At 45.4% G+C, this 144,179-nt stretch overlaps 3 protein-coding genes and 1 long non-coding RNA gene across 4 annotated transcripts in view; all 4 read right to left on the bottom strand.

Annotated features, from left to right (window-relative positions):
* LOC137306297 (uncharacterized) overlaps positions 1–8,462 on the bottom strand; it is a 16,928-nt gene extending 8,466 nt beyond the window's left edge. The window contains exon 1 of the long non-coding RNA XR_010958857.1: positions 8,366–8,462. This is a non-coding gene — a long non-coding RNA (uncharacterized lncRNA). The remainder of the gene's footprint in view (positions 1–8,365) is intronic.
* A 31,391-nt stretch (positions 8,463–39,853) lies between these two features.
* si:ch211-79k12.1 (uncharacterized protein LOC568891 homolog) lies at positions 39,854–61,821 on the bottom strand. Its single transcript, XM_067975306.1, has 8 exons — positions 61,524–61,821; positions 53,672–53,793; positions 51,777–51,975; positions 49,634–49,785; positions 46,632–46,776; positions 45,926–46,070; positions 44,156–44,258; positions 39,854–42,129 (listed from the first exon to the last, which is right to left on the bottom strand). The coding sequence occupies exons 1-7, from the start codon at positions 61,582–61,584 to the stop codon at positions 44,168–44,170; spliced, it is 915 nt and encodes a 304-aa protein (XP_067831407.1). The 5' UTR covers positions 61,585–61,821; the 3' UTR covers positions 39,854–42,129; positions 44,156–44,167.
* Positions 61,822–63,318: 1,497 nt separating this feature from the next.
* On the bottom strand, positions 63,319–140,779 carry LOC137306208 (zinc finger protein 850-like). Its single transcript, XM_067975305.1, has 4 exons — positions 140,764–140,779; positions 136,384–137,185; positions 97,445–98,680; positions 63,319–64,343 (listed from the first exon to the last, which is right to left on the bottom strand). The coding sequence occupies exons 1-4, from the start codon at positions 140,777–140,779 to the stop codon at positions 63,329–63,331; spliced, it is 3,069 nt and encodes a 1,022-aa protein (XP_067831406.1). The 3' UTR covers positions 63,319–63,328.
* prdm9 (PR domain containing 9) lies at positions 98,727–129,691 on the bottom strand. The gene is made up of 11 exons (XM_067975164.1): positions 129,620–129,691; positions 126,404–126,527; positions 125,379–125,501; positions 122,127–122,197; positions 120,327–120,504; positions 119,978–120,115; positions 112,266–112,537; positions 106,122–106,189; positions 102,754–102,944; positions 98,843–98,924; positions 98,727–98,742 (listed from the first exon to the last, which is right to left on the bottom strand). The coding sequence occupies exons 1-11, from the start codon at positions 129,689–129,691 to the stop codon at positions 98,727–98,729; spliced, it is 1,335 nt and encodes a 444-aa protein (XP_067831265.1).
* Positions 140,780–144,179: the final 3,400 nt, after the last annotated feature.

Genomic DNA, 144,179 nt, shown 5'->3' with positions numbered 1-144,179 from the left:
ATAAAATGTGACATCAGGACATGCTGGAATGTACCTATTATGTAAACACTAACAGATTGTGTTGTTCATGGATGGTCAGATAATTTGCTATGCAGTGGGAATCGTCTTCCTCTGGTAAAGTGCCTTTGCGTCCCTTTAAACTCACAAATTCCAGTTGTTTAAGTCAGAGTTTGATTATTGTTTGCCCCAGACCTTGCAGAGTGTGATGTGTCGTGTGGTTACATTGTGAGGAGGCGAGATTGCAGGTTACCACGAAAGAAGGTGGAACAAATTATCTAAGATTTCTGCACAGACATGTCAAGACAAATGGAAAATAATGAATATTTCCTTCATCCACTGATGCTGAAACTTGGTAAACCTTCATGTAAAAATTATGCTTTTAATTTTCTCAGTATCAACAAAAAGAAACTCCTTGTGCTGTAATTGTTGGCTTTGCTTCTCTCTGTGCGAAGATTTATGAAGAAAAGATAATTTGGAAAAAGAACTCAGAAATCATTTGCTTTTTTTTTCAACTCAGAAATCTTGCTGCACGAATTTGTAATCTAAAATATAAGGACAGGTGTTGATCCTCTCTCTCTCGAGGGGAGGAAGGAGGGAGAGTAAAAAGGGGGGAGGAGAAGGGAGAGAAAAAAGGGGGGAGGGAGAAGGGGGAGAAAAAAGGGGGAGAGAAAAGGGGGAGGAGAGAGAGAAAAAATGGGGGAGGAGAGAGAGAAAAAATGGGGGAGGAGGGAGAGAAAAAATGGGGAGGAGGGAGAGAAAAAAGGGGGAGGAGAGAGAGAAAAAATGGGGGAGGAGAGAGAGAAAAAATGGGGGAGGAGGGAGAGAAAAAAGGGGGGAGGAGGGAGAGAAAAAGGGGGGGAGGAGGGAGAGAAAAAGGGGGGAGGGAGAGAAAAAGAGGGGAGGAGGGAGAGAAAAAAGGGGGGAGGGAGAAGGGGGAGAAAAAAGGGGGAGAAAAAAGGGGGAGGAGAGAGAGAAAAAATGGCGGAGGAGGGAGAGAAAAAAGGGGGGAGGAGGGAGAGAAAAAAGGGGGGAGGAGGGAGAGAAAAAGGGGGGAGGAGGGAGAGAAAAAGGGGGGAGGAGGGAGAGAAAAAGGGGGGAGGGAGAGAAAAAGAGGGGAGGAGGGAGAGAAAAAGAGGGGAGAAATGAGGGAGAGAAAAAAGGAGGGAGGAGGGAGAGAAAAAGGGGGGAGGAGGGAGAGAAAAAGGGGGGAGGGAGAGAAAAAGAGGGGAGGAGGGAGAGAAAAAAGGGGGGGAGGAGGGAGAGAAAAAAGGGGGGAGGAGGGAGAGAAAAAGAGGGGAGAAATGAGGGAGAGAAAAAAGGAGGGAAGAGGGAGAGAAAAAGGGGGGAGGAGGGAGAGAAAAAGGGGGGGAGGAGGGAGAGAAAAAGGGGGGGAGGAGGGAGAGAAAAAAGGGGGGATGAGGGAGAGAAAAAGGGGGGGAGGAGGGAGAGAAAAAAGGGGGGATGAGGGAGAGAAAAAAGGGGGGATGAGCGAGAGAAAAAGAGGGGAGGAGGGAGAGAAAAAAGGGGGGATGAGGGAGAGAAAAAAGGGGGGATGAGCGAGAGAAAAAGAGGGGAGGAGGGAGAGAAAAAAGGGGGGAGGAGGGAGAGGAAAAGGGGGGGAGGAGGAAGAGGAAAAGGGGGGGAGGAGGAAGAGGAAAAGGGGGGGAGGAGGGAGAGAAAAAAGGAGGGAGGAGGGAGAGAAAAAGGGGGAGGAGGGAGAGGAAAAAATGGGGGAGGAGGGAGAGAAAAAGGGGGGGAGGAGGGAGAGAAAAAGGGGGGAGGAGGGAGAGAAAAGGGGGGAGGAGGGAGAGAAAAAAGGGGGGAAGGAGGGAGAGAAAAAGGGGGGGAGGAGGGAGAGGAAAAGGGGGGAGGAGGGAGAGAAAAAAGGGGGGAAGGAGGGAGAGAAAAAAGGGGGGAGGGAGAGAAAAAAGGGGGGAGGAGGGAGAGAAAAAAGGGGGGAAGGAGGGAGAGAAAAAAGGGGGGAGGGAGAGAAAAAAGGGGGGAGAGAGAAGGTAGAGAAAAAAGGGGGGAGGGAGAGAAAAAAGGGGGGAGAGAGAAGGTAGAGAAAAAAGGGGGGAGGGAGAAGGGAGAGAAAAAAGGGGGAGGGAGAGAAAAAAGGGGGGAGGGAGAAGGGAGAGAAAAAAGGGGGGAGGGAGAGAAAAAAGGGGGGAGGGAGAAGGGAGAGAAAAAAGGGGGGAGGGAGAGAAAAAAGGGGGGGAGGAGAAGGGAGAGAAAAAAGGGGGAGGGAGAAGGGAGAGAAAAAAGGGGGGAGGAGAGAGAGAAACAAGGGGGGAGGAGGAAGAGAAAAAAGGGGGGAGGAGGGAGAGAAAAAATGGGGGAGGGAGAAGGGAGAGAAAAAGGGGGAGGAGAGAGAGAAAAAAGGGGGGAGGAGAGAAAGAAAAAAGGGGGGAGGAGGGAGAGAAAAAATGGGGGAGGGAGAAGGGAGAGAAAAAGGGGGAGGAGAGAGAGAAAAAAGGGGGGAGGAGAGAAAGAAAAAAGGGGGGAGGAGGGAGAGAAAAAAGGGGGGAGGAGGGAGAGAAAAAAGGGGGGATGAGGGAGAGAAAAAGGGGGGATGTGGGAGAGAAAAGGGGGGAGGGAGAGAAAAAGAGGGGAGAGAAAAAGGGGGGAGAAATGAGGGAGAGAAAAAAGGAGGGAGGAGGGAGAGAAAAAGGGGGGAGGAGGGAGAGAAAAAGAGGGGAGAAATGAGGGAGAGAAAAAAGGAGGGAGGAGGGAGAGAAAAAGGGGGGAGGAGGGAGAGGAAAAGGGGGGAGGAGGGAGAGAAAAAAGGGGGGGAGGAGGGAGAGGAAAAGGGGGGGAGGAGGGAGAGGAAAAAGGGGGAGGGAGAGAAAAAAGGGGGGAAGGAGGGAGAGAAAAAGGGAGGGAGGAGGGAGAGAAAAAGGGGGGAGGAGGGAGAGAAAAAAGGGGGGGAGAGAAAAAGGGGGGAGGGAGAGAAAAAGGGGGGAGGAAGGAGAGAAAAAAGGGGGAGGAGGGAGAGAAAAAGGGGGGAGGAGGGAGAGAAAAGGGGGAGGAGGGAGAGGAAAAAGGGGGAGGGAGAGAAAAAAGGGGGGAAGGAGGGAGAGAAAAAGGGAGGGAGGAGGGAGAGAAAAAGGGGGGAGGAGGGAGAGAAAAAAGGGGGGGGAGAGAAAAAGGGGGAGGGAGAGAAAAAGGGGGGAGGAAGGAGAGAAAAAAAGGGGGGAGGAGGGAGAGAAAAAGGGGGGAGGAGGGAGAGAAAAAGGGGGGAGGAGGGAGAGAAAAAAGGGAGAGAAAAAAGGGAGAGAAAAAAGGGAGAGAAAAAAGGGAGAGAAAGAAAGTGGGGAGGAGGGAGAGAAAAAGGGGGGAGGAGGGAGAGAAAAAGGGGGGAGGAGGGAGAGAAAAAAGGGGGGAGGAGGGAGAGAAAAAAGGGAGAGAAAAAAGGGAGTGAAAAAGGGAGAGAAAAAAGGGAGAGAAAAAGGGAGAGAAAAAAGGGAGAGAAAAAAGTGGGGAGGAGGGAGAGAATAGGGGGGGAAGGAGGGAGAGAAAAAAGGGGGTGGAGGGAGAGAAAAAGGGGGGGTGGAGGGGGAGAAAAAGGGGGGGTGGAGGGAGAGAAAAAAGGGGGGTGTAGGGAGAGAAAAAGGGGGGAGGAGGGAGAGAAAAAAGGGGGGGAGGAGGGAGAGAAAAAAGGAGAGGAAAAAAGGGAGAGGAAAAAAGGGGGGGCCGAGCGAGAGGAAAAAAGGGGGGGCCGAGGGAGAGGAAAAAAGGGGGGAGCAGGTAGAGAAAAAAGGGGGGAGGAGGGAGAGAAAAAAGGGGGGAGGAGGAGGAGGAGAGGAAAACAGAGATAATTACCCTGTTATACAATTATTTGTTTAAAAAAATTCCCTGTTTATCTGATCAAATGGTTACTTAAAAAAATTATCCCACATATCTGATAATATTGCAACTTTAAAATTGACCTTGTATATTTATGATAACAGATATTTTTAAATCTTGCCATATTTCTCTATGGTCATAGAATCACAGAATGGTCGCAGTACAGAAGGAGGCCATTCAGCCCATCGTGCCTGTGCCGGCTCTTTGAAAGAGCGATCCAATTAGTCCCACTCCCCCCTACTCTTTCCCCGTAGCCCTGCAAATTTTTTTCCTTCAAGTATTTATCCAATTCCTTTTTGAAAGTTATTATTGAATCTGCTTCCACCGCCCTTTCAGGCAGCGCATTCCAGATCAGAACAACTCGCTGCGTAAAAAAGTTTTTCCTCATGTCGCCTTTGGTTCTTTTGCCAATCACCTTAAATCTGTGTCCACTGGTTCTCGACCCTTCCGCCAATGGGAACAGTTTCTCTCTATCTGCTCTGTCTAGACCCTTCATGATTTTGAACGCCTCGATCAAATCTCCTCTCAACCTTCTCTGCTCTAAGGAGAACAATCCCAGCTTCTCCAGTCTCTCCTCATAACTGAAGTCCCTCATCCCTGGGACCATTCTGGTAAATCTTTTCTGCACCCTCTCCAAGGCCTTCACATCCTTCCAAGTTTTGTGGCATCTGCAAATTTTGAAATTCTGCCCTGTGCACCCAAGTCATTAATATGTATTAAAAAAATGTCCCAGTATTGACCTCTGGAGAACACCACTGTACACCTCTGTCCAGTCCGAAAAACAACCGCTCACTCTCTGTTTCCTGTAACTTAGCCAATTTCGTATCCATGCGGCCACTGACTCTTTTATTCCATGGGCTTCAGCGTTGCTGACAAGCCTATTATGTGGCACTTTATCAAACGCCTTTTGAAAGTCCATATACAGATCATGTGGTTACTTTAAAAGAACATTATCCCGTATATTTGTGCTCAAATCAAAAACAACATAATGAGGATTTTTCAGACGTAATGTTTGGTCGAGTCAATGCTTTTTGTGTTTCTGTAGCGATGATGATTCACAGCCTTTACTGAGGTACTTTAGTTTTACGGCTTTTTAACCACTAGAGGTTAAAACGCGTGGGAAACGAGAGCAAGTGAACAAACCCAGATTAAAAAATCAAAATGGATGTCATAGTCAGCACAGAAATGGGCTCGGCAGAGCCCAAGGAAATTAAATTAAACACACTATCTTTAACTATAAATAAAGTTAAATAAATGAATATTCAGAATAATTAATTACTAATTAATTTAAAATCAAGCTAAAATCCATCTACTAAATATAAGCCAAACCTTATTAGTCTAGAATTAAATACTTACAAATAAATAGAAAAATATAAAGAATACTGCATGACAAATCTTTGTATAAAATAAAACTAAAGTGACAATGAAAGGTTAGATATTGTTTAATTATACTGTATTGTAACTATATTACAAATATATATAATTCTCTTGTAAAAATATATTTGTACTGCATTAAAATATATATTCATACTGCATTAAGTGAAAACTATGCTGGATAAATTGTTAGTTAAACTTTATTACAACTATGTAAAAGTTGCATTATAACTATATAATTCTAGGTAATATGTATTTTTGAAATATAAAACGAATTATGTTGTACAATACAATATAGTAATTATATTGTACGCCCCAAAACAATTCCTACATGTTGGTTATTAATTGTTTAAAGATGCATTTTTTCTGCAGTTGTTTTATGGGAAGTGAACGGAGATAGGAGATTATGAGACCCGAAAAAAAGTAAGAGAGAGGGGGAGGATGGAAAGAGGTAAGAGTAACAAGGACTGCAGTGAATGTGCGTTGAAATACACCAACAAGCAAACAGCATTTTAAAAAGTTCACTCGATTTCAACCTGACAGTGAGCAAGGAAGGGCAAAAGGGTAACTAGGGAGAGAGTAGGGCCTCTTAAGGATCAACAAGGTCATCTATGTGCGGAACCACAAGAGATGGGTGAGATCCTGAATGACTATTTCACATCGGTATTTACGGTTGAGAAAGGCATGGATGTTAGGGAACTTGGGGAAATAAATAGTGATGTCTTGAGGAGTGTACATATTACAGAGAGGGAGGTGCTGGAAGTCTTAACGCGCATCAAGGTAGATAAATCTCCGGGACCTGATGAAATGTATCCCAGGACGTTATGGGAGGTTAGGGAGGAAATTGCGGGTCCCCTAGCAGAGATATTTGAATCATCCACCGCTACAGGTGAGGTGCCTGAAGATTGGAGGGTAGCAAATGTTGTGCCTTTGTTTAAGAAGGGCGGCAGGGAAAAGCCTGGGAACTACAGACCAGTGAGCCTGACATCTGTAGTGGGTAAGTTGTTAGAGGGTATTCTGAGGGACAGAATCTACAGGCATTTGGAGAGGCAGGGACTAATTAGGAACAGTCAGCATGGTTTTGTGAGAGGAAAATCATGTCTCACGAATTTGATTGAGTTTTTTGAAGGGGTAACCAAGAAGATAGATGAGGGCTGTGCAGTAGACGTGGTCTACATGGACTTCAGCAAAGCATTTGACAAGGTACCGCATGGTAGGTTGTTACATAAGGTTAAATCTCATGGGATCCAAGGTGAGGTAGCCAATTGGATACAAAATTGGCTTGACGACAGAAGACAGAGGGTGGTTGTCGAGGGTTGTTTTTCAAACTGGATGCCTGTGTCCAGCGGTGTGCCTCAGGGATCGGTGCTGGGTCCGCTGTTATTTGTTATTTATATTAATGATTTGGATGAGAATTTAGGAGGCATGGTTAGTAAGTTTGCAGATGACACCAAGATTGGTGGCATTGTGGACAGTGAAGAAGGTTATCTAGGATTGCAACGGGATCTTGATAAATTGGGCCAGTGGGCCGATGAATGGCAGATGGAGTTTAATTTAGATAAATGTGAGGTGATGCATTTTGGTAGATCGAATCGGGCCAGGACCTACTCCGTTAATGGTAGGGCGTTGGGGAGAGTTATAGAACAAAGAGATCTAGGAGTACAGATTCATAGCTCCTTGAAAGTGGAGTCACAGGTGGATAGGGTGGTGAAGAAGGCATTCAGCATGCTTGGTTTCATTGGTCAGAACATTGAATGCAGGAGTTGGGATGTCTTGTTGAAGTTGTACAGGGCATTGGTGAGGCCACACTTGGAATACTGTGTACAGTTCTGGTCACCCTATTATAGAAAGGATATTATTAAACTAGAAAGAGTGCAGAAAAGATTTACTAGGATGCTACCGGGACTTGATGGTTTGACTTACAGGGAGAGGTTAGACAGACTGGGACTTTATTCCCTGGAGAGTAGGAGGTTAAGGGGTGATCTTATAGAAGTCTATAAAATAATGAGGGGCATAGATAAGGTCGATAGTCAAAATCTTTTCCCAAAGGTAGGGGAGTCTATAACAAGGGGGCACAGATTTAAGGTGAGAGGGGAGAGATACAAAAGGATCCAGAGGGGCAATTTTTTCACTCAAAGGGTGGTGAGTGTCTGGAACGAGCTGCCAGAGGCAGTAGTAGAGGCGGGTACAATTTTGTCTTTTAAAAAGCATTTGGACAGTTACATGGGGAAGATGGGTATCGAGGGATATGGGCCAAGTGCAGGCAATTGGGACTAGCTTCGTGGTATAAACTGGGCGACATGGACATGTTGGGCCGAAGGGCCTGTTTCCATGTTGTAACTTCTATGATTCTATGAATTCTATTGAAATACACAGTCAGTCACACCCTATAATTGTGGCATTATGGATACAACTCTGCCCCACTGACCCAATACCCGAGTGGAGACAGTAGGTTTTTAAAATGAACATAAAAATACTCTAAACGAAATGTACCTAAAAGCACACATCCAGTCTGTCAGTGGATTCTGCGGGACTCCCCTTTGAATTCAGACAATTTAAATCGTTAAAAGAAAAATCGGTGTCTCTTTCTCTCACTCGTCCTCTCTGCATTTTATTGTTCTCCAGACCAGTGTCTGTACACGAAATGTGATGTTTTAAAGCTGATTTGATCAGTGTCACACTACCTAAACTCTGGCTGAGGACTGGGGAACAATACTGAGGACAGAAATCGGGTGTGGTTTGAGGAAGCTGCCAGTTACTATCCTGTAGAACACTTTACAGATAGAGTGTGAAATCTCTCAGATAATTACAGGATTTAGGGGAGTGAGACATGTTTTAAATGGGACAGATCTGGGGGGGGGAGATGTACTCCAAAACTTCAAAAAAAACTTTTCAAACTTAATAAAACAGTTGCAGAAAAAAAAAGTGAGTCCGAAGGCATCTTTAAACAGTTAATAATCAACATTTAGGAATCGTGAACTATCAGACTGCATCACTATCTCTCGCTCCTTCTCTCTCCCCAGCCCGTTTTTTTAAAATATTATTTAGGGAGCTGCAAACTTGAGGGTTTGGTTTCTCCCCCCTCGCTTAAGAATCATTCTTTTTGTTTAAATTTGCACATGATAAAATAAAAGTTCAATGTTACCTTGACTAGCAGAGCAATGTCCCTGGACCGCTTTCCGTTTCCCTCCCAAGACTGAATATTTCAATTCACTGCTAACCAGCACATGGCAATCTTCAGTACGTCAAAGTCTGCGGCCAGATCACCACACGTTCGCAGTTCCTGTTAAACAGAATCAGCGCCTGATAAACAGCTTTGTAAACAAAATTTAAAAAGTCAGTTTTGGGTTGGCAGGCTGTCAGTCACCACTGCCCTCAACAACTTCTCTTTCACATCCTTCCAGGGTGCCACCTGGGACATCGCTCACCTCTCTCGGTTTTCTGCACAAAAAGAGCCCTGCAAATACACCTACACTCACTCTGCAGTGGCATCAGTTGTGGGTCTTCATAGTGATCCTCAGGAAAAGGGCATTATTGTACAAACCAGACAAGATTTGCAAAGGTGTGGCAGTAGTGGTGACGATATAATATGTAATGTGAGTTGATCAGAAATTAAATATAAGTAGAAACCATGACAAACCCTCAAACCCCCTTGTGCATCCCCTTCATGCTCACGACACGTTTGCCTTACGCTGCCTACTGCACATATGTGATGCATGCCCTGTGGCTGCAGCACAGGTAGTGGCAGGTTGGGTGAGGCTGGCCGTGAGGGAGATGCATCAGAGGGTGAGTATGAGATAGAGCCATGAGATTGTATGAGGATTGGGTTGAGTGGTAGTGGTGGGATGAGTACTGGCGAGCTGAGTAAGTGCAGGTAAGATGAGGATGAGGTTTGAGTGGGTGTGGGGAGTGATGTGACAGAGTAGTGTTGGCAGTGCAGAAGGAGATGTGGGGTGGGGGCGGTGATGTGGCAGATGGAGCGTAGGGGAATGAGTAAGTGTACTTACTTCGGCTGATCTACTTAGGTCATTGGAGCGCCTCCTGCACTGTATGCAGGTGCGCGATATGTTGGTGGTGCAGGTGACCTCCTCTACCACCTCGAGCCAGGCCTTCTTGGTGGCAGAGGCAGGCCACTTCCTCCCATCCACCAGGGAGATCTCTGTCCTCCTCCTCCTCCTCCTCCTCCTCACCCCATCCAGTAGGACCTGGAGTGAGGCATCATTAAACCTGGGAGCAACCTTCCCCCTGGGCTGCTCCATGCTATAATTTTGGCTCCTTTCTGCAGCATCAGTCAGTGGAGGACTGCCCCTTTAAATAGGGCTCCTCCAGCTGACAGTCTATGATGCGGGTGCGCAGTCCGTCCGCTGCGCAGCTGTCCAGCACCCAGTCGACCCCCCTGCTGCAACCCGCCTCCCTCCTAAAATTGAGCCCAAAGAATCTGCAAAGGGACTTATACAGATCACGTGAGTGGGCAAGAAGGTGGCAGATGGAGTGTAATGTGGGGAAATGTGAAATTATCCACTAGGAAGAATAGAAAAACAGATTTTTTTTTAAAAGGTGAGAGACTAAGAAAGACTAAGAGATTAAGGGACCAATGTCCTCGCGGGGGTGTTTGCTCGTGCTGTTGGGGAAGGTTTAAACTAGAGTGGCAGGGGGATGGGAACCTGAGCGGGGAGTCAGAAGGAAGTAAAGTTGAGAGCAGCCAAAGAGGGGAAGACCCAGGGGAAATTTACAATACAAATAGTACAAACAGTTCATAGAATCATAGAAGTTGTTCAAGAACAAGTGAAAGGGAAAAGCGTAGGAGCAGTGGAAAGAAAGTGTACTTTAGACACTACAGAGAAAGTGAAAATTAGAAGGCATAAGGCGATTAACCCAGCATCAAAGCTAAAGGTCAGGCTAGGGTTTGTGGTCCAACTAAGAGTTCTATATACAAATGCACGGAGTATAAGAAAGAAATTAAATGAACTACAGGTTCAAATTCAAATTGGAGGGTATGACATGATAGCTATTACTGAGACATGGCTGCAGGATGGTCAGGATTGGGAACTAAATATACCAGGTTATAAGGTCTACAGGAGAGATAGGGAAAATGGAAAAGGGGGAGGAGTAGCCTTAATGATTAGAGATGAAATCACTTCAATGATAAAGGGGGATATAACGAGAGGTAAGCAGCCAACAGAGACCTTATGGGTTGAATTGAGAAATAGGAAAGGATCTAAGACTATAGTGGGAGTTGTGTATAGGAGCCCTGGCAGCAACTCTGAAGTGCTAGATTGTATAAATGCAGAGATTAGACAAGCGTGTAAGAAAGGCATAGTGGTCTTAATGGGGGACTTTAACCTTCACATAGATTGGGAAAGCAGACTAGCAACTGTCAGAAAGGTAGTGAATTTCTTGAGTGTGTCCGCCATACTAGATTTAGTAATGAGTAATGAACCAGATTTAGTTAACAGCTTAACTGTGCGTGAACATCTATCCAATAGTGATCATAACATGATCGAGTTCAATGTAGTGTTTGAAAGGGAAAAAAGTGAATCAGCTGCTAAGATTCTAGACTTGGGCAAGGCCGACTTCAATGGGATGAGACAGAGACTGTCCACAGTAAACTGGGCAAATCTGTTAATGGGTAAAACGACTGATGATCAGTGGGAAATGTTTAAAGAAACATTTAACGTGATACAGAATCGGTTTATACCCCTGAGGGGCAAGAACTCTACTTGCCAAAAAAAACAGCCATGGACAACTGAAGAGGTAAGGGACAGTATAAGACATAAGGAAAGGGCATACAAAAAGGCAAAAAATGGCACAGATCCTGGCGAATGGGAAAGATACAAAGATCAACAAAGGGTCACAAAACAGATAGTAAGAGCTACAAAAAGAGAGTATGAAAAGAAACTCGCAAGGGATATCAAAACCAATACGAAGAACTTTTATAGTTATATTAGGAAAAAGAGGGTGGTCAGGAGCAATGTTGGCCCCTTAAAAACTGAAAGTGGGGATATTGTCATTGACAATGGGGAAATGGCGGACATGTTGAACGATTACTTTGCGTCAGTATTTATAGTAGAAAAAGAGGATAGTATGCCGGAAATCCCAAGAAAACTAATATTGAATCGGGGACAGGGACTTGATAAAATTCATACAAGTAAAGCAACAGTAATGAAGAAAATAATAGCATTAAAGAGTGACAAATCCCCAGGACCAGATGGTTTCCATCCCAGGGTTTTAAAGGAAGTAGGTGAGCACATTGCAGATGCCCTAACTATAATCTTTCAAAGTTCTCTAGATTCTCTAGATGTCCCTCTAGATTGGAAAATTGCACATGTCACTCCGCTTTTTAAGAAAGGATAGAGAGGAAAACCGAGGAATTATAGACTAGTTAGCCTAACATCTGTTGTGGGGAAAATGCTGGAGTCTATAATTAAGGATAGGGTGACTGAACACCTCGAGAATTTTCAGTTAATCAGAGAGCCAGCATGGATTTGTGAAAGGTAGGTCGTGCCTGACAAACCTGATTGAATTTTTTGAAGAGGTGACTAAAGTAGTGGACAGGGGAACGTCAATGGATGTTATTTATATGGACTTCCAGAAGGCATTTGATAAGGTCCACATAAGAGACTGTTAGCTATGATAGAAGCCCATGGAATTGAGGGAAAAGTATGGACTTGGTTAGGAAGTTGGCTGAGCGAAAGGCGACAGAGAGTAGGGATAATGGGTAGGTACTCACATTGGCAGGATGTGACCAATGGAGTCCCGCAGGGATCTGTCTTGGGGTCTCAATTATTCACAATATTTATTAACGACTTAGATGAAGGCATAGAAAGTCTCATATCTAAGTTTGCTGATGACACAAAGATTGATGGCATTGTAAGCAGTGTAGATGAAAACATAAAATTATAAAGGGATATTGATAGATTAGGTGAATGGGCAAAACTGTGGCAAATGGAATTCAATGTAGACAAATGTGAGGTCATCCACTTTGGATCAAAAAAGGATAGAACAGGGTACTTTCTAAATGGTAAAAAGTTAAAAACAGTGGATGTCCAAAGGGACTTACGGGTTCAGGTACATAGATCATTGAAGTGTCATGAACAGGTGCAGAAAATAATCAATAAGGCTAATGGAATGCTGGCCTTTATATCTAGAGGACTAGAGTACAAGGGGGCAGAAGTTATGCTGCAGCAATACAAAACCCTGGTTAGACCGCACCTGGAGTACTGTGAGCAGTTCTGGGCACCGCACCTTCGGAAGGACATATTGGCCTTGGAGGGAGTGCAGCGTAGGTTTACTAGAATGATACCCGGACTTCAAGGGTTAAGTTACGAGGAGAGATTACACAAATTGGGGTTGTATTCTCTGGAGTTTCGAAGGTTAAGGGGTGATCTGATCGAAGTTTATAAGATATTAAGGGGAACAGATAGGGTGGATAGAGAGAAACTATTTCCACTGGTTGGGGATTCTAGGAGTAGGGGGCACAGTCTAAAAATTAGAGCCAGATAGAGATCTTTAAGATTATGAAGGGGTTCGATAGGGTAGATATAGAGAAGATGCTTGCACGTGAGGGGGAGGCCAGAACTAGGGGTCATAAATATAAGATAGTCACTAATAAATCCAATAGGGAATTCAGGAGAAACTTCTTTACCCAGAGAGTGGTGAGAATGTGGAACTCGCTCCCACAAGGAGTGGTTGAGGTGAATAGTGTAGATGGATTTAAGGGGAAGCTGGATAAACACATGAGGGAGAAAGGAATAGAAGGATATGCTGATAGGGTGAGATGAAGTAGGGAGGGAGGAGGCTCGTGTGGAGCATAAACACCGGGATAGACCAGTTGGGCCGAATGGCCTGCTTCTGTGCTGTAAATTCTATGTAATTCTAAGTACTGGGTCTCTCTCATCCAACATAGAATCATACAGCACAGGAGGAGGCCATTCGGCCCATCATTCCAGCTCTTTGAAAGAGCTATCCAATTAGTCCCACTCCCCCCTGCTCTTTCCCCGTAGCCCTGCAAATTTTTCCTTTACAAATATTTATCCAATTCCCTTTTGAAAGTTATTATTGAATCTGCTTCCACCGCCCTTTCAGGCAGCGCATTCCAGATCAGAACAACTCACTGCATAAAAATGTGTTTCCTCAAGTCGCCTCTGGTTCTTTTGCCAATTATTTTAAATCTGTGTCCTCTGGTTACCGACCCTCCTGCCACTGGAAACAGTTTCTCCTTATTTACTCTATCAAAACCCTTCATGGTTTTGAACACCTCTGTTAAATCTCCTCTTAACCTTCTCGGCTCTAAGGAGAACAATCCCAGCTTCTCCAGTCTCTCCACATAACTGAAGTCCCTCATCTCTGGGACCATTCTGGTAAATCTCCTCTGCACCCTCTCCAAGGCCTTGACATCCTTCCTAAAGTGCGGTGCCCAGAATTGGACACAATTCTCCACCTGGGACCAAATCAGTGTTTTATAAAGGTTTAGTATAACTTCCTTGCTTTTGTACTCATTGCCTCTATTTTTAAAGCCCAGGATCCCATATGCCTTTTAAACAGACTTCTCAACTTGTCCTGCCACCTTCAAAGATTTGTGTATGTACAGCACAGGTCTCTTTTCCTGCCTCCCCTTTAAAATTGGACCATTTAGTTTAAATTGCCTCTCCTCGTTCTTCCTACCAAAATGTATCACTTCACACTTCTCTGCATTAAATTTCATCTGCCATGTGGCTGCCCATTTCACCAGTCTGTCTATATCCTCATAGAATCATAGAAAGTTACGGCACAGAAGGAGGCCATTCGGCCCACCGTGGCTGTGCCGGCCGGAGAAGAGCTATCCAGCTTAATGCCAGCACTTGGTCCGTAGCCCTGTAGGTTACGACACTTCAAGTGCACATCCAGGTACTTTTTAAAATGAGTTGAGGGTTTCTGCCTCTCCCACCCTCTCAAGCAGTGAGTTCCAGACCCCCACCACCCTCTGGGTGAAAACATTTCTCCTCAGCTCCCCTCTAATCCTTCTACCAATCACTTTAAATCTATGCCCCCTGGTTATTGACCTCTCTGCTAAGGGAAATAGGTCCTTCCTATCCACTCTATCGAGGCCCCTCATAGTTTTATACACCTCAATTAAATCACCCCTCAGCCTCCTCTGTCCAATAAAAACAACCCCAGCCTATCCAATCTTTCCTCATAGCTAAAATTCTCCAGTCCTGGCAACATCCTCGTAAATCTCCTCTGCACCCTCTCTAGTGCAATCACATCTTTCCTGTAATGTGGTGACCAAAATTGTATGCAATACTCAGGCTGTGACCTAACTAGTGTTTTATACAGTTCTAGCATAACCTCCCTGCTCTTATAGTCTATGCCTCGGCTAATAAAGGAAAGTATCCCATGTGCCTTTTTAACCACCTTATCTACCTGTCCTGCTACCTTCAGGGATCTGTGGACATGCACTCCAAGGTCCCTCTGTTCCTCTACACCTCTCAGTATCCTCCCATTTATCCTACTGAGGTCTTTTACTATCCTCCGCATTGTTTACTACATTTCCAAGTTTCGTGTCATCTGCAAACTTTGAAATTATTCCCTCTATACCCAAATCCAGATCGTTAATATATATCAAAAAGAGCAGTGGTCCGAATACCGACCCCTGGGCAACACCACTGTATACTTCCCTCTAGTCTAAAAAAAATGGTTAACCACTACTCTCTGCTTTCTGTCCCTTACCCAATTTTGTATCCACACAACGACTGTCCTATTAATCCCATGGGCTTCAATTTTGCTAACAAGTTTATCATGTGGTACTTTTTCAAATGTCTTTTGAAACTCCATAAATAACACATTCTTGTGATTATAATTTGTAGCTATGTAACAAGTTCGAGGAGGGTTGATATGTCAGCTGCAGGCTGATAGCAGATTAAGGGTAAAGCCCTTTAAGAAACCTCGCCTTTAAGAGGAAGGGTATGGCCCCTTTAAGAACCTTGCCTTTAAAGAGGTAATTGGTAGATTTGTTTTAGGTGCTGGGGACAGTCTCTGGGATGGAGCCCCAATCCTGTCCTTTAGCCCGGTGCCCAGACGCCGTGCCTGCACTGGGACCGCGACTTAGAGAGGCGAGGTGTGAATCAGTAAAAGGTGGAATTAATGGAGCAACTTAAAGTGAGAGTGAATCTGTAACAGATGCAATAGAGAGAGGACGGGAACAGAATTAATAAGCCCCACAGAATTCCCATCCAGTTAGAAATACAAATTACTGAGTATAATGTGATATAAATATACATCTAACACCTACACTGCACTAATATACAGGATAGATACACCGTATTAATGTAGTATAATGATAATTAATTATACCACATAATATTATTCTGGATTATAATTGTAGTTTCTATTTTAATGTACAATTATAAATTATTAATACTGTATTATATAACTGTAGGTCACTAATTATGCAGGAATTTATATACGCATAATACACTAGTTATATCATTTTAATGGAATAAAATCAGAACATAATTAATTGCACCACATAAATATACTGCATTATAAGTATCATTCCAGTCTATTTTAATTTACAAGGATAATACTCAATATACTGTATCCTAATTATACATTATTGACACCATATTGTATAAAGTGACATTACTCCCTATACCATATTCTAACTATACATTAAGATGTTTGTGGGTCTTTTCTAAACCTTTTATCCTAAATTATTCCAGCTCTCATGGGGGGAGAAAGAGAAAGATTGATAGATTTTTGGGAGGAGAAGGAATAGACAGCCTGTTACAAGAGAGAGAAACTAAGGGTCTGGGGAAAAATTGAATTTGTAATTTTCCTGTACTGTTACAGAAAAAAATCTGTAGTTTAGGATAAGATCATTTGTGTAAAATTCACACGGATAGAAAAATATAAAGAAAACTACACAGCAAATCCATCTATAAAACAAAACTAATGGGGGTAACAGTGAAAAGTTAGAGATTTGTTTATTATACTGTATTGTAACTAATATAAATTCTCTTATAATTATATATTTATAATTTTTACAAGAGAATTATATATTTATAATTTAAAACTATTATAAATATATATAGTATATTATAAATATATAATTCTCTTGTAAAAATTATAAATATATAATTATATTAAATATATAATTTTATTTTAAAACTATTATAAATATATACAGTATAATAGTTTTACATTATAAATATATAATTCTCTTATAAAACTATTGTAAATATATATAGTATATTATTATATTATAAATATATAATTCTCTTGTAAAACTATTATAAATAATTATATTATAAATATATAATTCTCTTGTAAAACTATTATAAATAATTATATTATAAATATATAATTCTCTTGTAAAACTATTACAAATATATATAGTATATAATTATTATTATTATAAATATATAATTCTCTTGTAAAACTATTATAAATATATATAGTATATAATTATTATATTATAAATATATAATTCTCTTGTAAAACTATTATAAATATATATAGTATATAATTATTATATTATAAATATATAATTCTCTTGTAAAACTATTATAAATATATATAGTATATAATTATTATATTATAAATATATAATTCTCTTGTAAAACTATTATAAATATATATAGTATATAATTATTATATTATAAATATATAATTCTCTTGTAAAACTATTATAAATATATATAGTATATAATTATTATATTATAAATATATAATTCTCTTGTAAAACTATTATAAATATATATAGTATATAATTATTATATTATAAATATATAATTCTCTTGTAAAACTATTATAAATATATATAGTATATAATTATTATATTATAAATATATAATTCTCTTGTAAAACTATTATAAATATAATTATATTATAAATATATAATTCTCTTGTAAAATATATATTGGTACTATGTTGGTTAAATTGTAACATGAATTTATTGCAACTATGTAAATGCTGCATCATATAATATATAATTCTAGGTAATATGTATTTGAAATAGATAACGAATGTTGTACAATATAATTACTTATTGTGTTATTAAGTCGATTCCCCAAAACTGTCTTAAATGGGAAATGAGTGTTAGATGGGAGATTATGGAGAAGCAATGCTGACAATGTCAACAGGACAAGGGGCCTGATTTTAGCAGGCCTGCGGGTTTCCGGCGAGTTGGGTTTCGGGTGCGTGGCCTCCGCGCGCGGTGAAATTAGTGGGTTGCCCGCGCGATCGTAGCAGGCAATCCACTAATTGGAATCACTTACCTGCTCCTCCGGGGTCCGCGCTGCTGGTCTGCGCGTTGGGCGGGCTGCGCATGCGCAGTACGATCTGTCAGCTGGAGGCTCTCTAGTTAAAGGGGCAGTCCTCCATTGACAGATGCTGCAACCAATGGAACAAATTACAGCATGGAGCAGCCCAGGGGGAAGGCTGCTCCCAGTTTAATGATGCCTCACCCCAGGTATCATCAGATGGGGTGAGGAGGAGGGGGAGGACAGAGATCTTCCACCCGGCGGGCGGGAGGAAGCGGCCTGCCTCTGCCACCAAGAAGGCCTGGCTCGAGGTGGCAGAGGGGGTCACCTGCGCCACCAACATATCGCCCACCTGCATACAGTGCAGGAGGCGCTCCAATGACCGCAGTAGGTCAGCCACAGTGAGAACACGTAGTCTTTCCCCTACACTCCGTCTGCCACAACACTGCCCCCACCCCACATCTCCTTCGGCACCGCCAACACTACTCTGTCACATCACCCCTCATACCCACTCAAACCCCATCCTCATCTTACCTGCACCTACTCACCTCGCCAGTACTCACCCCGCCACTAACACGCAACCCAATCCTCATACAATCTCATGGCTCTATCCCATACTCACCCTCTCGTGCATCTCCCTCACGGCCAGCCTCACTCAACCTGCCACCACCTGTGCTGCAGCCACAGGGCATGCATCGCATATGTGCAGTAGGCAGCGTAAGGCAAACGTGTCGTCAGCATGAAGGGGATGCACAAGGGTGTCTGAGGGTTTGCCATGGGTGTTACCTATATTGAATTTCAGAGCAACAAACATCACACATTATATTGGCACCACCACTGCCATGTCTCCGCGAATCCTGTCTGTTGTGTCCAATAATGCCCGCTCCTGGGTATCACTATGAGGACCCACCACTGATGCCACCCATTGTGTCACTGCAGAGTAGGTGCAGGTGTATTTGCAGGGCTCTTCCGCGCAGACGACTGAGAGACATCGGCGGTGTACCCGGCTGCACCCTGGAAGGATGCGGAGGAGAAGGTGTGGAGGACAGTGGTGATTTTGGCAGCGACAGGTAAGCAGATGGTGCTCGGGCCAGCCGGGAGCAGCTCGGCATGAAAGAGCCTGCAGATCTCCACGACTACATGTCGAGTGAATCTGCGCCTCCATGTGCACTGCTGCTCGGAGAGGTCCGGGGAGCTGCGCCTCGGTCTGTGGACCCTGTGGCGAGGGTAGTGCCCTCTGCGACGCGTCTCTCTCTGCGGTTGCCCTCCCTCCTGCTGTACAGGTGGATGTGTCACAGCACTGTGTTGTGGAGCTCCACGTGTCAGAGGTGGACGGCGTGGATGGCGAGGCTGGTGATGCTGTTCGCCCTCCAAGGGGGTCATGACTGCAGCTACGGCGGCCCCCATCCGCAATATGTACATCTGAGGGGGTCCGCAAGGCAGGCACATGCCTCCGGACCCCGGGGTAAGTGTGCAGGTTGGTGACTTTGACCGTCAGGAGGGGGGTGGTGGAGGCCACACTTTGTCCCAAGTGACAGAGCGGCCTCCTGCAATGGCTGAGGGTCTCCCCCACCCCCCCCCCCCCCCGCCTGTCAAATGGACCTTTGCAGCTGCCACAGGCTGACGGCTGCAACACGTCCAGTTCAACTGGGACTGTTTCCCCCAGTGTGTGAAACAGTCCCATGTTTCTCCAAAATCACACACAGTCCCTTAATCAGGTCAGTTAATGATCTGAACAAGCAAAGTAAATAACCTCAAGTGGCATCCCGCTGGCTTTAATTGCCTGGGGGATTCCCACCAGCGGGGGCCACGCACGCACCCCTGCACATCATTGGGTAACCCGGAGGTGGACGGGATCGTGGCTCGATCACTTCACCTCACTGGATATCGGGGACCCCCTCCCTGGAAACCAGACGGTAAAATCGAGCCCAAGGGGTTTAAAAAACAGTTAAAACAAAACCAAAAAGCGCCAGGAGGAGGAGGAGGAGGGTGGAGAGAGGCTGAGAAACGAGAGGCTGCACTGAGCATGCAAATTAAACACAACTTCGATCAAAGAGCAAACAGCATTTTTAAAAAGTTCGTTCGATTTCAACTTGCCAGTGAGGAAGGAATGAATTTAATAATAAAAAAGTAAAGTATAGTCCATCACACCCTATAATCAGGACAGATCTGGGCGTAGCCCCGGGGGTTGGAGATGTACCCCCAAAACTTCGAAGTTTTTAAACTTAAGAAAAGTTGGAGTGAAATGCCCACCGGGAGATGGAAAGAACCGACCGGCATCTTTAAACAGTTAATAACCATCGTGATACGACCCATCTCACACCCAGTCCTGACACGAACCTGCCCAGGGTTCGTTAAAATTGGGTTCAGGTTGCTTTAAAGTTTGGGGTTTTAATCTCTCGCTGTCCGACAGCTCTGGAATCATCCCTTTTGCAAATTTGAAAATGATTTTCACCAATCAGAAATTTAAAACACAAAAAATAAATCAAATGTTACCTTAAGGAGCAGATGTGTCTTTCAGGCAGTGAATTCCAGAATGTGTAACAAAAGTAAACTCTACAGTCACTTTTAGAAAGCCCCATTGGAGTCATTTGGCCCTTCCTTTGAATGGTTTGCTCAGTCCTTCCGCCTATAGACAAACGCACTCTAATCTTTCATTCTGGTTATTAACACTTTGTGGGATTAGCAGCATTGCCAGCCTGAGCCATTCGAGGAGGGTTTTCAAATTAACTTGGCGCAAAGGCTACGAAAGGCATGATTTAAACATTAAAAAAATATTTAATTTACTAAGAAACTTACTAATATCCACCAATGAAAGTAGTATAGGGTTTTAAAGTCATTTTCAATTATTTAGAATCAAATTACTCACAGGTGGGGGACTGGGCACCTTTTACTAAAATGCTTTTTGTTTGTAATAAACCCATTTTCAGATGTATTAATAAATCTGCACCAGTCTTCATTATATCAATGAATATTTTTTATTGCAAAAACCAATAAACAATTATGCTCTGATTCATGGCAGGTTTTATATTTGTGATTATGTTAATGCGTTTTAGCAGAAACTCAGCACAGCTTTCGGGTGTAATCTACACCCAGAGCAGAAACTGTAGGCAGTGGTATCTGTGTGTGTTTATTGGGAGAGAGAGAAAGGAAGGAAGAAAGAGAGAGGGAGAGAGAGAAAGGGAGAGAGAGGAAGAAAGAGAGAGAGAGCAAGGAAGAGAGAGAGAAAGGAAGAAAGAGAGAAAGGAAGGGAGAGAGAGAAAGGAAGGGAGAGAGGAAGAAAGAGAGAAAGAGAGCAAGAAAAAAGTGAAAGACAAAGGAAGAGAGAGAGAGAACAAAGGAAGAGAGAGAGAGAGAGGGACAGAAAGGAGAGAGAGGGAGAGAGAGAGAGAGAGAGAAAGGAAGAGAGAGAGAGAGAAAGGAAAAGAGAGAGAGAGAGAGAGAGACAGGGACAGAAAGGAGGAGAGAGAGGGAGAGAGAGAACAAAGGAAGAGAGAGAGAGAAAGGAAAAGAGCGAGAGAAAGGGACAGAAAGGAGAGAGAGAGAAAGGAAGAGAGAGAGAGAGAGAGAGGTTGCATTATCTCAAGGGGCTGCTTAAGTTCTGACTGCATTCCAGACCCACGTTTCTGATCTTTGGCCGCCCGGTGAGGTTGAGCGTAGGCGTGTGGAACAATCTCCTCGTGGCTCCGACCAAGACGGCCATTCACAGGTCCAGGCCAGAGGTGGCCCCATGGCGCTGGGTGGGGGTGGGTGGGTCGCTGTCTTCCGATGGAGAGGGAGCACACGGTGTCTGCCGGTAGGCTTGAGGCTTTCCGCGACCGGTGGGCACCGCAGGGGCTGGACTGCCGATTCGATGAGGACAATGGGATTTTGGTTTAAATTGGTCATGAGCCTATGAGGAGAGATAGTTTACCATCATCACAGTCACTTAGAATCTCATTTGTGACTTTGACAAGGGCCGTTTCTGCACCATGGCAGGGACGGAGACCCGATTTGAGGGATTCAAACATGGAGCTGCGGGAAAGATGGGCACAGGATATTTGGGAAAGTTCTAGATTTCTTGGTCCTTCTCTATAAACAAACTCGCTCATTTGATATTCAGGATAAAGAGGGCATCAAAAGCTTTTGAAATAAAAGATTATTTTTCCTCCAAAAGGTTATATCTGAAACCTCTGACCATGAAGAAAATGGAAAAAATCATGGCCAAGTAACTGTTGGTTAAAACTGACATCCGTGATGTGAGCCTCATACTCCCAGGTCGATGTGAGTATCTGGGACCTACACTTTACTGAGAGTGAAATCTGCTGCTGTGCGAAAAATACATGGGCGACTGAACAGAATGGGAAAGCATCTTCGGATTCAGTGCCCAGCAAAATAGTTGTTCCAGCTAATTGTACAAATCTTATGTCAGCTCACACTTCCTGTCTGTGCCACTTGGCTTCCTGTTGTCACATTTTTTGTCCTGTTTTTTGTCACACATTTTGTCACAATTTTTCTCACATTATTCATCACATTTTTGTCACGATTTTTGTCACATTTTTATCATGTTTTTGTCATGCTTTTTGTCACATTTTTGTCATGCTTTTTGTCACTTTTGTCACCTTTTTGCCACCTTTTTGTCACCTTTTTGTCACTTTTGTGTCACGCATTTTGTCACGCTTTTTGTCACTTTTTTTGTCACGCTTTTTGTCACGTTTTTGTCACACATTTTGTCATGTTTTTTATCATCTTTTTGTCACTTTTTTGTCATGCTTTTTGTCATCTTTTTGTCATGCTTTTCGTCACATTTTTTGTCATATTTTTGTCATGCTTTTTTCACTTTTTTGTCGTGCTTTTTGTCATGTTTATGTCATGATTTTTGTCACATTTTTGTCACGCATTTTGTCATGCTTTTGTCATGCTTTTTGTCATGCTTTTTGTCACTTTTTTGTCACTTTTTTGTCATGTTTTTGTCACACATTTTGTCACGCTTTTTGTCACATTTTTGTCATGTTTTTTGTCACACATTTTGTCACGATTTTTGTCATGTTTTTTGTCACGCATTTTGTCACGCTTTTTGTCACTTTTTTCACTTTTTTGTCATGCTTTTGTCATGCTTTAGTCACGCTTTTTGTCACTTTTTTTGTCACGCTTTTTGTCACGTTTTTGTCACACATTTTGTCATGTTTTTTGTCATCTTTTTGTCACTTTTTTGTCATGCTTTTTGTCATGTTTTTGTCATGCTTTTTGTCACTTTTTGTCACGTTTTTTGTCATGCTTTTTGTCACTTTTTGTCACGTTTTTTGTCATGTTTTTGTCACGTTTTTTGTCGCGCTTTTTGTCACTTTTTGTCACGTTTTTTGTCACGCATTTTGTCATGCATTTTGTCACGCATTTTGTCACGTTTTTTGTCATGTTTTTGTCATGCTTTTTGTCACATTTTTGTCATGTTTTTGTCGTGCTTTTTGTCACTTTTTGTCACGTTTTTCATCACGCATTTTGTCATGCTTTTTGTCACTTTTTGTTACTTTTTTTGTCATGTTTTTGTCATGCTTTTTGTTACTTTTTTGTCATGTTTTTGTCACGCTTTTTGTCACATTTCTGTCATGTTTTCTGTCATGTTTTTGTCACGCTTTTTGTCACACATTTTGTCATGCTTTTTGTCACTTTTTGTCACTTTTTGTCACATTTTTGTCACGCTTTTTGTCACTTTTTTGTCATTTTTTTTGTCCTGCATTTTCTGCCAACTTTTTCTCCCATTATAAATCCCTGCGTCAACATTTATAATGGGATTTGCCCATTGTAAACCCATTGCCCAATCTGGCGACTGGGTTCTTTCAAAATGCAAGGGGCTCCAATTAGGTGGGCTGCTTTGTCCTGGACAGTGTCGAAGTTGGGTTGTGATTGTGTGTGTCAATAAATAAATAAATAAAAATTCTTGGTAGCATTTTAGTACTATTTTGGATTCCTTGACACTGGAGAAACCAGGTGCCTTTTTTCAAGGGGTTTGATCAAAGATTCGGACAGTTCAAGTAAGAACTCTACAGGGAGTGGGGGAAGTGGACCTGGATAGGGAGAAGATAAAAAATACCATCAACGTCAGGAATGTACAAGATAACCACCATCAACAGAAAGAGGAAGAAGTGGAAGTTTGTTGAATTGCTTTACTGCTGGGGACTGCTGCCAAAGCGAGGCCCAGAAATAGGTTGAAGTAACTTAGTGAGAGGAAGGAAGGACAAGAAAGATAAAGGATGGTGTACTTTAACATACTGTAAAATTACCCCCCATTGCCCTGGCCCAGGGGCTGCCTGGCTGAAGTTTCTGAGGAGGTCTGAACCCAAGCAGTTTTATCTGTCATGGGGAAGACATCCCCTCCCTCTATCAGGAAAACCAACATAACTAGGAACCATCTTAAAGATGCACCCCCTCCTCACCTCCTTCTGCAGCCTCCCTCCTTCCCTCCTTTACCTCCCTTCTCTCTCTCTCCCTTCTTTAGAGGCAGAGGCCCTGATATTACCAGGGAGGCAGGATGGCAGGACGGTAACCCGCCCAGTAAAATCCATCCATTCCCTAAGCGATCGCGGGTAAATTGGAGCCATTTAAAGTGGCTTCCGGGTGTTTCCCGTCGTAAACCCGCGCAGCGGGCGGACTGCGCACCCGCATCACAGGCTGTCAGCTGGAGGAGCCCTATTTAAAGGGGCAGTCCTCCAATGGTTGCTCTTGGAGCAAACACCCAAAATTACACAATGGAGCAGCCCAGGGGAAAGGCTGCTCCCAGATTTAGCGATGCCTCACTCCAGGTGCTACTGGACGGGGTGAGGAGGAGGAGGGAGATATTCTACCCGGAGGACGGGAGGAAGTGGCCTGCTTCTGCCACCAAGAAGGCCTGGCTCGAGGTGGGAGAGGAGGTCAGCAGCAGCAGCAACGTCTCCCACACATGGATCCAGTGCAGGAGGTGCTTCAATGACCTAACTGGGTCAGTCAAAGTGAGCACACTTACTCATTCTCCTACACTCCGTCTTCCACATCACCGCCCCCACCCCCCAACTCATTCTGCACTGCCAACACTACTCTATCACATCACTCCTCACACCCACTCAAACCTCCTCCTCATCTTACCTGCACTTACTCACCTCCCCAATACTCATCCCACCACTACCACTCAAACCAAACCTCATACAATCTCATGGCTCTGTCTCATACTCACCCTCTGATGCATCTTTCACGGTCAGTCTCACCCAACCCAATGCATTCAGTGGTTGGCCAGGTCACCATCCCTCACTCACGCCTCTCTACTTTCTCCCCTTATAGAAGAGAGCCCAGAATGCACGGGAGAGGGTGAAGACCGGAGGGGGGCCACAACATCAGGTCGTCCTCACGGATGTGGAGCAGGAGACTCTTGAAGTGAGCCGTACCCTCGAGTGCCTGTCCGTCGGGGACGCCGAGACTGCCACCCGACAAACGGCCGGTGACAGAACTTTAACATTCAGCACTCACAATAGCAAACGATGTTAACATGCCTCGCCATCTTCAGCACCTCAACATCTGTCATCATCCTTAATATTGCCTTCTGTTCTCTTACAGGGCCTTCAGCAACCGCCATGATGGCGGAGGGCGATTCCTCAGAGGACCTGCAGGCTTCTGAGGGGGCACCGTCACATCTGAGCGAGCCATCCACCAGCGCAGATACACACACCTCAGTGGGTCCCCGTCCTGACTTAGTTGGGGTCGCACAAGGTGAGTCACCACACACATGTGAGCTCGAGCAGCCACTGGTGGCAGGGGCAGCTGTGGAGAGTCCGTGTCAGTGGGAGCACTCTCTTCTCCAGGCTCTGCTCAGCTGGACACAGATGCTGAACCCTGGGGGCCATCCATGAAAAGGAGAATGATCGAGGGGCAGCAGCACATTTGCGAGGTGCTGGAACAGGTGCCACGCGCACTCTGCACAATCGCGCAGAGGATGGAGGAGTCCAACTCCTGCATGAGTGGAATGGTGGCACAGGTACAGGAGGGAATCTCTGAGATACTGTCACAGGGACGTGAGGGCATCTCTGAGATAGTGTCGTGGGTAAGTGCGGGAATGTCTGCGATGGAGAGAAGGCTGGCCTCCATCGAGCTTCAAGCACGGCTCACCAATGAGTCCACTGAGGCCCTGACAACGGCCCTTCACACTCAGGGTGAGCAACTTTCTGCTGCCTTAAACAGGCAGACAGATACACTAGCACTGGCCTTACAAGGCTTCACACATGTCCTCCAAACTGTCGTCCAGCAGGGTGGTAGGAGTGATGTGCGCCTGGCCCAGGGGAGGGATGATGGTGAAAGGGGACATGGAAGTCAGGACGCCACTCAAAGGGCTCCCACGTCTCACCCATTGCCCCCCTCTCATCCAGTACCCGCAGTGCTGCCTCCTCTCCAGGTGGCCGAGTCTGCCCCTGCGCAGGTGCAGGTGGAGCAGTCTTTGGAGGGGCCCTCACGGGCACCGAAACCCAGAGGGCATTGGCCCAAAGCATCTAATCGGTCAGGGCATGAACGAGAGCAACCTGCCACTACCTCTGCTGCAGCCACAGGGGATGCACCACGTGGGAGTAGTCGGAAGCGAAAGGCAAAGGTTTTGTGAGCACAAAGGGGATGCACAAAGGTGTTTGAGGGTTTGTCATGTTTTTTATTTATATTTGATTTTTGTCAATGGCACATTAAATATTGTTATTGTCACCACTACTGCCACGTCTTGGCCATTCTTGACTGGCTTGTGCAATAAGTCCCTTTCATGAGGTTCTCCATGAACACCCACCCTTGATGCCACCCATTGGGTCACCCTACAGTGGGTGTGTGTTTAGTTGCACGACTACTTTGTGCAGGTGCCTGTGGTGCAGCACTGTGTTGTGGAGCTCCAGGTGGCGGAGGTGGACGGCGTGCCTGGCGAGGCTGGTGATGTTGCCCGTCCTCGGATGAGGTGATGAATGCAGCCATGGCGCCCCCCCCATCCTGACGGTGTGAGTTTGAGGGGGTCCGCAAAGTAATTAAATGTGTTTGCGCAGCAGAGTTTAGGGTATAAATTAATAATTTTGAGTGGAAAGACAAAGGTGTTGCAGCCAAAACTTTGTCTGAAGTGACAGAGTGTCCCTGCTGCAATAAATGAGGTTTTCCCCCCAACTGTTAAATAATCCTTTGCATCTCCCACTGGCTGAAACACGTCTGCTCCAACAGGGAGCGTTTCCCACAGCACGGGAAACACGCCGAGGATCCTTCAAAATTGCACCCCTGCCAAAATCTCCACTCAATGAGGTCTCTCAAGTACCTCAACTAGTTAAATAACCATCTGAATTATCATCCCGCCGGCTTTAATTGCCGGTGGGAGTCCCGCATGCGGGAGCTGCGCGCGTCATCGGGGAACCCGGGAGTGGGCGGGTTGGAGCCGGGCTCCGAACCCACTCCGGGATTCCACCATTTTCGGAGACCCCCCCCCCCGGCCCCCAAGGCACCCGCTCGGCCATCCGAAAATCGACCCCAGAGCTTCTGTTGGTCAATTAAAGAGGTGAGGATGCCCCCTTTCATGTTAATGTTCTACAACTCGGGAAGGGCTGTCGCGTTGAGGCCACGAGTACCGTCAGGCCTGAGACTCGGGGTGAGTGTGGCCCCCAATAAATATCGACCCCCCGCCCCCCCGCCCACCATTACCGGTGCAGAGACCAAGCAAGACGTAGGCGGGCGGGACCTCCGCGGCTGCCCCAGCACCCTTACTGGTTCATTTCTGAGGAGCACAGAGCAAAGACCCACGCTCACCCCAACATGACCATCGACGAGGGTTGCGTTAAGCCGTGGCCGAGATTGTAGGCCCCTCGGCCATTCTTGCAGCCTCGGGGTGGGGGGGCCTACACGAAGGCCGTGTTCTTCCTGGGGTCGGAGCTGGCGGTGTCCCTGGCCCTCAATAAGGGGCTCACAGTCGGGGGGGACCTTCCTGCTGGTGGGCCCCGAGTTATTTGAAGCCTCTTTATAGAAGTGCCCACTTACCTCAATATATCAATAATGTATAATTAGGATACAGTATATTGAGTATTGTCTAGGTAGATAATAAATTATTGTAAATTAAAATAAACTTGAATTGTAGTTATAATGCAGTGTGGTTTATGTGGTGAAATTAATTATATTATGATATTATTCGATTAAAACAATATCTGCCTATTTCTGTGGAACCTTATCTTTTATGCTGACCACTCCAGTAGCAATTACCTCTTAAAGGCAAGGTTCTTAAAGGGGCCATATCCTTCCTCTTAAAGGCGAGGTTTCTTAAAGGACAGTACCATTAATCTGGTATCAGGGCCCACATTAGCCTATGGCTGACACACCAGCCATCAATCACCTTGTTACATCAGTTATAAATTCTAGCTATAAATCATAATCACAAAAATGTTGTCTATATAATCTTTCAAAAAGCATTTGATAAAGTATTTGTTAGCAAAATTGAAGATTAAAGGGGCAGTGAAAGTGTGGATATAAAATTGGCTAAGGAACAGAAAGCAGAGAGTAGTGGTGAACGGTTATTTTTCAGACTGGAGGGAAGTATACAGTGGTGTTCCCCAGGGGTCAGTATTAGGACCACTGCTCTTTTTGATATATATTAATGACTTGGACTTGGGTATAGAGGGTATAATTTCAAAGTTTGCAGATGACACAAAACTCAGAAATGTAGTAAACAATGAGGATAATAACAGACTTCGGGAGGACAGAGACAGACTGGTGAAATGGGCGGACACATGGCAGATGGAATTTAACGCAGAGAAGTGTGAAATGATACATTTTGGTAGGAAGAATGAGGAGAGGCAATATAAACTAAATGGGACAATTTTAAATGGATGCAGGAACAGAGAGACCTGGGGGTAAACAATCGCAAATCTTTGAAGGTGGCAGGACAGGTTGAGAAGGCTGTTAAAAAAGCATATGGGATCCTGGGCTTTATAAATAGAGGCATAGAGTACAAAAGCAAGGAAGTTATGCTAAACCTTTATAAATCACTGGTTAGGCCTAAGCTGGAGTATTGTGTCCAATTCTGGGCACCGCACTTTAGGAAGGATGTCAAGGCCTTGGAGAGGGTGCGGAGGAGATTTACCAGAATGGTCCCAGGGATGAGGGACTTCAGTTACGTGGAGAGACTGGAGAAGCTGGGATTGTTCTCCTTAGAGCAAAGAAGGTTAAGGGGAGATTTAATTGAGGTGTTCAAAATCATGAAGGGTTTTGATAGAGTAAATAAGGAGAAACTGTTTCCAGTGGCAGGAGGGTCAGTAACCAGAGGACACAGATTTAAGATAATCGGCAAAAGAGCCAAAGGGGAGATGAGGAAATGTTTTTTACGCAGCGAGTTGTTCTGATCTTGAATGCGCTGCCTGAAAGGGCGGTGGAAGCAGATTCAATAATAACTTTCAAAAGGGAATTGGATAAATACTTGAAAGAAAAGAATTTGCAGGACTATGGGGAAAGAGCAGGGGAATGGGACTAATTGGATAGCTCGTTCAAAGAGCCAGCACAGGCACAATGGGCCAAATGGCCTGCTTCTGTCCTGTACCTACTATGATACTATGAACACACAACACATAGTATATACACACACGCACACACACACACACAAAGTATAGACACAAGGAGGTTACAGGAAGGAGGGAGAGTCCGATCCATGGGATTCCAGCTTCTATGGCCTAACAGTTTAAACGATCGGACTCATAATGCTGTGCAAAGCTCCCCGACATCGCCAGAAACACTTAAAACAGACACCGGGCTCTCCAGGGCTGAACGAAACGCCCTTTACACAAGTGGGACCACACCAACCAGTCCCAATTACAAGGGATGATTCTCCAGTGGGAAAGGAATCCAGTGATGTGTGATGTGCCAGAGTTGTTGGCCACGGGAGCGACAGCATGGAGTGACTGGTGGTGTGTCTGTCCGACTAGCCCTGGCATGGGTTTGAATGGAGTGACTGGTGATATAAATCTGTCCGACTAGCCCTGGCATGAGTTGGCATGGAGTGTATGGTGGTATAAATATGTCCAACTAGCCTGGCATGAGTTGGCATGGAATGACTGGTTCCTTGGTCCTTTGACATAACAGGAGACAGCCTGAATACCATCTTGTTTTCTTTGTAGTGAGTTCTTTGATGATCGAGGAGTTTGGTTTTTGCTGGGAGCGAGCATTTACAGAATGGACTGTGGATCCCCTGGATACGCCAGGTTCATTGTTCAGGCGAGATTTCCTCAGCTGGCGTTTACAGTCAGCACCAGCAATGAGATGGACCTCATATTAAGCAGTTCCTTCACAGATTTGTACTCACCGTGCTGTCTTATCTCGAGCAAGTTGTTATCACTTATGAACATCTATCGTGCACTGTTCCAGAGTCATTCTTAAACCAGCCTTTTTATCTCTTTCGCTCATCACCACAAAATCACGTCTCAGTTGTCCAGGCCAGCACAATAGTTACGGGAGTGTGTCAGTATTTATAGGGGGTCCCCGGGAGTGTGTCAGTATTTACAGGGGGTCCCCGGGAGTGTGTCAGTATTTACAGGGGGTCCCCGGGAGTGTGTCGGTATTTACAGGGGGTCCCCGGGAGTGTGTCAGTATTTACAGGGGGTCCCCGGGAGTGTGTCAGTATTTACAGGGGGTCCCCGGGAGTGTGTCGGTATTTACAGGGGGTCCCCGGGAGTGTGTCAGTATTTACAGGGGGTCCCCAGGAGTGTGTCGGTATTTACAGTTGGTCCACGGGAGTGTGTCGGTATTTATAGGGGGTCCCCGGGAGTGTGTCAGTATTTACAGTTGGTCCACGGGAGTGTGTCGGTATTGACAGTTGGTCCACGGGAGTGTGTCGGTATTTATAGGGGGTCCCCGGGAGTGTGTCAGTATTTACAGTTGGTCCACGGGAGTGTGTCGGTATTTATAGGAGGTCCCCGGGAGTGTGTCGGTATTTACAGTTGGTCCACGGGAGTGTGTCGGTATTTATAGGGGGTCCCCGGGAGTGTGTCAGTATTTACAGGGGGTCCCCGGGAGTGTGTCAGTATTTATAGGGGGTCCCCGGGAGTGTGTCAGTATTTACAGGGGGTCCCCGGGAGTGTGTCCGTATTTACAGGGGGTCCCGGGGAGTGTGTCAGTATTTACAGGGGGTCCCCGGGAGTGTGTCAGTATTTACAGGGGGTCCCCGGGAGTGTGTCAGTATTTACAGGAGGTCCCCGGGAGTGTGTCAGTATTTACAGGGGGTCCCCGGGAGTGTGTCAGTATTTACAGGAGGTCCACGGGAGTGTGTCAGTATTTACAGGAGGTCCGTGGGAGTGTGTCAGTATTTACAGGGGGTCCCCGGGAGTGTGTCAGTATTTACAGGGGGTCCATGGGAGTGTGTCCATATTTACAGGGGGTCCCCGGGAGTGTGTCAGTATTTACAGGGGGTCCCCGGGAGTGTGTCAGTATTTACAAGGGGTCCCCGGGAGTGTGTCAGTATTTACAGGGGGTCCCCGGGAGTGTGTCAGTATTTACAGGGGGTCCCCGGGAGTGTGTCGAATTTGATAGGGAGTCTTTGGGAATGTGTTAACATTTTCAGTGGTCCCTGGGAGTGTACCAGTATTTGCGAGGTGGAGGGGTGGGCGAAGGAGAGGGCAGTCTCACACTGAACAGTGCTCATCCGCTGATCAACACAGCCATTAAAGAAAGGATTGAACTGTGAATAAATATAACACGGACTCAAACAAATGTATCTTTAACTACATTTTTCCCACATTTACAAATGTACAGTCATTCGCAATAAGCACTGGGCAGGTTCAGTCTCTGACTCCTCGAGTGAGTGCTGGCAATATTTCTGCACTGCCCATGCCCAGGTACAGGGCCCTCGGGCAGCGATTGGCACCAGGGCTGAAACAACTAAGCAGCAAACTCCAGGTGAATCACAAGGCCGTGGTTCGAGGAAGCAAAGCTTGAGTTTTAAGAGCCCCATTGGAGGAAGGGACGACAGATCACAAGTCAGGAGTGTGATGGAATACTCTCCACTTGCCTGGATGAGTGCAGCTCCAACAGCACTCAAGAAGCTCGACACCATCCAGGACAAAGCAGCCCGCTTGATTGGCACCCCATCCACCACCCTAAACATTCACTCCCTTCACCACCAGCGCACAGTGGCTGCAGTGTGTACCATCCACAGGATGCACTGCAGCAACTCGCCAAGGCTTCTTCGACAGCACCTCCCAAACCCGCGACCTCTACCACCTAGAAGGACAAGGGCAGCAGGCACATGGGAACAACACCACCTGCACGTTCCCCTCCAAGTCACACACCATCCCGACTTGGAAATATATCGGCCGTTCCTTCATCGTCGCTGGGTCAAAATCCTGGAACTCCCTTCCTAACAGCACTGTGGGAGAACCGTCACCACACGGACTGCAGCGGTTCAAGAAGGCGGCTCACCACCACCTTCTCAAGGGCAATTAGGGATGGGCAATAAATGCCGGCCTCGCCAGCGACGCCCACATCCCATGGACGAATAAAAAAAAAAGAGGGAGATGAGGAGTCCAACAGTCTGGAGGGCTCGACAGCCGTGTCTCAGTGGGTCTCTCTCTCTCTCGCCTCTGAGTCAGAAGGTCGTTCGTTCGAGCCCCCACTCCAGAGACTTGAGCACAAAATCCAGTGCCAGTACTGAGGGAACGCTGCACTGCCGGAGGTGCCGTCTTTCGGATGAGACGTTAAACCGAGACTCCGTTCTGTTTCTTTCTTTGACTCCGTTATAGCCCGTCTGTTCTTGTCTCCTCAGCGGGCCCATAAGGACTGAGGCTGGCCCATCCGTTTGACCAGAGACCCCCGTCATTGTCCCATCTGAACCGTTCTCGTTCAGTCACCGCGAAAGTCCCGGCACGAGCTGAACGCAACCGTCCTCGCCGTCTTCAGTCGGTGCCCCCGCACCCCCCCTGGGAGAGTGGGGGGGGGGGAAATCACCTCCTCCTCCTCCCTCGATGGGGCCCTCGAGTGGTTGGCTCTCTCTGTTTTAAACGTTCTGCATTTCTGGGGAGGAGAGAACGAAGGGGGAACATTAAACATCAGCGGGGTGTGGAGGGCACAGCGCCACAGCAACATCTGGTGGCTCACAACGGACCTGCGGGGTTCACACCGCTCGATATGTTGCTCAGAACAAATTAACCACTGCACACAATCGATTCATTATCTTTCATACTCGCCCCTCCCCACACACAGACCCCTTTTACCATCCGTCATGCGTCCGCAGCGGACACATAAACCATAAATCAATGGCTGGGGTGATTCCCGGCCATCTTCCAGTTCTGATCAAAGGTCATCCTGAAACCTTATCTCTTCTCTCTCTCTCTCTCACCCCAGAGATGCTGCCTGACCTGCTGAGTATTTCCAGCATTTTCTGCTTTTATTTCAGGTTTCCAGCATCCTCAGTATTTTCCATTCGCCCAAGTCCCGTTCACCCATCACCCCTCTGTTGCTCGCTGACCTACATTGGCTCCCGGTCCGGGAACGCCTCGATTTTAAAATTCTCATCCTTGTGTTCAAATCCCTCCTCGCCCCCCGTCTCTATCTCCGTAACCTCCTCCAACCCTCCGAGATCTCTGCGCTCCTCCAATTCTGGCCTCTTGCGCATCCCCCGATTCCCATCGCTCCACCATTGGCGGCCGTGCCTTCAGCTGCCTGGGCCCTAAGCTCTGGAATTCACTCCCTAAACCTCTCCGCCTCTCTCTCTCCTCCTTTAAGATGCTCCTTAAAACCTACCTCTTTGACCAAGCTTTTGGTCACCTGTCCTAATAGCTCCAGATGTGGCTCGGGGTCAAATTTTGTTTGAAAATCGCTCCTGTGAAGCACCTTGGGACGTTTTACTACATTAACGGCGCTATATAAATGCAAGTTGTTGTTGTTTAAGCCACCTGCTCCTTCAAGGCGGCTCATTGGTTAATTCCCTCGCCCTGTGCTACGATCGACCTCATTACCCATTGGTTGGGGTGAGAGGGGCAAATAAAACAAAGAACCAGGGCTCTGGCTCCTGATCGCTATCCGGTGACTCCTGCGGCCGGTCAGGACAGGATGGGGCTCTGTTACGATGCCTCACTCGGTTGAACAGCTCGCTGAGACACTCAGCCTCCAGGTCCGCGCGTGGACAATGCTCATTTGGACGTGATAGCGGGTGAGGAGGGAGGACTGCACCGTAACCCCGGGGAGAGCCAGAGCCCTCCGGAGAGAGGAGAGGAGAAGGAGAGTGAGAGGGAGAAGGAGACATGGGGATGGAGAGAGAGAGGGAGTCGAGAAGAGAGAGAGAGGGAGGCGAGGAGAGATGGTGGTGCTCCTGTATTTTACAGAGGGGCAAATCATCCTAATGATATCACCAGGTGAGGGGGCTGAAGGAGGAGGCCCACCATCACCAGCTCAGGGTACCCAGGCACGTGCAATAAATGCCGACCTTGCCAGCGATGCCCACATCGTAGGGAACAGGAGGAGGCCATTCAGCCCCTCGAGCCTGTTCCGCCATTCAATCAAATCATGACTGATTTGTATCTTGCCTCTGCTCCATATCCCTCGATACCCTCACCCAACAAAAATCTATCGATCTCAGCCTTGAAAGCTCCAATTGACCCCCGGCCTCAACAGCTTTTTGGGGGGAGAGAGTTCCAGATTCCCACTCCCCTTTGTGTGATGAAGTGCTTCCCGACATCACCCCTGAACGGCCTGGCTCTAATTTTAAGGTTCTCTCCCCTTGTTCTGGACTCCCCCCACCAGAGGAAATAGTTTCTCTCTATCGACCCTATTGAATCCTTTAATCGTCTTAAACACCTCGATTAGATCAGCCCAAGAATTAACAAGAAAGGCCAGTGGGAAGGAAAGATTTGTTTATGTCGTTCCCACCACCCCGCCACATGTCTGCTAAATAGTTCAAAGCATTTCACATAAACTAGTTTCTTGAAGTGCAGTCGCTGTCGTTCTGCAGGGAAACGCGGCAGCCAATTGACGCACAGCAAGATCCCACAAAATTGGCCCATTCGTTTTTTTTGCTGGTGTTGGTTGAGGGAGAAATGATGGTCGAGGGGAACTCCCATGCCCTTCCAATGATCCAATCCCCGGCCACTTTGTGCATCGTTCAACGATAAAGGTGGCACAAAGAACCTCCCCCTCCCTCGCCCTTTCAATTTGTGACGTGAGAATATTCCAGACACTTACCGTAGTGCAAATTACGCCGTTTCAACCAACAGCCGATTCCGGTTAACAAACCGAACAGCACATAGACCACGATGAGATATCCAGGAGCAGGAGCTTCCGTATGAGGCTCGGAGTCACTGGGATCATTCGACAGACCGGGATCTGAGATTCAAAGGGTTCTTTTTAATATATAATTCGACCCGTTTCTTGTAACATTAAACGGTAATAAATACGTTCACTCTTTGCCTCTCTCCGCTGGTGTAAGGATCTGATGTTAAATGAGTTTGTCGTCTCGGCCCAGCTCCCATTGAGCAGGGACCCACAGTACAAGATGGCCCCCAGTTCAAGGCCGGTGGGTGTTGGGAAATGGTCCACTAGAGGGAGGTCTTCTGGGAATCGGCATGAGGCACTTTACTCTGTATCGAACCCCGTGCCCTGGGAGTGTTTGACGGGACAGTGTACAGGGAGCTTTACTCTGTATCTAACCCCCTGTACATGCCCTGGAAGTGTTTGATGGGACAGTGTAGAGGGAGCTTTACTCTGTATCTAACCCCCTGTACCTGCCCTGGGAGTGTTTGATGGGACAGTGTAGAGGGAGCTTTACTCTGTATCTAACCCCGTGCTGTACCTGCCCTGGGAGTGTTTGACGGGACAGTGTACAGGGAGCTTTACTCTGTATCTAACCCCGTGCTGTACCTGCCCTGGGAGTGTTTGACGGGACAGTGTAGAGGGAGCTTTACTCTGTATCTAACCCCGTGCTGTACCTGCCCTGGGAGTGTTTGACGGGACAGTGTAGAGGGAGCTTTACTCTGTATCTAACCCGTGCTGTACCTGCCCTGGGAGTGTTTGACGGGACAGTGTAGAGGGAGCTTTACTCTGTATCTAACCCGTGCTGTACCTGCCCTGGGAGTGTTTGATGGGACAGTGTAGAGGGAGCTTTACTCTGTATCTAACCCCCTGTACATGCCCTGGGAGTGTTTGACGGGACAGTGTAGAGGGAGCTTTACTCTGTATCTAACCCCCTGTATATGCCCTGGGAGTGTTTGACAGGACAGTGTAGAGGGAGCTTTACTCTGTATCTAACCCGTGCTGTACCTGCCCTGGGAGTGTTTGACGGGACAGTGTAGAGGGAGCTTTACTCTGTATCTAACCCGTGCTGTACCTGCCCTGGGAGTGTTTGACGGGACAGTGTGGAGGGAGCTTTACTCTGTATCTAGTGCTGACAAGCAACAATGACACAAATAATTTATTGCAAGGTGTGGAGGATTGCAATGTGACTCAGACAACTCCCTACATGGGGAGAGACTGAGTGAAACCAGGCCATCTGGTAGAGTCACAGGCCCCATAGTTCCCTGGGCTGGAGAGGGGAGAAAGTCCCTTTACTACAAGGGGAAGCCCGGAGAACGGGCCAGATCCCAGCACCGATTAGTCTTGAACTTTGCACTGCAACCGGGGTGGGGATCCTCTATTGGATCTTGCCCGTGGACGACGAGGTATTTCTCAGGCAATATTGCTCTTCACTACCACGAGACCTGACACAAGTGTCTTTGAAACTGTCTGAGTAAGGTTATTGATCGCAGAGAAAAAAAATATAAAGAACTTGCATTTCTGTAGCACCTTTCACGACCTCAGGACGTCCCAAAGCGTTTTACAGCCAATGAAGTACCTTGCAAAGTGTAGTCACTGTTGTAATGTAGGAAATGTGGCAGCCAATTCGTGCACAGCAAGATCCCACAAACAGCAATGTGATAAATGACCAGTTGTAAACAATTTTACAACACCAAGTTATAGTCCAGCAATTTTATTTTAAATTCACAAGCTTTCGGAGGCTTCCTCCTTCGTCAGGTGAACGATGTGAAAATGAAATCCTCGAAATGAAATCGCATTTATAATTCACAGAACAATGCTTGGTGATTACAGACAGTTTTTTCAACTGCCCGTTGCCAAGGCAATCAGTGTGCAGACAGACAGGTGTTACCTGCCAGGTCTCAGAATATACAAATCACCAAAAAAAAACAACAAACAAAAAAGAGATAGAGAGGTAGAAACATAGAAAAGACAGCAACTGACCCGTTATATTAAACAATTTTACAACACCAAGTTATAGTCCAGCAATTTTATTTTAAATTCACAAGCTTTCGGAGGCTACCTCCTTCCTCAGGTGAACGATGTGGAAATGAAGTCCTCGAAATGAAGTCGCATTTATAATTCACAGAACAATGCTGGTGATAACAGACAGTTTTTTCAACTGCCCGTTGCCAAGGCAATCAGTGTGCAGACAGACAGGTGTTACCTGCCAGGTCTCAGAATATACAAATCACCAAAAAAAACAACAAACAAAAAAAAACAGAGATAGAGAGGTAGAAACATAGAAAAGACAGCAACTGACCCGTTATATTAAAAACAGATAACATTTGTTCGCTGGTGGGGTAACGTGTAGCATGACATGAACCCAAGATCCCGGTTGAGGCCGTCCTCATGGGTGCGGAACTTGGCTATCAATTTCTGCTCTACGATTTTGCGTTGTCGTGTGTCTCGAAGGCCGCCTTGGAGTACGCTTACCCGAAGGTCGGTGGCTGAATGTCCTTGACTGCTGAAGTGTTCCCCGACTGGGAGGGAACCCTCCTGTTTGGCGATTGTTGCGCGGTGTCCGTTCATCCGTTGTCGCAGTGTCTGCATGGTCTCGCCAATGTACCATGCTCCGGGGCATCCTTTCCTGCAACACAGGGTCTGCTCAGACGAGGAGGAACGCGATGGACACCTACAGACGCTGAAAGACGCCCTAGTAAGAACGGGATATGACGCTCGACTCATCGATCGACAGTTCCGACGGGCCACAGCAAAAAATCGCATAGACCTCCTCAGGAGACTAACACGGGACGCAACCAACAGAGTACCCTTTGTCGTCCAGTACTTCCCCGGAGCGGAGAAACTACGCCATGTTCTCCGCAGCCTTCAACATGTCATCAATGACGACGAACACCTCGCTATGGCCATCCCCACACCTCCACTACTCGCCTTTAAACAGCCACCCAACCTCAAACAGACCATCGTTCGCAGCAAATTACCCAGCTTTCAAGAGAACAGCGTCCACGACACCACTCAACCCTGCCGCGGTAACCTCTGCAAGACATGCCAGATCATCGACACAGATACCACCATCACACGAGAGGACACCACCCACCAGGTGCATGGTTCATACTCCTGTGACTCGGCCAACGTTGTCTACCTCATACGTTGCAGGAAAGGATGCCCCGGAGCATGGTACATTGGCGAGACCATGCAGACACTGCGACAACGGATGAACGGACACCGCGCAACAATTGCCAAACAGGAGGGTTCCCTCCCAGTCGGGGAACACTTCAGCAGTCAAGGACATTCAGCCACCGACCTTCGGGTAAGCGTACTCCAAGGCGGCCTTCGAGACACACGACAACGCAAAATCGTCGAGCAGAAATTGATAGCCAAGTTCCGCACCCATGAGGACGGCCTCAACCGGGATCTTGGGTTCATGTCACGCTACACGTTACCCCACCAGCGAACAAATGTTATCTGTTTTTAATATAACGGGTCAGTTGCTGTCTTTTCTATGTTTCTACCTCTCTATCTCTGTTTTTTTTTTGTTTGTTGTTTTTTTTGGTGATTTGTATATTCTGAGACCTGGCAGGTAACACCTGTCTGTCTGCACACTGATTGCCTTGGCAACGGGCAGTTGAAAAAACTGTCTGTTATCACCAAGCATTGTTCTGTGAATTATAAATGCGACTTCATTTCGAGGACTTCATTTCCACATCGTTCACCTGAGGAAGGAGGTAGCCTCCGAAAGCTTGTGAATTTAAAATAAAATTGCTGGACTATAACTTGGTGTTGTAAAATTGTTTACAATTGTCAACCCCAGTCCATCACCGGCATCTCCACGTTATATTAAAAACAGATAACATTTGTTCGCTGGTGGGGTTACGTGTAGCGTGACATGAACCCAAGATCCCGGTTGAGGCCGTCCTCATGGGTGCGGAACTTGGCTATCAATTTCTGCTCGACGATTTTGCGTTGTCGTGTGTCTCGAAGGCCGCCTTGGAGTACGCTTACCCGAAGGTCGGTGGATGAATGTCCATGACTGCTGAAGTCCATGACTCCACATCATAAATGACCAGATCATCTAGTTTTTAAGTGATGTTGGTTGAGGGATAAATATTGGCCCCAGGACACCGGGGAGAACTTCCCCCCTGCTCTTCTTCCAATAGTGGCCGTGGGATCTTTTACAGCCACCTGAGAAGAGCAAACGGGGGCCCTCGGTTTAACGTCTCATCCGAAAGACGGCACCTCCGACAGTGCAGCGCTCCCTCAGTACCGGCACTGGGAGTGTCGGCCGGGATTATGAGCTCAAGTCTCTGGAGTGGGGCTCGAACCCACGACCTTCTGACTCCGAGGTGAGAAAGTGCTGCCGACTGAGCCCAGGCTGACACCCATTCTCTTCTCCTGTGACCTATTTTGGGTCCCAGAGGTCTCTGCTCCACCTCGATTGGCTGAGACCAGGGCAGGTGATCGCCCGTATACCTTTGCAGTTGTCCGCAGCCCGCCCTCGCTATGGAAACGGCCCCGTTCTGCCCCCTGGATTTGAGGCGCCGTCTCCGATATTGTTTGAGGGTAGGGGGGTTTCTGATCTATCGCACTCACCTCAGCAGAGCAAGGGAGTTCCCTGAAGCATTTCCAGGCCCGACAGAACTAAATTACCTGCCCAGGCAGAGGGGAGAGAGGTGGGGAGAAAACTGGTCAGTGGACGCAGCACTGACTGTTGTATTACTGAGCCTGTGCTCATTTAGACAATGTCAACGCCAGGGGTGATACATTTGACCTCAGTGTCGCTGTGCTTATTCAGGTAGAAAACTCAATCAGGGTTCCTGCTCCCGATCACATTCCAGTGTCCCCTCTTGTAAAGAGGGTGTGTGTGTGCGCGCGCAGGTAAGTGTGACTGTGTGCATTTGTCTGCGTACGTGTCCCCCAGTGCATATGTCTGTGTACGCGTGTGTGCCTGCATGTACGTGTGCGTATGTACATGTGTGCGTGTTAGGCTCGGTTACGATATCCCACAAGCCGACACTCACCGTTGAACCTCATACAGTGAAATTGCCCCCTGCCACCAGGCGATGCCAATTATACCCACACCCCCGTCATTTGCAACACCTTCAGGTCCGCAGGGCGGTAACTTTCAAACATGTTTTTTTTTGACAAAACAACCAAATCAGAACATTTCAATCACTTTATTAATAATCTTTTATTTAAAAAGGAAAGTGCCAAAGATAAGAGGTCTATTATCCCAGTGTAAGCCAGTTACACCACACACAAGCATCGCATCCCCATCTAAATTGGAGCCAAAGTAATTATCGTTCGAAATAACCAGTGTCGCTAACACGTACGAAGCTCTCCGGACAAATATCACATTCAGTTTTGATTCAGTTGCTGTGTGACCCCTTAGAGGAAGGGTCCTGAGTGATCGAGCCAATCTCAGAAAGCCCCAGGGTGGTCAAAGGGAAGAGAGGTCAAAATTGCAGCCCCGGATGTAAATTTAAAGTCTTGCCAGGAAGGAGCGTCTCGAGGTACACAGTCACTGTACTCCCAGAGTGCATCCTAGGGTATTGCGTGTCGAACAGAAACGTAATCTTTATTAATCCTCAGGGTATGGGCATCGCGGGCAAGGCCAGCATTTATTGCCCATCCCTAGTCGCCCCCCCCCACCGAGAAGGTGGCGGTGGACCATTGCCTTGAATTGCTGGGTGAGGACGGCTGGTTTAACTTCCTTAAAAGAGGGTCTTAGGACGTAGTCACTTTAGCTGCACTGTACAAAAAAGGTTATGCCGGGTTGAGTCTGGACTCGAGCAAAAGTACAGGTTAGGTAATATTCCTGGAATGCAATCATCAGCGAGCCTTCAAAAAGGCACGTTCCGCTCTCTGCGATGGCTTAAAAAAAATTGCACAGAATTGCCCGACTTAAAGGGGTTTCACTTGCCTCCTGAATCACGCCGATTATCGTGGGCAAGTAAATTTCTTGCGTGCATGTAATGCAAATCAATAAAGGTGAACGGTTTTGATCAGTGGAATGTACCAGAAGGGTCGAGAGGCTGTAAATTATTTTTCAAACCTGCTGCAGTAATGCCATTCTGCCGGTAGGTGGCGCCACGTTGACCATTCCACAGCGCCACCTACCGGCGGAAAGGGAGCACTACAGCGGTAAAAGTGCTATTTTCTATCGGAGAATTTTAAAAAAGGCTCCAGCACCTTTAATCCCTTAAAAATGTGCAGCAGCTTTGTTGTTTATAAAAGTAAGCACGAGAACAAAAAAAAAAAAATCCTTACTTTACGGAAATGTTAACGCTAAAACAATTAAAAAGCAAAAGGGTAGTTTAACTATTAATAAAACAAGCACATGCTAGACACCCCATGAAATTCATATAGTTAATTCTAAAGTACAAATTACATGATTATAATCCAAGAGGCTGAAACAAAACAAAAAATGAATCAAATCAGAAAAATGTGTTAATGCTTCAAAGCTTAGTGTCCATTCAGCAAATTAATCATAAAAAGGCATCTCTGCTTTAACTGGGTTTTCAAACTGGGGACCTTGGAGGTGATGGAATTTCTGCTCATTTCTGTACTTGCGATTTCCTGTCACATTGGCTCAGTTTCTGGTTCGTTCTGAAGGCAACGTTACAGCGTTTTGGAATTAGCCACCGGGAGTGTGTCAGTATTTGCGGGAGGGTTCCCCCCCGGGAGTGTGTCAGTATTCGCAGGACGGGGGTTTAAAAGGGAGGCGTGAGGCTCCTGTTTCTCCCCCCACCCCACACCCCCACTATTTCCCTTCCCTCCCCATGTTGTCCATCATGGGTGGCCAGAAGCTCTCCTGCTATCTGACCTCCACTAAATGGGGTTCAGCGATGGGGGTACAGGGGTGGAGGTGTCCGAAGGTGTCTCACCCACCTCTCTCTCTCTCTCTCTCTCTCTGTGGTACGTGACTGCAATCAAACCGTTAGATGCGGCTGAACATTAACCAAACGATCAGAAACATGAATTCAGTGCGTTTTTAAAGGGCATTTAATTGCCTTTAAGAGCTGCAGTACTCCGCACCGGCCAAAAGGAGGCACTGTTCTCATCTACAGCGCCATCTGGTGGCCGCAAAGTGATACAACCAGCATTTTATTTCTGCGGCTTTAACCCTCTGTGATCCGAGTATTTTCTGGTTTTATTTTTCCCACCTGCTGATTTCCTAAACATTTTTTTTTAAAAAGCAGAGAGTTTCTAATGATGCTATCTCAGCAAACAAACAAACAAACATTCGGCTCTTCCCCCTCCTCTGCCGACATTTCACAGGAAGGGACACTGTAGCCAGGATAGAGATTTGACACAATACTAACTCATAAATCTACAGGTTCTCGCGATTTAAACACAAAATTAAAAAGCAATTTTTAAAAAATGAAAACTTTTGAATTCTTCGGATTGAGCAGGTTCCCCCCACTTCAAAGGATTCCTGTCCATTAAAGAAAAAGATTTTGTAATTATTGTTTATTTTACACTTTTTACGTTCAAAGTACATAATAATTAATCATTTTGATTAAAATAGTCAAGAGATTTACTAGAATGATTCCAGGGATGAGGGACTTCAGTTACGTGGATAGACTGGGGTTGTTCTCCTTGGAACAGAGAAGGTTGAGGAAATTTGATAGAGGCGTTCAAAATTACATCTAGACAGATAGAGAGACACTGTTCCCATTGGCGGAAGGGTCAAGAACCAGAGGACATAGATTTAAGGTGATTGGTAAAAGAACCAAAAAAAAGGTGACATGAGGAAAAACTTTTTTAAAAAAACACAGGGAGTGGTTAGATTCTGGAATGCACTGCCCGAGGGATTGGTGAAGGTAGACTCAACAATCCAGTTCCCTTTTGAAAGCCATAAGTAATGAAAGGAAAAAATTTGCAGGGCTAACGGGGAAAGGGCGGGGGGAGTGGGACGAGCTGGATTGCTCTTGCATAGAGCCGGCAAGGACTCGATGGGCCGAATGGCCTCCTTCCCTGCTGCAACCATTCTATGATTCTAGACCAAATCAAGCAACTGAGGTAAAAACAGAAAATACTGGGAATACTCAGCAAGTCAGACGGTTTCTTTCTCCGCAGATGCTGACTGACGTGCTGAGTATTTCCAGCATTTTCTGTTCATACATCTTATTTCCAGCATCCACTGAGAGACCCTTAAGTTGGGATTCTGTTTGCCCGATATGGAGAGTACACACACACTCTCTCCCTGTAGGGGCACACACTGCCCATCTAAATTCACAAACCTTAGGTGCACTTGCGGCGAGTGTTAATGCTTACTGACTCTTGATTGAGAGAGAGAAAGGGGCACTGCTTTTAGCCAGGTTAAACTGTGCAAGTTTCGAGCACAGAGAAATGATAAACTTCCAGCTGCTACTCCAATTAGGGCTGCCCACTGGACTGGAAGGTTAGTGCGGAGTGATGTCAGGTGACAATCCCAAGCTTTAGTGACGTGTCCTCATCGGCTAACTAGGCCGTTCGATCAACAGTATCCTGGAGAACCATGGAACTGAATCAGCTATTGGAGGAAACTGACTTTCCCTCCGTCTTGAACTTGAACCTCTAAACTTCAGCTCGTCCAAAACTCCTGCTGCCCCCGTATCCTAACTCGCACCAAGTCCCGTTCACCCATCACCCCCTGTGCTCGCTGACCGACATTGGCTCGCGGTCCAGGAACACCTCGATTTTAAAATTCTCATCCTGGTTGTCAAATCCCTCTATGTCCTCTCGCCCCCTCCCTATCTCTGTAACCTCCTCCAGCCCCTACAACCCTCCGAGATCTCTGCGCTCCTCCAATTCTGGCCTCTTGCACATCTCCCGATTTCCATCGCTCCACCATTGGCGGCCGTGCCTTCAGCTGCCTGGGCCCCAAACTCTGGAATTCCCTCCCTAAACCTCTCCGCCTCTCTCTCTCCTCCTTTAAGATGCTCCTTAAAACCTACCTCTTTCTCCTGTCCTAATATCTCCTTATATGGCTCGGTCTTAAATTTTGTTTGAAAAAAAAAAAATCGCTCCTGTGAAGCGCCTTGGGACGATTTACTATGTTAAAGCCGCTATATAAATGCAAATTGTTGTCTTTCCCTCTCCGATTCTCCCCCCACCTCTGTATCCAGAGGTGCTGACTGCAACAATCCCCCTCTGGTGCCCTTATACAGTGACCAGGCTGGCGATGCCACGCGAGTGGCTTGGCTGCGACACCCTCCACAGTTGAATAGCCAGCTACCACTCATTATCCAGCCTGCAATTTAAGAATAGTCACTTGGGTGAAGATCTGCAGCCAAAGAGAGAGTCAGGATTAGAGAGGGGAGTAAATTAGACAAGAGAGCGAGAGAAAGTTCTCCCTTGCAGCTGCTGTGAAGACGACAATCATTTTCCCACAATTTAGCATCAACAGTTTCACGGTTTGCAGACAGTTTACCTTTAAGACTGGGGGAGGGAGGCGGAAAAAATAAAATGGCACGTACCTCGTTAATGGTTCACATGACCAGAGGAATGGTGTCGGAGACAGTATACGGCAGGGAGCTGTCACTTCCCTTCCAGATAGGAGTCTTCAGGGCATTCTCATTTCTGAGGAGAGGGAGGGCACAGTAAGATGAGTCAGGTATTAGCCGGACGGATCGCAAGATAGTTGGTTAAAATTACACCTTTTGGAGGGCTGCACAGGACAGGCCAACAGGGGGGAGTGATACTGACTGCAGCCCATAGATCTGTGCATCAAAAGGGAGTGTTACTGCAGCAGTGGTGGGATAATGTTCCTGTGTCAGTTTGAGAGACACCTCACACATCCCTTCCCCAGCCTATAGAACTATCCCAGTGTCAGTTATGCGTCACATACGACTTGTCCTGTTGAAATCTTCCCATGTACAGTGCCATCGGGCAGAACTTACCCCTTTAAGCAGAAATTTAAATACAATTAACAATCACTTGATGAATTTGGATATACACAAAGAGTATGTCAATCAGACTTATCTTTGGGACCCCGTATAGTTTTGCAAACTTTTCCATCTTCATGGAATACGCCTATTTAATCCACTGAAATGGGACAAAGCGCACAGGACTGATCACACCAATATCCTCACATATCATATCTCTACCCTTTTCGCGAGTAAGTGGAGTCCCACAGAACAAACTTGCATTTCGAGACCACCTTTCATGACCTCAGAATGTCCCAAAGCATTTCACAGCAAATAAGTTACTTTTGAAGGGTAGACACCTGTTGTAATGTAGGAAACAGGCCACCAATTTGCGCACAGCAAGCTCCCACAAACAGCAACGAGAATGACCTAACGCCTAATTTAGCGACATTAGTTGAGCGGTAAACGTTAGCCAGGACACCGGGGAGAACTCCCCCTGCTCTTCTTCCAATAGTGGCCGTGGGATCTTTTACATCCACTTGAGTGCGCAGACGGGGCCTCGTTTAATGTCTCATTCGAAAGACGGCACCTCCGACAGTGCAGCGCTCCCTCAGTACTGGCACTGGGAGCGTCGGCCTAGATTGTGTGCTCAAATCTCTGGATTGGGGGCTCGAACCCACGACCTTCTGACTCAGAAGCCCCGGGACAGAAAGAATCAAAGTAGATAAAGTTTTTGGAAGATACAGAAAATGTTGGAATTAACGAATGACAGCCAATCATGCCCCACTGAGAACGAAACCCTATGAAGTAACATTTTCAAAATATAAAAGCAGAAAGTTTTCTAGTGCAGAAAAAAAAGTTTTGCCTGCAGGTGAATTTAAGTGCGATATGTAAACAAAACGTCAATAAATCATCCTTGTTTTCAAATGCCTCCGTGGCCTCGCCCCCTCCCTATCTCTCTAACCTCCTCCAGCCCTACAACCCTCAGAGATCTCTGCGCTCCTCCAATTCTGGCCTCTTGCACATCCCCGATTTCCATCGCTCCACCATTGGCGGCCGTGCCTTCAGCCGCCTCGGCCCTAAGCTCTGGAATTCCCTCCCTAAACCTCTCCGCGCCTCTCTCTCTCTCTCTCTCTCGCTCTCTCTCCTCCTTTAAGACGCTCCTTAAAACCTACCTCTTTGACCAAGCTTTTGGTCACCTGTCCTAATATCTCCTCGTGTGGCTCGGTGTTAAATTTTGTTTGATAATCGCTCCCGTGAAGCGCCTTGGGACGTTTTACTACGTTAAGAGTGCTGTATAAATGCAAGTTGTAGTTGGTAAAAGGTCTCAGTGCCTTGTGTAGTGGGTTTTATTCAGTCCTTGTGGCCTTCAATACTCACTGAAGCTGCAGCCCTTTCATTTGGTTCCTCTTGGCCTTGCACATGTAAGTGATGACAGTGACAACAGTCAAGAAGAGTATGCCAGCCGGAATAGCGATGGCCAAGATCAGGTTCATCTCACTCAGTTGCAGTGAGGTCAGAGGTTCTGAAGGGACAGAGAGCAGAGTGGGTACATTGCGATTAAACTAGGGAACCATGGAGCACAGCTGTGTGGCTGCAGACAGGAAAAGGTCTCTAGCCCCTTACAATCGCATCGTTTGATGAGGAACTGCAACTCACCAACACAGTGAGGCTCCAAGCAAAAATCAACCGATGGAGTCTAACCCCAACAAGGAGCTGGGAAAATAGCAGCGAGGGAATGGGACCAGTACATTTCAGGCCCATTACAAACGGAGACCATCAAAATAGTCCATTGGACAGAAGTCAGAAGAGGGGCAGCAGGCCAGCATGCAATTGTGGAGATGTGGGAGTGGATAATTATCCAGCAGTTCTGTTTAGTACCCTTTGGGAATGAGGAAAGTTCTGATTTTTACAGAACTGTCCCTCAGGAGATTAACTGGTCGGGGTAGAGTCCATGATAGGGTAAGAGTGTGGAAGCACAATAGAAGCAGCAGGCTTGATGGGCCGAGTGGCTTTTTCTATTATCTAGAAGGCAACTGGAAATGGGGTCATGCAGAGATTAATAAATGCGATAATATAGACTCACCATCCACAACCTTGATCAGAACAGATTTGGACTGGGTCAGGCTTGGTATGGAAGGATGGGAGGCTTTGCATGTGTAGGTCCCGGCTTCTTCTGGTGTGATCTTCACAATCTTCAGGTTGTTGCTTGGATAGATCCAATCATCCCCCTGTAAAAATGGGGGTTAAACCCCAGATTAGATTCCAGCCTGTAACTCACTCCCGGGTATCCGTTATTCTGTCTGTTACATGCTGTGTACATTTCATTAACTATGTAACTATGGATTTTCCTCTTCGTTATCCCGTGAAATCAACATTCCTCAATTGCAGTGAAGAGAGAGAGAGAGAGAGAGAGAGAGAGAGAGGAGTGCAGACTGGTTACATCATTTCTCCGCCCACTTTGCCAGGCACCAGCATTTTCTGGGATGCCCTCAAAAGGCAAAGTGGGGGGGTGGAAATTCCAGGGCTCCTGCCCCATTCGACTGTTCATCCCTCAGTCGGCACAAGAGCCTGCCCCGAGACCCCTCGAAGGTGAAGGGTCCCCCAGGAGTTGGCTCGCTAGGCCACGAGGCAGCCAGAAGGCTGAAAATCAGAGCGACAAGGAGCATGGTGGAGGGTTTCTCAAAAACGGCAGCTCCACTCCTGCTTCCTGTCCAGTCGGGAAGCCGACCCTGCACTAGAAAGACGCAGGGCCCACCAAATGGCCCAGTGCAGCAAGATCCCATGCTGCTCTTCAATACACCCTCTAGTGCCCATAGGAGAGAATCCACCTCATATTGTTGATCATGAATGGCGTGTATGTTGGTAATATTCATCTGTTAGTGCCCCACGGGGATATTAATATTTCACATATTTGTCTGCTATGCTAAGAGGTTGAATCACTAACCAAGGATAACACATTCGCCAAAATATCTCAGGAATGACATACAAACGAGTAAAGCACTCACTCATTAATTTTCCACTGTGTAATTAGAGGGCTGCATTGTATAATTAATACAGGGAGAATGTTTTCTTTTTTTGTGATCTTCAGAAGTTGAGGAATGTTAGTGTTGGGAATGGAACACCTTCCATCTCAGGCACCCAACTTCAGTATCCAACACTCCCGGGGCAGGTACAGGGTTAGATACAGAGTAAAGCTCCCTCTACACTGTCCCATCAAACACTCCCAGGGCAGGTACAGGGTTAGATACAGAGTAAAGCTCCCTCTACACTGTCCCATCAAACACTCCCAGGGCAGGTACAGGGTTAGATACAGAGTAAAGCTCCCTCTACACTGTCCCATCAAACACTCCCAGGGCAGGTACAGGGTTAGATACAGAGTAAAGCTCCCTCTGCACTGTCCCATCAAACACTCCCAGGGCAGGTACAGGGTTAGATACAGAGTAAAGCTCCCTCTACACTGTCCCATCAAACACTCCCAGGGCAGGTACAGGGGGTTAGATACAGAGTAAAGCTCCCTCTACACTGTCCCATCAAACACTCACAGGGCAGGTACAGGGTTAGATACAGAGTAAAGCTCCCTCTACACTGTCCCATCAAACACTCCCGGGGCAGGTACAGGGTTAGATACAGAGTAAAGCTCCCTCTACACTGTCCCATCAAACACTCCCAGGGCAGGTACAGGGTTAGATACAGAGTAAAGCTCCCTCTACACTGTCCCATCAAACACTCCCGGGGCAGATACAGGGTTAGATACAGAGTAAAGCTCCCTCTACACTGTCCCGTCAAACACTCCCAGGGCAGGTACAGCACAGGTTAGATACAGAGTAAAGCTCCCTCTACACTGTCCCGTCAAACACTCCCAGGGCAGGTACAGCACAGGTTAGATACAGAGTAAAGCTCCTTCTACACTGTCCCATCAAACACTCCCAGGGCAGGTACAGGGTTAGATACAGAGTAAAGCTCCCTCTACACTGTCCCGTCAAACACTCCCAGGGCAGGTACAGCACAGGTTAGATACAGAGTAAAGCTCCTTCTACACTGTCCCATCAAACACTCCCAGGGCAGGTACAGGGTTAGATACAGAGTAAAGCTCCCTCTGCACTGTCCCATCAAACACTCCCAGGGCAGGTACAGCACAGGTTAGATACAGAGTAAAGCTCCCTCTGCACTGTCCCATCAAACACTCCCAGGGCAGGTACAGGGTTAGATACAGAGTAAAGCTCCCTCTGCACTGTCCCATCAAACACTCCCAGGGCAGGTACAGCACAGGTTAGATACAGAGTAAAGCTCTCTCTACACTGTCCCAAACACTCCCAGGGCAGGTACAGCACGGGCTAGATACAGAGTAAAGCTCCCTCTACACTGTCCCAAACACTCCCAGGGCAGGTACAGCACGGGCTAGATACAGAGTAAAGCTCCCTCTACACTGTCCCATCAAACACTCCCAGGGCAGGTACAGCACGGGCTAGATACAGAGTAAAGCTCCCTCTACACTGTCCCAAACACTCCCAGGGCAGGTACAGCACGGGCTAGATACAGAGTAAAGCTCCCTCTACACTGTCCCAAACACTCCCAGGGCAGGTACAGCATGGGTTAGATACAGAGTAAAGCTCCCTCTACACTGTCCCATCAAACACTCCCAGGGCAGGTACAGCATGGGTTAGATACAGAGTAAAGCTCCCTCTACACTGTCCCATCAAACACTCCCAGGGCAGGTACAGGGGGCTAGATACAGAGTAAAGCTCCCTCTACACTGTCCCATCAAACACTCCCAGGGCAGGTACAGCATGGGTTAGATACAGAGTAAAGCTCCCTCTACACTGTTCCAACAATGTGACTCAGACCCAGCCTAAGAGTGGCCCTACTGCATCACTGAGACCTGGGATGAGTCTCCCCCAGTTCATGTTATGTAGAACTCTTGTTTCGCAGAGGCAGAGGCAGACTGAAGTCCTGGTCCCAGAGTTGAAAATTTAACATGTGTCCACCAGTTTCCCTGATTGGAGATCTCTTAGCTCTATAACATCTACAATTATTCCATCACATCCACATTAGCATGGTGAAAGGTCTCTTATAAATCTGTTGTACCTCTCTCTTCCACTGGTATTCTGGTGGTTCTGAAGAGAAGGCAGAGCACTTGATCTCAACATCCTTTCCACGCATTACCCTCACAACTCGGGGATCCCTCATGTAACGACTAAAGAGGCTTCCAGGTTCGGAGATCGATATGCCGTTAAGATCTTTAAAACAAAAAAAAAATACATCTTAATATTATTAAATCTCTTGCATAGAGCATACATTTCATGTTCATAAACCATACTTCCTGTTGTCACAATTTTTGGTCATCCTTTTCTGTCAACATGTCCCACTGTAAAATGCTATGTCAACTGTCACGGTGTAGTTGCAGGCTCTGACCACTAGGTGGCTCTGTGGAGTGAGTTGAAGATTTTTTTCCCCCAAATCCATCGCCATCTTGTATATAAAAAAATTAACTAACCAAGCAATGCATTGTAAGCTTATACAAATCCTTATTTTCCAATCCATAATGTGGGTGTAAGTCAGAGGAGCTCTGTATTGTTTAAACACTTCAGGAGTAGCTCATATATTCACAGTGTTGATTTTAAAACAAGTCACCGAAACTGGAGAATCACACCCTGTCAAAAAAAAAACGTGAGAAAAGAGGGAGTCTCACCATCAGGACCCCTTTTAAAGAGGGAGATCTTGTATCAATGTCCTTTAAAAACAGGCGCTCTCACCTTGAGGACCACTTCTAAAAAAGGTGGGGGGTTCTTGCATTCGACACCTTGTAAAAAAAAGTGAACCCCACACCAACAACAACTTACATATATATAGCATCTTTAACAGGGTGACTATGGAGAAAGAGAGCGCGCTTTAAGCAGGTTCGGGAGAGCGCGCGCGCCTGGGGAAGGGGGAGAGCGCGCGCGCCCGCGCGCGGGGAAGGGGGAGAGCGCGCACGGGGAAGCTTAGTTCTGGGTCAAGTAAGACGTCTAGATTGCAAACAGTCCAGTTCAACCGGAGACAGTGGCCGGAGAGGGGGATGGAATCAGTGGCAAGAGTGCGGAGTTTGTGGATGGGGCCAAAGATTAAAATTTTAAACTGGAGGAAGTTGTGAATCATCCAGAACTGGATGTTGGACAAGCAGCTGACAACACAGAGGCGGTGGAGGGGTTGGGAGGGGTAGAGCTGGCTGTCTTCAGATTACACGTGGAAGTTGATCTTTGGGGCAGCACGTAGACGAGGAAGAGGAGGGGGGTGCAAGGATAGATCCTTGGGGGGACTCCAGAGTTAACAGTGCAGGGGGCGGGAAGAGGGGCCATTGCTGGAGAGGCTCTGGTGACGATTCGATAGCTAATATTGGAACTCAGCAGAGGGCATTCCATAGAGATGGACAAGGCAGGAGAAGCATTGGAGGAGGAGGGTGTGGTCGACCGCGTCAAAGACTGCAGAGAGGCCCCCTTTTAAAAAATCAGATACCGGTATCCCTTTTAAATGGAAAATTTCATGAGTACAATCACAAGAAGGGGAAAAAGTCTCTCCTAATCAGTTCTAGCAACCACTTAATAGCCTTGGTGCATGCTTGAGAACTGAAAGGGCCTCCAACACTCTATACTGACGCCATAGCACGAAGAAATGACATTTGCTTTTTAAGTAAGTGCTCTGAAGTCTCAGCGTGCACTGTGACGTGAATTACTGAGCTAGAAAGACCAAGATCAGTCTCTGGTCTGCGTTGAGTTTGATGAGCTCAGCTAGGTGTGACCTAGGGTGGGATTCCCACCACCAACTGCTATCCAGTGCCAGCTGCTTAAAACTACCATGTAAACACTGTTAGTCTCAAAATCGAGCCCAATCTTGACCCACTGTTCAGGTATCCTAGTGGCAGTCACTGTCAATATGGAGAAAGCAAGACACAGACAGGTATAGAGTGAGACGAGGAGCGAAGAGAAGGAAGAGTGAGGCAGGCAGGAATAGAAAACAGTCAGAGGGAGATAGCCAGACAAAGTGGGGGGGGTGGGGTGGAAAGAGAGGAAAGGGAAAGAACTGAGAGAAGGATAGAGTGAGAGGAGAGAAGGAGGAGAGAGGCAGAGAGAAAAGAATGATAGAGAAATCATTAAAAAAAGGAAAGAGAGAGGGGATAGAGAGAAGGCAAAAAGTCAGAGGACAAATTTTTTAAAAATAAAAATCATTAAAAAAAAAATGGGGTGTCACTTACACTGAAGAGGGACTGTGATATTCTCGGAGGGGAGCTGGCCATCGGTTCCATTCGAAATACACCTGTAAGGACCAGCGTGCCACTTGTACATTTCCTTTACTTGAAGGAACAGCTCCCCATTTTCTCTGGTGACGTTGAAACTATAATACCAGCAACGGAAGGGAGTTTTGGTGTCAAAGCTGAACCAGGTCTTAAGCCACTAAAATTAAGAGGGTAAGGAAATATAAGGTTAAGTAGATTAGTGAGTTTGCTTAAATGAATGCCAGTTCTGAATACACATTGAAGGAGATAAAAAAAAGTGAGTGAATGTGATTTGTGTATCACGGTGAGGGATGTTAGTGTTGGGAATGGAACACTTCCCATTTCAGGCACCCAGGTATCAAACACTCCCAGGGCAGGTACAGGGTTAGATACAGAGTAAAGCTCCCTCTACACTGTCCCATCAAACACTCCCATGGCAGGTACAGGGTTAGATACAGAGTAAAGCTCCCTCTACACTGTCCCATCAAACACTCCCAGGGCAGGTACAGGGTTAGATACGGAGTAAAGCTCCCTCTACACTGTCCCATCAAACACTCCCAGGGCAGGTACAGGGGGTTAGATACAGAGTAAAGCTCCCTCTACACTGTCCCGTCAAACACTCCCAGGGCAGGTACAGGGTTAGATACAGAGTAAAGCTCCCTCCACACTGTCCCATCAAACACTCCCAGGGCAGGTACAGGGTTAGATACAGAGTAAAGCTCCCTCTACACTGTCCCGTCAAACACTCCCAGGGCAGGTACAGGGTTAGATACAGAGTAAAGCTCCCTCTACACTGTCCCATCAAACACTCCCAGGGCAGGTACAGGGTTAGATACAGAGTAAAGCTCCCTCTACACTGTCCCATCAAACACTCCCAGGGCAGGTACAGGGTTAGATACAGAGTAAAGCTCCCTCTACACTGTCCCATCAAACACTCCCAGGGCAGGTACAGGGTTAGATACAGAGTAAAGCTCCCTCTACACTGTCCCATCAAACACTCCCAGGGCAGGTACAGAGTTAGATACAGAGTAAAGCTCCCTCTACACTGTCCCATCAAACACTCCCAGGGCAGGTACAGGGTCAGATACAGAGTAAAGCTCCCTCTACACTGTCCCATCAAACACTCCCAGGGCAGGTACAGGGTTAGATACAGAGTAAAGCTCCCTCGACACTGTCCCATCAAACACTCCCAGGGCAGGTACAGGGGGTTAGATACAGAGTAAAGCTCCCTCTACACTGTCCCATCAAACACTCCCAGGGCAGGTACAGCACGGGGTTAGATACAGAGTAAAGCTCCCTCTACACTGTCCCATCAAACACTCCCAGGGCAGGTACAGCACGGGGTTAGATACAGAGTAAAGCTCCCTCTACACTGTCCCATCAAACACTCCCAGGGCAGGTACAGGGTTAGATACAGAGTAAAGCTCCCTCTACACTGTCCCATCAAACACTCCCAGGGCAGGTACAGGGTTAGATACAGAGTAAAGCTCCCTCTACACTGTCCCATCAAACACTCCCAGGGCAGGTACAGCACGGGTTAGATACAGAGTAAAGCTCCCTCTACACTGTCCCATCAAACACTCCCAGGGCAGGTACAGGGTTAAATACAGAGTAAAGCTCACACTCTGGACTCCTACTTTACTTACCACTTCCCACCCTGGCCCTTTATCCCTCCTCCCTCGTATATACCATTCCTTTATGTATACTGGCTTGTTTTGCTGCTGCTGAAACAGGTGTCAGGTTCCTCAAGTATGAGATACATTTACCTGCCTCTATCATAAATGAGTGCTTTCTGTTTCTTCACTGTGTGTAGCACGATTCCTTACTTAAGATTAAGACAAAAAGGAAAACAACACTGTATTGAAGAAACTCACTTTGTGATACATCTGGAATTTATACTGAGACATGTCCGCTCCATCGCCGACACACTGCAAGATTACATCACTCCCTTCCACAATGGGCCCTCTGGGCTCTTTAATTACCACTTGCAGTTTTGCTGCGATTCAAACATAAAAAAAAAAATTATTCATTCGTTCAGCACTTTCGTGTTCAAAGTTTCTTTGTTCTCGCTGGGGCGCAGGAGTCTAGTGGTTAAGAGATCTGCTTGTTCATCTCTGTGGTTGAAATAAATTAAGAAAGGAAACACTGTATAGAACACCTTATCAAATGTTTCAAGGCACTTCACATACACTGAATAACTTTGAAGTGTCATGTAGGCAAATACAACAGCCATTCTACAAACAGAAAAGAGACCAATTAATTGTTTTTTGGTGGTATCAGATGAGGGAAGATTGTTGGCCGAGACACCAGAACATAGGAACAGGAGGACAGTCAGTCCCTCGAGCCTGTTTCACCATTCAACGAGATCATAGCTGATCATTACCTAACTCCATTTGCCCACCTTGACTCCATATCCCTGAATACCCTTGGTGAGCAAAAATCTACCGATCTCAGATTTAAGATTATTAATTGAGCTAGCATCTACTGCTTTTTGTGTGAGTTCCGCTCTTCAGCCGCCCTGTGCGTGAAGTTTTTTCCTAACTTCTCCCCTGAACGATCTCAAGGTTGTGTCCCCCTCGTCCTAGACTCTCGCCTGCGGAAAAAGTTTCTCTCTATCTGCCCCATCAATTCCTTTCAAAATCCTAAAAAACTCAATCAAATCACGGCTTGTATTCCCTGGAATATAGAAGGTTATGTAATCTCCCCTCATAATTTAACCCTTGGGGCCCTGGTAACATTCTGGTGAACTCCCTGCCGTTCAGTGTCAGCCTAGACTGTGAATTGAAGTCCAGGGATAGACTTCAAAGCCACAACATCGCAACTCAGGGGTAACAGTGTACCTCAGTGGAGCAGAGCTTTCAACCTTGTGTGCAATTGTTGAGGGTAGTGTTCTCTCCACTTTTTCGTTGCACACCGTGTGGAAAACCAGAGAGCTGAGTCATATTGCTTCTTGACATCTAGTGTAATGGAACGCAGTGTTATATAAATTACAGTCGTGTCACTGATTGCATTGCACTTAAAGGCAGCCTGGCCATGGGTTATCAATTGAATCGGATGGATTTTTATTATGTATCCTTTAAATAACAACGCTGATTGTTAGTTTTAATGGGTGGAAAATCATGGGCTGAGGATGCAGTTTCCTGATATGCACTCTCAACCTCCTGGGAGTTTTGAAGTGGAAAATTCGTTCTGTGTCAAGAGGGATCACGTGATCACCAAGGAACTGCGGCACGATAAACCACAGAAAATTTTGCCCGTGAGCAAGTGGCTCAAAAAGTAACTAATTGTAGACTGCATTCCGCACTGGGCTAGGCTGGAGTGAAGTTCGAGTTACATGGAATCCACAGCACAGAAACAGGCCATCCAACCAGACATTTCTATGCCCGTGTTTATGCTCCTCACGAGGCTCCTCCTAACCCTCTTCATCTAATTCTATCAGCATAACCTCTATTCCTTTCTCCCTCATGTGTTTATCTAGCTACCTCTTAAATGCATCTATGCTATGTGCCTCAAGTACTCCTCGTGGTAGCACATTCCACATTCCTGCCACTCTTTTGGTAAAGAAGTTTCTCCTGAATTCCCTATTGGATTTATTAGCGACTATCTTATATGTATGATCTCTAGTTTTGGACTCCCCCATAAGTGGAAACATTTTCTCCACGTCTACTCTTTCGTTATCTTAAAAGACCTCTATCGGGTCACCCCTCAGTCTTCTCTTTTCTAGAGAGAAGAGCCCCAGCCTGTTCAGCCTTTCCTGATGAAAGTCGATGCCTCTAATTGCAGATCAGCTGCTAGTTATAGGCCGCCAGTTGAAAATCTACCTCTGTCTTTTCATCTCTGGGATGCAGGACCAAGGCCAGCTCAGCTTTAGGATATAAGTCTCCCTTCTTCCGGATATAAAGGGCTCTATCTTCATACTCCACCACTGGCACAAATTGTTCATCTCCCATAGGAGCAGGAGGAGGCCATTCAGCCCGTCGAACTTGTTCCGCCATTCGATCAGCTAAAATCTAATCTATATCTTAACTCCATTGACCCGCCTTGGTTCTATAACACTTAAAAACCTTGCCTAACAAAAATCTATCAATTTCAGTTTTTAAATTTTCAATTGACCCCTAGCCTCAACTGCTTTTTGGGGGGAAAAAAAAAAGAGTTCCAGATTTCTACTCCCCTTTGTGTGAAGAAGTGCTTCCTGATGTCACCCCTGATATGATACCTATCTTGCTCCCTAAATCTCTGTCAGAAGAACAAGCCAGAGCGGTTTCAAAATGAGTCAAGGGGGGAAACAAACACTAACAGTAGATTAGCGGGCTTTGTCATCACCCGAGCTATACCCATCAGAAACAAGAATTCCCATTGATACAGCAACTGTACAATCATAACTGTCCTTGCTCACCCACAAATACATAGCTACAGATCCTTCTCTTTGAACCTTTCCAAATTCCCATCTTACAAACTTTAATTACCATATGGCTTCTTCACAGTTCTGGGAACGGGAGAGGGAATGGGGGGGGGGGGGGGGGGGGTAGAGATTGGACTTTAGCTCATTGAGGGCACAATTTAGACTGACAGTGAATGTTTTGTTATAACTCGCAGAATGCAGTGTATTTTTACCAGTACATACATCCTGTAGCACCATTATTTTTCACAATCGCATAGTCGTGGATCAGTGGGTAGCACGCTTGCCTCTAAAGGCAGAAGGTTGTGGGTTTAAGTCCCACTCCAGAGACTTGAGCACAAAATCTAGGCTGGCACCTCAGTGTAGTACAGAGGGAGTGCTGCACTGTCAGAGGTGCTATCTTTTAGATGAGACATTAAGCTGAGGCCCCATGTGGTGAACGTAAAATATTCCATGGCATTATTTTGAACAAGAGGCACGGGGAGTTCTCCTCAGTGTCCTGGCCAATATTTATCCCTCAACCAACATCACAAAAACAGATAATCTGGTAATTTATCTCTGCTGTTTGTGGGACTTTGCTGTGCACAACAAAGCAACAGTAACTACATTTCTAATGTTGGTGTTGAGAGATTTGGGTGTCATCGTACATGAAACACAAAAAGTTAACGCGCAGGTACAGCAAGCAATTAGGAAGGCAAATGGTACAATGGACTTTATTACAAGGGGGTTGGAGTACAAAAGTAAGGAAATCTTACTACAATTGTATATGTCCTTAGTGAGAGGACACCTGGAGTACTGCGTACAATTTTGGTCTCCTTATCTAAAGAAGGATATACTTGCCTTAGAAGGCAGTGCAACAAAGGTTCACTAGATTGATTCCTGGGATGAGAGGGTTGTCCTATGAGGCGATACTGAAGAGAATGGATCTATATTCTTTGGACTTTAGAAGAACGAGAGGTGATCTCATTGAAACATAAGATTCTGAGAGGGTAGATGCCGAAATGCTGTTTCCCCTGGCTGGAGGCCTAGGCGAAACTAGGGGGCATAATCTCGGGACAAGGAGTCAGCCATTTAAGATTGAGATGAGGAGGAATTTCTTCACTCAGAGGGTTGTGAATCTTTGGAATTCTCTACCCCAGAGGGCTGTGGATGCCCAGTTGTTGAGTATATTCAAGATGTGGAGATGCCGGTGATGGACAATTGTAAACAATTTTACAACACCAAGTTATAGTCCAACAAATTTATTCAAGGCTGAGATCGATAGATTTTTGGAATCTAAGGGAATCAAGGGATATGGGGACCAGGCGGGAAAGTGGAGTTGACAAAGATCAGCCATGATCTTATTTAATGGCGGTGCAGGCTCAAAAGGACTGTATGGCCTGCTTTTATTTCTCATGAACCTCATTTGCTGTAAACCACTTTAGGATGTCCTGAGGTCATGAAAGGCAGTATATAAATGCAAGTCTTTCTTTCTTTTCTGCATTTTTAAAATATACATTGCCGCATACAATACATAAACGGTCATTTTCAAAAATCCATAAGAGCCTCTGTGTAAATGGAGCTTGGCTACATCTTTATTGGGTCATTTCAACCAATCTTTGTGTAGTTGACAGCTAGAAATATTTAATTCAGAATTAGACATCACAACACGAAAACAGGCTGTGCTGGTATTAATTTTTCACATGATTACTTAGCCATTTTTATTGTTAATTAGCAATTTTGCTGCTTAAGTGACATTATTATAAGCTAGAAACATGGAATTGGAGGCAACCCATTGGTTTGGATAGGAGGTGGAGTGTAGGGATCATGGGTATATACTCAAATTGGCAGGATGTGACCAGTGTGTCCCCCCTGGGATCTGTACTGGGCCATAGCCTTTCACTATATTTATAAATGACTTGACTGAAGGAATAGAGAGCTGAATATTTAAGTTTGCTGATGAAACTAAGTTAGGTGACACAGTAACTGGTGCAGAAAGTTGCAAAAGGGACATTGATAGATTATGTGAGTGGGCAAAACTGTAGCAGACGGAGTTCATTGTAGGAAAGTGTGAGGTCATCCACTTTGGACCCAAGAAAGATAGATCCGTGTAGTCTCTAAATGGCAAGAAGTCAGGAACCGTGGATGAGCAGAGAGATTTAGGGGTCCAAGTACAGAAATCACTACTAAAAGCTAGAGGACAGGTACAAAAAATAATTAAAAGTCTAATGGAGTGTTGGCCTTTATCTCAAGGGGGCTGGAATAAAATGTGGTGAAAGTTATGTTACAGCTGTACAGAGCTCTGGTTAGACCCCATCTGGAGATACCGCGTTCAGTTCTGGGCACCTCACCTCAGGAAGGAGATACTGGCCTTTGAGAACATGCAGCCCAGATTCACCAGAATGATACTGGGGCTAAAAAGGTTAAATTATGGAGGACATGTTGCATAGACTAGGCTTGTGTTCCCTTGAATATAGAAGAAGGGGTGATTTAATTGAAATGTTTAAGATGATTAAAGGATTTGATAGGGTAGATAGAGAGAAACTATTTCCTCTGGTGGGAGAGTCCAGAACAAGGAGGCATAACCTTAAAAATTAAAGCTAGGTCATTCAGGGGTGATGTCAGAAAGCACTACTTCACACAAAGGGGAGTGGAAATCTGGAACTCTCTCCCCCAAAAAGCTGTTGAGGCCAGGGGGGAAACTGAAAATTTCAAAACTGAGATTGATAGATTTTTCGTTAGGCAAGGGTATTAAGGGTTACGGAACCAAGGCGGGTAGATGGAATTAAGATACAGATCAGCCATAATCTAATTGAATGGCGGAACAGGCTCGAATGGCCTACTCCGGTTCCAATGGCCTTATACTGTCACAGGTGAAGAATGCAGTTCACTGCCAGAACCCTGGTTGTACTGCATTCATGTACAACTGGTGTATTATTTACTTTTTCATTGGTATGAGGAAATTGGGGCAGGATAATGATGAATAGTGTCTGCCATAGCTCTCACCCCGAACGCTGCAAGAGCTAAATATCCAAAATAAACAGAAAATGCTGGAAATACACAGCAGTTCTCAGTATCTACAAAAAAAAGAGGCCAGCCTCTTCATCAGATCAGTTCTGACAGAAACTTTTCAGAAGATTTTGGCTTCTAAAAAGTGTTTTATCAAACAAAAAAAAATTTGACAATCTGTCAAGGCACTTGATAGTTTAGAAAACACCAGTATTCTGTTAACTTATTTAATAATGGACAATTCTCTAAATTGTTAAGAAATATATTGCCTAAAGAACAGGATCAATTTAAGGAGCTGGAGTCTAGGCAACAGTTCCCAAAGGTGAAAGCTTCTCGCATTTCCTCCTTGGCTCCCTCCACGGTGATATTTGCAACATTTTGTCTTGAGGGTGACAGTTTACATAACAGGATGAGTCATGCTATTCCAAAAATTGTACAGTACTTCCCAGATACATTAAGGAACTGTAGGGTTCCTGTGATAACATAACATGTCTCACTTAAATTACAGCAGTATGAGCCACTATGCCAAAGCGGCTTCACTCCACCATGGTGAATTCCTGATTTCATTAGCGATTCGAGGGAAGGTAGCAAGCAGTGACACAGCGCTCGAAGGCTGATGAGAATAATTTCCTTCTTGGCTAGGGTTGTTACATGCCACAGGGAGAGTCAGAAACTGGACACAGAAGAAGATTTTTTTTTTTAAAAAACCATCAGGGACTTAATCTTGTTTTTCCAACCTGGCCCATCAACTATGTTGGTGGGAAAGCTCAAAATTAGGAAAGTTGTAACTGCGATGCTGAAAACCATTCCACAAAGAACACAGTGCATATTTCATGTTTGCATTATTTTTTTAGTACAAAAGGAGGGAGTGCAGTGTAGGTTTACTAGAATGATACCCAGACTTCAAGGGTTAAGTTACCAGGAAAGATTACACAAATTGGGTTTGTATTCTCTAGCGTTTTGAAGGTTAAGGGGTGATCTGATCGAAGTTTATGAGATATTAAGGGGAACAGATAGGGTGGATAGAGAGAAACTATTTCCGCTGGTTGGGGATTCTAGGAGTAGGGGGCACAGTCTAAAAATTAGAGCCAGACCTTTCAGGAGCGAGATTAGAAAACATTTCTACACACAAAGGATGGTAGAAGTTTGGAACTCTCTCCCGCAAACGACAATTGATACTAGCTCAATTGCTAAATTTAAATCTGAGATAGATAGCTTTTTGGCAACCAAAGGTATGAAGGGATATGGGCCAAAGGCAGGTATATGGAGTTAGATCACAGATCAGCCACAATCTTATCAAATGGCAGAGCAGGCACGAGGGGCTGAATGGCCTACTCCTGTTCCTATGTTGGGTTAGGGCTCTGCAATTTATGGAAGTCCTCCAATGCCTTTCCTAAGTGGCCATTCTTGCTTGTCAGCTGGCTAATCTGCTGTCATGGTATCGCAGGTGAGCCAAATCTTGTCCTGACTCCATGTTCTCACACATATTTGGGAGGGGGAAGTCACTCCAGATCAGTAGGGTCCTCACTGACTTAATCATTTCCCTAACTGAGGACAATGGTAGCACCTCTCCAATCAACAATTCAGCACAACCAGGATATTGTACTTAGGATATTTCTGGCCTGCATGGCTCAGTTTCACAAACTTCACAGTGCATTTAGTTACCCGGGATTCAGACAAGCTTACCTGTTTACACCAAAAACAAAAGGCAAATGTCTTAATGCCTAGCGATAAAAGCAGGAAGTAAACACAAGAAGTATTACGGCTCCCAAAAGCTAACTTTCCGATAGATTATTATATATTGGCAAGGTACAACTGATAAAACTATTACATATTGATACGGTACAGATACAATTCACTGGTCCCCGCCCCCTCGAATTTATTTCACATTAATTTGACCTTTCAGTCAGCGAGTTAACACAAAGGTCCGACCAAGGGTTATCCTGCCCTTTCCATTTACGGATGCCGACCGGACGGCCTTGTATTTCCAGCAGTTTCTATACTTGTTTCAGATTTCCAGATTGTTTTTCTATTTAGTTGCGCCTTTGCCTCGCCCCCCCCCCCCCAAAAAAAAACACGGAAGTCGGCCAGCAGGGTTTTAAATGATTCTTGTATAAATATACAGTAATGGATCGATCCCAAAACAAAACTCCTTGTAGCTCACGGGGAACCAACTATAAATATAGAAAAATATAGTTTATCAATAAATATTACATTTATAGAAAATTAAACCGTCGCAACAAATACGCGAAGCAATTTCCTTGTATTGTTCGAAACGGCCAACAGTAGATGGTAAACACCAAACCAGGAGTGAGCGTTACCGCCTGCCTTTAACTTACTATTCAGAACCGTTTGGAAACATAGGCAAGCCAACAGCAAAGCCGAGAGAAACCACTTCATTTTCAGTCTTATTTTCAATTATTATCGCGACGACGATAAACATTCGACTCTGAACTTCTGCGTCCAACAATACACAAGCCTTATCTGCTGATCTGAAGGAGGCGGGCTCTCTTATTTCACTTTGTTCCGGGTTTGTGTGCATTAATTTGCATAGTACTTTCACTTTTTTTGCACTTATATTCACTTTGAGGCAATTGATGAAAACGACCGGAGTTTTGCAGTAGGAAACAGGGCAGCAGTTAATGACTTTTGATCATACTTTGTTCTATAAATCGATGTATAATTCATAAGACCACAGTCCTTTCCCCAAACTCCCCACCAATAGTGTTACGTGGACTGAGGTGACGCCTGTGTTACCGAGTGAACCATTCGCTGTGACTTTGAGTTTTGTTCAGCATTTCTTTGGCACGTAAACTCCCCCGTCACGTTCGGGTATTTCCAAGCTTAGGTTAGAGCGTCGCTTTTGTGCCTGCGGCATCCGATTCTTCTGCGCTCTTATGTTTACACCCTCTGTTTACTCAGCAATGTCTGTATTTGGGGAGTGTTGTTCGCGGGACCCCGGACTTGGACTCTGTTACCCATTGCTGACTTTTTTTGTGGTTGCATTTAGTGAATTTAATGCAGTGATCAAATGCCTGGTCTAAATCGCTCACGTTTCACTTTTGTAGTTTAAAATTACATCGGAGGCCTTTAAGTTGCATTGATCTTTCAGAATTTATTCGGACGATAAATCCTTTCCTGCCATTGTATTACACAATCGTCTCGTCGCTTTACACCGCCTCAGACTCACAATGCACGTTGTAGTGCCCTCGACCTCTTCTATACTATAATATATTAGAGGCTACAATATATCAGAGTTAAATAAACTGCTCATGACAATCAGATCACAATTTGCTTGTTTAATAACGTTTGAATAACACTGTACATCAACATAGATTTTACTTCAACAATATAGACGCAGATCAGTTACTTTAAATGCAACACAGAATAATACAAATTAAAGCACATTTTGGCGTGTCGAGCCTGTGTCAAATAAATTACATGTTTCAACACATCCAACTTTTCAATCTTCAAACTCAGCTTCTGGTTAAACCTTTGTCAACACGTTCTTAAACTTTGAAAAATACAATAACAGCATTTTACTGATCAGGTGTTGAAGAAATCTCATGGTAAAGAATGAAAGATACATGTGGGGGACAAGTGTTAAAGGAAAGTAACTGGAGCAGTGAGTCCACAGCACAGAATGGTTTTTATGACTTGGGCCAACAATAAAAGTGGTTAATTATTCAGTCGCTATATTTATTAATACATTATATTTTGTGATAGGCACCTTTACCGACTGTGTAAAGACATCATAGATACCAGCGATCTCATACCATCAGAATAAAGGGTCTCTGACAGCTCGGTGGGACAACGAATCATGGAGATTAAACACATTCTGCAGTTTATATCAGAGGGAACATTTTGCAATCCCAGTCAGAAGATACAATTTCAGAGCGAGAGGGTCAGAGATTAGGCTACAGCAACATAGCCCCAAATCTCCAACCCTTGCTGGGAGTGAGGAACCATGGAATTTACTCTTATGTTCCATTTTGATCCACAGAAAAATATTATCATGAAGAGTGAAAGGTAACAAGTATAAATATTAGTAATGTTTAAGAGAGCGAGTGGTCATTCACGGCCATTCAAATAGAAAGAAACATTCAAAATTAGTAAAATTATAAATTGGTTACCATTATCTTCATTATGTTTCAAAACATTTTCTCATGTGATCTTTCAAAGCTGCTGAATCCTTGAAGATTTTCCCACAATCTCGGCAGGTTTCAAAGCATGTGTGAGCTTTCAGCTGATACAAAGAAGCAAAACTTTCTCCACATTCATTACATTTATACGGCCTCTCTCCTGTGTGGATCCGCTGGTGTCGATGGAGGCTCCCTGACACTGTGAAACTCTTTCCACATTCAGTACATTTATACGGCCTCTCTCCTGTGTGGATCCGCTGGTGTCGATGGAGGTGCCCTGCCTGTGTGAAACTCTTTCCACATTCAGTACATTTATACAGCCTCTCTCCTGTGTGGATTCGCTGGTGTTTATGGAGGCTCCCTGACACTGTGAAACTCTTTCCACATTCAGTACATTTATACGGCCTCTCTCCTGTGTGGATCCGCTGGTGTAGATGGAGGCTCCCTGACACTGTGAAACTCTTTCCACATTCAGTACATTTATACGGCCTCTCTCCTGTGTGGATCCGCTGGTGTAGATGGAGGTGCCCTGCCTGTGTGAAACTCTTTCCACATTCAGTACATTTATACGGCCTCTCTCCTGTGTGGATTCGCTGGTGTTGACGGAGGTGGCCTGCCCGTGTGAAACTCAATCCACATTCAGTACATTTATACGGCCTCTCTCCTGTGTGGATTCGCTGGTGTTGATGGAGGCTCCCTGACACTGTGAAACTCAATCCACATTCAGTACATTTATATGGCCTCTCTCCTGTGTGGATCCGCTGGTGTTGATGGAGGCTCCCTGACACTGTGAAACTCTTTCCACATTCAGTACATTTATACGGCCTCTCTCCTGTGTGGATTCGCTGGTGTAGATGGAGGTGCCCTGCCCGTGTGAAACTCTTTCCACATTCAGTACATTTATACGGCCTCTCTCCTGTGTGGATCCGCTGGTGTTCATGGAGGTGCCCTGCCTGTGTGAAACTCTTTCCACATTCAGTACATTTATACGGCTTCTCTCCTGTGTGGATCCGCTGGAGTAGGTGAAGATCACCTGATTTTATAAATCCTCTCCCCTGGATAGATTGTGTGAAAGATCCCTGCCCATGTTTGCGATGCAAAAGATATTTTACGCGAGTAGGAGAAGTTTGTCCTGCTGAAATTTGTCGACAGAACTCAGGATGTCTTCTGATGTGCTTCTGAAGAAAATCTGCAGTGGTAAATGCAACATTACAATGTGGGCATGGATAAGACTCATCTCTGTGCCCTGCTGGAGAAGGAAGAAAGAGAAATGGTCAGTCTCAGCAAACATCCAGAAATTTCTTTTGGAAGTACAATTTAGGGTTATTTCAATATTAAAGCAGGGTTCTTAAAATGTTCATTTTGGGAATATAGAATCTCTTCTAGTGAAAGAAGTGGAGGAAAAAAATCATACGTCGGGCATGCACATTTGAAGAATACTGTCAAATGTTTCAAGTTTCATGCATTAAGTCTTTGAAATTCTCCATGGAGCAAGGTACACATCAACACCCTTTTAAGAATTGTTATAAACCAGTGTGATAACCAGCTCTGTTAAAACAGGGAAAGAAAATTAAACAGCAAGTGTTGAGTAAAAGATCAGGGGAACCAGCTGGGAGTTGGCAGTGACCCCAACAGTGCAATGAAGCTCACTGAATCTTTATAAATGCTCAATTATTCAGCTTGAGCTACTCCAAGTAAATTTTCTAATAACATCAATATTCAAAATGTATATATATTTATAAAACCTGTAAAAATGGATACTAACTATAAAATAAGTAGTCAATTTTCCCTGGCATTGGGCAGTTAGAGGTTAGAGAATGGGGGAATGACTGGACCAAGATGTGGAAGAGAAAATGAGAGAGGATGGAAATGGGACTGTGTAACACTGCCTCTGAGGGTGGGGGGACAGTCCCTTAGCAGGTAGGATAAGCTACCTTGGAGTTTGAGGGGAGCAGCCTCAATCAGCAGTGTGGCGGGAAAAACCAACTCAGTGAAAGATTGGGGAACACTGCTTCAGCTGGGGTGCAGGGGCGTGTAACACTGCCTTGGTGGGCAACTAGGTGTTGGAAGATATCTCTTTGGAGGCAAAATGTGAAAACCTCATTAGATGTAGTTGGAATGGGGGTGGGGGGGGGGTGGGGGAGTCAGTATTTTCTGAGCCCCAAAATACGCTAACCTCTATCAGCCTTGGCTCACCTCCGAGTCAGAGATTGTTGGTTCCTGTCCCACTCCACAGACTTGAGTACATAATCCAGGCTGACACTGCAGTGCAGTGCTGAGCTTTCGGAGGTGCCGTCTTTCAAACCATGTTAAACCGTGACCTTGTCTTCCTGTTCAGATGGACATGAACAATCCCATGACACTATATGAAGAAGAGCAGTGTGTTTTCCCGGTGTCATGACCAACATTTATCCCCCAACCAACACCACCACCAAGACAGATTACCTGACCATTTATCTCATTGCTGTTTGTGGGATCTCGTTGTGCGCAAACTGGCTGCTGTGTTTGCCTACGTAACAACAGTGATTAACTTCAAAAAGTACTTAACTGGCTCTAAAGAACTTTGGGACATCCTGAGTATGTGAACAGCATTATATAAGTGCAATTCTTAACCTAAAAAGTAGCAGGATGATTTTTAAGGGAGCAGTTCCTTACTTCACTGCCTATTCTACTGAGGAGGGGAGAACAGCAAAGACCAATTCTGGCTACACTCAAAATCTACATGTGTGATTTCCAGTCGAATAAAAGGCTCGTATTTATGTCATGCTGTATTACATCTCTCAAACATCCCAAAGCATTTTACACAGCATTGAAATATAGTGACAATTATGTATGCAAACATGGCAGCCATTTTTCACCCAGACAACCCACAAACTTTAATGAGATGTTATTCTGTTTTTTTGGTGATGCTGGTTGAGGAAGGAACTTGGGCCAGGACACGGGGAGAACCTTCTGCACTTTTTCAATAGTTCCATGGAATCTTTACGTCACCTTAGGAAGGCCTTGAATCTGAAGGACAGGACCTCTGACAGCATGCCCTTAAAGATTAACAATTAGCCCTAAAGTGGGACTTCAATCATCAATCTTTGCTTCAGAGACAAGATTGCTACCAACTGAGGTAAATTGACAAAGCAAAGAGTCACTGTATAAGGATCAGGAGAGGGAACACTTGCTGAATTCACCCACTCTTAGTCCAAGAGGACTAACGGCAACTATACCGCCTTTCCTACTGTCCAGGCAGGGATACTGGGAACCATTAAAGGATCTCAAGCTTTCATCTGCTCTCCATCCCCTATTACAACACAAGACACAGTCAATTATCATAGACTCATACAGCATAGAAGGAGGCCATTCGGCCCATCGTGTCTGAGCCGGCACTTTGAAAGAGCTATCCAATTAGTCCCACTCTCTTGCTTGTTCCCCGTAGCCTTGCAATTTTTCCTTTTCAAGTAGATATCCAATTCCCTCGTGAAAATTACTATTGAATCTTCTTTGACCACCCTTGCACGCAGTGCATTGCAGATAATAACAACTCGCTGCGTTAGAAGATTTCTCCTCATCTCCCCACTGACTTTTTTGCCAATTATTTTAGATTTGTGTTCTCTGGTTACTGATCTTCCTGCCAGTGGAAACAGTTTCTCGCTATCTCCTTTTATCAAAGCCCCTCATAATTTTGAACATCTCTATTGAATCTCCCATTAAACTTCTCTGCTCAAAGGAGAACAATCCCAGCTTCTGTAGTCTCTGTCCATTACTGAAGTTCCCCATCCCTGGAACCATTCTGGTAAATCTCCTCTGCACCCTCTGTAAGCCCTTGACATCCTTCCAAAAGTGTAGTGCTGAGAATTGGACACAATACTCTAGCTGAGGCCTAACCAGTGATTTATAAAAGTTCACCATAAATGCCTTGCTTTTGTACTCTATGCCTCTATTTATAAAGGCTAGGGTCCCATATTCTTTCATAATAGCCTTATCAACTTGTCCTGTCACCTTCAAAGATTTGAGTATATGAACCACCAGGTCTCTGTTCCTGCACTCCCTTTAAAATTGTACCATTTCATTTATATTGCCTCCTCATTCTTACTTCCAAAATGCATCACTTCACACTTCTCTGCATTAAATTTCATCTGTCATGTGTGTCCCCATTTCACCAGTCTGTCTATATCCTCCTGAAGTCTTCTACTGTCTATTTCACTGTTTACTACAATTCCAAACTTTGTGTAATTTGCAAATTTTGAAATTATGCCCCCTTACCCAAGTCCAGATCATTAATATATATCAAAAAGACCAATGGTCCTAACATTGACCCCTGGTGTAATTCATTCTATACTTTCCTCCAGTCTGATAAACAACTGTTCAGCATTATTCTCTGCTTTCTGCCTCTTAGCCAATTTCGTATTCACGATGCCACTGCCCCTTTGATCCCATGGGCTTTAATTTTGCTAACAAGTCTATTATGTGGCACTTTATCAAATGCCTTTGAAATAAGAGAACACAAATGATAATTTGGCTACAGTTCCCAGTTTTAGTCAGAATCCTTACATTTTGGTTCTTGTTTTGACATCCACATTGTAGTCCATTTGATGCCCAGTTCTTTGCCATATTCATCTCCATACCAGACCAGCAGCTCACACCGAGGAGGAACAAGCTTGCAGGTCCTGTAATAAATTTTGCCGCAGAGCTGAAAGGCTACAAGGTTCTGCTCCTCCTCCTTTCTGGCACAGTTAACAAATCTAAAACATAATAAGCAAACACATAAGTACCTGAAAAATCAGCTATAACTGTAAAATGAATACAGAATGAAAAGCATATTAGTATAGTTGGAATGACAGGACATGTCGCAGGAGGGGGCACTCTGTGGAGAACAATCACTTCAGTGTAGATAGGAAAGATAATCTGTCACCAATGGACATTCATCCTAGAATCAATTAAACAGCAGTACTGACAGCGATTTAGCGACATGATGGAAAGCATACTCTCCGCCCATCCCCTCAGATGGAGAACTGTGCATGGGATTAAGTTGGGGGGGCGGGGGGGGGAGGTGGTCATCAAAGAAGCAGTAGATAATAAAAGTCTTCCTGTCCCTTTCAAATATATATACAAAGGCAGACCAATCTTTCTCAACAGACAAATAATTTATTTCAGCAAAAAATGATTTGTTAAAAAAACAAATTAAGTATTCGTACTTCCTCAAAACAAAGTGCAACTTAGCCATTATCTAATTTGCAGTAACTGACCTCCCTTGATGGCTCAATGGTAAAATGCACTGTGTGATGCGCAACTAAGCCACAACTTACACTTATAAGGGTGATTCCACAATCCTACACTCACAAACAGCATGCCATTCTCTCAATTAGAAATCAGCTTGAAAATTTGCAGGTGTGCAAACTATTAATCTAAGTAATGGTTTATGCTGATGTAAAAAGGTCAGTTCATGTGCATAATGTGATAATTCTGGATATTTTTCTCCCGGAAATAAGCCTTGTTCCCTACGAACCAGTGTTTCTTTAACCGCCCAACCAAGTATAGAGAGCCCACGGGTCAGAAAACCCTTATCACAGTATTCCTGATTACTGGATATACCACGTGCACTTACGGGGGCAAGACAAGGAAACGCAGGTTCAAACTAGTTAAAGGTAAATTTAGGGCTGAGCATATCAACGATTGAAACCGACACCAAGATAGAGCGAAAAGCCTAGAATGAGAAACATTGGAGCAATGGAAAGGGCTTGTTCTGGATGGATTAATTAAGATCTGCCAAATGATCTCCCTCCTCTGTTACTATCTTGTGATCCTCACATTATAGAATCAGTATTGCCTTACCTCATCCAATTTGATTTAGATTCATCCTTTGCATCAATGTATTCAAAATCTTTGTTGGCTTTGCTGATCTGCAGAAAAGTATTTTGATAAAACCACTGGATTAATAAAAAAAAGCAAATCAACTTTATCTTTATTTTAGCCAGTGATCAAGCTTGCCATGAATTGCAATAGCCTCCCACTTCTTTTAGTAAAAACTGACAATCCCCTTACCTGTTTTCTGTGATTATACCTTTGCTGCTGAGTGCTCAGGTCAATAAAACGGCTCGGACTGAAATGATGTGGCATAGGAGCTACAAACATAGAATTATGGTGATGAACAGTCTACGGAAGTTTTGAAAAGTCGGGAAATGTCCCTGAATTACTGTGATGTCAGAGTGCCCAGGATTTCTTTTTGACAACTACGGTTCAATACATTCTGAAACTCGGAATGATGAGAGTTGGTTGAGATAACGCCAGACTCCCCTCTGTCCAAAAAGACTATGACAGCAGGATCTGGCAATCTCCTGGAACTGCTTCAACAGGATAATACCTGAATTAGATCACCAAGCCTAGATTAATAAGAATATGAACAAAGTACAAGGTACTGGAGTGTACGATCATTCTTAGTTGACCTTGGATCCAGTACAAAGGCATTGAATAAAAATGATAACAGCTACAAGGCCATCCATTACCTTCAGGTTCTATTCTTCAAACATGAGTGGGGAAGCAAGCTATGGATGCAATAGACATAGATACTAGCTATCTTCCTCTTAGGAATTTGGAGATGGGACCTTAGGTCCTGATCAGAATGCTATGCTAACCACAGATGTCTGATTGACGTTAAGGAACTCTGAGCAGTGGCATTTAAATCCCCATCTCCAGTATCATGCTTTCCTTTGACAGGAATATTTGGGGAGTAATATTTCCCAATTATGAGATAGAGGACATAATGGCTCTTCCCCTATGGTGGGTTCATCTAGTCACAACCTGCCCAGGGCTCAAGTACCTTTTTTTGGAGACTTATGGAGCCCGATATTAGGAGGGAGGCGGGTTGGCAGTGGGGGGGTCAACTGCGCGCGTCGGTAACACGCCCAGTGAAATCGGGGTGCTCCGCACACGATTGCAGCTTGATTGAAGGTACTTACCTTTGCTTCCGGGTTTCGCACTGGAAAGCTGCGCTGCGGGCGGACTGCGCATGCGCAGCATAGGCTGTCAGCTGGAGCAGCCCTATTTAAAGGGCCAGTCCTCCAATGACTGATGCTGCAGAAAATAGGCAAAATTATAGCAAGGAGCAGCCCAGGGGGAAGGCTGCTCCCACGTTTAATGATGCCTCACTCCAGGTCCTACTGGATGGGGTGAGGAGGAGGGGGAGGACAGAGATCTTCCCCCCCGGCGGAGGGGAAGAAGTGGCCTGCCTTTGCCACTAAGAAGGCCTGGCTCGAGGTGGCAGAGGAGGTCACCTGCACCACCAACATGCAGGAGGCACTTCAATGACCTATGTAGGTCAGCCGAAGTAAGTACACTTACTCATTCCCCTACGCTCCGTCTGCCACATCACCGCCCCCACCCCACATCTCCTTCTGCACTATCAACACTACTCTATCACGTCACTCCTCACACCCACTCAAACCTCATCCTCATCTTACCTGCACTTACTCAGCTCGCCAGTACTCATCCTACCACTACCACTCAACCCAATCCTCATACAATCTCATGGCTCTATCTCATACTCACCCTCTCATGCATCTCTTTCACGGTCAGCCTTACCCAACCTGCCACTACCTGTGCTGCAGCCACAGGGATTGCATCACAAATGTGCAGTAGGAAGCATAAGGCAAACGTGTCGTGAGCATGAAGGGGATGCACAAGGGTGTTTGAGGGTTTGTCATGATTTTTACTTATATTTAATTTCTGATCAACTCACATTACATATTATATTGTCACCACTACTGCCACGTCTTTGCGAATCTTGTCTGGTTTGTGCAATACTGCCCTTTCCTGAGGATCACTATGAAGACCCACAACTGATGCCACCCATTGTGTCACTGCAGAGTGAGTGTAGGTGTATTTGCAGGGCTCTTTTGTGCAGACGACTGAGAGACGTCGGCGATGTCCCCGGTGGCAACCTGGAAGGATGCGAAGGAGAAGTTGTTGAGGGCAGTGGTGACTTTGACAGCGAAAGGTAAGAAGATGGTGCTCGGGCCAGCCGGGAGCAGCTCGGCATGAAGGAGGCTGCAGATGTCCACGACTACATGTCGAGTGACTCTGAGCCTCCATGTGCACTGCTGCTCAGAGAGGTCCAGGAAGCTGAGCCTCGGTCTGTAGACCCTGTGGCGAGGGTAGTGCCTTCTGCAACACATCTCTCTCTGCCGTTGCCCTCACTCCTGCTATGCAGGTGGATGTGTCACAGCACATGGAGCTGTGGAGCTCCACGTGTCAGAGATAGACGGCGTGGCCAGCGAGGCTGGTGATGCTGTTCGTCCTCCCAGGAGGTCATAACTGCAGCTACGGCAGCCCCCATCCGGAAGATGTACATTTGAGGGGGTCTGCAAGGTTGGTAAATGTGTCTGGACACTGGGGTAAGTGTGCAAGTTGGTGAATTTTATTGTTAGGAGGAGGGTGGTGGAGGCCAAACATTGTCCAAAGTGACAGAGTGGCCTCCTGCAATGAGTGAGGGTCTCCCCCCACAACCTGTCAAATGGACCTTTGCTGCTGCCACAGGCTGATGGCTGCTACACGTCCATTTCAACTGGGAGTGTTTCCCCCAGTACGGGAAACAGTCTCAGTTGACTTGAAAATCCCACCCCTCCTAAAATATCAGGTCAATCAGGTCTGTAAACGACCTGAAGTACCTAGTTAATTACTTCAAGTGGCATCCCGCCAGCTTTAATTGCCGGCGGGAGTCCCACATGCGGGGGCTGCGTGCGCATGTCAGCGCGTCACTGGGGAACCCGGAAGTGGGCGGGTTGGAGCCGGGCTCCAGACCCGCCCCGGGAATTCCCGATTTTCGCAGCCCCCCTGCCACGAACGCACCCGCTCGGGGGTGCGAAAATCGAGCCCATGATCTGTGAAGGCTTTTTGCGACTCAACTAGGGTCACAGTATTTGTGGTGTGTATCCAGATCCTAGATACTGAGCATGTTCAGTGCACATTTTAAACCATCAGAGGGAACAGAATAAGACACACAGGAAGAGTCCAACAGATTTAAAGGAGACAAAAGAATCTTAGTTATCATGTCAAAAATATGATGTGGAGATGCCGGTGATGGACTGGGGTTAACAATTGTAAACAATTTTACAACACCAAGTTATAGTCCAACGATTTTATTTTTAATCCCACAAGCTTTCGGGGGCTTTCCCCTTCCTCAGGCGGTGTGGAAATGTCAATTGACATTTGACATTTCCACACCGACAATTGACATTTCCACACCGCCTGAGGAAGGGGAAAGCCCCCGAAAGCTTGTGGGATTAAAAATAAAATCGTTGGACTATAACTTGGTGTTGTAAAATTGTTTACACATGTCAAAATAGACATGCTCCCTGCCATGTTCCAATTTCTCCCACATGTTTCTCCCACCCCAAGGCTGCTCAGCTCTCCTCTGACTTTTTCCCACTCAGATATCTCATGGGACCCTCCCATTGTTACCTAATCATCGCCAGTTTCCCAGCATTGGGAAATCAGCACTAGTTTTGAAAGCACTCAATGTATCTGCCAACTATAGATTCTTGATATCCTCAACTTAGCCAAACTCCAGGGACTTGGCAAATTATCCTGACCCCCAAACAATGTACACTTCCTAATGTGTGCAAAGCCAGGGGAAGGGCAGAATCAGGAAAGGGGATGGGAAGCAGGAGAGGAACAGGAGGGTAAAGGGGATAGATAGAGTTTAATATTTGCCTCAGCTCGGAGTGGGGGCGGGGGTGGTGGGAGAAGAGTAATTTTGCCTCAAGGAGATTCTAGTGTGCGAGTGCTGCCTTAGCTGGGGGCAAGGCGGTTTTTTAAATCAAGTTGGAGGGGGAGAGAAGTCTTTTTTGGCCTCAGCAGAGGGAGAGGAATTTTTGTGAATATTTTTGTGTTTTGGCAGGCTATTTAAACACAAGAGGCATCACGTCAAAGCCTGGTTTTGTCTTCACCCACTGTCTACTTACCAGTCGGACTCACTGAGTAACAACCATGAATGAGAACCTTGGATAATTTTTAAAAATAAATTCAAATAAGTCCTGAACTTCTTTTAACAAATAAGGAACTGGATAACTACAGTAGTCACTTACCGCCCACGAATAACCACTGACAGCAGCTGCTTCTTCATTTGATACTACTCCTTCATAGGGTCCAAAGTGAACGCCTCTGGGAATAACCTTCCCTTCATTCCATACACCAAGACCAGCTTTTCGAATTTTTGAAGCCGCTATACTGAGACCCTCCGGAAGGGTTAAACGTGCTCTGTCTGGTTGACTGAATTCGACAACCGTGTCCTTTATGAAAACTGGAGGACCATGCACAGGGCATTCTTCAATAAAAAATGTCTCGCAGTCTTCACAAACTAACACATAAAATGCAAAATTAAAGACAGATCAGGAGCTCAGTTTATTTTTCAGTGTTCATGAAGGTGAAGGGGGCTAGTGCTGAGTAAGGGTATGGTAGCATAGTGGTTATGTTACTGGACTAGTAATCTAAGAATCATAAGTTCAAATCCCACCACAGCAGCTGGGGAAATTTAAATTCAATTAATTAAATGAAATCTGGAATTAAAATACTCGTATCAGTAATGGTGGTCATGAAACTACTGGATTGTCATAAAGACCCATCTGGTTCACTAATGCCCCTTTAGGGAAGAAAACCTGATGTCCTTACCCAGTCTGTGATTCCAGACCCACAGCAATGTGGTTGATGCTTAATTGCCCTCTGAAATGGCTGAGCAAGCCACTCAGTTGTAAAATCTGGCCAAAAAAGTCATAAGAATAAAACTGGATGGACTACTAGGCACCAGACACAACAAAGGCAAACCAAGCCCAGTTGATATGACAAAGTCCTCCTCAAGAACATCTGGGGACTTGTGCCAAAATTGGGAAAGCTGCCCCACAGACTAGTCAAGCAACAGTCTGACATAGCCATACTCACAGAATCATACCTTTCAGCCAATGTCCCAGATTCTTTCATCACCATCCCTGGGTATGTCCTGACCCACCAGAGGTGGCAGCAGTGATATACAGTCAGGAGGGAGTCCTCAACATTGACTGTGGACTCATCAGGCCAAACATGGGCAAGGAAACCTCCTGCTGATTATCACACAACCACCCTCCCTCAGCTGATGAATCAGTCCTCCTCCATGTTGAGAAGCACTGAGGGCAGCAAGGGCACAGAATGTACTCTGGGTGGGGGACTTCCATGTCCATCAACAAGAGTGGCTCGGTAAGCACCACTACTGGCTGGGTGCTGAAGGACATAGCTGCCAGACTGGGCCTGCGGCAGGTGGTGAGCGAACCAACATGAGGGAAAAACTTACTTGACCTCGTCCTCACCAATCCACCTGTCGCAAATGCATCTGTCCATGACAGGATTGGTAGGGGTGACCATTGCACAGTCCTCGTGGAGACGAAGTTCCGTCTTTGCACTGAGGACATCATCCAACGTGTTGTGTTGTGTGGCACTACCACCGTGCTAAATGGGATAGATTCAGAACAGATCTAGCAGCTCAAACCTGGGCATCCATGAGGCGCTGTGGGCCAGTCAGCAGCAGAATTGTATTCCAGCACAATCTGTAACCTCATGGCCCGGCATATTCCTCACTCTACCATTACCAACAAGCCAGGGGATCAACCCTGGTTCAATGTGGAGTGTAGAAGAGCAGCACCAGGCGTACCTAAAAAATGAGGTGCCAACCTGGTGAAGCTACAACTCAGGACGACATGCATGCTAAAAAGCGGAAGCAATATGTTAAAGACAGAGCTAAACGAATCCACAACCAACGGATCAGATCAAAGCTCTGCAGTCCTGCCACATCCAGTCTTGAATGGTGGTGGACAATTAAACAACTAATGGGAGGAGGAGGCTCTGCAAACATCCCCATCCTCAATGATGGCGGAGTCCAGCACATGAGTGCAAAAGACAAGGCTGAAGTGTTAGCAACCATCTTCAGCCAGAAGTGCCGAGTGGATGATCCATCTCGGCCTCTTCCCAATATCCCCACCATCACAGAAGCCAGTCTTCAGCCAATTCGATTCACTCCACGTGATATCAAGAAACGGCTGAGTGCATTGGATACAGCAAAGGCATTGGGCCCCGACAACATCCCAGCTGTAGTGCTGAAGACTTGTGCTCCAGAACGAGCCGCACCTCTAGCCAAGCTGTTCCAGTACAGCTACAACACTACCCGACAATGTGGAAAATTGCCCAGGTATGTCCTGTCCAGTCCACAAAAAGCAGGACAAATCCAATCCGGCCAATTACCGCCCCATCAGTCTACTCTCAATCATAAAGTGATGGAAGGTGTTGTCGACAGTGCTATCAAGCGGCACTTACTTACCAATAACCTGCTCACACGATGCTCAGTTTGGGTTCCGCCAGGACCACTTGGCTCCAGACCTCATTGCAGCCTTGGTCCAAACATGGACAAAAGAGCTGAATTCCAGAAGTGAGGTGAGAGTGACTGCCCTTGACATCAAGGCACCATTTGACCGAGTGTGGCACCAAGGAACCCGAGTAAAATTGAAGTCAATGGGAATCAGGGGGAAAACTCTCCAGTGGCTGGAGTCATACCTAGCACAAAGGAAGATGGTAGTGGTTGTTGGAGGACGATCATCTCAGCCCCAGGACATTGCTGCAGGAAGTTCCTCAGGGCAGTGTCCTAGGCCAAACCATCTTCAGCTGCTTCATCAATGACCTTCCCTCCATCGTAAGGTCAGAAATGGGGATGTTCGCTGATGATTGCAGTGTTCCGTTCCATTCGCAACCCCTCAAATAATGAAGCAGTCCAAGCCCACATGCAGCAAGACCTGGACAACATCCAGGCTTGGGCTCATAAGTGGCAAGTAACATTCGTGCCAGACAAGGACCATCTGCAACAAGACAGAGTCTAACCACCTCCCCTTGAAATTCAACGGCATTACCACCGTCGAATCCCCCACCATCAACATCCTGGGGGGTCACCATTGACCAGCCATATAAATACTGTGGCTACAAGAGCACATCAGAGGCTGGGTATTCTGCAGCGACTGACTCACCTCCTGACTCCCCAAAGCCTTTCCACCATCTACAAGGCACAAGTCAGGAGTGTGATGGAATACTCTCCACTTGCCTGGATGAGTGCAGCTTCAACAACACTCAAGGAGCTCGTCACCATCCAGGACAAAGCAGCCCGCTTGATTGGCACCCCATCCACCACCCTAAACATTCACTCCCTTCACCACCGGCGGACAGTGGCTGCAGTGTGTACCATCCACAGGATGCACTGCAGCAACTCGCCAAGGTTTCGTCGACAGTCACCTCCCAAACCCGTGACCTCTATCACTTAGAAGGACAAGAGCAGCAGGTACATGGGAACAACACCACTTGCACGTTCCCCTCCAAGTTACACACCATCCCGACTTGGAAATATATCGCCGTTCCTTCAATGTCACTGGGTCAAAATCTCGGAACTCCCTTCCTAACAGCACTGTGGGAGAACCTTCACCACACGGACTGCAGCGGTTCAAGAAGGCGGCTCACCACCACCTTCTCAAGGGCAATAAATGCCGGCCTCACCAGCGTCGCCCACATCCCATGAACGAGTAATAAAAAAAAAATTACCTACCGTAGATTTCATTTTCCTCATTGTTTGATTGAAATTCAGTCCGCACAGACAAGTACAATATTTCCGTGATCCACCAGCTCTGGAAAGCATCTGGGGAATCTTCTATTAATGAAAATGACACCCAGTGCTAGTCAGATGTTCCCCCACTCTGTTGTACACAAGGACTTGTTCTGGGCGACGTGTTCTGTTCTTTACTTCAAGAAGGTAGTACTGATCTCAAGCAACAGCAACAATGCAAAATCTGGCAACAGTATCTCCAAGCCATGCCGCACCAGATAAGATTAGGAGTGCGCAGGAAGGGAATGTTGCACATGGAGGCTGAATTTCAAAGAATGGTGAAGGCCATACATGTAGTAGACAATTGGACATTACTTCCTATAGATTGTAGCTTCCTCATTCTTTGAATGAAGTTTAACCTCCGTATCCAATTGGAAAAGACCCCTAAACCATCGGACAAATCACTCTTGGGGACACTGACACTGCAAATTTGCATTTTCAGTTATGTGATCTTCTTCCCACACCCCTTCCCAAACCGCGCTGACTCCCAGGATCATTCTGGCTGCATCGTCAATTCTTGTCCCCAAAATACCAAATCACGACCAGGCACTAAGCTCTGGAATATTCCAGCTGGTGTGCTACGTGATTAAATGAGTTTTTAAAAAATGTGTTCAGAACATGGGTGAAGCTGGCAAGACTGCATATATTCACCATCCCTAGTTGCCCTGAGAGGGTGGTTGTAGGACCTCTTGATTGAATTCATGTGCTGATGGTGCTCCCACAACAGTAATAGGCATGGATTTCCAGGATTATGACCCCGCAACAATGAAGGAATGGCAATATATGTCCAAGTCAGGATGGTGTGTGACTTGATTGGAGCCCGGAGGTGATGGTCTTCCTATGATATTACTGCTCTTGTCCTTCTTGTTGGTAGAAGTCCTGAGGCTGAGAATTGTTGTTGAAATGTGCTCAGTGAGTTGCTACAGTGCACCTTTACATAAGTGCAAACTGCAGCTACAGTGTGCCAGTGGTGGAAGGGTTGGATACTGACTCCAGTGGAAGAGGTACTGAAAGTGTTGAGTTTCTTGACTGGTTGTTGTAGCTGCACTCAACCAAGTAAGTGGTGAGTATTCCATCACACTCTTGACTTGGGCCTTACAGATGGTGGAGAGTCTTTGAGGAGTCAGCATATGTGCCACTCATCACAGTACCCAGCCTCTGCCCTGCTCTTGTAGCCACATTGTTGATATGCAAGTCCAGTTAAACTCCTGGTCAATGGCGAGTCCCAGGATACTCATGATGGGAGAACTCGGCAATGGTAGTAGCACTGAATATCATGAGGTGGTTGGTCCTTCCTTCGTTGGAGATGTTTATAGCTTGGCATTTATAAAAGTTTAAATATTAGCTGCCACTTGTCAGCCCAAGCCTGGACATTGTCCAGGTCCTGCTGTAGGTTGTCATAGAATGATTCAATATCTTATGAGTTGTGATTGGAGCTCACGGCCCCACTCCTGACCAATGATGGAGGCAAGGTCGTTGTTGAAACATCTTAAGAGGTCTGGGCCAAGGATGCTGCCCTGAAGAACTCCTGCTGCGATGTCCTGGGGCTGGGACAGATGGAACATAATCTCAGACAAATGAAAACGAACTTCAATCTGAAGCAATAAAATCAGTGAAGCCTAAGGGATTCCCTATCTACATGTCATACAAGATGCTAGAAATCTGCCACTAAGACCTGTAATGCTCACAGAAGATGTTGTCTTGAGAAAAATAAATTAAACCATACAGGAGCTCATGGGTTCAAAGTGTCATTATCAGCATGCTGGGGACAAAATTCACATCTGACAATGCAATAAAGGGATGAGCTTTTGAAGACCCTCTCCTGTATCGAGATCCCATACAGTGTTGTCTCTCTGCCTCAACCTGCAACCTATAGTCTGAGGAAACTTGGAGACAGTCATGGACAAAGCAGCCCGCTTGAATGGCACCCCATTCACCACCCTAAACATTCACTCCCTTCACCACAGGCATACAGTGCCTGCAGTGTTTACCATCCACAGGATGCACTGCAGCAACTCGCCAAGGCTTCTTCGACAGCACCTCCCAAACCCGCGACGTCTACCACCGAGAAGGACAAGAGCAGCAGCAACATGGGAACAACACTATTTGCACATTCCCCTCCAAGTCACACACCATCCCGACTTGGAAATATATCGCCGTTCCTTCATCGCTGGGTCAAAATCCTGAAAATCACTTCCTAACAGCACTGTGGGAGAACCGTCACCACACGGACTGCAGCGGTTCAAGAAGGCGGTTCACCATCACCTTCTCAAGGGCAATTAGGGATGGGCAATAAATGCCGGCCTCGCCAGCGACGCCCACATCCCATGAACAAATAAAAAAAGATGTTTCACAAACCCTGAAGCAAGGACAAGATACATCACATACAATTAGATCAAAGTGCAACATGGACATAAGGGGCAAAACACATCCATAAAGCCCTGTAGAGCCTTGCTAGATACAAATTTTCTTTAATGCCGATAATATCTCTGCCACGAGCTGCTGGGTTTTCAAGAGCCATGCCACCAATTGGAAGTTTGATACTGATCACTGTGGCAAATACCAGATGAATCAAAGGGATCATCCAATGGCTCACTCTACAAGGAGTCGGAAACTCCAGAAACTGAAACATCCTTGGACAGAAAGGATGAATCCTGTGCAACATTTTACGGTGAGGGGAAAAGAAGATATTACATCTCAAAATCTCCCCTTTCAAACAATCTGAAATGTCAATCCACAGCCACCAGTCTTTCCTCCAGAATTCTGGAGCATAACTGGCAGTTTTTTGTTTTGAAATATGGCCAGGAGAACAATCTCTGGATAGCTCTACTCTTTGAAGATAATCTGTAACATGTTCATAAAGACTGCCCATTCATAAGAGTTGATTTTGCCTCTGTGAAAACAACCACTACATCACTCTACTCACCCACAAGGTGCTGGGACGACAGAGTGAAGATATAGATGAAGGGAGAGGTCAGGAGATTTTTTTTAATGCAGAAAATTATTAGGACTTAGGCTGCCTTCCTAGTAACAGTAGTGGAAGCAGAATCCATTATAGTTTTTCCAAAGGGAAGTGGATAAGTATTGAGAAAAGTAAAATGTAAAAGGTTTGGGAAAAGGGACTTAGTGGATAGCTCTTCCAGAGAAATAGCACAGGTTTGCTGGGCTAAATGGCTTCCTTTTGTGCCATAAATTTCTGTGACTCTATGAATGCTTCATCTGGAACATATGGAAGCAAAGAGCCAGTGAACTAATCCTGCTGTACTGCTCAATAGCGCAGTGTTCAGAAGGTAATTATGGAGGAGGAGGGCCATTCGGCATATCATCAGTCATCCATCCAGAAAGACTATACAGAACCCCCCATCCTTCATTGCTACATCTAATTGTTTCTCAATAAACACCTCCACCATCTGTTGGATATTGTTTTCAGAGTGGTAAAAGTCAACTACACTGCTCAGAACCCTAGTCTGTTTAAGTAGCACAGACACAATTAACCCTGCATTCCCACCTGTGCCCAAATTCCCAGTAACTTGACCCCCACTGAAAAAAAAAGGCATCCGACACTAATAGCAATGATTATAGGGTCTTGAGGGAAGTGGCAGTAGGGATTGTGGATGCTTTGGTAATAATTTTCCAAAATTCTCTGGACTCGGCAAAGGTCCTGGCAGATTGGAAAACTGCTAATGTAACACCCTTATTTGAAAAGGGTAGTAGGCAGAAGGCTGGAAATTATAGACCAGTTAGCCTAACATCTGTGGTGGGTAAAATTTTGGAGTCTATTAAGGAGACAGTAGCGGAACATTTGGATAAACATAATTTAATAGGACAAAGTCAGCATGGCTTTATGAAGGGGAGGTCATGTCTGACAAATTTGCTTGAGTTCTTTGAGGACATAACGTACAGGGTGGATAAAGGGGAACCAGTGGACGTAGTGTATTTAGACTTCCAGAAGGCACTCGACAAGGTGCCACATAAAAGATTATTGCTCAAGATAAAGATTCACTGGATTGGGGGTAATATTCTGGCATGGGTGGAGGATTGGTTATCTAACAGGAAGCAGAGAGTTGGGATAAATGGTTCATTCTCGAACTGGCAACCACTAGCCAGTGGTGTTCTGCAGGGGTCGGTGCTGGGTCCCCAACTCTTTACAATCTATATTAACGATTTGAAGGAGGGGACCAAGTGTAACATATCAAAGTTTGCAGATGATACAAAGATGGGAGGGAAAGTAGAGAGTGAGGAGGACATAAAAAACCTACAAGGGGATATAGACAGGCTGGGTGAGTGGGCGGAGATTTGGCAGATGCAATACAATATTGGAAAATGTGAGGTTATGCACTTTGGCAGGAAAAATCAGAGAGCAAGTTATTATCTTAATGGCGAGAAACTGGAAAGTACTGCAGTACAAAGGGATCTGGGGGTCCTAGTGCAAGAAAATCAAAAAGTTAGCATGCAGGTGCAGCAGGTGATCAAGAAGGCCAACGGGATGTTGGCGTTTATTGCTAGGGGGATAGAACATAAAAACAGGGAGGTATTGCTGCAGTTATATAAGGTATTGGTGAGACCGCACCTGGAATACTGCATACAGTTTTGGTGTCCATACTTAAGAAAAGACATACTTGCTCTCGAGGCAGTACAAAGAAGGTTCATTCGGTTAATCCCGGGGATGAGGGGGCGGACATATGAGGAGAGGTTGAATAGATTGGGTCTCTTCTCATTGGAGTTCAGAAGAATGAGAGGCGATCTTATTGAAACATATAAGATTGTGAAGGGGCTTGATCGGGTGGATGCGGTAAGGATGTTCCCAAGGATGGGTGAAACTAGAACTAGGGGGAATAATCTTAGAATAAGGGGCTGCTCCTTCAAAACTGAGATGAGGAGAAACTTCTTCACTCAGAGGGTAGTAGGTCTGTGGAATTTGCTGCCCCAGGAAGCTGTGGAAGCTACATCATTAATTAAATTTAAAACAGAAATAGACAGTTTCCTAGAAGTAAAGGGAATTAGGGGTTACGGGGAGCGGGCAGGAAATTGGACATGAATTTAGATTTGAGGTTAGGATCAGATCAGCCATGATCTTATTGAATGGCGGAGCAGGCTCGAGGGGCTGATTGGCCTACTCCTGCTCCTATTTCTTATGTTCTTATGTACTGACCAGCCAATATATTTGTGCTTTTTAAGCACACTATAGCAATGAATCCTATCTCATCTGTAGGAATTGCTTGGGCCAATAGGACATGCTCTGGAAACAGTTGAGGTGTAATGAACATAGGAACAGGAGTAGGCCATTCAGCCCCTCGTGCCTGCTCCGCCATCTGATAAGATCATGGCTGATCTGTGATCTAACTCCATATACCTGCCTTTGGCCCATATCCCTTAATACCTTTGGTTGCCAAAAAGCTATCTATCTCAGATTTAAATTTAGCAATTGAGCTAGTATCAATTGCCGTTTGCGGAAGAGAGTTCCAAACTTCTTCCACCCTTTGTGTGTAGAAATGTTTTCTAATGGCCGAACAAATAAAATTTACTCAGAATAACTTAGCCTGCAGTTTGAATCCCACCTAGGTCAGGTCACAATCCACCTGTATAACAACAAATCTGTACAGAGGGAAAGACAGATTCTTTCTCTCATCAGGAATTGGCTCCAACAATCGTGCTGGACAAAACCAGGATTTTTCTCAACTGACTGCAAATCCCATTTTTCCTTGTCAGTTCCATGACCTCCTGCAGCATCTCCACATATTGCAGCTTTTTGCTATGGGATGACCGTTAACATGTACATCTGGGCCTGGATACAGTAGAACTGCAGAGAAATGGTACAGAGTTTAAATCATTTCCTTATATATTTTTCTTTCAAAAAGTAGCATCATTCTGTGTTTATCTTACTCTCAGTTGATAACAGGTATAAGAAAAATAGCAGAGTTCAAAGGTTAGAGAACGACTGCTTATCTGAAGGCTGAGTTCAAGTAGTCCCACCAAACCACAGAACAGTGACACTTATAATTTGGCTCAGTGGCATTTTGCAGCCAATTCCTCTTCACCTTTGGGCGTTCCAGACTTCTAATTTCATCACCATTCTATACAATTCCCTCTCCTTTCCTTTGCTGTCCACCAAAAGGAAGTAGAATACTGCAGAATTCAGTTTATGAAATTTCCCTCACCCAGTTTCTCTTCAAGTTATACCCCTTTCCTTTTTAAGTCCCCATTACTTCAACCTAGAGACTAGTCAGGTGGCTCCCGCACTAATAATAGATAACCATCTACTGGGAGCTCCACAAGGGTAGGGCAGAAAAGTTTCCCAGGGGAAATATGCGGACTTACCAGCAGGACCACTGGTTTACAGTAAGTGAATAAATGCAAAGAAATGCATTGCCTAAAATAGACAAGGGGCTGCTGTTCCCTATAATCAGGGACGGTTAGTTTGTGATTACTGAATAAGTCACATTCTATTTTATTACAAGATTACAGAATTTTTACCAATAGTTTGAGGATCATACTTATGATTCCATTACTTTAATAAAAAAGAAAAAAGCAGTGGTCTGTTCGTGGGCAAACAGAGACCTCCACTCCTGTCCCACGACTCTGGCATGTTGTAAAGTTATACCGAAGCCCTGGCCTACCAAAACTCCCATAAATGATTCCTGCCCTCAGAAAATGAATAGGTTACTTTGATTGGTTTTCCACATACACAGGTAATCATCGTCACAAAGTTCCTTTTCTTCAGTATAAACTTTTCTCTCTCTCTTTCTCAAACTGCATCTTCTGTTTTCGGTCTCTTTGGTTGTTTCTTCATTTGCTAACGCCAAAGTCTTTCCAGTACAGCCAACTGTGGAATAAATAAAAATGATCAGGATCAAATTTTTGGTTGAAGAGTAAATGCTGAAGGTATTCACATATTACTCAAGATATTGAAATAATCTGACTTGAATGACTACTGTAGTGGTCACATCAACACAGAGCATCTCGCCCCATTAAAAAATTCTCAATTACTTAAAATAGAAACACTACACTGACATCCTTTATTCCAGGATAAATACCTTTTATGGATTCACTAGGAGATTCACTTTCACAAACCAAGGTACTTGTTTCTAATTTGAACTTTTTCACTGGAACTGTCCCTTCCTTAGCTGAGGCAGTTTCCTCAGTGAAGCCTCTGAAACCTTCATCTTTATCCTCTTCTGAATGGGACGCGATCTGTGATGGGGCTATTTGCTTCTGAAATGCAGAATGTGAAGATAAAAACGTACCTCACAGCTCCTGAATTAGAAAATAGCTGCCTCAGGACTGCCTGTATTACTAAAGAGATTATGTATAAGTCAAACTAGTGTCTATGTTTCCTCTCCATTAGTTCTTGTAATAAATAAAGCTACCCAATTACCCTTTGGGGAAATGCAGTTGCTCCCCAGTGTAGTACTAAGCCACATATATCAGAAAGTTCCCATGTTTGATACTGTACTCCTGTGTTGAGTTCGCTGGTCTCAGCAAACATAGTAAATCTATTACAATTAACCTCAGCATCTTTTTGCAAGGCAGGGAACACAATTAGCCAGGATTCCCACTGATTGTTAACTGTTCATCACTTCTGGAAAGGGTGTGCACGTGTGTGCGTGTACACCAAAACTGCACTGACGTTCTCCAACAATAAAGAGTCTAACACATCACGAACAGCCATTTAGCAAATGCCAACAGGGCTGCCCATTAAGTCAGCACAGACTAAGGAAACATATCTATGTATGAATCAGTGCCTTCAGGAAAATGGGAGAGGAGGAGATTCGACTCAAATTTTAATACTTCACCTTTGGTCTTCCCACACCACGCACAATCCCTAAAGGAGAGGAAATATTTCACAATGCCTAAAAACATTAAATTCCTTCTGATGTACAAAAGTAACTGGTAACAAAGATCTTCATTCTGTGGAACACGGAATTATCTTTCCTAACATTAGCACATCCACTCCACCAGCTGTTTTTGTGAATGCTGAACTCAGGAATTTAGAATACAAAAACAAAATCACAGGTAAGGAATTAATTGTATGAATAAGTACCTATCAGCAACCATACTTGCTTTCCATGTTTTCTCCCTGCTCTCCTGAAGGAGCTGAAATACAGTTCTATAGGTTTCGACTGTGCTGCAGTGCCTTGTCCAAGTCTCTCGACAGCAAGTATTGGCAGGTAACTCAAGTCTCAGGAGACGCCAAAGCACAGCTTGATCATGGTGGCCTCGAAAACTACACACAAGTACTTTTCCAGCAGAGCTCAAAACTTGGCAATCAAAAGCAGGAACCCTGGCTAAAAACTACGAACTTTGAGATCTTAATGCTGCAGCAGTGACCAAGCAGGTCTGTCTTTGTGAACCAGTTAGATACATACCATGGAACTCCATGGGCAACATTTAAAGTTTTAGTCCATGTTCCGATTAGTTTGCAAATATTTCAAGCTGCTGTTATTCACAGATTTTGGGATGCTGATGGAGGATTTATCCACCAACAGCACTAATTAGAGTCCTTTCCAAATCTCCAGGCCATGAAATTCAAATAGGACAAGTAGGCAAGTAAGAAATATAAACATAAGTTGTCAGTGACCATCGGCCGCAAATTGGTCACTTATGTAGCAGAGATAAAAAGAATAATTGTTTGCTGGAAATCTGAGATAAAGACATAAAACGCTGGAAGTGTGGAGCAGGTCAATTCATTTCTGAAGAAAGACTGGTTAACGTTTGGATGGGATATATCTTTCAGATGCTGACAGGCCTGCTATGAATGTCTAGCAGTTTGTTTCCATCTTAATATATTAGTCCGATAAAAATCTCTGTTCACACTGAATTACCTTTCTGGTATTCTCTTTTGTAGTCTTCTTGGTATCTTCATTCTTCAAGAGAGGTTTAAAGATTCTCACCTCTTTAAAAAAAAGAGATCAGTGCTGATTTAGACAATCTCAGATTTCAGTTTATTTATGTTGACAGCGTGACAATTCTAAAAATATCTAGCGTATTCCAGCCCAAAGAGGAATCAACATTCTCCAGATACAAATTAGAAAAGAAAACTTGCATTAAGTAGAAATATAAGTAAGGTAAAATGTTATCAGGCAATTTACTTATCTTTCCTGCTCCCCCAAACTTAAAAGTAACTGCTTCCTGACAACAAATATGTACTAGCTCCTGACCAAACTGCTTATAATCAGGATTTGTTTTAAAAAAAACTACTTTTAATATTTTAATGAAGACAACACATTCAATTTACGTGGTGGGTTTTTCACAAGTGGTTTAGGCGTCCACTCCTCATCCGAGTCGCTAGAATCATATACAGGGGGTTGGCGCCCCCTACTACGTCTTGACATGAATGCTGGCTTTGGTACATTCAATCCTGTGAAAATTAAGATATTCCAATCATTTACAATGAACAATTGCTTGTATTTTATTTGGCTTAACTTAACTGATGTGGGGCATCTGTTGAATCTAACTATATTAGAATAGTATCAGTTAAGAGCCATATAGAGGCTTTCCTTTCATCAATGGCACCTGGATTTAAATCCAGCCCATACTGCTGAGATGTAAAGGAGCTTTAATGTTATGCTGGGGTGCTGGGAACACAGCACTCAGACCCATGCCCTCCAACAGCCTTGTTCTCCAAGTTTTTCTTTACCATTATGCCACTGATCCCTATTGGACTCATTGGATAGTCCAAAAGAAGGAGATTTACATAAGTGACAACTGATGGTCATTCTCAGGACCGAGGGAGTGGCAGGTCCCTCATGGCATCTGAGATACAGAGTTCACCTCCCTTATTCCAATATTTACTGTTTTTATTCTGGATTTAGTATTTAATAACGACCATTTAGTAGTTTCGTACAAAGACTGAAGGAAAAGGAAAAGCCACACTGGTACAATAGGACATGTTCTTGAGAAAAAAATGTGCGTGTGCGATAGTGAGGTGAGGGCAGGATCAGGATCAGCTGCGCTGCCCCCACATCGCAAGCCTACCAACAATCAGACAGGAGTTTTCACTTCAGCAATCCTGACGCTCACCAGGAGCACATATTGGGAAATTCTGAACACCCAGCCTTTAAATTCATATTCAGAGAATCATAGGCTGGGGTGCTGAAATTGCTAATATGCATTCCTCATGTGTGCCAGCAGTGATGAAATGGAAAATCCCTGACAAAATGTCTCACCTCATATGAGGAGAATATTCACTTGGGTGTAATATTGGAAGAGATGTATGCCAGTAGATATTAAAGTTTCCAGAAGAAAAAAAATGATTTTGTACAAACCTATTGCAAGCATAGTTTCATAGTTCTGCTTCACGTTCTTATAACGGATCTTTTCCCATTCACTTAGTTCTGCCCATTCATCTTTGGAAAAATGAACGGCAATGTCTTTAAACTTCTCTCGAATCTGGAGACATAAAATGAATGTGATTTCTGATACATCAAGGCATTAAGTCTGTAATCTTCACAAACTAGTTATACAAACGCAAGATTAGCCACCCTGTCAGATCGGCCATTCTTTTAAAGAATATCTTCCACACTACTAGAATGGGGGAAAATCACATGAAGGACAGCCTCCCTACAAAACACTTCAATGTCATGATGGTGGGGTTGTTGTCTATATGACCATTGCATTATGACACAATAAAAATAAAGCTGGACACGCCGAGTGTCAGTTCATTTTGCCCAAAAAGACTACCTGATGGAAAAGGATATTCTACACTTCTTTCATGCAAATCCCCGAGGGAACAGTTGAGCAGAAGCTCATATGCCAAGAGGACTTTTAAGCACTTACTTTCAAAAGGGAAGCATCTAGTACCAGCATTATTATTTCAGAAGGTAGTGTCTATAGCAGAAATGTTGAGAACATTTCGCTCCTCCAACCACCTTCTAATTCAGTTGTAAACAATTTTACAACACCAAGTTATAGTCCAGCAATTTTATTATAAATTCACAAGCTTTCGGAGGCTACCTCCTTCCTCAGGTGAACGATGTGGAAATGAAATCCTCATTTTTTTTTTCGAGGATTTCATTTCCACATCGTTCACCTGAGGAAGGAGGTAGCCTCCGAAAGCTTGTGAATTTAAAATAAAATTGCTGGACTATAACTTGGTGTTGTAAAATTGTTTACAATTGTCAACCCCAGTCCATCACCGGCATCGCCACATCATGACTTCTAATTCAGAGCAGAGGCTTAGCCCACCTCTACCAGCTGGGACAATGGGAACTTGGAGTGACCATTGGCAACACAAGTTCCACTATAGGCATATCATAAACAGTCAAGTATTTAGAATGATAAACAGGACATCTTCAGTCCACAAACACAAAGAAAGCTCTGGTAAAATCTGAGTCCCCTTGTGCAGATGAAACATCAGTGTCTATATAACTGTGCAGTTATGGGGACAAGAATTTTCCTCAGCCTGTCCGATACAAGGTGCTACAAATGTCAGCGCCTGTTTTAGCACTAAGATGTCTCATAGTTAACAGAGAACCTGAAATTCTTGGAACCTCTTTGTGATCTAATGAATGGCCTCTGGCCATGGTGCTGCGAAGAGCTACAGCTTTATAAGGACTACAAGACAGACAAGAGATTTCACGCACACACAGCTGAATAAAGCCCAAAAAACAGCAGTGTGTACTGGTGTCTAGGACCCTCAAAACTAAACCTGAGGCACCTGTAAAAGGTACAGCTAAACTGTGACATTAAAGTATCATTTAGGTCAACTGTGCCCAGCTTGCATTGTAAACTTCCTCATAAGTTTAAGATCCAAGATTGGGCAGATACTTTCTGGGGTTTCTTTTTGGAGGAAGGGGGGGATACAATGTGACTGAGTAAAGCCCTTTTGCTTCTTGATTAGGCAAAACTGATCAATTTTTACAGTTGACAGAAGACTGTATCTTGGCCACCAGTATTATCATAGATTCAGGGTAGGAAAGGAGCCAACAATGTTTGCTGCACACTCCAATAAAGATGTTGATAGAATAACTACCCCACCCACAAAATCAAGTCCCGTCATTCAGAATGTACTATAAGACCACTCAATGCTTCCCACAGCAGAGATTGTGAAAGCACAGATGTCTCACAAGAGTTCCAAGTAGTAGAGTGACAAAAATTGTACATGAAATGGCAATGAAAGGCAGAAGGGAAGTAAGCTTTTGAGGATCTTGCACTTCACAGTGCAGAGAACTCCTTCAGTGGAAGAAACCACTTAGTAGGGCTTGAGAGTTTAATTGATTGTGTTCCCAAGTCACAAGCTTCTCCTGGGATCCATCGCCCAACACTGGTCAGTGTTGACAATGTGAACATCTCTGGGGGCAATCAAAGGCTCCTCCAAAAATATATATGGCATCAGGGAGAATCATTTACAGTCAATACTTGCAGATATGGCTTCCTGAAGATGAGACCAAGAGGGCGATTGTCTGTTAAAGCAGTGTCCTGATGAAATATACCCACCTGCTGTGGTCAATGTCCTTGTACGCTTTTTGCAACCTTTGACGCTGGTTCTTGAAAGACATGAATAACAACAAATCCACTTGTGACTACATTGTCCAGTGAACAAAATTACATTTGCTTCAAGGGCCCAGCCAGCCTTTATTGGGAGCAGAGAAATCGATATCATGGCACCATGATGTTGAAATGTCTCGAAGGAAACTTGTCTCACAAAACCTTCCACATTCCATAGCCAATTGTCGTCAAATAACTTACAGCAGGTTTTTGGTACTACTGTTTTTGAACCAGTTGTTCAAGGGCACCCACTGCGAATGCCTCTGATTCCTCTCTCCTCAGTGCGACATTATCCATACCCACCCAAACGTCATGGTCGAGATCAGTCTGGTAACCTCAAGGAACACAGCAATAGGCCATTGAGCATGCTCCACCATTTTGTTAACTATGGTGGATCTACCCTCTTAACCTCATGTTTTAGCACTTTCTCCATGTCACTTAATATCCTTACAAACCAAGCAGCTATCCCCTTTTAAATACCTGAATTAAATCTGCATCAATCACCTTCTGTGATAGTGTGTTTCATATTCCCACAATCCTTTGCATCCAGGAAATTTATCCTGGATTATCTTTTCAGCACCTTAGTTGTAATTTTAAATCAATGTCCCTTTATTACAGATTCCCCATTAGAAAAATAAACTTGGAAATTATCTATCTTGTCAATTCCCTTTTTCATTTTTACTCCGGATGTGGACAATGCTGACAAGATTATATTTAACGCCCATCCCTAGTTGCCTTGAGATGGTCATGGGCCTTTATTTTTAAACACCTCTCAGATCACTCACCTCTAGGGAAGTTTGCTCAGTCTTTGATCAGAGCTAAGGTACTAAATCAAATAAAAAAGGCAAATCCACAGAAATATTTTAAGTTAAACTGTAACTACAAGACTGGTATAAACCTGGTAAAAGAGTTCATAACTAAGGCAAGAAGCACTTCACAGAAAGAATGATCAGTATCTGAAATGGGTGCCTGGGGAGGGTAGTAGAGGCAAAAAATCTAAAATTAAATCATTTAAATAGTTAGATACAGTGATACAGGCATCTTAGGTTTCTACTGGAAGGATGCATTAAATGAGCCAAATGGTCTCACTGATCAATATTTATCTTAGTTATCCAATAAAAACACTAGCGAACTCACCCCCTCCCTCCTGACACTATTAATGTGATTGGTACTTTTGGGACTAATCAGCTGAATTTTTCCCCATCTCAAGTTGCAAAAAAATATATTTATCCAGCATTTTTTGTTTGGTCTCCATTTCAAATCTCCCATGATCTTACCTCAGATTTCATCTTCCCAGACATGGACTTTCCCTCTCCAGTAACTGCTCTGTCACTCTTAGTTTTACCCATCCCTTCCTCAGATTGGGCGGCTAATTTACTCAATGATTCCCTCTAATTTTTGTGTCTTTATCTATCCCTCTATACCCCAGGTCTATTATTTCTTCCCTTTTGTCACCTCACAGGCTAAAATTAAGTACAATCTCTGTGAAATATTTTCCTGTCAGCAGTTGTGTTCAGTTTATCTGCTAATAATATATTAACCTGTCTTTTCTTCACACTTTCCCTCAGACCCACACAATCCCAGTCTATTTCTCACTAAAAGTAACCATGCAAGCTCCTGTTTCTCTTCAGTATAATTTTTGTTCCTTTTCTTGACAGAAATAAGTTATCAAATATTATTTTTAAAATGAGAGACAATTTATGAACTGAATTTACCTTATAGGAATCAAAATACAATGCATGTTTTTTTTATCCTCACAATACAAAATTATTCCAACTAAATGTTCCTATTTTTAAAAAATCAGAAATACAAATTATGAACTGAATTGTCCTTTTCTCATCAATTTAGTAAAGTTTCATTTTCAAATACAAGGTATCAACTTTAAATTTACTATAAAGTATTTCAGTAAAAAAAATCCTTTACTTTATTACTAGCAATTTAAATTATGTGCAGTATTTTTCTCTGCTCTTGGTTTTCTGGCACTTTGAAGGTATTTCTCTGAATTATTAAGGATTTTGTTCTGACCACTCCTCTCTCTGCTCTGGCTGCAAATCTCCTCACTTAAACTGTTTTATTTTTTAAGCTCCAATCCCTCACCATTTTACCTAAAAGTTTGACATTAATTAGAATTTGCCTTTCCCCGCTCTCCTCCCCATCGTTAATGACACCTCCCAACCTCCCTCCCGCCCGCAGCTTCCCGCTTTCTGCCGATTGCCCGCGACGCCGCCTCTATTTATAGCACCAACCTCCCGGATTTAAAAGGGAGACACGTGACCCGCACTCCTCCAATCAGAGCGCTCCGGCTGACGGTTGAGCGGAGCGCGAGCGCCGGCGTGAGGAGAGAGCGCGCCTCACGCGCCCAGCGAGGCAGAGCGCGAGCGCTGTGAAAAAAGGCGCCAAAACACAACGGGGAGGGAAAATATGAGGCGCAAATGGAAAAGGAAAAGAGAACCTTTCCATTTTTGGATATTTGTTGGGCTAAACCCTTTCAGACTACCTGAATTTTACTTTTTTTTAGGTGAATCAACTCAGGTGTGGACGATTTGTTTGAGGAACTAGGTGATGGGCGCGGCAAGGAGGTGTCAAGTAAAGAGGAAAGTGAAAAAGGGCCAGACTCCCGCCTTGTGGGGGTGAAGGAAGGCACAGGGCGAGGCACAGAGAAAGAAACACCTGGGGACACAATGTCTGGTTCAACAGTAGCACCAACTGTGGAGAAACTACCTGCTCATCCACCCAACTGAAGAATGGTGCACAACATGAGGGACTACATCATGGAGCATCTTTCTGCAATGCTTCTGAATGTCATCATTTACCTGGAAACTTGTGCTCCCAGCTTCATTTTACAATGAGCGACTGAACAATGATCTACAAAGACATAAGCACCTATCTACTCAAACATCTGGCTGAAGGCTTTTATTTATCTCCAAAGTATTACACACGCATTCAATGTTTCTTGCAGCTGCAACCTGCAAAAGAAGAAGACCAGATTTTCCAGTCTGCGACAGCAAATTGGTCACAAACACACATTTCAACTCATTAAATCCTGCAACAAAAGCAGAACATTCTGGAAACAAACAGCACTTGGACAGAAGACAGGTTAAAGTTTCAGATCATTGGCTAGCACTGAAAAAGAAGCAAGTGACTTAATAAAATCGAAAGGCTAAGCTGGAGATTCAAATTACTTCAAACAGCCTTGGCTCATCGGTAGCAATCTTACCCGAGTCAGAAGGTTGCGTGCTGAAGTCCAGCTACAGGACCTGACTGCATAATCTTCACTGACACCTTTTGGATGACTTCTTAGTGGATGCAAAAGATCTCATGGCATTATTCGAAGAGCAAGGGCGTTCTCTCTGTGGCCTGACCAACTTTTGTCCATCAACAATCTTCATTAATTGGTTAAATCGGTCATTTATCTCATTGCTGTTTGTGGAACCTAGCTGTGTGCAAATTGGCGGCTGTATTTCTCCACATTACAACAGTGACTACACTTCAAAAATACTTCATTGGCTGTGGAGCTCTTTGGGGCATCCTGAGGTTGTGAAAAAAATGTAAGTTCTTTCTTTGAGAGGACATTAATGGACCAAATATTCTGCAAAACTGCCCAATAGCAAAGTGACCCTCACCTCCCCATTGCTCTCCACTTTAGTTTCCCCACCCATTCCCACTGCGACCTCGCAGGCTTTGGCCTCGTCCATTTTTCCAACCAAGCTCAATGCAAGCTTCAGGAACAGCATCTCATTGCTGTCCTGGGCGCTGTGCAAGCCACAATATCAGGTCTGAACAATGACATCAATAACTTTATACATGGCTATATCCTGCCATTCACACCAGGGGCATTTGTTGTGTAGGGCTGATCTGTCATCACCCACAGGGAGGGGGGCCAGCTTTTGGGGTTTTGAGTGCAGACCTTTTGACAAAACACCATTCTGGCAGAGTGTTGGGGGCCTGCAGCCAGGGGCTTGACCTGTTTTGTGTCACTTTGGACTGCCAGGAGGACCCGATGCGATTTTCTAGCATTATCTGTTTTTAATTCAAAACTCCTTCATCTTCAGTTCCTCCATCATCTGAAAACACATCAGGTTCCACATGTATGCTGTCTACACCCAACTCTACCTCATCACCACCAGCTCTCGACCTCTCCACTGCCTCTGAGTATTGGATGAGCAGAAATTTCCTCCAACAAATATTGGGAAAACCGAAGCCATTGTCTTCAGTCCCCACAAGAAACTCTGTTTCCTAGCCACTGACCCCATTCGTCTCCCAGGTCACTGTCTGAGGCTTAACCAGACCATTTGCAAACTTGGCATCCTATTTGACATCGAGATGAATATCTGACTGCTAATCCGTTCCAACACCAAGACCACCTACACCCATCTCCATAACATTGCCCAACTCCGTCCCTGCCTCAGCTCATCAGCTGTTGAAACCTTCATCCATGACTTTGTTACCTGTGGACTCGACTATTCTAATACTCTCCTAGTCCGCCTCCCACCTTCCACCCTCCATAAATTTGAACTCATCCAAAACACTCCTGCCGGTATTCTAAATCGCACCATGTCCTGTTCTCCCATCACCCCGTGCTTGCTGACCTACATTGGCTCCTGGTCTGGCAACGCCGCCATTTTAAAATTGTCATCCTTGTTTTCAAATCCCTCTGTATCCTCGCCTCTCCCTATCTCTGTAACCTCCTCTAGCCCGACAACCCTCCGCGATCTCTGTGCTCCTCCCATTCAGGCCTCTTGTGCATCTCCGATTTTCATTGCGCCACCTTTGGCGGCCCTGCCTTCAGCTGGCCAGCCCCTCAGCACTCGAATCCCCTCCCTAAACCTCTCCACCTTTGAGACCCTCCTTAAAACCAGCTACTTTGACCAAGCTTTTGGTCTGTCACATGTCCTCTTATTTCCTTGTGCGGGTAGGTGTCAAATTTTATTTGATAACTCTCCTGTGAAGTGCCTTGGGACGTTTTACTATCCGCTATATAAATGCAAGGTGCTATATAAATGCAAGTTATTATAAATTGATATATAATTCATAAGGTGACAGACCTTTCCCCAAAATCCCCGGCAATAGTGTTAAGTGGAGTTTTTTTTCTACGTTCATGGGATGTGGGCGTCGCTGGCGAGGCCAGCATTTAGTGCCCATCCCTAATTGCCCTTGAGAAGGTGGTGGTGAGCCGCCTTCTTCAACTGCTGCAGTCCGTGTGGTGAAGATTCTCCCACAGTGCTGTTAGGAAGGGAGTTCCAGGGTTTTGACCCAGCGACGACGAAGGAACGGCGATATATTTCCAAGTCGGGATGGTGTGTGACTTGGAGGGGAACGTGCAGGTGGTGTTGTTCCCATGCGCCTGCTGCTCTTGTCCTTCTAGGTGGTAGAGGTCGTGGGTTTGGGAGGTGCTGTCGAAGAAGCCTTGGCGAGTTGCTGCAGTGCATCCTGTGGATGGTACACACTGCAGCCACTGTGCGCCGGTGGTGAAGGGAGTGAATGTTTAGGGTGGTTGTTGGGGTGGCAATCAAGCGGGCTGCTTTGTCCTGGAGGGTGTCGAGCTTCTTGAGTGTTGTTGGAGCTGCACTCATCCAGGCAACTGGAGAGTATTCCATCACACTCCTGACTTGTGCCTTGCAGATGGTGGAAAGGCTTTGGGGAATCAGGTGAGTCACTTACCGCAGAATACCCAGCCTCTGACCTGCTTTTGTAGCCACAGTATTTATATGGCTGGTCCAGTTAAGTTTCTGGCCAATGGTGACCCCCAGGATGTTGATGGTGGGGGATTCGGCGATGGTAATGCCGTTGAATGTCAAGGGGAGGTGGTTACACTCTCTTGTTGAAGATGGTCATTGCCTGGCACTTGTCTGGCGCGAATGTTACTTGCCACTTATCAGCCCAAGCCTGGATGTTGTCCAGGTCTTGCTGCATGCAGGCTCGGACTGCTTCATTATTTGAGGGGTTGCGAATGGAACTGAACACTGTGCAATCATCAGCAAACATCCCCATTTCTGACCTTATGATGGAGGGAAGGTCATTGATGAAGCAGCTGAAGATGGTTGGGCCGAGGACACTGCGCTGAGGAACTCCTGCAGCAATGTCTTGGGGCTGAGATGATTGGCCTCCCACAACCACTACCATCTTCCTTTGCGCTAGGTATGACTCCAGCCACTGGAGAGTTTTCCCCCTGATTCCCATTGACTTCAATTTTACTAGGGCTCCTTGGTGCCACACTCAGTCAAATGCTGCCTTGATGTCAAGGGCAGTCACTCTCACCTCACCTCTGGAATTCAGCTCTTTTGTCCATGTTTGGACCAAGGCTGTAATGAGGTCTGGAGCTGAGTGGTCCTGGCGGAACCCAAACTGAGCATCGGTGAGCAGGTTATTGGTGAGTAAGTGCCGCTTGATAGCACTGTCGACGACACCTTCCATCACTTTGCTGATGATTGAGAGTAGACTGATGGGGCGGTAATTGGCCGGATTGGATTTGTCCTGCTTCTTGTCGACAGGACAAATGAGGTGATGCCAGTTGTTACCAAGTGAACCAGTCGCTGATACTTTGAATTTTGTTCAGCGTTTCTTTGGCACGAAAACTCACCCTTCATGTTAGGGTATTTCCAAGCTCGCTTTTGTGCCAATCGCATCCAATTCTTCTGGGCTGTTATGTTTACTCCTTCCGTTTACTCAGCAATGTCTGTATTTGGGGAGTGTTGTTCGCGGGACCCCGGACTTGGACAATGATGCCCATTGCTGACTTTTTGTGAATTTAATGCAGCAATCAAATGCCTGGTCTAAATCGCTCACGTTTCACTTTTGTAGTTTAAAATTACATCGGAGGCCCTTTAGTTGCATTGATCTTTCAGAATTTATTCGGACGATAAATCCTTTCCTGCCATTGTATTACATAATCGTCTTGTTGCTTTACACTGGCTCAGATTTACAATGCACGTTGTTGTGCCCTCGACCTCTATCTATAAGCGGGTAGAGGCTAAAATATATTAGAGTTCAATAAACTGCTCATTGACAGTTAATCAGATCACAATTTGTTGTTTAATAATGTTTGAATAACACTGTACATCAACATAGATTTTACTTCAACAATATAGACGCAGATCAGTTACTTTAAATGCAAATCTTTTAAATGCAACACAGAATAATACAAATTAAAGCACATTTTGGCATGTCGAGCCTGTGTCAAATAAATTACATGTTTCAACACATCCAACTTTTCAATTTTCAAATTCGGCTTCTGGTTAAACCTTTGTCAACACGTTCTTAAACTTTGAAAAATACAATAACAGCATTTTACTGATCACCTGTTGAAGAAATCTCATGGTAAAGAATGAAAGATACATGTGGGGGACAAGTGTTAAAGGAAAGTAACTGGAGCAGTGAGTCCACAGCACAGAATGGTTTTTATGACTTGGGCCAACAATAAAAGTGGTTAATTATTCAGTCGCTATATTTATTAATACATTATATTTTGTGATAGGCACCTTTACCGACTGTGTAAAGACATCATAGATACCAGCGATCTCATACCATCAGAATAAAGGGTCTCTGACAGCTCGGTGGGACAACGAATCATGGAGATTAAACACATTCTGCAGTTTATATCAGAGGGAACATTTTGCAATCCCAGTCAGAAGATACAATTTCAGAGCGAGAGGGTCAGAGATTAGGCTACAGCAACATAGCCCCAAATCTCCAACCCTTGCTGGGAGTGAGGAACCATGGAATTTACTCTTATGTTCCATTTTGATCCACAGAAAAATATTATCATGAAGAGTGAAAGGTAACAAGTATAAATATTAGTAATGTTTAAGAGAGCGAGTGGTCATTCACGGCCATTCAAATAGAAAGAAACATTCAAAATTAGTAAAATTATAAATTGGTTACTAATATCGTCATTATGTTTCAAAACATTCTCTCGTGAAATTTGAAAGCTGCTGAATCCTTGAAGATTTTCCCACAATCTCGGCAGGTTTCAAAGCATGTGTGAGCTTTCAGCTGATACAAAGAAGCAAAACTTTCTCCACATTCATTACATTTATACGGCCTCTCTCCTGTGTGGATCCGCTGGTGTCGATGGAGGCTCCCTGACACTGTGAAACTCTTTCCACATTCAGTACATTTATACGGCCTCTCTCCTGTGTGGATCCGCTGATGTTGACGGAGGCTCCCTGACACTGTGAAACTCTTTCCACATTCAGTACATTTATATGGCCTCTCTCCTGTGTGGATCCGCTGGTGTTGATGGAGGTTCCCTGACACTGTGAAACTCTTTCCACATTCAGTACATTTATACGGCCTCTCTCCTGTGTGGATCCGCTGGTGTTTATGGAGGTGCCCTGACACTGTGAAACTCTTTCCACATTCAGTACATTTATACGGCCTCTCTCCTGTGTGGATCCGCTGGTGTCGATGGAGGTGCCCTGCCCGTGTGAAACTCTTTCCACATTCAGTACATTTATACGGCCTCTCTCCTGTGTGGATCCGCTGGTGTCGATGGAGGTGCCCTGCCCGTGTGAAACTCTTTCCACATTCAGTACATTTATATGGCCTCTCTCCTGTGTGGATTCGCTGGTGTCGATGGAGGTGCCCTGACACTGTGAAACTCTTTCCACATTCAGTACATTTATACGGCCTCTCTCCTGTGTGGATCCGCTGGTGTTTATGGAGGCTCCCTGACACTGTGAAACTCTTTCCACATTCAGTACATTTATACGGCCTCTCTCCTGTGTGGATTCGCTGGTGTTTATGGAGGCTCCCTGACACTGTGAAACTCTTTCCACATTCAGTACATTTATACGGCCTCTCTCCTGTGTGGATCCGCTGGTGTTGTTGGAGGCTCCCTGACACTCTGAAACTCTTTCCACATTCAGTACATTTATACGGCCTCTCTCCTGTATGGATTCGCTGGTGTTGACGGAGGTGCCCTGACACTGTGAAACTCTTTCCACATTCAGTACATTTATACGGCCTCTCTCCTGTGTGGATCCGCTGGTGTTTATGGAGGTGCCCTGACACTGTGAAACTCTTTCCACATTCAGTACATTTATACGGCCTCTCTCCTGTGTGGATTTGCTGGTGTCGATGGAGGTGCCCTGACACTGTGAAACTCTTTCCACATTCAGTACATTTATATGGCCTCTCTCCTGTGTGGATCCGCTGGTGTAGATGGAGGCTCCCTGACACTGTGAAACCTTTTCCACATTCAGTACATTTATACGGCCTCTCTCCTGTGTGGATCCGCTGGAGTAGGTGAAGATCACCTGATTTTATAAATCCTCTCCCCTGGATAGATTGTGTGAAAGATCCCTGCCCATGTTTGCGATGCAAAAGATATTTTACGCTAGTAGGAGAAGTTTGTCCTGCTGAAATTTGTCGACAGAACTCAGGATGTCTTCTGATGTGCTTCTGAAGAAAATCTGCAGTGGTAAATGCAACATTACAATGTGGGCATGGATAAGACTCATCTCTGTGCCCTGCTGGAGAAGGAAGAAAGAGAAATGGTCAGTCTCAGCAAACATCCAGAAATTTCTTTTGGAAGTACAATTTAGGGTTATTTCAATATTAAAGCAGGGTTCTTAAAATGTTCATTTTGGGAATATAGAATCTCTTCTAGTGAAAGAAGTGGAGGAAAAAAATCATACATCGGGCATGCACATTTGAAGAATACTGTCAAATGTTTCAAGTTTCATGCATTAAGTCTTTGAAATTCTCCATGGAGCAAGGTACACATCAACACCCTTTTAAGAATTGTTATAAACCAGTGTGATAACCAGCTCTGTTAAAACAGGGAAAGAAAATTAAACAGCAAGTGTTGAGTAAAAGATCAGGGGAACCAGCTGGGAGTTGGCAGTGACCCCAACAGTGCAATGAAGCTCACTAAATCTTTATAAATGCTCAATTATTCAGCTTGAGCTACTCCAAGTAAATTTTCGAATAACATCAATATTCAAAATGTATATATATTTATAAAACCTGTAAAAATGGATACTGACTATAAAATAAGTAGTCAATTTTCCCTGGCATTGGGCAGTCTCAAGTCCAGAAAGGTTAGAGAATGGGGGAATGACTGGACCAAGGTATGGAAGAGAGAATGAGAGAGGGTGGAAATGGGACTGTGTAACACTGCCTCAGAGGATGGGGGGACAGTCCCTTAGCAGGTAGGATAAGCTACCTCGGAGTTTGAGGGTAACAGCCTCAATCAGCAGTGTGGGGGGAAAAACCAACTCAGTGAAAGATTGGGGAACATTGCTTCAGCTGGGGTGCAGGGGCGTGTAACACTGCCTGAATGGAGGTGTGGTGGAACAATGCTTCAGCTGGGGTGCAGGGAGGTGTAACACTGCCTTGGTGGGCAACTTGGTGTTAGAAGATATCTCTTTGGAGGCAAAATGTGAAAACCTCATTAGATGTAGTTGGAATGGGGGGGGGGGGGGGAGTCAGTATTTTCTGAGCCCCAAAATACGCTAACCTCTATCAGCCTTGGCTCACCTCCGAGTCAGAGGTTGTTGGTTCCTGTCCCACTCCACAGACTTGAGTACATAATCCAGGCTGACACTGCAGTGCAGTGCTGAGCTTTCGGAGGTGCCGTCTTTCAAACCATGTTAAACCGTGACCTTGTCTTCCTGTTCAGATGGACATGAACAATCCCATGACACTATATGAAGATGAGCAGTGTGCTTTCCCGGTGTCCTGACCAACATTTATCCCACAACCAACACCACCACCAAGACAGATTACCTGACCATTTATCTCATTGCTGTTTGTGGGATCTTGTTGTGCGCAAACTGGCTGCTGTATTTGCCTACGTAACAACAGTGATTGACTTCAAAAAGTACTTTGGGATGTCCTGAGTATGTGAACAGCATTATATAAGTGCAATTCTTACCTAAAAAGTAGCATGATGATTTTTAAGGGAGCAGTTCCTTACTTCACTGCCTATTCTACTGATGTGGAGATGCCGGTGATGGACTGGGGTTGACAATTGTAAACAATTTTACAACACCAAGTTATAGTCCAGCAATTTTATTTTAAATTCACAAGCTTTCGGAGGCTTCCTCCTTCGTCAGGTAAATGTTCAGGAGCTCCTTGAAGCCTACGCATTTATACATCACAGAACAATACATGGTGTTTACAGACTGCCCCTGCAACTGCCCATTGCCAAGGCAATCACCGTGTTCAGACAGAGAGGTGTCACCTGCAGAACCCCCGAATACACATTCAACAAAAAAACAAACAGGAAAAAAAAAACAGAGAGAGGCAGAAACATCCGGAAGGCAGAGAAAGCCAGCAAATGACCCATTATATGGGTCAATATAATGGGTCATTTGCTGGCTTTCTCTGCCTTCCGGATGTTTCTGCCTCTCTCTGTTTTTTTTTCCTGTTTGTTTTTTTGTTGAATGTGTATTCTACTGAGGAGGGTATAACAGCAAAGACCAATTCTGGCTTCATTCAAAGTCTACATGTGTGATTTCCAGTCAAATAAAAGGCTCGTATTTATGTCATGCTGTATTACATCTCTCAAACATCCCAAAGCATTTTACACAGCATTGAAATATAGTGACAATTATGTATGCAAGCATGGCAGCCATTTTTCACCCAGACAACCCACAGACTTTAATGAGATGTTATTCTGTTTTTTTGGTGATGCTGGTTGAGGAAGGAACTTGCGCCAGGACACAGGGAGAACCTTCTGCACTTTTTCAATAGTTCCATGGAATCTTTATGTCACCTTAGGAAGGCCTTGAATCTGGAGGATAGGTCCTCTGACAGCATGCCCTTAAAGATTAACAATTAGCCCTAAAGTGGGACTTCAATCATCAATCTTTGCTTCAGAGACAAGATTGCTACAAACTGAGGTAAATTGAAAAACCAAAGAGTCACTGTATAGGGATCAGGAGAGGGAACACCTGCTAAATTCGCCCCCTCCAATCCAAGAGGACTAAGGGCAACTATACCGCCTCTCCTACTGTCCAGGTAGAGATACTGGGAACCGTTAAAGGATATAGCTTGAGGTTGGACCTCAAGCTTTCATCTGCTCTCTATCCCCTATTACAACATATGACACAGTCAATTATCAGAGAATCATACAGCACAGAAGGAGGCCATTCGGCCCATCGTGTCTAAGCCGGCACTTTGGAAGAGCTATCCTATTAGTCCCACTCCCTTGCTTGTTCCCCATAGCCATGCAATTTTTTCCTTTTCAAGTAGATATCCAATTCCCTCGTGAAAATGACGACTGAATCTTCTTTGACCACCCTTGCACGCAGTGCATTGCAGATAATAACAACTCGCTGCGTTAGAAGATTTCTCCTCATCTCCCCACTGACTTTTTTGCCAATTATTTTAGATTTGTGTTCTCTGGTTACTGATCTTCCTGCCAGTGGAAACAGTTTCTCGCTATCTCCTTTTATCAAAGCCCCTCATAATTTTGAACATCTCTATTGAATCTCCCATTAAACTTCTCTGCTCAAAGGAGAACAATCCCAGCTTCTGTAGTCTCTGTCCATTACTGAAGTTCCCCATCCCTGGAACCATTCTGGTAAATCTCCTCTGCACCCTCTGTAAGCCCTTGACATCCTTCCAAAAGTGTAGTGCTGAGAATTGGACACAATACTCTAGCTGAGGCCTAACCAGTGATTTATAAAAGTTCACCATAAATGCCTTGCTTTTGTACTCTATGCCTCTATTTATAAAGGCTAGGGTCCCATATTCTTTCATAATAGCCTTATCAACTTGTCCTGTCACCTTCAAAGATTTGAGTATATGAACCACCAGGTCTCTGTTCCTGCACTCCCTTTAAAATTGTACCATTTCATTTATATTGCCTCCTCATTCTTACTTCCAAAATGCATCACTTCACACTTCTCTGCATTAAATTTCATCTGTCATGTGTGTCCCCATTTCACCAGTCTGTCTATATCCTCCTGAAGTCTTCTACTGTCTATTTCACTGTTTACTACAATTCCAAACTTTGTGTTATTTGCAAATTTTGAAATTATGCCCCCTTACCCAAGTCCAGATCATTAATATATATCAAAAAGACCAATGGTCCTAACACCGACCCTTGGTGGAATTCATTCTATACTTTCCTCCAGTCTGATAAACAACTGTTCAGCATTATTCTCTGCTTTCTGCCTCTTAGCCAATTTCGTATTCACGATGCCACTGCCCCTTTGATCCCATGGGCTTTAATTTTGCTAACAAGTCTATTATGTGGCACTTTATCAAATGCCTTTGAAATAAGAGAACACAAATGATAATTTGGCTACAGTTCCCAGTTTTAGTCAGAATCCTTACATTTTGGTTCTTGTTTTGACATCCACATTGTAGTCCATTTGATGCCCAGTTCTTTGCCATATTCATCTCCATACCAGACCAGCAGCTCACACCGAGGAGGAACAAGCTTGCAGGTCCTGTAATAAATTTTGCCGCAGAGCTGAAAGGCTACAAGGTTCTGCTCCTCCTCCTTTCTGGCACAGTTAACAAATCTAAAGCATAATAAGCAAACACATAAGCACCTGAAAAATCACTTTTAATTGTAAAATGAATACAGATTGAAAAGTATATTAGTATAGTTGGAATTACAGGACATGTCCCCAGCCATGGCCAAATTGCAACTTTAAACATGCTGTCAGGAGGGGACACTCTGTGGAGACCAATCACTTCAGTGTAGATCGGAAAGATAATGGGCCTGATTTTAGCAGGCCTGTGGGTTTCCGGCGAGTTGGGTTTCGGGTGCGTGGCCTCCGCGCGCGGTGAAATTAGTGGGTTGCCCGCGCGATCGTAGCAGGCAATCCACTAATTGGAATCACTTACCTGCTCCTCCGGGGTCCGCGCTGCTGGTCTGCGCGTTGGGCGGGCTGCGCATGCGCAGTACGATCTGTCAGCTGGAGGCTCTCTAGTTAAAGGGGCAGTCCTCCACTGACAGATGCTGCAACCAATGGAACAAATTACAGCATGGAGCAGCCCAGGGGGAAGGCTGCTCCCAGTTTAATGATGCCTCACCCCAGGTATCATCAGATGGGGTGAGGAGGAGGGGGAGGACAGAGATCTTCCACCCGGCGGGCGGGAGGAAGCGGCCTGCCTCTGCCACCAAGAAGGCCTGGCTCGAGGTGGCAGAGGGGGTCACCTGCACCACCAACATATCGCCCACCTGCATACAGTGCAGGAGGCGCTCCAATGACCGCAGTAGGTCAGCCACAGTGAGAACACGTAGTCTTTCCCCTACACTCCGTCTGCCACAACAATGCCCCCACCCCACATCTCCTTCGGCACCGCCAACACTACTCTGTCACATCACCCCTCATACCCACTCAAACCCCATCCTCATCTTACCTGCACCTACTCACCTCGCCAGTACTCACCCCGCCACTAACACGCAACCCAATCCTCATCTAATCTCATGGCTCTATCCCATACTCACCCTCTCGTGCATCTCCCTCACAGCCAGCCTCACTCAACCTGCCACCACCTGTGCTGCAGCCACAGGGCATGCATCACATATGTGCAGTAGGCAGCGTCAGGCAAACGTGTCATGAGCATGTAGGGGATGCACAAGGGTGTCTGAGAGTTTGCCATGGGTGTTACCTATATTGAATTTCAGAGCAACAAACATCACACATTATATTGGCACCACCACTGCCATGTCTCCGCGAATCCTGTCTGTTGTGTCCAATAATGCCCGCTCCTGGGTATCACTATGAGGACCCACCACTGATGCCACCCATTGTGTTACTGCAGAGTAGGTGCAGGTGTATTTGCAGGGCTCTTCCGCGCAGACGACTGAGAGACATCGGCGGTGTACTCGGCTGCACCCTGGAAGGATGCGGAGGAGAAGTTGTGGAGGGCAGTGGTGACTTTGGCAGCGACAGGTAAGCAGATGGTGCTGGGGCCAGCCAGGAGCAGCTCGGCATGAAAGAGCCTGCAGATCTCCACGACTACATGTCGAGTGAATCTGCGCCTCCGTGTGCACTGCTGCTCGGAGAGGTCCGGGGAGCTGCGCCTCGGTCTATGGACCCTGTGGCGAGGGTAGTGCCCTCTGCGACTCATCTCTCTCTGTGGTTGTCCTCCCTCCTGCTGTGCAGGTGGGCGTGCAATAGCACCGTGTTGGGGGGCTCCACGTCTCTGCGGCGGACGGCGTGGACTGCGAGGCTGCTGGGGCTGGTCATGCTGTTCGTCCTCCGAGGGTGTCCACGCACCTCCCATCTGGCAGGTGTTGGTCTGAGGGGTTGTGCAGGGTAGGTGGGTGGTTCCTCGGACTGGGGCTGCGGTTTCGCGTCGGTCTGTCCTCTGGCTTGGCGGGGGGTGGTGGGGGGCAGGGGTTGCCCTATGTGACGCGGTGGCCTCCTGCGTGGGTGAGGGCTCTCCCCCCCCCCCCCCCCCCCCGTGGAGTGCACCTTGGCAGCTGCCACAGGCTGCTGGCTGCAACACGCCTGGTTGGAGGGAGACTGTTTCCCCCAGTGTGTGAAACACTCTGCGTTGAAGGTAAAATCCCACACTTCCTGTTTTGACAGCTGATTCAGCTCATTTAATGACCTCAACAAGCAAGGTAAGTACACTCAAGTGGAACCCCGCTGGCTTTAATTGCCTGCGGGATTCCCACCAGCGGGGGCCGCGCACGCAGCCCCGCACGTCATCGGGGAACCCGAAAGTGGTCGGGATCGTGGCGCGATCCGGTCACGTGACTGGATATCGGGATTTTCGGGGCCCCCCCGCTGGAAACCCACAGGAAACCTGACGGTAAAATCGAGCCCAATCTGTCACCAATGGACATTCATTAAACAACAGTACTGACAGCGATTTAGCGACATGACGGAAAGCATACTCTCCGTTCATCCCCTCAGATGGAGAACTGTGCATGGGATTAAGTTGGCGGGGGGGTGGGGGGGGCGGTGGGAGGGAGATGGTCATCAAAGAAGTAGTAGACAATAAAAGTCTTCCTGTCTCTTTCAAATATATATACAAAGGCAGACCAAACTTTCTCAACAGACAATTAATTTATTTCAGCAAAAAATGATTTGTTAAAAAAACAAATTAAGTATTCGTACTTCCTCAAAACAAAGTGCAACTTAGCCATTATCTAATTTGCAGTAACTGACCTCCCTTGATGGTTCAATGGTAAAATGCACTGTGTGATGCGCAACTAAGCCACAACTTACACTTATAAGGGTGATTCCACAATCCTACACTCACAAACAGCATGCCATTCTCTCAATTAGAAATCAGCTTGAAAATTTGCAGGTGTGCAAACTATTAATCTAAGTAATGGTTTATGCTGATGTAAAAAGGTCAGTTCATGTGCTTCATGTGATTATTCTGGATATTTTTCTCCCGGAAATAAGCCTTGTTCCCTACGAACCAGTGTTTCTTTAACCGCCCAACCAAGTATAGAGAGCCCACGGGTCAGAAAACCCTTATCACAGTATTCCTGTGCACTACGGGGGCAAGACAAGGAAACGCAGGTTCAAATTAGTTAAAGGTAAATTTAGGGCTGAGTATATCAACGATTGAAACCGACACCAAGATGGAGCGCAAAGCCTAGAATGAGAAACATTGGAGCAATGGAAGGGGCTTGTTCTGGATGGATTAATTAAGATCTGCCAATTGATCTTCCTCCTCTGTTACTATCTTGTGATCCTCACAATATAGAATCAGTATTGCCTTACCTCATCCAATTTGATTTAGATTCATCCTTTGCATCAATGTATTCAAAATCTTTGTTGGCTTTGCTGATCTGCAGAAAAGTATTTTGATAAAACCACTGGATTAATAAAAAAAAATCAACTTTATCTTTATTTTAGTCAGTGATCAAGCTTGCCATGAATTGCAATAGCCTCCCACTTCTTTTAGTAAAAACTGACAATCCCCTTACCTGTTTTCTGTGATTATACCTTTGCTGCTGAGTGCTCAGATCAATAAAATAGCTGAGACTGAAATGATGTGGCATAGGAGCTACAAACATAGAATTATGGTGATGAACAGTCTACGGAAGTTTTGAAAAGTCGGGAAATGTCCCTGAATTACTGTGATATCAGAGTGCCCAGGATTTGTATTTGACAACTACGGTTCAATACATTCTGAAACTAGGAATGATGAGAGTTGGTTGAGATAACGCCAGACTCCCCTGTCCATAAAGACAATGACAGCAGGCTCTGGCAATCTCCTGGAACTGCTTCAACAGGATAATACCTGAATTAGATCACCATGCCTAGATTAATAAGAATATGAACAAAGTACAAGGTACTGGAGTGTAGGATCATTCTTAGTTGACCTTGGCTCCAGTACAAAGGCATTGAATAAAAATGATAACAGCTGCAAGGCCATCCATTACCTTCAGGTTCTATTCTTCAAAAACAGGAGTAGGGAAGCAAGCTATGGATGCAATAGACATAGATACTAGCTATCTTCCTCTTAGGAATTTGGAGATGGGACCTTAGGTCCTGATCAGAATGCTGTGCTAACCACAGATGTCTGATTGACGTTAAGGAACTGTGAGCAGTGGCATTTAAATCCCCATCTCCAGCATCATGCTTTCCTTTGACAGGAATATTTGGGGACCAATATTTCCCAATTATGAGTGAGGACATAATGGCTCTCTCCCTATGGTAGGGTCATCTAGTCACAACCTGCCCAGGGCTCAAGTACCTTTTTTTGGAGACTTATGATCTGTGGAGGCTTTTTGCGACTCAACTAGGGTCACAGTATTTGTGGTGTGTATCCAGATCCCAGATACTGAGCATACTCAGTGCACACCTTAAACCATCAGAAGGAACAGAATAAGACACAGGAAAAGTCAAACAGATTTAAAGGAGACAAAAGAAACTTAGTTATCAAGTCAAAATAGACATGCTCCCTGCCACGTTCCAATTTCTCCCACATGTTTCTCCCACCCCAAGGCTGCTCAGCTCTCCTCTGACTTTTTCCCACTCAGACATCTCATGGGACCCTCCCATTGTTACCTAATCATCGCCAGTTTCCCAGCATTGGGAAATCAGCACTTTAGTTTTGAAAGCACTCAATGTATCTGCCAACTATAGATTCTTGATATCCTCAACTTAGCCAAACTCCAGAGATTTGGCTATTTATCCTGACCCCCAAACAATGTACACTTCCTAATGTGTGCAAAGCCAGGGGAAGGGTAGAATCAGGAAAGGGGAGGAGGTGTGAGCAGTGAAGTGGCATGGGAAGGAGGAGAGGAACACGAGGGCAAAGGGGACAGATAGGGCCCGATTTTAGCATGCGGTCTTGGGTGTGTTCTCGGCGGGGGGGCCTCTAAAATCCCGAAATCGAGGAGCAGGACCGGATCGCGCCTCGATCCCGCCCACTTCCGGGTTCCGCGCTGACGTGCGGGGGTGCGTGCGTAGCCCCCGCTGGTGGGAATCCCGCAGGCAATTAAAGCCAGCGAGGTTCCACTTGAGTGTATTTATCTCGGTATTTCAGGTCATTAAATGACCTGATTGAGCTGTTTTTATAACAAGTGTGGGATTTTACGGTGAAATGAGACTGTTTCCCATACTGGGGGAAACACTCACACTCCCAACGGACGTGTTGCAGCCAGCAGCCTGTGGCAGCTGCCAAGGTGCATTCCACAGGTGAGGGGGGAGAGCCTTCACCAACGCAGGAGGGCACTCCGTAACATTGGGCAACGCCTGCCCTCCACCACCCTCCTCCAAGCAAGAAGATTCACCAGTGTGGAAGTGCAACCCCTGTGCGAGGACACACTTTTCTAGCATGCACAACCCCGCAGACCTACACCTGCCAGATGGGTGCTGCGTTGACATCCTCGGAGGACGAACAGCATGACCAGCCTCAGCAGCCTCGCAGTCCACGCCATCCGCCTCAGAGACGTGCATCCCCACAACACGGTGCTGTGGCACATCCACCTGCACAGCAGGATGGAGGGCATCCGCAGAGAGAGATGCGTCGCAGGAGGCACTACCCTCCGCACAGGGTCTACAGACCGAGGCTCAGCTTCATGGACCTCTCTGAGCAGCAGTGCATACGTAGGCTCAGAGTCACTCGCCAGGTAGTCGCCGACATCTGCAGCCTCCTTAATGACGAGCTGCTCCCGGATGGACCAAGCAGCATCTTCTTACCCGTCGCCGTCAAAGTCACCACTGCCCTCAACTTCTTCGCCTCCGGATCCTTCCAGGGTGCCACGGGGGACATCACCGGGGTCTGTCAATCGTCTGCACACAAGTGCATAAGGCAGGTCACCGATGGGTTGTTCCGCAGGGCCTCGACCTACATCAACTTTGCCATGGATGAGCGCAGCCAGACGGAGAGGGCGGTTGGATTCCATGCTGTGGCTGGCTTCCCACAGGTGCAGGGTGTAATCGATTGCACCCACATAGCGATACGGGCACCTCCACATGAGCCAGGGCTGTTCATCAACAGGAAAGGGTATCACTCCATGAACGCCCAGCTCATTTGTGACCACCGCCAGAGATTCCTACACGTGTGCACCAGATACCCTGGCAGCTGCCACGATGCCTTCGTCCTCAGGGAGTCCACCGTCCCGCCCCTCTTCCACGCACCCAACACCGGCAACGGCTGGCTCCTCGGCGACAAGGGATATCCCCTGCACACGTGGCTTATGACACCTCTGAGGAACCCCATTACCGAGCCGCAGCGTCGATATAATGACAGCCACATTGCTACCAGGTCTACAATTGAGCAGGCTATAGGGCTGCTCAAGATGCGCTTCAGGTGCCTTGATCGTTCCGGGGGAGCGCTCCAATGCACGCCACTCCAAGTGGGACGAATTATAGTTGTCTGCTGTGCCCTGCATAACATGGCACTACAGAGAGGGGTGCCGCTGGAGGAGGCCCCATGCACACCTGCCACCCACATTGAGGACGACAATGAGGAGGAGGAGGAGGAGGAAGAGGAGGAGGAGGAAGAGGGAGAGGAGGAGGAACGACCCATGGGCCGATCACTGGCTCACCTGCGTGCCCATCAGGCCAGGGAGGCACTCATATGCCAACGGTTCTCCTAACATCACACTGTGTGAGGCGTTCATATGCCATAACGTGCACAGACGAGGGTCCATACAGGCTCCCTCCACAGAAGAGTGGTGCCTGTACACCAGCACCCACTGTATTATGCCCAATGGGTGGGACGGGGTGGCGCACGGAAGGGACATATTGCACAAGCCGCAGAATTATGGACAAGAGGTGGCTGCATTGGTGAGAAAAAGTGAGTTTATTTTGTGTTGACATTCAAAGAGTGGAAATAAAAAAAAACAAATAGACAAACACCCTGGTGCAATCCCTGTGTGCTCACGGAACTTTAGGCTTTCGTTTCCGGGTACCCCTACATGGTGCTACCCCTGTGGCTCCAGCAGAGGTGGTGGCAGGTTGCTCCTGTTCGTGCCCTGACCTGGTAGATGCTTTGGGCCGACGCCCCCTGGGTTTCGGTGCCCGTGAGGGCACCTCCACAGACTGCTCCTCCTGCACCTGTGCAGGGGCAGACTCGGCCACCTGGAGAGGATGGACTATTGCGGGCACTGGTTGAGAGGGGGGCAACGGGTGAGACGTGGGGGCGCCTTGAGTAGCGTCCACACTTCCATTTCCCCGTTCACCATCTTCCCTCTCATGGCCAAGGCCCACATCACCCCTTCCACCCTGCTGGACGGCAGTTTGGATGGCGTGGGTGAGACCTTGCAAGGCCACCTCCAATGTATCTGTCAACCTGTTGATGGCGGCAGAATGTTGCTCACCCTGAATCCGAACAGCCATTGTGAGGGCCTGGATGGACTCATTCGTGAGCTGTGCGTGACGCTCGAGGGAGGCTAGACTGTCCTCCACCGCAGACGTTCCCACACCTACCCGCGACACTATCTCAGAGATGCCTTAACGTCCCTGCGACACTATCTCGGCGATACCCTCCTGCACCTGTGCCACCATTCCCCTCATGCAGGAGTTGGACTCCTCCATCCTCCGTGCGATTGTGGAGAGTGCGCGTGGCACCTCTCCCAGTACCTCAGCAATGTGCTGGTGCCCCTCGACGACTCTCCTTTTGACTGGTGGCCCCCTGGGTTCAGCATCTGGGTCCGGCTGAGCAGAGCCTGGAGAAGAGTGCTCCCACCGACGCGGACCCTCCACGGCTGACCCTGCCACCAGGGTCTGCTTATGCTCACGTGTGCGCGGTGACTCACCATGTGCAATCCCAACTAACTGAGGGGGGGGGGGGGAACCCACCGAGGTGTGTGTACCTGCGCTGGTGGATGCAAGGATCATGTGTGACGATGCACCCTCAGAGACGGGCATGTCCTCTGAGGATCGCCCTCAACCGAAATGTCGATCGCAGACGGCCCTGCAAGAGAACAGAGGGCAATATCAGGCATGTGTCCAAATGTGGTGGTGCGGCATATGCCATGTGATGCTAAGATCATTCGCGCTCATGAGTGATGAGTGCCAGCTTTCCCTTACCGGCCGTTTCGACAGAACCAGCCTCGCCATCCGCCACCGACAGGCAATGCAGCGTGCGGCTGATCTCCAGTGCCTCGACCTCGGCGTCTGTCAGAGCCACCTCGTGTGGCGGGCCCCCTCCGGTGCGTGCCCTATCGCATGCATTCCTGCACCTCTTCTCCTGTGAGGGCAAAACACAAAAACATTATTGAGTGATGATTACAATGTGAGACGCTTCAGGCATTGGTGTGAGTGGGTTGAGCGTGTGGCAGATGGATGGGAGGATGCGTGTGCCACATGGCCATCCCATTGTATGGGCATTGGGGTGTGTGGTAGTGGTCGAGTGGGGACAGGGACGGTGGGTACGTGCAGACACTGTGAGGATGATAGTTGGGTGGCTGTGAGGATTGGTGCGGGAGCGCAGTGCTGTCAGTGGAGATGGGGTTGTGAGGTGTTTGAGGTGATGTGGAAGACGGAGTGACGCAGAGTGCGTTAGTGTACTCACTTTCCCGGACCTGGTGAGGTCATTGAATCTCTTGCGGCACTGAATCCAAGTGTGGGTGGTGTTGCCCCTGCTTGTGACCTCCGCGGCCACCTCCTCCCATGCCCTCTTGGAGGCGCTGCCAGGGCACCTCCTTCCATCCGTGGGGAACAGCGTCTCCCTCCTCATGCGGACCCCGTCCAGCAGCACCTGGAGGGCATGGTCCATGAATCGGGGAGCAGCCTTGCCCCTGCGCTCCTCCATCCTTCATGGACTGTAGGTTGTGGCTGGAGGGGCTTTGGTGGACTGCCCCTTTAAATAGAGCTCCGACGTCAATGCGCATGAGCAGGCCGCCAGCACGCAGCTGAGAAGCGCGGAACCCGTAACTGACGGCTCATTACATCAATCATCCCGCGATCGCGCGCGCAAAGCACTCAATTCGGACGGCGCGTTTTTCTCGAGCCCGACTGACCGCCCGCTGCCAACCCGCGCCCCTGGTAAAATCGGGCCCATAGAGTTTAATATTTGCCTCAGCTCGGGGTGGGGAGGAGGGGGCGGGGAGAAGAGTAAATCTAGTGAGTAATTTTGCCTCAGGGAGATTCTGGTGTGCGAGTACTGCCTCAGCTGGGGGCAAAGCAGTTTTTTTAAATCAAGTTGGAGGGGGAGAGAAGTCTTTTTTGGCCTCAGCGGAGGGAGAAGAATTTTTGTGAATATTTTCGTGTTTTGACAGGCTATTTAAACACAAGAGGCATCACGTCAAAACCTGGTTTTGTCTTCACCCACTGTCTACTTACCAGTCGGACTCACTGAGTAACAACCATGAATGAGAACCTTGGATAATTTTTAAAAATAAATTCAAATAAGTCCTGAACTTCTTTTAACAAATAAGGAACTGGATAACTACAGTAGTCACTTACCGCCCACGAATAACCACTGACAGCAGCTGCTTCTTCATTTGATACTACTCCTTCATAGGGTCCAAAGTGAACGCCTCTGGGAATAACCTTCCCTTCATTCCATACACCAAGACCAGCTTTTCGAATTTTTGAAGCCGCTATACTGAGACCCTCCGGAAGGGTTAAACGTGCTCTGTCTGGTTGACTGAATTCGACAACCGTGTCCTTTATGAAAACTGGAGGACCATGCACAGGGCATTCTTCAATAAAAAATGTCTCGCAGTCTTCACAAACTAACACATAAAATGCAAAATTAAAGACAGATCAGGAGCTCAGTTTATTTTTCAGTGTTCATGAAGGTGAAGGGTGCTAGTGCTGAGAAAGGATAGATTACCTACCGTAGATTTGATCTTCCTCATTGTTTGATTGAAATTCAGTCCGCACAGACAAATACAATATTTCCGTGATCCATCAGCTCGGGAAAGCATCTGGGGAACCTTCTATTAATGAAAATGACACCCAGTGCCAGTCAGGTGTTCCCCCACTCTGTTGTATAAAAGGACTTGTTCTGGGCGACATGTTCTATTCTTTACCAACTCTACAGCAGACGCCACAACCTCGAAACCAAGATAGAGTCCATACTCTCAACCTGTACTCAGGACACAGCAGACCAGCTACGATATACCGCCAAACAGACGAGGCAATGGAACTACGCTGCCTACATGAAAACCAAGAGCAGGAAGCTTGAGAAACTCGGCATCACCACCAGCATCGACCAAGCTTCCCCTGGTACCACGGTTGCAACCACAGGGAAGTCTATCGTCAATTTGTCCGACCACACCCTTCAACCAGACGAAATCGAAGTTCTCAGCCGAGGGCTCAATTTCTGCCCCACTACCAAAATGGACCCCACTAGTCTCGCGGCGGACACAGAGGAATTCATCAGGAGAATGAGGCTCCGGGAATTCTACCACAAACCACAAAATTTCAGCAGCGAACCCAATGAGACAATCGACGATCCGGAACAGCAGACAGAGGGATCCGCGGTACAGCAACCGAAGAGGAAAGAGTCAAACTGGACTCCTCCAGAGGGTCACTGCCCTCAGCTGGACATGTATGCTCAAGCTGTCAGGAAATGCGTCAATGCCAGATTCATCAGCCGCACTCAGAAGACAGTCCAGAATGTCACCCGAGCACAACGCAACGCCATCAACGCTCTCAAGACCAACCGCAACATCGTCATCAAACCAGCGGACAAAGGAGGAGCCATTGTCATACAGAACAGAACGGACTATTGCAAAGAAGCATACCGACAACTGGACAACCAGGAACACTACAGACGGTTACCCGCAGACCCGACCAAAGAACACACCCACCAGCTCAACAAACTGATCAAGACCTTCGATCCAGACCTTCAAAGCATCCTACGCACTCTCATCCCACGTACTCCCCGCGTGGGAGACTTCTACTGCCTCCCAAAGATACACAAAGCCAACACACCTGGACGTCCTATCGTATCAGGCAACGGAACCCTGTGTGAGAACCTCTCTGGATACATCGAGGGCATCCTGAAACCCATCGTACAGGGAACCCCCAGCTTCTGTCGCGACACTACAGACTTCCTACAAAAACTCAGTACCCACGGACCAGTTGAACCAGGAACACTTCTCACCACGATGGACGTCTCGGCACTCTACACCAGTATCCCCCACGATGACGGCATCGCTGCGACAGCATCAATACTCAACACCAACAACAGCCAATCTCCGGACGCCATCCTACAACTCATCCGCTTCATCCTGGATCACAATGTCTTCACCTTCGATAACCAGTTCTTTACCCAAACACACGGAACAGCCATGGGGACCAAATTCGCACCCCAATACGCCAACATTTTCATGCACAAGTTCGAGCAGGACTTCTTCACTGCACAAGACCTCCAACCAACACTATACACCAGATACATCGACGACATTTTCTTTCTATGGACCCACGGCGAAGAATCACTGAAGAGACTACACGATAACATCAACAAGTTCCATCCCACCATCAAGCTCACCATGGACTACTCCTCAGAATCAGTTTCTTTCTTGGACACACGAATCTCCATCAAAGACGGGCACCTCAGCACCTCACTCTACCGCAAGCCCACGGACAACCTCACGATGCTCCACTTTTCCAGCTTCCACCCTAACCACGTCAAAGAGGCCATCCCCTATGGACAGGCCCTGCGAATACACAGGGTCTGCTCAGACGAGGAGGAACGCGATGGACACCTACAGACGCTGAAAGACGCCCTCGTAAGAACGGGATATGACGCTCGACTCATCGATCGACAGTTCCGACGGGCCACAGCAAAAAATCGCATAGACCTCCTCAGGAGACTAACAGGGGACGCAACCAACAGAGTACCCTTTGTCGTCCAGTACTTCCCCGGAGCGGAGAAACTACGCCATGTTCTCCGCAGCCTTCAACATGTCATCAATGATGACGAACACCTCGCTATGGCCATCCCCACACCTCCACTACTCGCCTTTAAACAGCCACCCAACCTCAAACAGACCATCGTTCGCAGCAAATTACCCAGCTTTCAAGAGAACAGCGTCCACGACACCACACAACCCTGCCGCGGTAACCTCTGCAAGACATGCCAGATCATCGACACAGATACCACCATCACACGAGAGGACACCACCCACCAGGTGCATGGTTCATACTCCTGTGACTCGGCCAACGTTGTCTACCTCATACGTTGCAGGAAAGGATGCCCCAGAGCATGGTACATTGGCGAGACCATGCAGACACTGCGACAACGGATGAACGGACACCGCGCAACAATCGCCAAACAGGAGGGTTCCCTCCCAGTCGGAGAACACTTCAGCAGTCAAGGACATTCAGCCACCGACCTTCGGGTAAGCGTACTCCAAGGCGGCCTTCGAGACACACGACAACGCAAAATCGTCGAGCAGAAATTGATAGCCAAGTTCCGCACCCATGAGGACGGCCTCAACCGGGATCTTGGGTTCATGTCACGCTACACGTTACCCCACCAGCGAACAAATGTTATCTGTTTTTAATATAACGGGTCAGTTGCTGTCTTTTCTATGTTTCTACCTCTCTATCTCTGTTTTTTTTTTGTTTGTTGTTTTTTTTGGTGATTTGTATATTCTGAGACCTGGCAGGTAACACCTGTCTGTCTGCACACTGATTGCCTTGGCAACGGGCAGTTGAAAAAACTGTCTGTTATCACCAAGCATTGTTCTGTGAATTATAAATGCGACTTCATTTCGAGGACTTCATTTCCACATCGTTCACCTGAGGAAGGAGATAGCCTCCGAAAGCTTGTGAATTTTAAATAAAATTGCTGGACTATAACTTGGTGTTGTAAAATTGTTTACAATTGTCAACCCCAGTCCATCACCGGCATCTCCACATCATTACTTCAAGAAGGCAGTACTGACCTCAAGTAACAGCAACGATGCAAAATCTGGCAACAGTATCTCCAAGCCATGCCGCACCAGATAAGAATAGGAGTGGGCAGGAAGGGAATTTTGCACATGGAGGCTGAATTTCAAAGAATGGTGAAGGCCATACATATAGTAGACAAATGGAGATTACTTCCTATAGATTGTAGCTTCCTCATTCTTTGAACGAAGTTCAACCTCCGTATCCAGTTGGAAAAGACCCCTAAACCATCAGACAAATCACTCTTGGGGACACTGACACTGCAAATTTGCATTTTCAGTTATGTGATCTTCTTCCCACACCCCTTCCCAAACCGCGCTGACTCCCAGGATCATTCTGGCTGCATCGTCAATTCTTGCCCCCAAAATACCAAATCACGACCAGGCACTAAGCTCTGGAATATTCCAGCTGGTGTGCTACGTGATTAAATGAGTTTTTAAAAAATGTGTTCAGAACATGGGTGAAGCTGGCAAGACTGCATATATTCACCATCCCTAGTTGCCCTGAGGGTGGTTGTAGGACCTTTTGTTTGAATTCATGTGCTGATGGTGTTCCCACAACAGTAATAAGCATGGATTTCCAGGATTATGACCCAGCAATAATGAAGGAATGGCAATATATGTCCAAGTCAGGATGGTGTGTGACTTGGATAGGAGCCAGTAGGTGATGGTCTTCCTATGATATTACTGCTCTTGTCCTTCTTGTTGGTAGAAGTCCTGAGGCTGAGAATTGTTGTTGAAATGTGCTCAGTGAGTTGCTACAGTGCACCTTTACATAAGTGCAAACTGCAGCTACAGTGTGCCACTGGTAGAAGGGTTGGATACTGACTCGAGTGGAAGAGGTACTGAAAATGTTGAGTTTCTTGACCGTTGTTGTAGCTGCACTTTTAACTTGGGCCTTACAGATGGTGGAGAGCCTTTGAGGAGTCAGCATATGTGCCACTCATCAGAGTACCCAGCCTCTGCCCTGCTCTTGTAGCCACATTGTTGATATGCAAGTCCAGTTGAACTCCTGGTCAATGGCGAGACCCATGATGGGAGAACTCAGCAATGGTAGTAGCACTGAATATCATGAGGTGGTTGGTCCTTCCTTCGTTTTAGATGTTCATAGCTTGGCATTTATAAAAGTTTAAATATTAGCTGGCACTTGTCAGCCCAAGTCTGGATGTTGTCCAGGTCCTGCTGTAGGTTGTCATAGAATGCTTCAATATCTTATGAGTTGTGATTGGAGCTCACAGCCCCACTCCTGACCAATGATGGAGGCAAGGTCGTTGATGAAACATCTTAAGAGGTCTGGGCCAAGGATGCTGCCCTGAAGAACTCCTGCAGCGATGTCCTGAGGCTGGGACAGATGGAACTTTGATACCATAATCTCAGACAAGTGAAAACCAACTTCAATCTTAAGCAATAAAATCAGTGAAGCCTAAGGGATTCCCTATCTACATGTCAAAGAAGATGCTAGAATTCTGCCACTAAGACCTGTAACTCAGTCGTGCTCACAGAAGATGTTGTCTTGAGAAAAATAAATTAAACCTTGCAGGAGCTCATGGGTTCAAAGTATCATTATCAGCATGCTGGGGACTAAATGCACATAGGACAATGCAATAAAGGGATGAGCTTTTGAAGACCCTCTCCTGTATCGAGACCCCATACAGTGCTGTCCTTCTGCCTCAACCTGCAACCTATAGTCTGAGGAAACTTGGAGACAGTCATGTTTCACAAACCCTGAAGCAAGGACAAGATACATCACATACAATTAGATCGAAGTGCAACAAGGACATAAGGGGCAAAACACATCCATAAAGCCCTGTAGAGCCTTGCTAGATACAAATTTTCTTTAATGCCGATAATATCTCTGCCACGAGCTGCTGGATTTTCAAGAGCCATGCCACCAATTGGAAGTTTGATAGGTCGCTGTGGCAAATACCAGATGAATCAAAGGGATCATCCAATGGCTCACTCTACAAGGAGTCGGAAAATCCAAAAACTTTAACATCCTTGGACAGAAAGGATGAATCCTGTGCAACATTTTATGGTGAGGGGAAAAGAAGATATTACATCTCAAAATCTCCCCTTTCAAACAATCTGAAATATCAATCCACAGCCACCAGTCTTTCCTCCAGAATTCTGGAGCATAACTGGCAGTTTTTTGTTTTGAAATAGGGCCATGAGAACAATCTCTGGATAGTTCTACTCTTTGAAGATAATCTGTAACATGTTCATAAAGACTGCCCATTCATAAGAGTTGATTTTGCCTCTGTGAAAACAACCACTATATCACTCTACTCAACCACAAGGTGTTGGGAGGACAGAGTGAAGATATGGACGAAGGGAGAGGTCAGGAGATTTCTTTTATGCGGAAAATTATTAGGACTTAGGACGCCTTCCCAGTAACAGTGGTGGAAGCAGAATCCATTATAGTTTTTCCAAAGGGAAGTGGATAAGTATTGAGAAAAGTAAAATGTAAAAGGTTTGGGGAAAGGGACTCAGTGGATAGCTCTTCCAGAGAACCAGCACAGGTGTGCTGGGCTAAATGGCTTCCTTTTGTGCCATAAATTTCTGTGACTCTATGAATGCTTCATCTGGAACATACGGAAGCAAAGAGCCAGTGAACTAATCCTGCTGTACTGCTCAATAGCGCAGTGTTCAGAAGGTAATTATGGAGGAGGGCAATTCGGCATATCATCAGTCATCCATCCAGAAAGACTATACAGAACCCCCCATCCTTCATTGCTACATCTAATTGTTTCTCAATAAACACCTCCACCATCTGTAGATATTGTTTTCAGAGTGGTAAAAGTCAAATACACTGCTCAGAACCCTAGTCTGTTTAAGTAGCACACACACAATTAACCCTGCATTCCCATCTGTGCCCAAATTCCCAGTAACTTGACCCCCACTGAGAAAAAAAAGCATCCGACACTAATAGCAATGATTGAAAAAGTAGCTACAGCTACTGACCAGCCAATATATTTGTGCTTTTTAAACACACTATAGCAATGAATCCTATCTAATCTGTAGGAATTGCTCGGGTCAACAGGACATGCTCTGGAGACAGTTGAGGTGTAATGGCCGAACAATTAAAATTTACTACTGCCATTAACTCAGAATAACTTAGCCTGCAGTTTGAATCCCACCTAGGTCAGGTCACAATCCACCTATATCACAACAAATCTGTACAGAGGGAAAGACAGATTCTTTCTCTCATCAGGAATTGGCTCCAACAATCATGTGCTGGACAAAACCAGGATTTTTATCAACTGACTGCAAATCCCACTTTTCCTTGGCAGTTCCATGACCTCCTGCAGCATCTCCACATATTGCAGCTTTTAACTATGGGATGACCATTAACGTGTACATCTGGGCCTGGCTACAGTAGAACTGCAGAGAAATGGTAGAGAGTTTAAATCATTTCCTTATATATTTCTTTTCTTTCAAAAAGTAGCATCATTCTGTGTTTATCTAACTCTCAGTTCATAACCAGTATAAGAAAAATAGCAGAGTTCAAAGGCTAGAGAACGACTGCTTATCTGAAGGCTGAGTTCAAGTAGTCCCACCAAACCACAGAACAGTGACACTTATAATCTGGCTCAGTGGCATTTTGGAGCCAATTCCCCTTCACCATTGGGCTTTCTAGACTTCTAATTTCATCACCATTCCATACCATTCCCTCTCCTTTCCTTTGCTGTCCACCAAAAGGAAGTAGAATACTGCAGAATTCAGTTTATGAAATTTCCCCCACCCGGTTTCTCTTCAAGTTATACCCCTTTCCTTTTTAAGTCCCCATTACTTCAACCTAGAGGCTAGTCAGGTGGCTCCCGCACTAATAATAGATAACCATCTACTGGGAGCTCCACAAGGGTAGGGCAGAAAAGTTTCCCGGGGGAAGTATGCGGACTTACCAGCAGGACCACTGGTTTACAGTAAGTGAATAAATGCAAAGAAATGCATTGCCTGAAATAGACATGGGGCTGCTGTTCCCTATAATCAGGAGCTATTAGTTTATGATTACTGAATAAGTCACATTCTATTTTATTACAAGATTACAGAATTTTTATCAATAGTTTGAGGATCATACTTATGATTCCATTACTTTAATAAAAAAGAAAAAAGCAGTGGTCTGTTCGTGGGCAAACAGAGACCTCCACTCCTGTCCCACGACTCTGGCATGTTGTAAAGTTATACCGAAGCCCTGGCCTACCAAAACTCCCATAAATGATTCCTGCCCTCAGAAAATGAATAGGTTACTTTGATTGGTTTTCCACATACACAGGTAATCATCGTCACAAAGTTCCTTTTCTTCAGTATAAACTTTTCTCTCTCTCTTTCTCAAACTGTATCTTCTCTTTTCAGTCTCTTTGGTTGTTTCTTCATTTGCTAACGCCAAAGTCTTTCCAGTACAGCCAACTGTGGAATAAATAAAAATGATCAGGATCAAATTTTTGGTTGAAGAGTAAATGCTGAAGGTATTCACATATTACTCAAGATATTGAAATAATCTGACTTGAATGACTACTGTAGTGGTCACATCAACACAGAGCATCTCGCCCCATTAAAAAATTCTCAATTACTTAAAATAGAAACACTTTAATGACATCCTTTATTCCAGGATAAATACCTTTTATGGATTCACTAGGAGATTCACTTTCACAAACCAAGGTACTTGTTTCTAATTTGAACTTTTTCACTAGAACTGTCTCTTCCTTAGCTGAGGCAGTGTCCTCAGTGAAGCCTCTGAAACCTTCATCTTTATCCTCTTCTGAATGGGACGCGATTTGTGATGGGGCTATTTGCTTCTGAAATGCAGAATGTGACGGTAAAAACGTACCTCACAGCTCCTGAATTAGAAAATAGCTGCCTCGGGACTGCCTGTATTACTAAAGAAATTATGTATAAGTCAAACCATTTGTCTAAGTTTCCACTCCATTAGTTCTTGTAATAAATAAAGCTACCCAATTACCCTTTGGGGAAATGCAGTTGCTCCCCAGTGTAGTACTAAGCTACATATATCAGAAAGTTCCCATGTTTGATACTGTAGTCCTGTGTTGAGTTCGCTGGTCTCAGCAAACATAGTATATCTATTACAATTAACCTCAGCATCTTTTTGCAAGGCAGGGAACACAATTAGCCAGGATTCCCACTGATTGTTAACTAATCATCACTTCTGGAAAGGGTGTGCACGTGTGTGCGTGTACACCAAAACTGCACTGACGTTCTCCAACAATAAAGAGTCTAACATATCACAAACAGCCATTTAGCAAATGCCAACAGGGCTGCCCATTAAGTCAGCACAGACTAAGAAAACATATCTACGCATGAATCAGTGCCTTCAGGAAAATGGGAGCAGGAGATTCGACCCAAAATTTTAATACTTCACCTTTGGTCTTCCCACACCATGCACAATCTCTAAAGGAGAGGAAATATTTCACAGTGCCTAAAAACATTAAATTCTTTCTGATGTACAAAAGTAACTGGTAACAAAGATCTTCATTCTGTGGAACATGGAATTATCTTTCCTAACCTTAGCACATCCACTCCACCAGCTGTTTTTGTGAATGCTGAACACAGGAATTTAGAATACAAAAACAAAATCAGAGGTAAGGAATTAACTGTTATAGATAAGTACCTATCAGCAACCATACTTGCTTTCCATGTTTTCTCCCTGCTCTCCTAAAGGAATTGAAGTACAGTTCTATAGGTTTCGACTGTGCTGCAGTGCCTTGTCCAAGTCTCTCGACAGCAAGTATTGGCAGGTAACTCAAGTCTCAGGAGATGCCAAAGCACAGCTTGATCATGGTGGCCTCGAAAACCTACACACAAGTACTTTTCCAGCAGAGCTCAAAACTTAGCAATCAAAAGCAGGAACCCTGGCTAAAAACTACGAACTTTGAGATCTTAAAGCTGCAGCAGTGACCAAGCAGGTCTGTCTTTGTGAACCAGTTAGATACATACCATGGAACTCCATGGGCAACATTTAGAGTTTTAGTCCATGTTCTGATTAGTTTGCAAATACTTCAAGCTGCTGTTATTCACAGATTTTGGGATGCTGATGGAGGATTTATCCACCAACAGCACTAATTAGAGTCCTTTCCAAATCTCCAGGCCATGAAATTCAAACAGGAGAAGTAGGCAAGTAAGAAATATAAACACAAGTAGAACCAAGTTGTCAGTGACCATGGGCTGCAAATTAGGCACTTATGTAGCAGAGATAAGAAGAATAATTGAGTGCTGGAAATCTGAGATAAAGACATAAAACGCTGGAAGTGTGTAGCAGGTCAATTCATTTCTGAAGAAAGACTGGTTAACATTTGGGTGGGATATATCTTTCAGATGTTGACAGGCCTGCTATGAATGTCTAGTAGTTTGTTTCCATCTTAATATATTAGTCTGATAAAAATCTCTGTTCACATTGAATTACCTTTCTGGTATTCTCTTTCATGCTCTTCTTGGTATCTCCATTCTTCAAGAGAGGCTTAAAGATTCTCACCTCTTTAAAAAAAAGAGATCAGTTCTGATTTAGACAATCTCAGATTTCAGTTTAATTATGTTGACAGCGTGACAATTCTAAAAATATCTAGCGTATTCCATTCCAAAGAGGAATCAACATAAGAACATAAGAAATAGGAGCAGGAGTAGGCCAATCGGCCCTTCGAGCCTGCTCCGCCATTTAATAAGATCATGGCTGATCTGATCCCAACCTCAAATCTAAATTCATGTCCAATTTCCTGCCCGCTCCCCGTAACCCCTAATTCCCTTTACTTCTAGGAAACTGTCTATTTCTGTTTTAAATTTATTCAATGATGTAGCTTCCACAGCTTCCTGGGGCAGCAAATTCCACAGAACTACCACCTTCTGAGTGAAGAAGTTTCCCCTCATCTCAGTTTTGAAGGAGCAGCCCCTTATTCTAAGATTATGCCCCCTAGTTCTAGTTTCACCCATCCTTGGGAACATCCTTACCGCATCCACCCGATCAAGCCCCTTCACAATCTTATATGTTTCAATAAGATCGCCTCTCATTCTTCTGAACTCCAATGAGTAGAGTCCCAATCTACTCAACCTCTCCTCATATGTCCGCCCCCTCATCCCCGGGATTAACCGAATGAACCTTCTTTGTACTGCCTCGAGAGCAAGTATGTCTTTTCTTAAGTATGGACACCAAAACTGTATGCAGTATTCCAGGTGCGGTCTCACCAATACCTTATATAACTGCAGCAATACCTCCCTGTTTTTATATTCTATCCCCCTAGCAATAAACGCTAACATTCCGTTGGCCTTCTTGATCACCTGCTGCACCTGCATACTAACTTTTTGATTTTCTTGCACTAGGACCCCCAGATCCCTTTGTACTGCAGTACTTTCCAGTTTCTTGCCATTAAGATAATAACTTGCTCTCTGATTTTTCCTGCCAAAGTGCATAACCTCACATTTTCCAATATTGTATTGCATCTGCCAAATCTCCGCCCACTCACTCAGCCTGTCTATATCCCCTTGTAGGTTTTTTATGTCCTCCTCACTCTCTACTTTCCCTCCCATCTTTGTATCATCTGCAAACTTTGATATGTTACACTCGGTCCCCTCTTCCAAATCGTTAATATAGATTGTAAAGAGTTGGGGACCCAGCACCGACCCCTGCGGAACACCACTGGCTACTGGTTGCCAGTCCGAGAATGAACCATTTATCCCAACTCTCTACTTCCTGTTAGATAACCAATCCTCCACCCATGCCAGAATATTACCCCCAATCCAGTGATTCTTTATCTTGAGCAATTATCTTTTATGTGGCACCATGTCGAATGCCTTCTGGAAGTCTAAATATACTACGTCCACTGGTTCCCCTTTATCCACCCTGTACGTTATGTCCTCAAAGAACTCAAGCAAATTTGTCAGACATGACTTCCCCTTCGTAAAGCCATGCTGACTTTGTCCTATTAAATTATGCTTATCCAAATGTTCCGCGACTGTCTCCTTAATAATAGACTCCAAAATTTTACCTACCACAGATGTTAGGCTAACTGGTCTATAATTTCCAGCCTTCTGTCTACTACCCTTTTTAAATAAGGGTGTTACATTAGCAGTTTTCCAATCTGCCGGGACCTTTGCCGAGTCCAGAGAATTTTGGAAAATTATTACCAAAGCATCCACAATCCCCACTGCCACTTCCCTCAAGACCCTAGGATGTAAGCCATCAGGTCCAGGGGATTTAACCGCCTTGAGTCCCATTAATTTACTGAGTACCAATTCCTTGGTGATTTTAATCGTATTTAGCTCCTCCCCCCCTAGAGCCCCCTGTTTGTCCAGTGTTGGGATATTCTTAGTGTCCTCTACCGTAAAGACTAAAACAAAAGATTTGTTCAGCATTTTTGCCATCTCCATGTTTCCCACCATTAATTTCCCGGTCTCATCCTCTAAGGGACCTACGTTTGCCTTAGCCACCCTTTTTCTTTTTATATAACTATAGAATCTTTTGCTATCTGTTTTTATATTTTTTGCTAATTTATTTTCATAATCTATCTCCCTTTCTTAATCAATCCTTTAGTTACTTTTTGCTGTCTTTTGAAGACTTCCCAATCTTCTATCCTCCCACTAAGTTTGGCTACCATATATGTCCTTGTTTTTAGTCGGATACTATCCTTAATTTCTTTACTTAGCCATGGATGGCTGTCATTTCTTTTACAATTGTAAACAATTTTACAACACCAAGTTATAGTCCAGCAATTTTATTTTAAATTCACCTGAGGAAGGAGGTAGCCTCCGAAAGCTTGTGAATTTAAAATAAAATTGCTGGACTATAACTTGGTGTTGTAAAATTGTTTACAATTGTCAACCCCAGTCCATCACCGGCATCTCCACATCATTTCTTTTACACCCTTTTTTCCTCATTGGAATATATATTTTTTGAAAGTTGTAAAATAACTCCTTAAATGAACACTACTGCTCATGTACCGTCTTACCCTTTAATCTATTTTCCCAGTCCACTTTGATCAATTCCGCTCTCATACCATCATAGTCTCCTTTATTCAAGCTCAGTACGCTTGTTTGAGAACCAACCTTCTCACCCTCTAATTGGATATGGAATGTAACCATGTTTTGGTCACTCATTCCAAGGGGGTCCTTAACTAGGACATTATTAATTAATCCTGGCTCATTACACAGGACCAGGTCCAAGGTTGTTTGCCCCCTTGTAGGATCAGTTACATGCTGCTCAAGAAATCCATCCCTAATACACTCAATAAACTCTTCCTCAAGGCTGCCCTGCCCAATTTGATTTGTCCAGTTAATATGATAGTTAAAATCCCCCATAATTATAGCTGTTCCCTTATTACATGCCCCAACTATTTCCTGATTAATACTTCTTCCAGCAGAGTTGCAACTATTAGGAGACTTATATACTACGCCCACTAGTGTTTTTTTCCGCGTTTTATTCCTTATCTCTACCCAAACTGTTTCATTATCCTGATCCTTTGTCCCAATATCGTTTCTCTGTATTACAGTGAGGTAAGGTAAAATGTCATCAGACAATTTACTTATCTTTCCTGCTCCCCCAAACTTAAAAGTAACTGCTTCCTGACAACAAATATGTACTAGCTCCTGACCAAACTGCTTATAATCAGGATTTGTTTTTAAAAAAAGCACTTTTAATATTTTAATGAAGACAACACATTCAATTTACGTGGTGGATTTTTCACAAGTGGTTTAGGCGTCCACTCCTCATCCGAGTCGCTAGAATCATATACAGGGGGTTGGCGCCCCCTGCTACGTCTTGACATGAATGCTGGCTTTGGTACATTCAATCCTGTGAAAATTAAGATATTCCAATCATTTACAGTGGACAATTGCTTGTATTTTATTTGGCTTAACTTAACTGATGTGGGGCATCTGTTGAATCTAACTATATTAGAATAGTATCAGTTAAGAGCCATATAGAGGCTTTCCTTTCATCAATGGCACCTGGATTTAAATCCAGCCCAGACTGCTGAGATGTAAAGGAGCTTTAATGTTATGCTGGGGTGCTGGGAACACAGCACTCAGACCCATGCCCTCCAACAGCCTTGTTCTCCAAGTTTTTCTTTACTATTATGCCACTGATCCCTATTGGACTCATTGGATAGTCCAAAAGAAGGAGATTTACATAAGTGACAATTGATGGTCATTCTCAGGAGCGAGGGAGTGGCAGGTCCCTCATGGCATCTGAGATACAGAGTTCACCTCCCTTATTCCAATATTTACTGTTTTTATTCTGGATTTAGTATTTAATGGTGACCATTTAGTAGTTTTGTACAAAGACTGAAGGAAAAGCCACACTGGTACAATAGGACATGTTCTTGAGAAAAAAATGTGCGTGTGCGATAGTGAGGTGAGGGCAGGATCAGGATCAGCTGCGCTGCCCCCACATCGCAAGCCTACCAACAATCAGAGAGGATTTTTCACTTCAGCAATCCTGACGCTCACCAGGAGCGCATATTGGGAAATTCTGAACACCCAGCCTTTAAATTCATATTCAGAAAATCATGGGCTGGGGTGCTGAAATTGCTAATATGCATTCCTCATGTGTGCCAGCAGTGATGAAATGGAAAATCCCTGACAAAATGTCTCACCTCATATGAGGAGAATATTCACTTGGGTGTAATATTGGAAGAAATGTATGCCAGTAGATATTAAAGTTTCCAGAAGAAAAAAAAATGATTTTGTACAAACCTATTGCAAGCATAGTTTCATAGTTCTGCTTCACGTTCTTATAACGGATCTTTTCCCATTCACTTAGTTCTGCCCATTCATCTTTGGAAAAATGAACGGCAATGTCTTTAAACTTCTCTAGAATCTGGAGACATAAAATGAATGTGATTTCTGATACCTGTAAGCATTAAGTCTGTAATCTTCACAAACTAGTTATACAAACGCAAGATTGGTCATCTAAAGAATATCTTCCACACAACTAGAATGGGCCAGCACCGATCACTGGAGGAAAATCACATGAAGGACAGCCTCCCTACAAAACACTTCAATGTCATGATGGTGGGGTTGTTGTCCATATGACCTTTGTATTATGACACAATAAAAATAAAGCTGGATAAGCCCAAGTGTCAGTTCATTTTACCCAAAAAGAATACCTGACGGAGATGGATATTCTACACTTCTTTCATGCAAAAACCCTGAGGGAACAGTTGAGCAGAAGCTCATATGCCAAGAGGACTTTTAAGTACTTATTTTCAAAAGGGAAGCATCTGGTACCAGCATTATTATTTCAGAAGGTAGTGTCTATAGCAGAAATGTTGAGAACATTTCGCTCCTCCAACCACCTTCTAATTCAGAGCAGAGGCTTAGCCCACCTCTACCAGCTGGGACAATGGGAACTTGGAGTGACCATTGGCAACACAAGTTCCACTATAGGCATATCATAAACAGTCAAGTATTTAGAATGATAAACAGGACATCTTCAGTCCACAAACACAAAGAAAGCTCTGGTAAAATCTGAGTCCCCTTGTGCAGATGAAACATCAGTGTCTATATAACTGTGCAGTTATGGGGACAAGAATTTTCCTCAGCCTGTCCGATACAAGGTGCTACAAATGTCAGGGCCTGTTTTAGCACTAAGATGTCTCATAGTTAACAGAGAACCTGAAATTCTTGGAACCTCTTTGTGATCTAATGAATGGCCTCTGGCCATGGTGCTGCGAAGAGCTACAGCTTTATAAGGACTACAAGACAGACAAGAGATTTCACGCACACACAGCTGAATAAAGCCCAAAAAACAGCAGTGTGTACTGGTGTCTAGGACCCTCAAAACTAAACCTGAGGCACCTGTAAAAGGTACAGCTAAACTGTGACATTAAAGTATCATTTAGGTCAACTGTGCCCAGCTTGCATTGTAAACTTCCTCATAAGTTTAAGATCCAACATTGGGCAGGAACTATCTGGGGTTTCTTTTTGGAGGAAGGGGGTATACAATGTGACTGAGTAAAGCCCTTTTGCTTCTTGATTAGGCAAAACTGATCAATTATTACAGTTGACAGAAGACTATCTTAGCACCAGTATTGTCATAGATTCAGTGTAGGAAAGGAGCCAACAATGTTTGCTGCACACTCCAATAAAGATGTTGATAGAATAACTCCCCCACCCACCAAAATCAAGTCCCATTATTCAGAATGTACGATAAGAGCACTCAATGCTTCCCAGAGCAGAGATAGTGAAAGCACAGATGCCTCACAAGAGTTGCAAGTAGTAGAGTGACAAAAATTATACATGAAATGGCAATGAAAGGCAGAAGGGAAGTAAGCTTTTGAGGATCTTGCACTTCACAGTGCAGAGAACTCCTTCAGTGGAAGAAACCACTTAGAAGGGCTTGAGAGTTTAATTGATTGTGTTCCCAAGTCACAAGCTTCTCCTGGGATCCAACAGCCCAACATTGGTCAGTGTGGACAATGTGAACATCTCTGGTGGCAATCAAAGGCTCCTCCAAAAATATATATGGCATCAGGGAGAATCATTTACAGTCAATACTTGCAGATATGGCCTCTTGAGGATGAGACCAAGGGGTAAGGGTGATTGTCTGTTAAAGCACGGTGTCCTGATGAAATATACCCACCTGCTGTGGTCAATGTCCTTGTACGCTTTTTGCAACCTTTGACGCTGGTTCTTGAAAGACATGAATAACAACAAATCCACTTGTGACTACATTGTCCAGTGAACAAAATTACATTTGCTTCAAGGGCCCAGCCAGCCTTTATTGGGAGCAGAGAAATCGATATCATGGCACCATGATGTTGAAATGTCTCGAAGGAAACTTGTCTCACAAAACCTTCCACATTCCATAGCCAATTGTCGTCAAATAACTTACAGCAGGTTTTTGGTACTACTGTTTTTGAACCAGTTGTTCAAGGGCACCCACTGCGAATGCCTCTGATTCCTCTCTCCTCAGTGCGACATTATCCATACCCACCCAAACGTCATGGTCGAGATCAGTCTGGTAACCTCAAGGAACACAGCAATAGGCCATTGAGCATGCTCCACCATTTTGTTAACTATGGTGGATCTACCCTCTTAACCTCATGTTTTAGCACTTTCTCCATGTCACTTAATATCCTTACAAACCAAGCAGCTATCCCCTTTTAAATACCTGAATTAAATCTGCATCAATCACCTTCTGTGATAGTGTGTTTCATATTCCCACAATCCTTTGCATCCAGGAAATTTATCCTGGATTATCTTTTCAGCACCTTAGTTGTAATTTTAAATCAATGTCCCTTTATTACAGATTCCCCATTAGAAAAATAAACTTGGAAATTATCTATCTTGTCAATTCCCTTTTTCATTTTTACTCCGGATGTGGACAATGCTGACAAGATTATATTTAACGCCCATCCCTAGTTGCCTTGAGATGGTCATGGGCCTTTATTTTTAAACACCTCTCAGATCACTCACCTCTAGGGAAGTTTGCTCAGTCTTTGATCAGAGCTAAGGTACTAAATCAAATAAAAAAGGCAAATCCACAGAAATATTTTAAGTTAAACTGTAACTACAAGACTGGTATAAACCTGGTAAAAGAGTTCATAACTAAGGCAAGAAGCACTTCACAGAAAGAATGATCAGTATCTGAAATGGGTGCCTGGGGAGGGTAGTAGAGGCAAAAAATCTAAAATTAAATCATTTAAATAGTTAGATACAGTGATACAGGCATCTTAGGTTTCTACTGGAAGGATGCATTAAATGAGCCAAATGGTCTCACTGATCAATATTTATCTTAGTTATCCAATAAAAACACTAGCGAACTCACCCCCTCCCTCCTGACACTATTAATGTGATTGGTACTTTTGGGACTAATCAGCTGAATTTTTCCCCATCTCAAGTTGCAAAAAAATATATTTATCCAGCATTTTTTGTTTGGTCTCCATTTCAAATCTCCCATGATCTTACCTCAGATTTCATCTTCCCAGACATGGACTTTCCCTCTCCAGTAACTGCTCTGTCACTCTTAGTTTTACCCATCCCTTCCTCAGATTGGGTGGCTAATTTACTCAATGATTCCCTCTAATTTTTGTGTCTTTATCTATCCCTCTATACCCCAGGTCTATTATTTCTTCCCTTTTGTCACCTCACAGGCTAAAATTAAGTACAATCTCTGTGAAATATTTTCCTGTCAGCAGTTGTGTTCAGTTTATCTGCTAATAATATATTAACCTGTCTTTTCTTCACACTTTCCCTCAGACCCACACAATCCCAGTCTATTTCTCACTAAAAGTAACCATGCAAGCTCCTGTTTCTCTTCAGTATAATTTTTGTTCCTTTTCTTGACAGAAATAAGTTATCAAATATTATTTTTAAAATGAGAGACAATTTATGAACTGAATTTACCTTATAGGAATCAAAATACAATGCATGTTTTTTTTATCCTCACAATACAAAATTATTCCAACTAAATGTTCCTATTTTTAAAAAATCAGAAATACAAATTATGAACTGAATTGTCCTTTTCTCATCAATTTAGTAAAGTTTCATTTTCAAATACAAGGTATCAACTTTAAATTTACTATAAAGTATTTCAGTAAAAAAAATCCTTTACTTTATTACTAGCAATTTAAATTATGTGCAGTATTTTTCTCTGCTCTTGGTTTTCTGGCACTTTGAAGGTATTTCTCTGAATTATTAAGGATTTTGTTCTGACCACTCCTCTCTCTGCTCTGGCTGCAAATCTCCTCACTTAAACTGTTTTATTTTTTAAGCTCCAATCCCTCACCATTTTACCTAAAAGTTTGACATTAATTAGAATTTGCCTTTCCCCGCTCTCCTCCCCATCGTTAATGACACCTCCCAACCTCCCTCCCGCCCGCAGCTTCCCGCTTTCTGCCGATTGCCCGCGACGCCGCCTCTATTTATAGCACCAACCTCCCGCCTTTAAAAGGGAGACACGTGACCCGCACTCCTCCAATCAGAGCGCTCCGGCTGACGGTTGAGCGGAGCGCGAGCGCCGGCGTGAGGAGAGAGCGCGCCTCACGCGCCCAGCGAGGCAGAGCGCGAGCGCTGTGAAAAAAGGCGCCAAAACACAACGGGGAGGGAAAATATGAGGCGCAAATGGAAAAGGAAAAGAGAACCTTTCCATTTTTGGATATTTGTTGGGCTAAACCCTTTCAGACTACCTGAATTTTACTTTTTTTTAGGTGAATCAACTCAGGTGTGGACGATTTGTTTGAGGAACTAGGTGATGGGCGCGGCAAGGAGGTGTCAAGTAAAGAGGAAAGTGAAAAAGGGCCAGACTCCCGCCTTGTGGGGGTGAAGGAAGGCACAGGGCGAGGCACAGAGAAAGAAACACCTGGGGACACAATGTCTGGTTCAACAGTAGCACCAACTGTGGAGAAACTACCTGCTCATCCACCCAACTGAAGAATGGTGCACAACATGAGGGACTACATCATGGAGCATCTTTCTGCAATGCTTCTGAATGTCATCATTTACCTGGAAACTTGTGCTCCCAGCTTCATTTTACAATGAGCGACTGAACAATGATCTACAAAGACATAAGCACCTATCTACTCAAACATCTGGCTGAAGGCTTTTATTTATCTCCAAAGTATTACACACGCATTCAATGTTTCTTGCAGCTGCAACCTGCAAAAGAGGAAGACCAGATTTTCCAGTCTGCGACAGCAAATTGGTCACAAACACACATTTCAACTCATTAAATCCTGCAACAAAAGCAGAACATTCTGGAAACAAACAGCACTTGGACAGAAGACAGGTTAAAGTTTCAGATCATTGGCTAGCACTGAAAAAGAAGCAAGTGACTTAATAAAATCGAAAGGCTAAGCTGGAGATTCAAATTACTTCAAACAGCCTTGGCTCATCGGTAGCAATCTTACCCGAGTCAGAAGGTTGCGTGCTGAAGTCCAGCTACAGGACCTGACTGCATAATCTTCACTGACACCTTTTGGATGACTTCTTAGTGGATGCAAAAGATCTCATGGCATTATTCGAAGAGCAAGGGCGTTCTCTCTGTGGCCTGACCAACTTTTGTCCATCAACAATCTTCATTAATTGGTTAAATCGGTCATTTATCTCATTGCTGTTTGTGGAACCTAGCTGTGTGCAAATTGGCGGCTGTATTTCTCCACATTACAACAGTGACTACACTTCAAAAATACTTCATTGGCTGTGGAGCTCTTTGGGGCATCCTGAGGTTGTGAAAAAAATGTAAGTTCTTTCTTTGAGAGGACATTAATGGACCAAATATTCTGCAAAACTGCCCAATAGCAAAGTGACCCTCACCTCCCCATTGCTCTCCACTTTAGTTTCCCCACCCATTCCCACTGCGACCTCGCAGGCTTTGGCCTCGTCCATTTTTCCAACCAAGCTCAATGCAAGCTTCAGGAACAGCATCTCATTGCTGTCCTGGGCGCTGTGCAAGCCACAATATCAGGTCTGAACAATGACATCAATAACTTTATACATGGCTATATCCTGCCATTCACACCAGGGGCATTTGTTGTGTAGGGCTGATCTGTCATCACCCACAGGGAGGGGGGCCAGCTTTTGGGGTTTTGAGTGCAGACCTTTTGACAAAACACCATTCTGGCAGAGTGTTGGGGGCCTGCAGCCAGGGGCTTGACCTGTTTTGTGTCACTTTGGACTGCCAGGAGGACCCGATGCGATTTTCTAGCATTATCTGTTTTTAATTCAAAACTCCTTCATCTTCAGTTCCTCCATCATCTGAAAACACATCAGGTTCCACATGTATGCTGTCTACACCCAACTCTACCTCATCACCACCAGCTCTCGACCTCTCCACTGCCTCTGAGTATTGGATGAGCAGAAATTTCCTCCAACAAATATTGGGAAAACCGAAGCCATTGTCTTCAGTCCCCACAAGAAACTCTGTTTCCTAGCCACTGACCCCATTCGTCTCCCAGGTCACTGTCTGAGGCTTAACCAGACCATTTGCAAACTTGGCATCCTATTTGACATCGAGATGAATATCTGACTGCTAATCCGTTCCAACACCAAGACCACCTACACCCATCTCCATAACATTGCCCAACTCCGTCCCTGCCTCAGCTCATCAGCTGTTGAAACCTTCATCCATGACTTTGTTACCTGTGGACTCGACTATTCTAATACTCTCCTAGTCCGCCTCCCACCTTCCACCCTCCATAAATTTGAACTCATCCAAAACACTCCTGCCGGTATTCTAAATCGCACCATGTCCTGTTCTCCCATCACCCCGTGCTTGCTGACCTACATTGGCTCCTGGTCTGGCAACGCCGCCATTTTAAAATTGTCATCCTTGTTTTCAAATCCCTCTGTATCCTCGCCTCTCCCTATCTCTGTAACCTCCTCTAGCCCGACAACCCTCCGCGATCTCTGTGCTCCTCCCATTCAGGCCTCTTGTGCATCTCCGATTTTCATTGCGCCACCTTTGGCGGCCCTGCCTTCAGCTGGCCAGCCCCTCAGCACTAGAATCCCCTCCCTAAACCTCTCCACCTTTGAGACCCTCCTTAAAACCAGCTACTTTGACCAAGCTTTTGGTCTGTCACATGTCCTCTTATTTCCTTGTGCGGGTAGGTGTCAAATTTTATTTGATAACTCTCCTGTGAAGTGCCTTGGGACGTTTTACTATCCGCTATATAAATGCAAGGTGCTATATAAATGCAAGTTATTATAAATTGATATATAATTCATAAGGTGACAGACCTTTCCCCAAAATCCCCGGCAATAGTGTTAAGTGGAGTTTTTTTTCTACGTTCATGGGATGTGGGCGTCGCTGGCGAGGCCAGCATTTAGTGCCCATCCCTAATTGCCCTTGAGAAGGTGGTGGTGAGCCGCCTTCTTCAACTGCTGCAGTCCGTGTGGTGAAGATTCTCCCACAGTGCTGTTAGGAAGGGAGTTCCAGGGTTTTGACCCAGCGACGACGAAGGAACGGCGATATATTTCCAAGTCGGGATGGTGTGTGACTTGGAGGGGAACGTGCTGGTGGTGTTGTTCCCATGCGCCTGCTGCTCTTGTCCTTCTAGGTGGTAGAGGTCGTGGGTTTGGGAGGTGCTGTCGAAGAAGCCTTGGCGAGTTGCTGCAGTGCATCCTGTGGATGGTACACACTGCAGCCACTGTGCGCCGGTGGTGAAGGGAGTGAATGTTTAGGGTGGTGGTTGGGGTGCCAATCAAGCGGGCTGCTTTGTCCTGGAGGGTGTCAAGCTTCTTGAGTGTTGTTGGAGCTGCACTCATCCAGGCAACTGGAGAGTATTCCATCACACTCCTGACTTGTGCCTTGCAGATGGTGGAAAGGCTTTGGGGAATCAGGTGAGTCACTTACCGCAGAATACCCAGCCTCTGACCTGCTTTTGTAGCCACAGTATTTATATGGCTGGTCCAGTTAAGTTTCTGGCCAATGGTGACCCCCAGGATGTTGATGGTGGGGGATTCGGCGATGGTAATGCCGTTGAATGTCAAGGGGAGGTGGTTACACTCTCTTGTTGAAGATGGTCATTGCCTGGCACTTGTCTGGCGCGAATGTTACTTGCCACTTATCAGCCCAAGCCTGGATGTTGTCCAGGTCTTGCTGCATGCAGGCTCGGACTGCTTCATTATTTGAGGGGTTGCGAATGGAACTGAACACTGTGCAATCATCAGCAAACATCCCCATTTCTGACCTTATGATGGAGGGAAGGTCATTGATGAAGCAGCTGAAGATGGTTGGGCCGAGGACACTGCGCTGAGGAACTCCTGCAGCAATGTCTTGGGGCTGAGATGATTGGCCTCCCACAACCACTACCATCTTCCTTTGCGCTAGGTATGACTCCAGCCACTGGAGAGTTTTCCCCCTGATTCCCATTGACTTCAATTTTACTAGGGCTCCTTGGTGCCACACTCGGTCAAATGCTACCTTGATGTCAAGGGCAGTCACTCTCACCTCACCTCTGGAATTCAGCTCTTTTGTCCATGTTTGGACCAAGGCTGTAATGAGGTCTGGAGCTGAGTGGTCCTGGCGGAACCCAAACTGAGCATCGGTGAGCAGGTTATTGGTGAGTAAGTGCCGCTTGATAGCACTGTCGACGACACCTTCCATCACTTTGCTGATGATTGAGAGTAGACTGATGGGGCGGTAATTGGCCGGATTGGATTTGTCCTGCTTCTTGTCGACAGGACAAATGAGGTGATGCCAGTTGTTACCAAGTGAACCAGTCGCTGATACTTTGAATTTTGTTCAGCGTTTCTTTGGCACGAAAACTCACCCTTCATGTTAGGGTATTTCCAAGCTCGCTTTTGTGCCAATCGCATCCAATTCTTCTGGGCTGTTATGTTTACTCCTTCCGTTTACTCAGCAATGTCTGTATTTGGGGAGTGTTGTTCGCGGGACCCCGGACTTGGACAATGATGCCCATTGCTGACTTTTTGTGAATTTAATGCAGCAATCAAATGCCTGGTCTAAATCGCTCACGTTTCACTTTTGTAGTTTAAAATTACATCGGAGGCCCTTTAGTTGCATTGATCTTTCAGAATTTATTCGGACGATAAATCCTTTCCTGCCATTGTATTACATAATCGTCTTGTTGCTTTACACTGGCTCAGATTTACAATGCACGTTGTTGTGCCCTCGACCTCTATCTATAAGCGGGTAGAGGCTAAAATATATTAGAGTTCAATAAACTGCTCATTGACAGTTAATCAGATCACAATTTGTTGTTTAATAATGTTTGAATAACACTGTACATCAACATAGATTTTACTTCAACAATATAGACGCAGATCAGTTACTTTAAATGCAAATCTTTTAAATGCAACACAGAATAATACAAATTAAAGCACATTTTGGCGTGTCGAGCCTGTGTCAAATAAATTACATGTTTCAACACATCCAACTTTTCAATTTTCAAATTCGGCTTCTGGTTAAACCTTTGTCAACACGTTCTTAAACTTTGAAAAATACAATAACAGCATTTTACTGATCACCTGTTGAAGAAATCTCATGGTAAAGAATGAAAGATACATGTGGGGGACAAGTGTTAAAGGAAAGTAACTGGAGCAGTGAGTCCACAGCACAGAATGGTTTTTATGACTTGGGCCAACAATAAAAGTGGTTAATTATTCAGTCGCTATATTTATTAATACATTATATTTTGTGATAGGCACCTTTACCAACTGTGTAAAGACATCATAGATACCAGCGATCTCATACCATCAGAATAAAGGGTCTCTGACAGCTCGGTGGGACAACGAATCATGGAGATTAAACACATTCTGCAGTTTATATCAGAGGGAACATTTTGCAATCCCAGTCAGAAGATACAATTTCAGAGCGAGAGGGTCAGAGATTAGGCTACAGCAACATAGCCCCAAATCTCCAACCCTTGCTGGGAGTGAGGAACCATGGAATTTACTCTTATGTTCCATTTTGATCCACAGAAAAATATTATCATGAAGAGTGAAAGGTAACAAGTATAAATATTAGTAATGTTTAAGAGAGCGAGTGGTCATTCACGGCCATTCAAATAGAAAGAAACATTCAAAATTAGTAAAATTATAAATTGGTTACTAATATCGTCATTATGTTTCAAAACATTCTCTCGTGAAATTTGAAAGCTGCTGAATCCTTGAAGATTTTCCCACAATCTCGGCAGGTTTCAAAGCATGTGTGAGCTTTCAGCTGATACAAAGAAGCAAAACTTTCTCCACATTCATTACATTTATACGGCCTCTCTCCTGTGTGGATCCGCTGGTGTCGATGGAGGCTCCCTGACACTGTGAAACTCTTTCCACATTCAGTACATTTATACGGCCTCTCTCCTGTGTGGATCCGCTGATGTTGACGGAGGCTCCCTGACACTGTGAAACTCTTTCCACATTCAGTACATTTATATGGCCTCTCTCCTGTGTGGATCCGCTGGTGTTGATGGAGGCTCCCTGACACTGTGAAACTCTTTCCACATTCAGTACATTTATACGGCCTCTCTCCTGTGTGGATCCGCTGGTGTTTATGGAGGTGCCCTGACACTGTGAAACTCTTTCCACATTCAGTACATTTATACGGCCTCTCTCCTGTGTGGATCCGCTGGTGTCGATGGAGGTGGCCTGCCCGTGTGAAACTCTTTCCACATTCAGTACATTTATACGGCCTCTCTCCTGTGTGGATCCGCTGGTGTCGATGGAGGTGCCCTGCCCGTGTGAAACTCTTTCCACATTCAGTACATTTATATGGCCTCTCTCCTGTGTGGATTCGCTGGTGTCGATGGAGGTGCCCTGACACTGTGAAACTCTTTCCACATTCAGTACATTTATACGGCCTCTCTCCTGTGTGGATCCGCTGGTGTTTATGGAGGCTCCCTGACACTGTGAAACTCTTTCCACATTCAGTACATTTATACGGCCTCTCTCCTGTGTGGATTCGCTGGTGTTTATGGAGGCTCCCTGACACTGTGAAACTCTTTCCACATTCAGTACATTTATACGGCCTCTCTCCTGTGTGGATCCGCTGGTGTTTATGGAGGTGCCCTGACACTGTGAAACTCTTTCCACATTCAGTACATTTATACGGCCTCTCTCCTGTGTGGATTTGCTGGTGTCGATGGAGGTGCCCTGACACTGTGAAACTCTTTCCACATTCAGTACATTTATATGGCCTCTCTCCTGTGTGGATCCGCTGGTGTAGATGGAGGCTCCCTGACACTGTGAAACCTTTTCCACATTCAGTACATTTATACGGCCTCTCTCCTGTGTGGATCCGCTGGAGTAGGTGAAGATCACCTGATTTTATAAATCCTCTCCCCTGGATAGATTGTGTGAAAGATCCCTGCCCATGTTTGCGATGCAAAAGATATTTTACGCTAGTAGGAGAAGTTTGTCCTGCTGAAATTTGTCGACAGAACTCAGGATGTCTTCTGATGTGCTTCTGAAGAAAATCTGCAGTGGTAAATGCAACATTACAATGTGGGCATGGATAAGACTCATCTCTGTGCCCTGCTGGAGAAGGAAGAAAGAGAAATGGTCAGTCTCAGCAAACATCCAGAAATTTCTTTTGGAAGTACAATTTAGGGTTATTTCAATATTAAAGCAGGGTTCTTAAAATGTTCATTTTGGGAATATAGAATCTCTTCTAGTGAAAGAAGTAGAGGAAAAAAATCATACATCGGGCATGCACATTTGAAGAATACTGTCAAATGTTTCAAGTTTCATGCATTAAGTCTTTGAAATTCTCCATGGAGCAAGGTACACATCAACACCCTTTTAAGAATTGTTATAAACCAGTGTGATAACCAGCTCTGTTAAAACAGGGAAAGAAAATTAAACAGCAAGTGTTGAGTAAAAGATCAGGGGAACCAGCTGGGAGTTGGCAGTGACCCCAACAGTGCAATGAAGCTCACTAAATCTTTATAAATGCTCAATTATTCAGCTTGAGCTACTCCAAGTAAATTTTCGAATAACATCAATATTCAAAATGTATATATATTTATAAAACCTGTAAAAATGGATACTGACTATAAAATAAGTAGTCAATTTTCCCTGGCATTGGGCAGTCTCAAGTCCAGAAAGGTTAGAGAATGGGGGAATGACTGGACCAATGTATGGAAGAGAGAATGAGAGAGGGTGGAAATGGGACTGTGTAACACTGCCTCAGAGGATGGGGGGACAGTCCCTTAGCAGGTAGGATAAGCTACCTCGGAGTTTGAGGGTAACAGCCTCAATCAGCAGTGTGGGGGGAAAAACCAACTCAGTGAAAGATTGGGGAACATTGCTTCAGCTGGGGTGTAGGGGCGTGTAACACTGCCTGAATGGAGGTGTGGTGGAACAATGCTTCAGCTGGGGTGCAGGGAGGTGTAACACTGCCTTGGTGGGCAACTTGGTGTTAGAAGATATCTCTTTGGAGGCAAAATGTGAAAACCTCATTAGATGTAGTTGGAATGGGGGGGGGGGGGGAGTCAGTATTTTCTGAGCCCCAAAATACGCTAACCTCTATCAGCCTTGGCTCACCTCCGAGTCAGAGGTTGTTGGTTCCTGTCCCACTCCACAGACTTGAGTACATAATCCAGGCTGACACTGCAGTGCAGTGCTGAGCTTTCGGAGGTGCCGTCTTTCAAACCATGTTAAACCGTGACCTTGTCTTCCTGTTCAGATGGACATGAACAATCCCATGACACTATATGAAGATGAGCAGTGTGCTTTCCCGGTGTCCTGACCAACATTTATCCCACAACCAACACCACCACCAAGACAGATTACCTGACCATTTATCTCATTGCTGTTTGTGGGATCTTGTTGTGCGCAAACTGGCTGCTGTATTTGCCTACGTAACAACAGTGATTGACTTCAAAAAGTACTTTGGGATGTCCTGAGTATGTGAACAGCATTATATAAGTGCAATTCTTACCTAAAAAGTAGCATGATGATTTTTAAGGGAGCAGTTCCTTACTTCACTGCCTATTCTACTGAGGAGGGTATAACAGCAAAGACCAATTCTGGCTACACTCAAAATCTACATGTGTGATTTCCAGTCAAATAAAAGGCTCGTATTTATGTCATGCTGTATTACATCTCTCAAACATCCCAAAGCATTTTACACAGCATTGAAATATAGTGACAATTATGTATGCAAGCATGGCAGCCATTTTTCACCCAGACAACCCACAGACTTTAATGAGATGTTATTCTGTTTTTTTGGTGATGCTGGTTGAGGAAGGAACTTGTGCCAGGACACAGGGAGAACCTTCTGCACTTTTTCAATAGTTCCATGGAATCTTTATGTCACCTTAGGAAGGCCTTGAATCTGGAGGATAGGTCCTCTGACAGCATGCCCTTAAAGATTAACAATTAGCCCTAAAGTGGGACTTCAATCATCAATCTTTGCTTCAGAGACAAGATTGCTACAAACTGAGGTAAATTGAAAAACCAAAGAGTCACTGTATAGGGATCAGGAGAGGGAACACCTGCTAAATTCGCCCCCTCCAATCCAAGAGGACTAAGGGCAACTATACCGCCTCTCCTACTGTCCAGGTAGAGATACTGGGAACCGTTAAAGGATATAGCTTGAGGTTGGACCTCAAGCTTTCATCTGCTCTCTATCCCCTATTACAACATATGACACAGTCAATTATCAGAGAATCATACAGCACAGAAGGAGGCCATTCGGCCCATCGTGTCTAAGCTGGCACTTTGGAAGAGCTATCCTATTAGTCCCACTCCCTTGCTTGTTCCCCATAGCCATGCAATTTTTTCCTTTTCAAGTAGATATCCAATTCCCTCGTGAAAATGACGACTGAATCTTCTTTGACCACCCTTGCACGCAGTGCATTGCAGATAATAACAACTCGCTGCGTTAGAAGATTTCTCCTCATCTCCCCACTGACTTTTTTGCCAATTATTTTAGATTTGTGTTCTCTGGTTACTGATCTTCCTGCCAGTGGAAACAGTTTCTCGCTATCTCCTTTTATCAAAGCCCCTCATAATTTTGAACATCTCTATTGAATCTCCCATTAAACTTCTCTGCTCAAAGGAGAACAATCCCAGCTTCTGTAGTCTCTGTCCATTACTGAAGTTCCCCATCCCTGGAACCATTCTGGTAAATCTCCTCTGCACCCTCTGTAAGCCCTTGACATCCTTCCAAAAGTGTAGTGCTGAGAATTGGACACAATACTCTAGCTGAGGCCTAACCAGTGATTTATAAAAGTTCACCATAAATGCCTTGCTTTTGTACTCTATGCCTCTATTTATAAAGGCTAGGGTCCCATATTCTTTCATAATAGCCTTATCAACTTGTCCTGTCACCTTCAAAGATTTGAGTATATGAACCACCAGGTCTCTGTTCCTGCACTCCCTTTAAAATTGTACCATTTCATTTATATTGCCTCCTCATTCTTACTTCCAAAATGCATCACTTCACACTTCTCTGCATTAAATTTCATCTGTCATGTGTGTCCCCATTTCACCAGTCTGTCTATATCCTCCTGAAGTCTTCTACTGTCTATTTCACTGTTTACTACAATTCCAAACTTTGTGTTATTTGCAAATTTTGAAATTATGCCCCCTTACCCAAGTCCAGATCATTAATATATATCAAAAAGACCAATGGTCCTAACACCGACCCTTGGTGGAATTCATTCTATACTTTCCTCCAGTCTGATAAACAACTGTTCAGCATTATTCTCTGCTTTCTGCCTCTTAGCCAATTTCGTATTCACGATGCCACTGCCCCTTTGATCCCATGGGCTTTAATTTTGCTAACAAGTCTATTATGTGGCACTTTATCAAACGCCTTTGAAATAAGAGAACACAAATGATAATTTGGCTACAGTTCCCAGTTTTAGTCAGAATCCTTACATTTTGGTTCTTGTTTTGACATCCACATTGTAGTCCATTTGATGCCCAGTTCTTTGCCATATTCATCTCCATACCAGACCAGCAGCTCACACCGAGGAGGAACAAGCTTGCAGGTCCTGTAATAAATTTTGCCGCAGAGCTGAAAGGCTACAAGGTTCTGCTCCTCCTCCTTTCTGGCACAGTTAACAAATCTAAAGCATAATAAGCAAACACATAAGCACCTGAAAAATCACTTTTAATTGTAAAATGAATACAGATTGAAAAGTATATTAGTATAGTTGGAATTACAGGACATGTCCCCAGCCATGGCCAAATTGCAACTTTAAACATGCTGTCAGGAGGGGACACTCTGTGGAGACCAATCACTTCAGTGTAGATCGGAAAGATAATGGGCCTGATTTGAGCAGGCCTGTGGGTTTCCGGCGAGTTGGGTTTCGGGTGCGTGGCCTCCGCGCGCGGTGAAATTAGTGGGTTGCCCGCGCGATCGTAGCAGGCAATCCACTAATTGGAATCACTTACCTGCTCCTCCGGGGTCCGCGCTGCTGGTCTGCGCGTTGGGCGGGCTGCGCATGCGCAGTACGATCTGTCAGCTGGAGGCTCTCTAGTTAAAGGGGCAGTCCTCCACTGACAGATGCTGAAACCAATGGAACAAATTACAGCATGGAGCAGCCCAGGGGGAAGGCTGCTCCCAGTTTAATGATGCCTCACCCCAGGTATCATCAGATGGGGTGAGGAGGAGGGGGAGGACAGAGATCTTCCACCCGGCGGGCGGGAGGAAGCGGCCTGCCTCTGCCACCAAGAAGGCCTGGCTCGAGGTGGCAGAGGGGGTCACCTGCACCACCAACATATCGCCCACCTGCATACAGTGCAGGAGGCGCTCCAATGACCGCAGTAGGTCAGCCACAGTGAGAACACGTAGTCTTTCCCCTACACTCCGTCTGCCACAACACTGCCCCCACCCCACATCTCCTTCGGCACCGCCAACACTACTCTGTCACATCACCCCTCATACCCACTCAAACCCCATCCTCATCTTACCTGCACCTACTCACCTCGCCAGTACTCACCCCGCCACTAACACGCAACCCAATCCTCATCTAATCTCATGGCTCTATCCCATACTCACCCTCTCGTGCATCTCCCTCACAGCCAGCCTCACTCAACCTGCCACCACCTGTGCTGCAGCCACAGGGCATGCATCACATATGTGCAGTAGGCAGCGTCAGGCAAACGTGTCATGAGCATGTAGGGGATGCACAAGGGTGTCTGAGAGTTTGCCATGGGTGTTACCTATATTGAATTTCAGAGCAACAAACATCACACATTATATTGGCACCACCACTGCCATGTCTCCGCGAATCCTGTCTGTTGTGTCCAATAATGCCCGCTCCTGGGTATCACTATGAGGACCCACCACTGATGCCACCCATTGTGTTACTGCAGAGTAGGTGCAGGTGTATTTGCAGGGCTCTTCCGCGCAGACGACTGAGAGACATCGGCGGTGTACTCGGCTGCACCCTGGAAGGATGCGGAGGAGAAGTTGTGGAGGGCAGTGGTGACTTTGGCAGCGACAGGAAAGCAGATGGTGCTGGGGCCAGCCAGGAGCAGCTCGGCATGAAAGAGCCTGCAGATCTCCACGACTACATGTCGAGTGAATCTGCGCCTCCATGTGCACTGCTGCTCGGAGAGGTCCGGGGAGCTGCGCCTCGGTCTATGGACCCTGTGGCGAGGGTAGTGCCCTCTGCGACTCATCTCTCTCTGTGGTTGTCCTCCCTCCTGCTGTGCAGGTGGGCGTGCAATAGCACCGTGTTGGGGGGCTCCACGTCTCTGCGGCGGACGGCGTGGACTGCGAGGCTGCTGGGGCTGGTCATGCTGTTCGTCCTCCGAGGGTGTCCACGCACCACCCATCTGGCAGGTGTTGGTCTGAGGGGTTGTGCAGGGTAGGTGGGTGGTTCCTCGGACTGGGGCTGCGGTTTCGCGTCGGTCTGTCCTCTGGCTTGGCGGGGGGTGGTGGGGGGCAGGGGTTGCCCTATGTGACGCGGTGGCCTCCTGCGTGGGTGAGGGCTTTCCCCCCCCCCCCCCCCCCGTGGAGTGCACCTTGGCAGCTGCCACAGGCTGCTGGCTGCAACACGCCTGGTTGGAGGGAGACTGTTTCCCCCAGTGTGTGAAACACTCTGCGTTGAAGGTAAAATCCCACACTTCCTGTTTTGACAGCTGATTCAGCTCATTTAATGACCTCAACAAGCAAGGTAAGTACACTCAAGTGGAACCCCGCTGGCTTTAATTGCCTGCGGGATTCCCACCAGCGGGGGCCGCGCACGCAGCCCCGCACGTCATCGGGGAACCCGAAAGTGGTCGGGATCGTGGCGCGATCCGGTCACGTGATTGGATATCGGGATTTTCGGGGCCCCCCCGCTGGAAACCCACAGGAAACCCGACGGTAAAATCGAGCCCAATCTGTCACCAATGGACATTCATCCTAGAATCAATTAAACAACAGTACTGACAGCGATTTAGCGACATGACGGAAAGCATACTCTCCGTTCATCCCCTCAGATGGAGAACTGTGCATGGGATTAAGTTGGCGGGGGGGTGGGGGGGGCGGTGGGAGGGAGATGGTCATCAAAGAAGTAGTAGACAATAAAAGTCTTCCTGTCTCTTTCAAATATATATACAAAGGCAGACCAAACTTTCTCAACAGACAATTAATTTATTTCAGCAAAAAATGATTTGTTAAAAAAACAAATTAAGTATTCGTACTTCCTCAAAACAAAGTGCAACTTAGCCATTATCTAATTTGCAGTAACTGACCTCCCTTGATGGCTCAATGGTAAAATGCACTGTGTGATGCGCAACTAAGCCACAACTTACACTTATAAGGGTGATTCCACAATCCTACACTCACAAAGAGCATGCCATTCTCTCAATTAGAAATCAGCTTGAAAATTTGCAGGTGTGCAAACTATTAATCTAAGTAATGGTTTATGCTGATGTAAAAAGGTCAGTTCATGTGCTTCATGTGATTATTCTGGATATTTTTCTCCCGGAAATAAGCCTTGTTCCCTACGAACCAGTGTTTCTTTAACCGCCCAACCAAGTATAGAGAGCCCACGGGTCAGAAAACCCTTATCACAGTATTCCTGTGCACTACGGGGGCAAGACAAGGAAACGCAGGTTCAAA

The sequence above is a fragment of the Heptranchias perlo genome, chromosome 42 (genome assembly GCF_035084215.1).
Source record: "Heptranchias perlo isolate sHepPer1 chromosome 42, sHepPer1.hap1, whole genome shotgun sequence".
NCBI classification, from domain to species: domain Eukaryota; kingdom Metazoa; phylum Chordata; class Chondrichthyes; order Hexanchiformes; family Hexanchidae; genus Heptranchias; species Heptranchias perlo.
The sequence above is the reverse complement of the archived record's forward strand: the minus strand, read 5'-3'. Positions and strand labels throughout refer to the sequence as shown.

Bases quoted from the DNA above. Each gene is read 5' to 3' on its own strand.
- si:ch211-79k12.1 (XM_067975306.1), bottom strand. From the start codon at position 61,584: ATGAAGTGGTTTCTCTCGGCTTTGCTGTTGGCTTGCCTATGTTTCCAA. The intron at 51,976-53,671 runs GTGAGTTTCTTC...TCTTAATTTTAG, and splicing joins AATTCCAGATGTATCACAAA to TGGCTTAAGACCTGGTTCAG. The intron at 49,786-51,776 runs GTAAGTGACACC...TTTGTTTTAAAG, and splicing joins TATCACAGTCCCTCTTCAGT to ATCTTAACGGCATATCGATC.
- prdm9 (XM_067975164.1), bottom strand. From the start codon at position 129,691: ATGGGTAAAACTAAGAGTGACAGAGCAGTTACTGGAGAGGGAAAGTCC. The intron at 120,505-122,126 runs GTAATTCAATGT...TCTGCATTTCAG, and splicing joins TGAAAGAGAATACCAGAAAG to AAGCAAATAGCCCCATCACA. The intron at 98,925-102,753 runs GTAAGGATTCTG...CAGGGCACAGAG, and splicing joins GTCAAAACAAGAACCAAAAT to ATGAGTCTTATCCATGCCCA.
- LOC137306208 (XM_067975305.1), bottom strand. The intron at 98,681-136,383 runs GCCGTATAAATG...CACAGGAGAGAG, and splicing joins CGGATCCACACAGGAGAGAG to GCCGTATAAATGTACTGAAT. The intron at 64,344-97,444 runs CACATGCTTTGA...TCTTCACCTACT, and splicing joins TTGTATCAGCTGAAAGCTCA to CCAGCGGATCCACACAGGAG.